Source organism: Harpegnathos saltator, unplaced genomic scaffold, assembly GCF_003227715.2.
Source record: "Harpegnathos saltator strain DR-91 unplaced genomic scaffold, Hsal_v8.6 scaffold696, whole genome shotgun sequence".
Lineage (NCBI taxonomy): Eukaryota > Metazoa > Arthropoda > Insecta > Hymenoptera > Formicidae > Harpegnathos > Harpegnathos saltator.
In genome coordinates this window covers 285,106-427,020 of record NW_020230533.1, presented here as the reverse complement: position 1 = coordinate 427,020, position 141,915 = coordinate 285,106, and the positions used below count along the sequence as shown (strand labels likewise).

The window sequence follows — 141,915 nt, the reverse complement described above, 5'->3', positions numbered from 1 at the left end:
ATTTCGTCGCCGCCCAATTGGTCGTGCGGGTCCTGATGGTTGTATCCTTGCTCGTAGGACAACTGCTCACTGGGCCGCGCATTCGGATATCCCTCGTGCGCCTGCATATCGATAAATATTAAATACAATTTTCTGTATATACGTACATATATATGGATCATGATTCAGTCGTTTTATGAAAAATGTAAAGTTGCTTTTTATAGAGTCTCTGAATTATATTAAAGATTTATCGAGAGAATATGCCAGAGATTTTTTTTACAGGTAAATTGATTTATTCTTGCAGGTTCCATAGTTGGATTTATTCGGGTAGGACTTAAGGACAACTGAATTTTTCAATTTATTTTAATCTGCTGTGTTGCTAGTGGAAATAATAGAACGTTGACATTCTTTGGTTGGCATAACGTGCAATTGAATTTTAATTTCTACAATTTTTTCTCTTTAATTCTCTGGTTAATTGAACGTTAAAAATAAACAATTGGTTTCGTTAGCACTCATTCGATTTTAACAGGTTTTTAATTTCAAGCTGATTATTAATGGCGATAGTGGAACTGTTATAAAACTCAAATTTTTGGCCAAGGCTCATAATGATCTGAGATAGTCATTGTTACAATTCACTTTACACTATGATTTATAATGCTTAACTTAACAAGTAATTAATGCATATACTTTGATACGTACCATGCAGCTTGCAAAAGCGAAGGTCAAGACGAGTCCCAGCTTGAACACCATGTTTAGACTTGGTTTGGTATCTTCAGCCGACAAAGCCGTTTCGGATTGTGTCGAATCAAAAAATGATCTTGGCTTTTATATGGTTCTTCTCGAAATGAGTTCAAATACACAAGGTTATATTTCTCCATTCGAAAAGAATGGAGAAGCGCATCCTTCAATCAAATAGCAGATAGACTGGCGAAAGTGATCTGTATTTCGGCAATTAAAGGTGACGTAACAGAACGAGGATTCTCATCTTGCTTGATGTGTAACGGCTGATGATACAATTCCTGACCTCATCCTCCGGAGCGTTGAGTGTAAAAAAGAATAGCTTTAGCCAAGTCAATCATTCTTAATGACTATTCACCTATTCATGCCAACCATATGTCATTCTAATTTATATGTCGAATAAGATCTTAATATACTCCTTATGTAATTTCTGTACTCGTTCGTTCTTGGGTAACACAGTTTATTCAGTTCAATTTCGTATCCAAGTTTATGTTGCAATTAAGCTTCGTGAAGGACCGAAGAACTTAGTTTCGAGGATGAGAGTTTCGAGGGCACTTACTTTAGCATTTAAACGAAATCCAAATTGCGCGCGTTTAGCCGCGCCTTTAGCGCATGAGCCTGATCGACTCAACAGTATGACGAAGTCCTTCGGTCGTGTAGATAACCTATATTGGAAAATTCGTAGTTTTCATAGTAAAGAAAGAAACATATAGTACGTCGTTATTTATCTAATAGTCAGTTTTAATCTGTTTCATTTAATAGTCACTACGATGGAATTTTGAAAAAATCATCAATGAAAAAATCTCGGTTGCGTTGATATGCTTCTAAGAAATATTGAATTGTTTATTATGTAGTAATAAAATGCAGCACGTGTTATATTTGCATCGCATGTGATATATATGTTATATAGGATGTGACTAAAATAGGGCATCAAACTTTAAAAGCATCATCTTGAGAAATTATGAGTTATTATATAAACATAATATTAGAAATGCTTTCTTTCTGAGATACAAGATTATGTTTCTGTGATAGAGTTTGTAAAGAATGTGTTTATTAGATTGTTATTATTTCTTCTTAGAAATAGATAATAATACTCTTAATTAAATTATTATTTTGAATATCTCTATATTAATATGAATTTTGTAGTAAATACAAAAATTATCCCCCTCAGTCTCTAAGAGGCGGTTGTTCCAACTTCTTGGTCAAGTTAACTTGATAGTTAAATCATATGTTCATCTTTGTTTTTTCTTCAGTTTAGATAAAGACAGACATATGATTTAACAATCAGTTAACTTACCAAGAGGCTGGAACAACCGGCCCTAAGCATTTAACAGTGTAACTAGCAATTATCAAGATATTTAAATGATTTTTATTGTCTTGGAGATGAGTGGGATGTGCCTGAAAAGTTTGATTATTTACTTTAGTTATGCCCTATATCTATATCATTTATACCTTGCAGATATGGATTTTAAACTGAGCAATGGATTCTTTGATTTATGTATAAATGTGTCGGATAAAAATACTGTTTACTTGAAGAGTATTTTATTAAAATTATATCAAAGTAAGTTAACTGTGAAATAAAAAATAGAATTTAATCTAGTAGTTCCCTTACCTTATTTATTTAATATTAGTGGGTTATAGGACAGTAGCATTGAATCAAATTGTGAATGAAAATGTTTTTGATACTGACAAAAAAAAGAAGAAAAAAGGCGGTGATGAAAATAAAGAACTGCCCAGCACAGTGCCAGATCCAATTGATGTGTCTAAATTAAATGAGGAGTTTGAAGGAAAATTATGTATACTTAATAGGATAACATTTGTTTGTTCTGACTCAATGAAAACACATACACTGGTATGTTCCTATGTTAATAAGATATTTTTTATCAACATTAATATGTATATATGTATATACTTCTGTCATATATCTGTCATATATCTTTAAGATAAATTTCATAAAGCTTTAGTTATGTAATTTTTTAAATAGAAGACACGTGTTGATATTGAATAATTCTTTTATTATTATAGGCACATTGTGCAAGTCTAAAGAAATATAACTTGTATGCGATTGTGCCAAATAGTCAATCTATGTTACAGGTTAGTATATATAAAAATATATGTTTATTTCTGAATTGTAGCCATACATTCATCCCTTAATATTTTTAATCATTGTATTACCATATTATATCTATTTTGCTTTTCTTGGATAGTTTGCGTGTTCACAAATAAATGCGGATTTGATTACAATAAGGCCATCAGTTTCTGGTATCAAGATGAATAGAAAGCTATATCAACAGGCAGTAGAAAGAGGCTTATCTTTTGAGATACAATATGCAGATCTTTTACAACCAGAAACACGCAAAATGGCTATTTATTATTCTCATTTGTTTTACTCCTATGGGAAGAGCAGAGTGAGTATTTAATATACACTATGTATGTTAGATATCCAATTTTCTTATATAAAATACTTAATACACGTATGTATTTTTTAAAAAAATATTGATGGCAGATAATACAGCTTTAAGTGTGATATTAAATTTATTAGTATATATTTATTAGTTTATATCTTTTTGTTTATGTTACAGAATGTGATTATATCCAGTGGTGCAAATAATATCAATCGTATTAGAAACCCTTACGATATTATAAATCTGTATCCTTTGACTTAATGTAATACATAACATAACGAAAAAGTTAATTTAATTAATATTTATTTTATCAGACACTTTATATATGTAATCTGTATTATCCATCACTATTTAACGAATATCGCATTGTACAGTGGGCCTTTATTGGGTTTGAACGAAGAGAAATCAAAAGAGGCTATATTGAAACAGTCTCAACTTCTTCTTTTAAGAGCAGGTAAATTGCGATATGATGAAATGCACATTTTATGTAAAACTGAACGATTTTATTGCTTTTTATTGCAGAAAGACGACGTTGCGGCAAAGCAGTATTTACAGTGGAATTTACGAATGAATCGACGGAGGACATGTCCGATGAAGAACGTTTATAGGAAAAATATCTGTTTCATTTATATTCGATAATATATCGATTATTTTATAAAGCTCATTAAAGTTAAATTCTTCAAATGCTTGTTATTCCTGTAATCATTAAGCATTTTTGTCAGTTGTAATTATCTTCATCCATATTCCTCGATAGTTTCTCTTGAATTGTCGCAGCGAAGATTTTCAAACTAATAACAGTCCGCCCGTTAGATCGGTACGGAGCGAGCAACGGACCATCTGGTACCATCTAGCGATGCCACAAAAGAACATGTTACTTCTTAGTGGGTTTGAGTCTCGGCTGGGTAGGGTTTGAGTTCTAACCAATTGACTCGTTAGAACCAATGAGATTAGTGACTTCAATCAATAACTGATAGAGTAGTTATGTTCACGTCGCTTAGATAAACGACTATCACTATAGAGTTAAATCAGAATTTTTTTAAAATAATATAACGTTACTTTAATTTTATTACGCTTAACGTAATGTACATTTTGGCCACAACACATAATAATCATAGAGACGTTATGGCCTTAATTAAGTAAATATCTGTTTACCGGCAAAGTTTGAACCATTTGACGTATTAATTTAACGAGACAATGTAATTTGACGTACGAGAGCATAACCACAAAATTTACAACCGAAGTTGAATGTTTTACATCGGAATCCAGAAATTAATTCGTTTAATAACGCTATTATATATTCGTTCAATAATGTTATATATTTGTTTAATATTCGTTTAATAGCGCTATTGATAACATAATGACAGAATGTTTGTCGTCTAATAGAAGCTGGTAACATCGATACGGAGACGCGGCACAGGATTCAACTTTGATTCAAGGATCATGCGCCCTACAACAGCACGATCAAGTCGATCATCCCTACATTATCCCCGATCATCTCAGATCTTAACCTCATCGACTACGTCGTCTGTTTATCAACAGCTACAGCAACAACAACCACAGCGACAAATTTTGTATGCTCCCATCAGTAAACCAATGATGACTCTTCAGCCATGTGGAACATCACTTCATCCGTCATGCGTTTATCCGACCGTTCAACCACATGTTGACTCGTCGAATCCCGCTCCTATACATGTTCAAGGTTAGATAGATAAATTGTAATTAACATTATTAACTTTACCGTCTTATGAAGAAAATCATTTATTCTTAATCATGATTTTCAATTACCATTAATTTGCTGAGATAATCTTTCAGACATTTTAACAGCAATAAAAGCTGTTATTTTAAAAAGAGCTTAATGAAATGTCAAGAGTATTGCAAAAGTACGAATAATAATCATAGTCGTGTAAATAAATTAGCGAATTTTTCATCTTGAGACATTGCGACGAAATAATGATTGCAACATTCCTCTGACAATTGTAACGTTCTACATTCAACAAATATAGGTAAGAACAACCGATGGCACACGAAAAACAAGACGTCTCGCGGCCAACAATATTACCAACAGCAGCAACAGCAACAATTTTCCTATCCGAAACCCATGATGCTCCTTGATCAACCTACCTCCAACGTCCCTTCAATAGTCCCTCCGTCGACCACGTCCTTCTTAGTAGCCTCTTCCACGTTCACCCATGGCCCTTTGCCTAGCGAGCATTACAACAATACTTCTGGAGTGACGCATTTGCTGCCACAGCCCTATTTTAAATCACCGGACATGCAACAGACTTTTTGCCTTATTCAGGACCGACAGAATGTTCAGCGACAACAACAACACCCGATACAGGCTTCCTACTACAATATCTCGGCCGCAAATGCCTGCAGCTTACAAACAGTCAACGCCAGTTCATCCTTTCCGCTTGCCAACATCAATCCTTACAGCAGTATGGCCACCTACACCAATAATCAGTTCTCGGCATCGGTGCAGTCTCCTCCGTTCTTTTCGACTTCACCCGTCACAGGTCTGGTCTTCGCCCCAACGCGGGATAAGACTTTACCATTATCCACGTTGGAATTCTCATCTTTCAAGCATAGTGCGAGCAAAACACCGAGCATCTGCGAGTCTCGAGTCATTCCGATCGGTCCCAACGACAACACTAGTGGCTGGCCGCCTGAAAGCGAAACATCCTCAAAGAATTCGTACGACCTGCCAATCATAAGTAACAACAAGAGCCTTGAAGCTGCCGATTGTTCCTTGCAGAAGACCATTTCCACAGTCGCAAAGACCGACGAAGAGCATTACTCTGACGCGTCCTCGGCCAGCTTTGACTTCACTATCGAGGCTGAGAAGATGGTCTCCGCTCTGTGCAATACCACATCGTCCAATGATCTGAGCAAAGAGGAATCGAAAACCACCAAGACCGACTCCACGCCATTCAGCGGCGCAGGAGATAACGTGTCTAACAAGACGGCCTGGTTTACTGATTTTTGCTCCGAGTATGAGAACGGAATGTCGATAGGTGTCCAAACGGATGATCCATGTGCGGACAGGTCGCAATATCCAGAGCTGATCCGAAAGACAGCTTATCGGGGATGCACCGAAGCTGAGCTCGTTCTCGGCAGCTCCGACAGCTTACGAACGGACCCCAAGCGGGACTGGTTAACGTGTCTGGCATCCGCCACCAAGACTGCCATTACCAAATCTTCAACGTGTATTCCAGTGTTTGGCGGAGACCGAGTCTTTGTCGACGATCTTATAAACGCTCTCTTGCGCATCAGCAACGGTTGGCTGAGCCTCGACAATTACCTGAACAAACAACATTTTCCTAACTTGCTGGACAGACTGGATCCTGAGTTCATTAGATGTTTTCACACATGGGAAGTGAGCACGTATGAGCTTCTGAAGAAAATAGTGCAGGCTTTCGGAAAATTCGGCGAAAACGACGAAGCGTCGGCGTCAGACGTTGAACACAAATGCAAGGAAACCTGCGGTTCGTCCTCGTTCCCAGGCGATGTGTCGCTTTACATAAACTACGATCTCTTCACTTTGCTTCATCCTGCGAATTCCTTTCTTCAACAAGACGCAATTGAGAGAGTGTCCTGCCGGGAAACTCCGCAAAATGTAACGACAACGCCACTATTGAGTAGCCTGTATAGCTTTCGATACAATTCCGGTCAACAAGAACAGCACTCGGCGAGTCAGAAGGAGAGCAAGTTGCGGAGCAAATGGACCATCATCGAGAACCCGTCGTCTGTCATCAACACCACTAAGTCTGTGGCCAATATTCCCGTGAGTTACAACGATAATTTGACGAGCAAATTCCGCGTCAAGGATACGTTCTCATCTAAAAAGTACGGCTTCACCCAGAAGTCGCTGAATGCCGAATTTTGCCAGCTGAGGAACAAAGTAATGGAGAGCAATGCGGACGTGACGAAGGACAGGAGGCAAGACTACGTGCTCGAAGCGAAACCTCTGACATTTACCGACAACACCGAGTCAATTAGACCGCAGAGTCCAGCAATCAGCAACCCGATTAGTTATCGGGGTCTGTATGCGCAGAACTGCGTGTCCTTCAAGTTTCCTGGTCAATCGGATTCTTCGTATCTCACAGCCAACCCGGATCCTATCCTAACGTACGAAGGGACCAATTATTCACTGCCGATGAATTCCTATTCGATCGCAGACTCCACTTCCAGGATGAGCAAAAATCCCGAGCAACTTTATAGGATCAAAAGTGCGAGTGCCAATGCTGTTTACGTCGACAAATCGCAAATCGACCAAGTAGAGCTACCAGCGGTACCTAGGAACAAGGTGACCCTGCTCAGCCAGATCGAGCCGAGGACATTTGATAAAGAGTCCGAGGAGATGGCGGCTAACCTGTCGGCCTGGTTCGCTAGCATGCGGAACGCGCAGCTTCCGACGGCCGTGTCGAGCTTCGAGGAGGCTTCAGCGCAGCGATTGTTCACCAAGCAGGAAATGCCTAAGCACTCGTCGGGCGGGCCCAAGCAATCGCAGATAGACGCGAATCGGCAGTTCCAGGCGCTGCAGAACCTGCCGAACATCCAGAGTACACCCTGGGCCGCTGGTAACTTCATCAGCGGCCGCTCACGGGTGCAGCACGTGACCGAGGAGTACGATAGCTCAGAGGACGTGCGAGTATACATGAAACCGGGCAGCTACAATGTGCCGAAGAAACGGCACCAAAGAAGGCCTAATCGCCGCCCGGACAATAACTCTCGCAACTTACACACGAGCAACCATCATCACAATGTGTGCGCCAACAAAACGAAGAACTTACCGATGCTCACGTCGTCGACACCCCTGTCGCACCTGAACGCGCCGGCCTTGTCCGCTAACATCAGTAACGCCACGCTGATCAAGACCTCATTCCCGTCTGCTTCGCAGCTGCCAGCGCCTCTCTTCGACCTCGAGAATTCACCTGGAATCCTCAAACGCACGGAACCTCAGATCGCTCATCGGGACGTCACGTGGAAGGCAGCATGCGCCTCGGCCGAGATACTTCTCGAAGCGCTCAATGTCAAGGACTGCGCCGATACGTCCAGGAAGATCGATCGCGAGCGCAGCACCGAGAAAGACGATAAGACCGAAGACAATGGCGGAGCGTTACCGTCGACGTCACAGCAGGGTGATCCAAAATCGACGAAGCGTGCCGACGTTGACTGTGCCACATCCTACGAAGCCTCAGAGGATGATTCGGGCTCGACGTGCAGACTGTCGCCCAGCACGAGCGTCGTATCGGTGCCACAGTCGTGCAATAATGAAAATGGTAAAGATATTGAAGTTAAATGTCGCTCGCTGTTGACTTCCGAGTCTATCAGTATGCGATGCAATCAGGATTCGTAAAGTCATGCTATGTGCTATTTTCTGTGTCCTCCCTTATGTGTATTATATAATTGAGAAATATTGCCAATACGTATTATTATCGTGACCCTAAGATAGTGTATAATTTAATTAACAACTACACGATCAGTTTTAATTGGCCCGATAGTACCTAGCGATAATAAGTAAAACAAACCTTTTTTAAAAAGCATGTTCAATAGCTCTCGGTACGAAAACCAACGTGAAGACGGATTCCTGGCTGATAAGGACTCTCAACAACGCGAGTATCGCCGGCAAACAGAGACGACGTAAAGACAGCATAGACCGAGGTAGTTCTGAATCGTCGAGCAGCTCGGTGATTGCCGATGTAAAGCCGGATCAGCTTGCATTGTCATCAACTGCAGACACGGATTTGAAGATTCCGGCAACGATTAGCGATAGCGAGTACCCAGCGATCTTTTCTCGCGAACACATCACGTGTTCCTTCCCAATAAACTGCGAAACGTCGGCAAAGGAATCAGAAGGTCACGTTGGAAGAGCCACATACTCGGAAACGGTGCGAAGATCCATCAGATCGGACAACGCGTACTTGAGCAGAAAGGATTCGTACAAAACATGCACGAGCAATGTACCGGTGTCCTGCGGCACCATGATACCAATTCCCGGCCGGAAGTGCCAGAGGAAAGATCCTGAACAATCTTATCAGCTTCTACACAAATCGCAGAAGTCGATTGGTAAGAAATCAGCGAGGAACGTGGACAGCAACGAAGTCCAGTTAGAAGAAGAGTCCTGCGCGAAAGTCGGCAACGTCAAGTCGTGTCGCGTAACGTCGAAATCTATCTCGTCAAGCACTACGAAGACATACGTGAAAAAAAAAGATCTGGAACACTCGGAGAGCGCCTTGAAGTGCATCAATAAATCGGGCGATCGCGGCTGGTCAGTATGGTACAGTTCCAGGAGAAAACAGAACCTCAGTCCCTTGGCACTTAGCAAACTGGAAATTATCCATCAGGCTGTTTGGCAGATGGACGAAGCTAAAGTCTTCAAATATCCAACTTCGTGCGGCGACAAGGATGGCCAGTTTGTCCCTACGGGGATGGTCAGTTTCCGAGCGAAAGATGCAAATGATGCACGGAGAAAGGAAAAGTTGGTGGAATTAACGCGACAGTGAACGAACCAAACGTATTTCGGTAAAAAGAAAGAAAGAAAGAAAGAAAGAAAGAAAAGAGGACAGAATTTCGGGTTTTTGTAAGTTTCTTTTTTGTTGTTTTTTTTTATTCTTTTTCTTACAAACCAAATTCATTCTCACTTGTTAATTGTCTTTGGAAATTGGAAATCTTGTTAATTCAACCAATCTTCTCTCTTAGTGTGCAGTTTGTGCTTTAGGGTTACGTCCGGTGACAATATTTTTTTGGGCTTTACAGACTGACAATTACTGCAAGAACGTCAAGAGTCCGATGTTCTTCGAGATCGTCGACTATAAGCTGAAGAACCGAGCTTACCATAAGGTTGAACATGCTCTGAAAGATTTCCGGCGTATCATTCAGACCGCGAGATTGTATTATCAGGTTAGTTGTATCATCAGATTTTACGTTTTTCTCGATATTCTATTCAAATCAGAAATCAATTTTAGAATCTGAGAATTAATCTTTGACTTCAATCGATAGAAATCCGATCTTAGGAAGGACGAATTTCACGCTATAAAGCTTTCTTTTGGTTTTCATCCTCTCTTCTTTTCTGCGAATAATTAATCCTCTAAATCTGAAGCTCTGAGGACCATTTTGTTATAGCATGACGAAGAGCGGACCAAGAAACTTGAAGTGCTGTCGAAGAAACTGGAAGACTTGCTCGAGGAACACTTCGGTAATTGGGATCTCGGCAGCATCATCGGTAGTCCGAGAGAAGACGCAACGGTGCGATGTAAGACTTCCGGGCAGAAATTGATCACAGGACGCTACGACAGCGTGAAAAAGAATTCCACTTCGTTGAGCATTGCGGAGGAACATACTCTATTACTCCACTAACACGTTGTGTCTCGTCAAGACGAGAACGACCAAATCGACCTACTTACATTCTCCACTAACATAACTCTATACTAACGTTATATTATCATTACATCGATGAGACATCGTATGTAATAACGTCTTCTAGTCACGAGTCATTTTGTATGGTTAATATTGTAGCTGTTTTTTTATTCTCTCGAAGATCCGATACCATCGTTCGACATCCTCGCGGGGCTTTTCCGTCTCGAGTTCCAAAGAGAGATTCTCAACGATTTCGTTAATTTTCTAAACCGCGTACATATTTCTTCCGCTGACTATTCTAATCTACAACATCTCTAAGCTATAAAATAACGATATTGTTGCAAAAAGAAGGAACTGTGCTAAACGCGCAAGAGTTCGACCGGCTATTGAATTTATTTCTGTAGAAGAAAATAGCGCGCAATGGTGTAGGAGGTATCAACGACAATGTAATTTTCATGTTTACTGTTACGGCTATTGAAACACATTTCGATCTTTTTCACTTCAATGCTCCCGTTGAAGTCGTCGTTAGATCAAGATGATATGAATCATGAAATACATTACGCTAATGTGTCCATTACCTGCACTTTGAATTACGATTCCATTTATGTTGCAGTCTGATTCATTCACAAGTTATTCGACAAATTAAAAATCGATTCTTGCCTTAGCGAAAATTCAATGTGAATTCAATGTAATTATTTCTTGCACTCTATTAACATTCTCACACATCTCAGTGGATCTTCCGTTAAATTTCTAAAGTAAAGCTTCATATACGAAAAGCAATTATTGTCGAGCTTTTCCAGCAGAAGGAAATTTGAGAATGGCGCCATCTTGCGTAATCGCGACAAGTATTATCAGATATAATTTTAAAAGTTTGCAAAACACACGCACTCAGTTTAGTCTCGGCTAAATTTTGTAGAAGCTGGTAAATTTTGTGGTTCAAGTCTCGGTTAAGAGTCTACAGCAGCGTCACCAGATCGTGAGATTTTTGGTCAGCTGATATTCAACAGCGCATGCGTCAGTACGTCACAATCCCCACATGGGCAGCCTTGTCAGTATCGTCTTTAGATGCAGCAATAGGCGCTTATGTGGGGCCTATACGAAAACTTGAACAGCACGTATTGCATATGCGTATGCAATGTATTATCATTGGTCTGTTCTTTTCAGCTGCACTACGGAACTAGTGCAATAAGTTAGAATGAGACAACTATATTTTGTCTCACCTTAACTTATTGCATCGGTTCAGTAGTGCAGCTAAAAAGAACAGATCAAATGTTATATATGAAAACAAGAAACACTCACAAATGATACACGAGCATTGTGATATCAATAGTCGATTCTTAAAGGTTTTCATCATCGTTGAATGTAAAACCATTATTTATTATATGATAATGAAGTAAAATAGCTTGTATTCCCAGACAGCACCGGACATCCAATGGATGTACGTTTCATGTCCAATTTATGTCCGTATGTCCGATTTACGTCCGTGGACATAAATTGGACGTAACAAGAATGTCCTTATTGGACATCGGACCTGTAAGACGTCCGATATACGCCCATCGGACGTCCTATGTCCGAAGTTGTGACAAACGTACGTCCTATGGACGTCCTATGGACGTCTTTTGTAAAAAAAATGGACATATAACGGACGTCCAATGAACATCCGTGTGCTGTCTGGGATTGTAACCAGACAGCACGAACTTAAAAAACGATGCATAAGAAACCTGTAATACGTTCTTTTATACACTTTTGTTATACATCTCTCGTTATCCTATACTCATTTTTCAATATATCTCAGTCTTTTTTTCGAAGGGCCTTAGCGATACCTTATATTCCAGCGAAATACGCACGCGACTGGGACTGAGCGGAGTTGCGCTTATTGCGCATGTGCGAAAAAATCTCACGATCCGGTAACGCTGGTCTACACAGGTCTACATTTACAGAAGCCAAGAATAAATTTCAAATTGACCTCAGCGGCCTCAAGCGGCAGGAGTGCGAACCAGCGCCCCTACCGCTGAGGTATATATCCTCGCGCAAGTGCGACTCCTAATCGCCCGCACGAAAAACGCATTTCATACCTGTTTCACCTGAAAGAGAAGACAATTTCTGTAATGCAAAGTCGATATTTCAGTCCTTGGAATTATTGCTGTACGCTCTTTTGCTGATGTAACAGCTGTTCTAACTTGCATTTGAAAATGGCGTTAGTCGCGATTAGTAACGATTCTAGTGACATCGAGCAAAAGTTTATCGTCTAGGGGATAATCAGGCTGAAAAAGAAAAACATCACCCGATAATCGATTTTGAAAAGATAAAAGTAATCGATGACAAAACAATCGAGACGATATCGCCCATTCTTGGCTGACGCGAATTATAGTAATGTCAAACATCGCGCCAGCCAGTAAGCAGCCAGTCAGCCAGCTAGTCAGTCGGCCGGAGGTAGCGTGGAGATCGTCCGATAACCGTGCACGGACTACAACTCACAAACGACGTTTTTCTGCTGTTCTCGTGGCACCCCCCACGATCTCCGCGATCTCAACGTCGCACGCGACTATGTGACTGCAAACGATCGTGACCGCATCGTGAAGCAGACCGTGTCGCGATCGCGAGTAGAGCGAGCGAGCGAGCGGCTGGACGAGCAAAACGGCCAACAACCGGCGGCGGCCGAGAGAAGAAGGGCGACCCGGAGACGTTAACGGGACGCGGCCGGGGCCGTGAACGCACTCGCGAGTCGAGCCCAAACTGTCAAGATGGACTGGGAGCTGATGACGATGGCGAGCCTGCACTTGACCGCGACCGAGCACCGCTATTACGGCGACATATTCATATATTGCTGCGAGAACGCGGACAGCGACAGCGTGCCCGTCATCAAAGTCGCCGAGTTGCTGCGCTTTGCTAATTTGCCGCGGGACGTCACGATGAAGGTGGAAGCTGGACTTGGATATATTTCTTTTTTTTTTTCTCTCGAACGTTGACGTTTCTCTTGTTAATCCCGTGATAGGAATTCACCTGTAGGTGGTACACGCTCGTGCCTTTTACCTCGTGACGTCGAGATTGAATACATGTAAACTAGGTATTAGCGTGTATCGGGTGTAATTGTGGAGGTTATATCGCAGCAGCTGAACCGATTAATCCTGCCAGTTGGCAGTTGGGGGAGTAACTCGCATCAGTCCGTGTATATATGCAGGATTGGGGGAGTTAAATTAGCAAAAGCTGTTTTCAAGTTTTCAAGTCGATTTGTTTTTGTCGCTGGTGATCGATCTGAAAAGATAGTTTGGTGAGAAGTGACAGAAAGTCGTTTTCCTATAATTTTGTATACATATACACACACACACCCACTTACATGTATACACATGTCTTAATAATCGGTGATTGTTTGAATTTGTAGATATTGGATATTTGCATTGGAACCAAAGGCAACACACATCTGGGTAAAAAGCAGTTTTATGCAGTGCTGAAGCTTATAGCTGTTCATCAAGCTGGTCTTGAGGTCTGCAGAGATATGTTGACCGCATCTCTGGATGTTGTTACCCTGCCAAGATTCACATGGCCAACCTCTGGCGACGAAGATGGCAGGAGGAGTTCAGATTCGATCAGAGGCGCAAAGGGCAGGTGTCACGTCCCAGAGAGTACTACGGAGAGTGAAAGTGAAGCTGAATCTCCACGCGAGACTGGCGGCAGCACAGATTCCCCTACACCAACAAACAGTGTCACTCAAGAGAGGAACGATGGTATATTGGGTAGTGAGACAATATTGGATTCCGTTTCCGGTGGCTGGCAGGGTCTGCTGGTCTCCGAAGAACAGAGACAGCTGTTGGGTACAGAAGAGGAGAGCTCAGAGCGTCATAGTAGCGACGAGGGAGAAGGTGACGGCGACAACTCGGGTTTCCCACCTGAGGAAGTGTGGATTATCAGTGACGAGCAGCGTGATTATTACGCCGCGCAATTCGCGCAGCTGCAGCCCGATCCGGAGGGTCTCTTGGCCGGGCCGGTGGCTAGAACATTTTTCGAAAAGTCGCGACTTCCCGTGGCCGAGTTGAGACGTATTTGGCAGCTCGCGGACGTTACGAGGGACGGGGCACTCAGTCTGCAGGAATTCTACGTGGCTATGCACCTCGTTGTACTGAGGAGGAATCATGTGCCTCTACCCGACGTCTTACCTCCGTCCTTGTCGATTCCGTTAGTCATGCAAACAGCTACTGCCGCACCGCAGATCCCACCGGTGACAAACGCCCAGAAATCATCGCCGACCTGCGGCGCGAATAACAGCCGCGAGAAGAATAAAGAGTGGACAAAGTTTGTAGACTCGCCGACCGGCACGAGCAGTTCGGTCACCAGCCCGGGGTTGCAGCTAGTGAATTTCGATTTCCAGAAGTCGGCGGTCGAGCGAGATCCGAAGATCTTGCACCCGGTGCCTCTGCGCTTAACGCCTGAGGCAGCGATACTCGCTTCCGGGGCTAACGGCAGTAGCAGTAGCTGCACAACCTTAGGAGAAGACGAGCTGCAGCATTCTGCGGCGTCGCTGGTACAACGACCACTCACGAAGAAACCACCCGCGGCACCCGAAGATGCTGTCATTGTTACTCCCAAGAAGGAACCACCGCCGCCACCGCCACCCAGACCCTACAGAACACACGCACGCAGTTCTAGTCTTGATCTTAACAAATTAGGTACGTATAGTTGTGTGTATTATATAAACAACGATAGAATTGAAGTCTCACGTAGCAAATGATACGCACGTTTTTGCAGGGAAAAACGGTCAAAGTTTCCTTGGAGCGCCGCCATTGGTACCGCCCAGAATTTCGCCAGGAATTGTAAGTTCTTCATATATGTGACGAATCCTGCTTTATTTCTTCAGCAGTTTTACCATATCGTGTGTCTCTATGAGATAACACTTGAGATTATTTTCTGAGATTATACAGAATAAAGTGTTTTTGTCGCCGCAGACATCGCCGCGTAAATTGGTCGGCCAGAGAAGTGAAGGTGAGGGTCAAAGGACATTGAGCGAAAGTCAAGGCTTTGTCGCCGACTTCTCTCATTTTTCCCCCAAGAGTGAACTGCCGGAAAATCCTATAGAGAATTCGCTGCCGCAATCTCAACAATTCACCGGAGTCTGTGGAGCGTTTCATATTTATAGGAAACCCAGTCCAAGTAAGATACCTTTTTTATCTGCCTTGCTTTTACAGGATAATATTTAGGTTGAAAATAGTGAGTGTATTTTCTTCATTCAACTGATGAAGGAATTGACTAAATTTATGTACGATCTTAACGTTCGGATTGATAATGACCAAATGTCGCATACATTATCAGAACGGGACGGCAGCGAAGAGGATGGTAAGGACGAATCGGAGAACGAGAGGAAATTGACTTTGCAAGAATTGAGGGAAAAGAATGCGGAACTACGCCTAATCTGCGAAGAACTGACGCGAGAACTAGCCAGCGCGCTCCAAGAACGCATAAACCTACGCGCGAAACTCCTACTCTTGACTTGATGTGATTGTTACTCGTTTATCATTCATCCGATCGAAGTTATGAGGTGCCACGTATCCTCGACTCATTGTAAACGCATGTATTTAACATGTTATGCTAGTCTAGAACTCCACCTTTTCCCAACAAAGTATTTCGCAGTAAGTATTCATTCATCTTCGTAATAATCATCGTAGGGCGGACAGAGATGCGGCAGAGGGGACGAAATTTACAAAAAAGGAAAAAAAGACATTATACATACATATATAGGTATTTTACTTTAGGATGAGAGAAGAAATGTACCGATGAGAGAGAGAGAGAGAGAGAGAGAGAGAGAGGGGGGAGAGAGAGAGATATATATTATATCAATTACGAATCGTGTACAAAACTGATCATGATCTCTATACTGATGGTATACAATTTGTAAGTGCTTGTGCGAATAGCCAGATTGACGAGCTGCTGTTTACATTTATATGCAAAGAAAAAAAAATCATATTGGAAGGCGCGTTCGACGTAAAATTTACGTTACTAAATTTACCCCTGTGATTTATCGTGACTTGTGTATCGCTGTGAATTTATACGTATTTCTATATAATGCGCCATGCAAGTGTATCTGTCATGTTATTATTCCATTTGAATGTCGATAGTTGAAGAAATATCCGACTGTTGTTTTCCTGTATAAGAAAAAATTGCTAATTTTATAAAAGAAAAAGTAATATCAAGATATCCCGTAATCGTTTGTATATCGATGAATCTCTGGAGTTATTCGTTCACTGTGAGCGGGCAAAGGAATTGTCATACGTGTGTCCGTTATAAACTTCGAATTAGCTGTGTATTATAAAGACGAGCGATAGATATTTGTTATTTGCAACAAAATCGAACTGTATTTTCGTATGACTGTTTAACATTTTCACAAAAAAAGGAAAAGGAAGGGGAAGGGGAAAAGGAAGAAAGCCACGGCGCCAACTGAGGAACGGGATAATCTGGACTGTTACGATGTTATATTTTACTTGATGATATAACGAGAGTACCTACGAGATACCTGTTAAATGTTAATGAAAGATATACGAGAAATGTGGAATCTGCAGGAACAGAATACTTCGAAAATAAATTTATCTAGAGGTGTATAAACACGCTTCCCTCTTGACGAATCAATTTACGTTGAATACGTCGATTTTGGTGTACCAATCTTTTGGAATTCATCATCATCATCTCATCATCGTGTACCGATTTCTATTACCGTAGACTAAAGGAAAAAGATAACTATACTATAGTTGGGATGCAGACTATTTGAAGCGTGAGAAGAATATAGACCTATCAGGCACATCAACGGCGAAACCAGGTCACTGCAGCGATCTGTGGGCGGGAGAGTGCTTTTAGCCACTTACATAGCTATTTCTAACTAGCGACTAGCGATTGCTCAACATATATAGCTCTACAATGAACATATATACAGGTTACTTGAACAAATTGGACTTAGAAATCTCGTTTTTACTCCCCTGTAAGATTCAGCCCTTGTGGCTTAGATCTATATTAGTCTCAGCGTTTCACATCTTCAAATCTCGCCATTTCTATGCAATCAAATGTATAATGATCCGTGATCAGTGTAATACACATCACGTCCTTTAGTATTTTTAATTGATTTATTGCTGCAGATAGCAGAACAGAAATATTTGCCAAGCAACCATTGTTACTAAAATAATAATAACTCTTTGTGCCATATAACGCGAAATTTTAAAGTTTATATACTGCCGTCATTGAAACCGAACGACGGTACTTTTTCCTGTCGGTCATCATGGGACATTAAAAGCTTAGAGAGAAATCAACGAGTATTCGACGGAGACTTTTTTGTAATTGTATAGATATATACGGATATATATATAAAGATTATATAAAGTTAACGCTTATATCAGAATCATCTGTCCGATTTATTGTCTGCGGTCCTGTAAAAAGAAATGTAACGATATAGAAATACAAAAGTGTCTGTCGAGCATGAATAAAGGAACTACTTTAGTTTCATAACAACTTTTATTGATGTCATTGTGTGAATGAAAAATGATAATCGTATATTTTTTAACTGCGAATACTTATGAAGTTTTTTTCGGGTATGAATGAACGCGAATGATAAAAAGTATGTGTATGATGTGGCGTGTATATATATACATATAATACACACACACACACACACACGTGTATGTCACTCTATTCCTATCACGATAGGATACAAGTACAGAATCATCCTCCGTATGATTAATCATCAGGAATTGTTTGCTCGTTTACGATGAATGAAATCATAAGATCTCTCTCTGCTGTAAACACGAATTTCGCGATTATATAGATTCTGCCGCATCAACATTCACGTTACAGACGTTCACATTTACATTTACGGTCTATTGACCAGTTAATTCCGATACAAGACAGATACATGTGGACTTTTACATACGGATAAACGCGCTAGAGCCTGCCTTGTCTCCCAATCGACGACGAGAACACATCAGTTCAGCTACGACCGCATCTCGACTGTATGACGAAGTATTTTTTTTTACACCCTTTGTTTTATTTCGTGTATATCTGCGTTACGAGTTAGCAACAACGATTGATTAATACGAGGTGTTCATACAACAGTGATATGCCGGCACAACTGTTTGACCATCGGAGTGACGAGATCGGAGCTAGAGGAGGACATAAATGAATAAATCGATTTCTGAGGGCTATTTAGTTGTCCTTGCTTTGCATGTACTTGATCAGATCGATGACTCGGCTGGAGTAACCGAACTCGTTGTCATACCACGAGATCAGCTTCACGAAGTTGTCGTTGAGAGATATGCCAGCCTTGGCGTCGAAGATACTCGAATGGTTGTCACCGATGAAATCGGACGAGACCACATCGTCTTCGGTATAGCCCAGGATGCCGTTCAGGGGGCCGGTAGCAGCCTCCTTTACCTTGGCCTTGATAGCGTCGTAGGTGGCGGGCTTGGCGAGCCGGACCGTCAAGTCGACCACGGATACGTTGTGCACAGGAACACGGAAGGCCATGCCGGTGAGTTTTCCGTTGAGAGCCGGAATGACCTTGCCGACTGCTTTCGCAGCGCCGGTTGCTGCGGGAATGATGTTTTGCGCCGCACCGCGACCGTCACGCCACAGCTGTGTGACCAAAGAGATGAGGATGAAAAAGTGTTATTACGACTATTTCACTCGTGTAATCTCATTTTAACCTCAGGTAAAAAACAGGAAATCACGTTGACGCCAAAACAACAAGAAACTGTCCACGGAGACTCACTTTTCTCGTCGTGATTCAATCATCTGTTTCGTTTTCAATTTGACCGTCTCGTGATTTCCCTGTTCTACTTGGGATACGTCTGTTCTCTCGCCAGGTAGTACGATACATACCTTGCCAGAAGGTCCGTCGACGGTTTTTTGAGTGGCCGTAATCGCGTGAACGGTGGTCATGAGGCCTTCGACGATCTCGAAGTTATCATGGATTACTTTGGCGAGAGGCGCCAAGCAGTTGGTGGTGCAGGAGGCGTTGGAGACTACTTTGCAGCTCGGATCGTAAGCTTCCAAGTTCACACCGACGACGAACATCGGTGCATCGGCCGACGGAGCGGAGATGATGACCTTTTTGCCGCCGCCTTCCAAGTGAGCCTGCATCCAGACGAGGTCGAATGAAGTTCCTTGGCGAATACATGAATTAGACGGTTAAACAATCTCGAAATCACATACGGATGCCTTCTCAATGGTTGTGAACACGCCGGTTGATTCGACGATGTACTCGGCGCCGGCCTTCGCCCATGGAATCGCCTTCGGCTCGCGTTCGCTGTAGACGGCGATCTTGTTCCCGTTGACGACCAGGCAGCCATCCTCGGCCTTGATCTCACCCTTGAATCTGCCATGAGTGGAGTCGTACTTAAACATGTAGACCATGTAATCAAGGCCAATGAAGGGATCATTGATGGCGACGACCTGTTGGCAAAGACAGCGGATTAATAAACAGATTATTGAAGCGTGATTGGCTGATTTGCGACTGCTCCGAGTCTGCCAGCATACCTGACCACCGCGCTCCAGGGAAGCCCTCAGCACGAGACGGCCGATACGGCCAAATCCGTTGATTCCGATCTTGCTCATGTCGTCTTCTTGATTGCAACTGGAACATCGACGGATGAAGATGTTACGAAATGCTGCGCAACGCCCGTGTATTGTTCGCGCTGCTGCCGATAGAGGAATCGGCGCGGTCACGTGGAACAGGTATAAGAGCGTGAATTTCATTGTGTAACGAGGCTCGTTATTGGTCTTTAGGTTAGAACGTGATAGGTATGCGATTTATGACGACTGGATCCATCACAAGGTCTGTTCTTGCCAGACGAACTAGCGCTGCACTCTGAGCGCTGCCTTCTTACTTTTTCTTTTCAAGAATAAATTAAACGATCGTTTTATTTCAAAGGCGAAAAGTTCAGGCGCGACTAGTTCAGCGAGAAAGAACAGACCTCCCGCATTTTTCACTTGCTAGTCACTTTCTGCTTTTAAGGATGCTGATGGCCAGATAAACTGAAGCTGATGCCACCTGCACGTCTGCTAAAATGCACGAGATGTGCGGTGATTGAACGTAATCGCTGCATCGCATCAGAAAAGAGGAATCACGTTTTATTAATTAACAGCTGCAGGATGTTTCGCAATGTCGGCTAAATTTAAAACATCTAAATTTAAATGGTCGTATCAAAACCCTTGTTTATCACTCAGCTTATAATCGTAAAAAAGTTATCGAGCAGACACGTTCGGACAAATCGTGAATGCCGCTTGCGTAATGTCGGACGTGACGGAAACTCTTCTCTAGTCAGGTTTATCTTCGAGAGCGGCTGTAGTAGAGCGCTACGTCTTGGCACATGTCTCGATGCACCGGATTGGCCGGGCGAATCTTGGAGGTCGAGCAAGGTCAAAGGGGGTGTGTCCAAGTTCCAAGCTCGGCGTCAATGTCCTTGGGGACGATCGTGACCTCGCATTCGCGGGATTATCGGCCATCGTACGACAAAAAAAAAGTATCTAGTACCACTAATCGGCGCGTCGAGGACCGGCATCGTTCGTTCCTCGGCGCATTGATGCAATCGCGCGTTTCGACCTGACGTAACTACCGCCGATTTTCGCTCGGCCGAGACGAGCGAGAACTGAGCTACAACTTGCGCTGCTGATCACGCGACTGAATTGATCGCGACAAAGGTATGAGCCGTACCCGTGGTCGCAATTATTTCCTTCGCGTCTGAGAACTGCAATAACCGCGCTTCCTCCTTCAACTTCGCACCCGGCACAAACCGGTCCGTGCAGACTCCGGCTATATCGATCGGGAAGCTCGGTCTTTCTCACACACAGCGACTCTTCGAGATACCGAGATGATAAAAAGCATATATCATGAAATCTCAATTCTACATCTCACAAAGAAACACGAGCAATCGGTCTTCCATGTGCGGCCGGAGAGACGAAACGAATGTGAATTAGATATCGATTTGGAGAACCGGACGCTTTTCCTCGAAAAACACTCATATTTTATACATTTTCAATATCGTCATCACACTGTAAAGCCGGATCGGAATGAGTAACGCGATACATCGTCAGCACAGGGTCTTGAGTGAAAATTGCACAATAATTCGCCTGCTGTGACGCTAAGATTACGCGATATCACAGTCTATGATAAACCTCGCAGGTCTACGATCTGTCAATAACGGCTTACATCGTGACACATGGAGCATCTACTTCCCGCTACTTATAGAACCGTCGTGCAATACGCGATATTGATCGCGTATGGACCGTGCAACGATCGTCACATCCGAAGCTGACGCCGGAATCGCGATGGACGCTGAGGAGACGCAGGGAGGAGCGGCGAGGAAGCGGGCAGGCACAGAGACGCTGCAGCGTCTTCCACTCCTTGTCTTTCGTTTGGTGGGTCGGCCCAGATTTGCGAGGTAGACCGAGCCGAGCTCGTGAGACAGCACTTGACGAACGTATTCCTCGCGAGGATCCAAGGGAGACCGGCCCGGATGCCGGCCGCTATCTCGTGAGGTACTCGTCGGCCGGCCGACGTCATGGAAGAATGGCCGGCACGTTGGCCGTTCGCGCGAGTCAGGCATGAACGAGATGCGCGATCCGCACGTACGTTCCGCGAGAACGTGAACGGTGCGCGACCGAACGATAACGGCTCGCAAGATTCACGCTTCTTTGCTCGCGCGAGAGCGAGAACGGGCCGGTGTGTCGTGAGAGTGTCAAGGCGAAGAAGATTACACGGCAGGTACTTACCGCGAGAGAAAGCAAGCTCCGTCCGCCGCCGTTACTAACGAAGTAGTGTCATTTGAAGGGCACAGGCAGCGCTGATATAAGCGGCGCACGTCCGCGAAGGATTCGCGTAACCGCCGCGCTTCGTGCGCCATCGCCGCCACTCGGCCCGTCACGTGACGCGCATCGATTATCGACGTATTCGTACGCCGCGAACTTCAAGCGGAACCGCGGCGCGCCGGCGAGGCCGCGGCGAGTTTCGCGAGCCTTCGATCTCGCGGATTTATTTGCAGCCGAATCCATCCGCGGTGAGTTGCGGTGTGTTGCGATGTGCTCTGCGTTGTCGTTCTTCAGGTGAGGCTTCAGTTTTAGAGATGCTTCTCGAAGTACATCGCGGGTATATTTCGAAGTATATTCGGGAAACGGACGGATATAACCTCGCGGCTGCCGACTCGCGGGGGGCTCGCGAGGAATTTTCATGAGTAAGTAGATATATCGCGTAATTATCATACTTATACGCATAAACGCCGCGAATCCGGAAACAATTCTCGTACTGTGTAGAATAATGTACTGCTCGAGAGCATAGTGCCGCTTGAATTCGCTTGTTCTTTGTACTTGGCGTTATCTCGACCTATAGCTGCGCAGATTTTCATAGCCGTTAGTCGTCACCGTGCTCGATAACCTGTCCGGTTACGGGGACGTTACCGATGTCGGCGTTGTGCATGTATTGAATTAGGTCGGCTATACGATACGAATAGCCGTACTCGTTGTCGTACCTGCGGGGAGACGCAAGGTTACGCATATAATTGGCATATCGCGACCCCCCATACAGCGCAAAAGTTGCAGCAATGTTGCTGCAACTTTTGCGCTATATAGGCCGTCGAAGAACTTTCCGACGTTACTGACGGCAGTCGCATTACCAGGCAACGATCTTGATGAAAGTGCTGGTCTGCGGAATGCCCGCTTTGACGTCGAACACGCACGAGTAGGTCGTGTGGTTGAAGTCCGACGACACGCAGTCGTCCTCCGTGTACCCCAGCACGTCCCTCAGGCTTCCGTCCGCCGCTTCCTTCATCGCCTCCTTCACCTCCTCGTACGTTGTCGGCTTGTTGACTCTGCAGCGGGGTTTCGCGCGACGTTAGACGCGTCTGCGGCGTCGTGTATGAGGATACTGTGCCTCGACTATTATTAAATCTGAATATACGAGCGTCTAATTCGGAGCGAGCATGTTTGCAGCGAGCGAGAGAGAGAGAGAGAGAGAGAGAGAACAGTCTGCACTGTTCTGTGCATGCGTGTAAGATTTAGTTACAGCTCGCTAAGTTAATGAAGCCGAAATAAGCCGCGCGGGGTCTTACGGGTCAGTTACTCCGTGAACTCATGGCGAGTCTGCATCCGCCGATTACCTGAATGTCATGTCGCATAATGAGACGTTGGGGATCGGCACCCTGAACGCTATGGCTGAAATCTTGCCCTTGAGTTCAGGGATAATTTTAGTTAATGACTTGCCGGCGCCGGTTGCGGTCGGAATGATATTCTGGAGCGCGCCTCTGCCGTCCCTCCACAACGTGGTAGGCCGTTGCTGCGGCGAAACATGATTCGCGAATGATTCGTGCGGATGGTGAAACTTTGGTTAAGATAATGATCATCTGCACATGGAGGTAAAAAATCGCGTCAATTAATACAAGCGGTTCGTGAGAACCGCTTCTTGAGAACTGCACATTTGGCGCATACACCCAAAAGAAAGTAATTTCAGAGCCTCAAGAAGATTCTAAGATTCTTCTAAGATTAAAAGGGAAATATTACACGTTATTCTTAAAGTTAGAGGGATTATATGTTATATGCATAATGCAAATCTTATTGATTTTAATATAAGTTCCCTCTTACACACAGATTATTTAATCTTTCCTTAAGAGGATTATTATTTATTTTTACTGTACTTTATTCTTACTGATAATACTAATTAATTTAAAAAAATTATCATAATGTGCGAAAAATAATATATATATATATATATATATATATATATATATGTGTGTATTTCTGCCTCCAGTTCTACAATAAGAAGGCACGAATGAAATAAGATCATTATAACAAATAAATTTCCAATCAGTTTTGTTATGGATTTCATAGCTACAAAGATATTCATCATAATCAATTGTATGAAACATAATTAAAAGGAAGAATTATTCAATTTCTTGCAATAGATTATAAACTGTATTTGACCAAATATGAGTAAATTATTTTTGTTATATGTTACAGCAACACATATATCTTCTTTAAAAAGCGTTCCAATATTCTGACCCATGAGCATATGATTATCTTTTCGTTCATATCTGGAGGTAGAGCATGATTGAACAAAAGAAGACATTCAAATCAACATATTCCTCTTCATATAAGAGGAAAATTAATTGATACAATGATGAAATCCTCTTGAAATAAGAAGAAAACAGTTTGAATAACATCTAATGACTTTTAGATAAATGGTCCACATTAATCGCTTTCTCGAAAGATGAATCCTTTTTCTGTAAAAAGGCTTCGCTTAGAATATGAGGAAAAATCACTTTACAAATAGAAATACCTTTTTTTGGGTGTGAGAAATAGAAATTCTGCCTCCCTCAAACAAAATTGTAAAAAATGACGTTTCGACCGATCTCTTTCTTGGAAAAGAAATCTAAAAAGTGTAAAAATGTTTATTCGGTGGATACTAATAATATATTTACCTAAATCCGAATTCTTTTCTTTAAATATTATAAACAATTGCTTTCATGGAAAGCTACAGATCGAATAAATTTGTATTTTCTCGTATGAAAACAATTGTTCTCAGTGCGTAGATATGTGTATTTGTATAAATAAATATTAGTACCTGCACCGAATAGATATTTTTTATTTTTAGATATCTTTTCTCTAAGTGTAAGACTACGCGATATCACTTATTTTCACGATGCAACGACGGTTGGATTCGGCGAAAAAAATCCATGTGTAGAAAAATGTCCATTTAGGAAGATACGTTGGTGACGAGCAACCTTCTCGATCGGGCCGTCCAAGGTGTTTTGGGATGCTGTCACCGCGTGTATGCTAGTTATCATCGCCTCGAGAACCTCAAAGTTGTCGTGCATAATTTTGACGATTGGTGCCGCGCAATTTGTAGTGCAAGACGTGGCAGACACAACTCCATCTTTCTTGGGATTGTAACACGTATGATTCACCCCGAAAACCAACATTGGCGCGTCCACGGACGGTGCGGTGATGATGACTCTTCTCGCGCCGCCATCAATGTGTAGCTGCGAAGGCATCGTTACGTTGAAAATTTATCATACAATTGATTTCGAGATTTATAATAAAAACGGCATCTCTATCTCTCTGTCTTAATAATATGTTGAGGACATAAAAGGGATAAAAGAAAATCTGGTTTTTGTTTCAGGCTTTCCGGCGAGCCGGCGTATTTTGGTCAACCTACATGGATCAACATGGTCAACATGGATCCAGCTGCTATCGGTGAGTGCAAAGTTACCAAGTTATTTTTCTTACGCTTGCTTTCTCCAAGGATGTAAATGCCCCGCTGGCTTCGATAACAAAAGTCACTCCTATGCTTTTCCACGGTATTTTTGATGGTTGTTTCTCTTGCGACGTTGCAATTCTCGTCTCTCATCGAGCAATTCGGCAATAAATGTGTTCATGATTTTTTATTACATGTAGTATGACTTCATGTAGCGACTAAAAACTTCATATGCTCGAGTATAGGAGCAGAAAGTATATTTACCACCGCTAACTATATACTCGTTCTCGCACTCCAGAGACAGAGGGTACGGTCCATGGGTAGAATCGTGTTTAAAAAGATATATCATATATTCCGTTGACAGGAACGGGTCGTTGATTAATTTCACCTGCGATATTTATGAATCTATTATTTACGATCAATGGCGTCGCATGCAAATTTCGCCAATACCGAAAACTCACTTCAATGCGTTTCTCGAGACAAGCGCGAAGGCACATTCTTCCTATCCTTCCGAATCCGTTGATTCCTACGACTGCCATGACTTGTGTGATCACTCTGTTTCGACAATATTTTTTATTCAAGAAAAGATCGCTTGAAAACGACAGCGTCATCCGACCTTCTTCGCGCGATGCAAACGGTAAACAGCGCGAAGTTCATCACGACAAACTTTACGAGAGAAGTTGCGTACGTTACAGTTTTGTTATTTCGAGTCAGAAATACAGCGATGTATTTTTGCAGTATGTATCTAGCGTTAGATGTGCAATTGTGCTGTTTTTCACGTTGAAGCTGCATATTGAGAATATCGTACATCTTTATAATTATGTATAGTTATGAACATGTACATAATTTGGGGCGGGGAAAGGGGGAGAAATACACATATCCTATATATATATATATATATAATTTTTGGAAAAATCTAAGATTTATTATCGTTGAATCACTTTTGACTCGCTACTCATATATGCGCACGAATGCACACATGTGGGAAAGAGACCGAGCACTTTTTCCACTGTTACCTCCAGCTTTGCATCTTCTCGCACATGAATTGTAAAAAACTGTCTAATACATACGGCACAGTGCATTGGTCCACACGCTATTTCTATACACACAGTGCACACAGTGGAACGACCGGCTAATTTTAAACGATAGAAAATGTAAAACGAACGAGGGGAATATTCACGGTTGCCTCTTTAGAACAGAAGGCTTTTCGTCACTTAGAAGCTCAGGGTCAAGAGGCGTTTTCTGGAAGGGCGTTCTGCGGGAAAGGATGGTTGAAATTTATTCGTGCGGTTAGTTACCCGGTTAAATTTAAACAGCGAATGAACTCGTAGAAGTGTTTTACGGAGAGAATAAACGTTGTTTTCGTTATGCGAAGTTTTAACAAATAACTAATAACGTTACATCATTTACATGACGATTAATTAAAACGTTGTTACATACTGATCGTAACGATTAATTGAAACGTTATTTTATAAATTACGGATCGTAACATTTCAAACAAAATTACATGAAATTACATAAAAAAAGGTTGTAGAAAAAATCACTGCGGAGATTTACGTGAAAATATTTATTTTTGTTAATCATTTGAGTCGTTTAACAATTAATTCGTTTAACCATTAAATTTTTAACCAAGATAACAAAGTAAGTTTGATAAGAAACATGTTTCGCAGCACATTTGATGCGCTTTCTCGTAACTTTTTAGGGTAAGAAAATAGAATGTGTATTTGTTACGAACATCTGATATATACATCTGGTATACACAAGCGTTTTGTCAAAAGATGACTTTAATTCTTCAGACTAATAATCACAAAGTGATTATTAGTATATGGTAAACGAATTTTCAAATAATTGCGCAAGATCCTCCTCGGATTGCTCACGTGGCGCCAGTTTCGTAATTCGGTGCTGGAAAATAAAAATGATGTTTTTTTTATTATATTTGATATATTTAATAGATTTTTATATGATACCGAGAAAATGTCGGTATCACATATTAAACACATTATCTACCTGAGGCAATGTCCCCTTAACTAGTGTAGGAATGTCTTCTTTCTTGAAACCGAGCTCCGTCAAGCCGTTTTCGACTTTCATCATTTGCATGTACTCTTTAACCGTGTCGGCCAAAATTTTGCCGGCGTCCGCCTGTTTGGCACTCTTGACATTTGCACCAAGCAACTCCGCAGCCTCCAAATGTCTCTCCGGACATGCATTTCCCGTGAAGGAAAACACCGCTGGTGCGGAAATCACCACGGATAGACCGTGAGGAATAATAGGATGATCTTTACTATAACCCTTAAATGAGACAGCCAAATTAGTTTAAATTCGACTTTGATGGATTTGTGATGATAATATTCGTCTATTGATCGAAGATTCTTATCGGCAATTACCTCTGGTTGGAAAGTTCGGACGTTTCCGCTGATGGGATACGAGAGACCATGGCAAAGGTGGACTCCGGCATTGCCAAAGCCAACACCTGCCATAGTACTTGCTAAATGCATGTGGCTTCTTGCTTCTAGGTCATCTTGTTTGTAAACTGCTCGTTGAAAGTATCTGCGCAGAAAGAGAACAGGTGTTGTCGATTTCATCTCTCCTTTCTCTAATAGATTAAATTTCATCGCGATTAAAGTAAAAAGATATGTTTTAAATAAGTTTTATGATTTAAAATTCGCCAAGATACCTTCATTTCTTAATACTACGTAGTAATTCCAAGATTTTCAGCATTGTATGGAGTCAGTTTAACACTTAATTTAATTTAATCTTTAGAGTCTTTTGTGATTCAAAGTAAAGGTGCAGATTTCTAAATATTTTGTATATTTTGTAAAGCAATTCGTTCATTCGTTACTTGCGCATAACTTGTAGAGCGTATCGCGCCCAAACGTCACTGACAGGATTGCTGCCTTGATAGGCTGGTCTTAGGATTGGATTTGTCGGGCATGGTGTCCTTTCCGTGTAGGGTATCGCTGTGAAAGATTCCAGTGCGTGGCATAACACGTCGAAGCCAGAATAAGCACAAACCTTTTCTGGTAAAGTCAGGGTATGTTGAGGGTCGATGATCCCCAAGGTTGGACGCAGGGCTCTGTAGTGAGAAACGTTAAATTTCTGATCATCTTTTCGTGTCGAACGATATCGTAATCGACGAAGCGACGAGTATTACCTGTTTGCAATCCCAGTTTTAGCCTTTAGTGGCCGATAATCGAAGATGGAAACGCCAGTTGTTTCAGAACCGGTGCCTGAGGTGGTCGGAACGGCAATGAGCGGTTTCAGAGGCACCTGGATCGGCTTTCCTTTCCCGATCGGTGCGTTCACGTAATCCAAAAATTCGGCGTCTGGGTCGCAACTGTATAGATTTGCAGCTTTGCAGGTGTCCATTACGGAACCGCCGCCAACCTGAACGTCCAAATTCATAATTTGCGAACTTATTATTAAACAGGCAATTTTTCTCTCATTCTTCGTCTACTCTGCGAGCTTAAAAAATTCACTTCTTTTCGGTTGAGAAATGTACAGATCTTCTGGTGTTACACGTTAGTTTTGTTCTACAATTACACGTGTTAAATATTTTGTTGCTTCCAACACATTATGTGAGTGTCTCTCGCTGTTATTTAACAAATTATAAATAACAAATGTTGATCTTTTTAAAATCTTTTATAGTATTGCAGCTACGCTCGTCACGTAGGAGAGAGTAAAAAACTTTTTGCATACGTACCGCTACGAAAGCGTCAAAGTTTCCGCGCTTGGCGAACTCGATAGAGTCCTGTAGACTTTGCTCGGTTGGTTCCACGCGTACCTTATCATAAATCTCGAAATGAACGCCATGCTTGGCGAGACTGTCGATAGCAGTTTTTACGGGCGCTAGATTCACCAAATGTGGATCTGTCATCAAACATATTTTCTTCGCTCGCATATTTTGTATGTCCATCCCCAATTCTCTCGTTACTCCTACTCCGTATCTCACTGTGGAGCAAGCCATCTGGAACAATCATTTGACTCGCAATAACTGAACGACATAACGATAGAAAAATAAAAGATCGGTCTAACGATGTTTCACGGACTTCATTTTGAGATTTAGATTCAATATAAATTAACATCTGACTTTTTTCGGCTTTTGTTAAATTCAAGTAATAACGACAAATGAGTAAAGAATACACAACAAATATCAATACAAATAAATATGTATATATATTTCGTTCAAGTATATACAGGGTGTCCGGGACATTTTTAGAAACGAAAAATTTCGAGGATTAATTAGATCAGAGTGAGAAGAAAAGTCAAGTACCATTTTGCAAAAATCGCAATAATTATCAAGTTATTGATGATTGAAAATAACCGCATCTAGCGGTTCTTTTAATTGACAATTTGAAAATTTATATACTTATTTGCAAAATGATACTTGACTTTCCTTCTCAGTTTGATCTGATTAATCTTCACAATTTGTTTCCAAAAAATCCCGAACATCTTGTATATGTGGCCAGAAAACAATTATCAGGGCAACCTGAATGATGGCACCGGCCCTGATATGGTCCGATACATCATTCAGATTATTATCAACAAATTAATAACATCTCAGCAGATACAGCCATCTTACGAACGATTCTTATCTGAATATAGCACATCCTGGAGGCTTTCGATTTCATAATCGCGCGGTGTGTGATCGAGTCGGCTCGTTATCACAACGCGACATAACCGCGATTCTTTGCTCTACGCGAATTTTCTAACGAATTTTACCTCGAAAGCGTATTCTTTACCGGCTGCGACATTTGCCGCGGTGCTTCGAGCTTTTCCGTGTTCGCGAACACCAGTTGCTCCGGGATTTCCGTGTGCAGGGCACCTGCATCTGAAATGCAAATCGGCGCTGTTTTACCTGAAGTTTTCGCACTTCATATTTACCACAAAATCGATTTTCATGCCTCGCCATGAAAACACTTGTTATCAAATATCAGTATCGAATGATCAACCGCTACTTTAATGAACGTTGCACGTGCAGGTTTCTTTGACAGATTGCCACTGACATTGTCGCCTTCCATCTGTATTCTATTCCGACCGCTTATGTAACGCTTAGAAAAAGTTGGCGAAAGTTGTTTTTACTCTTTTAGTAAGAAACATCTCGTTAAGTCATATCTATTAGTGATCATATTAATGCCATTGTACCAGTAAAAATGTAGTATATTTTTAGAGATTTTTAATTGTGCTTATCAACAATTTAATATTCGATAAGAATACTCTGTGGTTCACGTTTGAAGGTGCCGCAGCTGTTTATTTTTTCTTCCGTATAAGTATTTTTGGCAGACTTATGGTAGACTTCGTGCACTTACGACTGAGATGAAATGACCTGTAGAAGATCAATGACGCGTCGTCTCGGCAACATCTCGTGTGCGATTCTTAGCGCGATTGTCAAGCAAATTAGAATGAATTATAGCACAGTTTTCAATGAAATGTGCGAAGCAACGCTCTCCATGAGCTCTTCTGCCACACTCGCCGACTTGATGTCGACCATCCACGCAGTTCCCCTCCTTTCACCAAACATGTTTATCACTTGAGCCTGCGATGAGGTTACATATTCCGTTATATACGATGATGTTAGTGTGCAGACAGGGCTGTATCAATGGAGTTCCACCAAGTGTCTGTAATAAAAAAATGTAATAGAAAGAGAGACGAGGAGAAAAAAGCTTAAGAACAGTGATGCTATGATTTGATGACTAGATTTCAATTGAATTTAGAATTGTATCTATATATATATATATAATAATTTTTTAAACGGTCGCGTAGATGTCCAGAGAAACTGCGCACTTTGTAATAGGCGAAACGTAGTCTATTTGAAATGCGGTGTTCTAAGCACGGACGTGCACGAACTTTGAGATAATATCGCCGCTCCGCTTATCTGTGGCATCATTAAACAATAATGAGCGTCTTAGGAACGTTGCTTGTACTATAGAAGGCCATTCGATCACGCGTATCAGTGATTCTGCCCTATTTTCATCGATCGTTTTGCATAAGATTATCGCGCAGAGACTTGTTATGATAGAAGTTATTTAATCGAGCTCCATACGTCATCCATCTCTACATGTGCATTACGCACTTTGTACGCTGCTCGTTCTAACATTGAAATCTCGGTCGCCACTTTATTTTCTTCTTCTGGATCGAAGAAGTTGATCATTTTATTACATCTTTATGAACTTTAATGCTCTGACATAATGAATGTTCTCGAAAAGATTCCTCTTAATTATAACGGAAATAAAACTCCACTTTGTTTTGATTAAAATTTTATTAAAACGTATTTTTATCGTATTTACACGGTATATATATATATATATATATGTATATGATGTATGTATATATATATATGTATGTATATATATATGTATATATATATATGTATATATATATATATAATCAATATGTAACATATACATATTATAAATCATGCGCAGAAACGCAACATTCATTTAAAAAAATGTTAGTTTCTAACATAAAATTTCGTATCTTCGTCAGGTGAGGATATTATCACCGTAATTACAAACTACTGACTTACTTATATTGTTTACATATATTACTATATCAGATATCATACTGATAAACTAGTTTCGTCCGAAATTTTACATCATCGTGCTTGTTTCTCTCATTTCTGATCTCTCATCACTGATTATCTATCAACACGGTTTCGCTCAATTTTTATCTTACTAATATTATTGTAAGTCTCGCTTAAACTGATCCGTTTATTCGATCAAATTTAGCTCTAGACAGTATTATTATATTTCTTTTTACATTATTATCCCATAATGTATTTTTTTCTTATACGTCGTAGCAAGCGCGCTTCAGGTTGATAAATAATAAGTACTTTGTTTATAGGGTTTACCTCTATTTTTATTACGTATTTCAATACTTTATTGTTATATTATGAAAAATCCTCACAAAACTGACTGTAAAACAGCGATGTGTTTTGCGTTTAAGTTACTGCGAATGTCAGTTATTTTAATTCTATCTTCCACGTTAATGATAAAAACAGACGCACATTAATCGCATTGCTTCTGTAAATCTTTCGAAGGCGAGAGTCTAAAAGTTCAAAAAAATATACAAAAAATTTTGGCAATTTAGTTTCTAGAAACCCGAATCAAATGCTTATAATTATTTCAATATTTTTATGCTCATTTTCTCTTTGATATCCTTTTTATAAAAAAAAAAAATGCCAAGAAGAAGAACAAACTTGACTTGACTTGTACGATAACGATCACATATATTGTGAGATATGGTCGAGTAAAAAGGAGACTACTTAAATCATTATAATTCGGAATCAGTAATTAATGCACATCTTCTCAAAAGTGATCCGTCGACCAATCGGCGGCCTCCTGTAATTCACCGATTAGCAGTCTAACGAATTTCTTTTAACTTACGAAAGCCACGAGAAGTGGCTTCAGCGACCCGTGTCACAACCAATCGTTGGTCACCTGCTGTAATTAGTTAATTAATCAAGAAACAGGTTCTATACACTCTCTGGCACGATTTTGTCGTAATGGAAGGTGCTGCTCGAGTAGAAACTGCCGCGTTTCGGCATGTGCGGCGTCGCTATTTCCTCTTGCAGCGGTTTGTACACCAAACCGCAGTTCTTGTTGTCGACCAGACCCTGACGAAGGATCATGGGCGGCCTGAGGACAGGGCCTCGTCCTCGTCTCTTCGCCAAACAAAGGACAATGTGCACTACAAACAGCCCGAGGGCCAGGATGAGAAGAATAATCGTGAGGCATATCCACAAGAGGCCAGAGTGATATTCCGTAGTAACCGCGAATTCTTCGCCGTAGATCCGGTCCTCCAGCAATCGATGATCCTCAGCCTGTCGCATGCCGTGATCCACGTCTAGCTTCAAGAGCTTCTGTGACAAACGCGTCCGGTGTGTTACTACGTTATCGTTTCAATTCTGTTTCGATTTGCAAAATGATCGACAAGTACGCGACGACGTCGTTGATCTAGTCATCGAAGTATCAAAAACTCAAAGTATACCGGATGTTTCAGACCACCCGGATCACCCGATTTTTTCGTTAACGCGACATTTTCGAGAAAAATATTTCAGACAAAAGTTGTAGGGTTTCGAAGGATCTATTTACTAACGCTATGAATTTGACCTTGGGATAACCTTGAAAAGTCCAGTCAAGATCAACATAAAAATCTTAAATGGATACTCCAATTTTTTATTACATCATCTTTTTCTAGCAATTAATTTGAACAACTTTTGTCTGAAACATTTTTTTATTTATCTAATATTTTTTGAGATATTTAAGGAAAATTTGATAATTTTTTCAATATTTAATTCACGATATTTCGCTAACCATTTGTCAGAAGAAAAAGTGATACTAGACTTTTTTGCTCTATTTAGTCTGAAGAATATATTGTTCCAATAACGCTCTGAATTTGGTTAATTTGATGATTTTGAAATTTCCAAAATTCAGCAAGTTAACAAAAGTCAGGACGCTATTGTAAAAATATATTCTTGAGACTAAATAGAGCAAAAATATCTAGTACCACTTTTTTTTCTAACAAATAGTTAGCGAGATATCGTGAGTTAAATATTGAAAAGTTATAAAGTTTTCCTTAAATATCTCAAGAAATATTAGGCAAATGAAAAAATGTTTCAGATAAAAGTTGTTCGAATTAATTGCTAGAAAAACATGATGTAATAAAAAATTGGGGTATCCATTTAAGATTTTTATGTTGATCTTGACTGAACTTTTCAAGGTTAGCCCAAGGTCAAATTCATAGCGTCGGTAAATAGATCCTTCGAAGCTCTACAACTTTTGTCTGAAATATTTTTCTCTAAAATATCACGTTAACGAAAAAATCGGGTGACTCGGTGGTCTAAAACACCCTGTATATTTCAAATTTCGGGGATGGGGGAAGAAAATTTAGCTTTGCGAATAATATCCACGGGGAAAGCAGTACTCCGTCGGAGTAACTGAATTTTCCGTTACCTAGGGAGAATAAAGACCGAAGCGAAAATTCGATTATGGAAATAAAAAGATTCTTCCGAAGAAGGTGTCCAATTGCTCAAGTGTTTTCAGTTTACCGAAAATATCTCAGCCGAGGTTTTACACAGCTGAATGCTCCGACGAGTTTTTTTTGGTAACAGAGATATCGTTGCCGCTCGAGTTTTCATTCGGTCCCTATTTAATCGCTCGAATTGAAATCTCTTTCTTTCCGCATCTGTGCGCCGTTATCTCACCTCAGCTTGGTCGAGCTCCTGTTTCAACAGAGACTCGGTGTCCTCATGATCGATGTTCGGCAGAATATCCGATTGTTCGTTCTTGTCAGGGAATTGTCTGATCGGCGGACCGTCTTCTATTCCGTCGCAAACCGTCTTCGCCAGATCCGTCCATTCGGAGATGCCGTCCGACTCGCCGTCGTGGCCGGCGAGGAAATCACTGTAGTACCTATATAAATATAGTATATAAATATCGCGGAATGTTAAATCTCGCAATCTCGCATGTGACGCGCACGCAAGCTGAAGAAACAAGAATATCTACTTTATCATCTCCGTCGGCTTGACACCGCGGTCGGTGAGCCATTGCACAGCTTCGTTGAATTCATTGTCACAATCCATCGGATTGTGCGACAAATCCAGACCGCTGAGTTTCGGCGTGGCCTTGAGCTCCTCCACGGTGATTCGTCGCAGAAGGTTGTCACGCACCGACAGGAATCTGAAGAGAGAAGAGAGAAAGAACTTTGGTCAAGAAAAGTTTCCCTTCAAAACATTTCTTCTTTAAAAACATTCCTCTGCTTCCATTGACTTGTGCAACGAGTAAGGTCGAACTTCTTCAGACGCAATAAAACATTATTTCTTACGTCGTTATAATTTTATGAAGCAATGCATTTTAATATGTAAACTCCTGCCATTTCTTCCGTATATTGCTTCGCAAAATTATAACGATGTAAAGATATGATCGTCTATCCATTTTGCGTAAAAAATTCGACGTTACCAGTTGAAATTTCAAATTCCTCAGAGTTCCTAATGTCTATCGGAATAGAACCCAAGTAGCAGGGTGACGTTGAAGGGTGTATCAATGGCGCATTAAGGACGCGTCTCTAACGTCATTGATACTTTTGACGTCATCTCCCCTGTTTATTGGGACGCTCTTTAAATTGGCAGGCTGATTCTCACTTGAGGCTCTTCAGCGGCACCCTAGCTTCGCTCCACACGCGCTCGAGACTGCACCGGCTCACGTCCAGCTTAAAGAGTACCGGGGTTTTCAGGAAAGGCGTTACTTGCAACGTTCTCAACGGGTTGCCAGCGAGATTGAGCTTGCCCAAGCTTTCAGCACCGTGGAACATGTCGGGTTGGAGAGTCGAGATCATATTGTCGGAAAGGTCCAGGTCTCGAAGGGACGAGAGTTGGCTTAGGAGACCATTGGGCAAACCTTCCAGTTGATTCCTCGCGAGATTCAGCTTATTCAGAGCCGGCATTTCGTCGAATGTTTGTGGATAGATGTTCTTTAGGCCGCAATTCTCGCACTCGAAGCGGAAGGTGCTGTTGAGGAACGGTGATTAATGCAGGAGAAAAAGAATCGGCGCGTTTTCTTAATGCTTATTTTCTTAATGCAAGCGTCGAGGCGCTTACCTAAATGTCTCGTACGTCAAGCCGGAGGTCTTGAAGACCGGTAGAATTTGCAGAGAGGGGTTATCGTTCATCAGCAGAACTTGCAGCCTTGCATTGGCTCTGAAATGATGCTCCGTTAACGAGGAGATATTATTGTCGCTGATATCAACGTAAGTCAATTGATCGAGATGATTGAAAGCGTGCGGGTGAATCCTCTTCAAATTGTTCGACGTTATTTGCAGTTGTTCTAATAGCGGCACGCCTTTCAGGTCCTCTTTGCCGATTGTCTTGATTCTATTCTTCGAGGCATCGAGTAGCAACAGTTTCGAGGCATTTATGATGGACAACGTCGACAGATTATTTTCTGAACAAAGACAATTGTTTTCTGTATTAGTCGTTCCTATCACGGATCATTTTATTTTTGCTTTTTTTTTACGTTTTTCGATGCCCCAAAAGATGGACTACAATGATGAATTTTTCTTTGGAAAAACTCCGCAACGTGTCGGTTTGCGATATTGTCACATTTATCGCACAGGAATATTTCCCTCGATCGAGTTATCGAGAAATCCTGCACGCTGATTTTTTTGACGGCACAGTTTTGAGGGAAATGCGTTTAAAGTTTTTCGGCCATTATTCTTCGGTATTCCTTTATACTTGTAAAACGAATGCGCCAAGTTATAAATTGATACGTTGCTTAGTTTCTCCAGACAAAATTCATTAATTTCTTTATTGAAATTCCCTCTCGATAAACCGCGACGATTCTTACCTGACATACGAAGAGTCTGCACCATCATGTTGAAAAGTTCCGACGGGATTTCATCCAGCAAATTCTCCGAGAGGTCAACCTCCGCGAGCGACTTGAGCGAGTCGAAGGTCCCGGGCTCGATTTCCTTCAGCCAGTTGCCGCGCAGGCTGATGTACTCGATGGCTTGCATCTTCGAGAAGGCGGTGCGTTTCAGTCGCAGCAGGCCGTTATTCGAGAAGTCGAAGTCGGTGACTGAGGGTGCGTGCAGCAAATAGTGCTTGATGCCCTTGGTGTCTTGCGTGTGCTTGAGCGGATTGTCGGCGATCGTGAGCAGGCTGAGCTGCGAGTTATTCTGGAAGGTGTTGGGATGGATATCGTGGAGACCGTTGCGCGTCAGGTTCACGGCGAACAGGTACGAGATGCCGTTGAAGGCCGTGCGATCTAACTCGACTATGCGCGTGTCGACGATGGTGATCGATTCCAATTGCTGAAGACCGCGGACTCGCAGTGCGTTCGGCCCGAGCCGGATCTCCCCTGCGTTCTCGAGTCGCAAATGGGCGATGCCCGGCCCGAAGGTCTGACCTTCCACTAGCTTGGAGCACCTATGCACAAGGAGGATCTCATAAAAGTGTATATAACACATGCGTGTTCGACTTTGGGGTTACTTTTTTGCCAGTCGCGATTGTTGTAAAATTAGAGTTGACACTGACACCTTGACTGCCAATAATGGTCGCCAGCGACCGGTATCTCGCTTGATGATTTACATGCGAAACGTGCAGCCAACTACGTGTAAGAAATTATACAGGGTGTTTCAGACCACCACCCGGGTCACCCGATTTTTTCGTAAACGCGACATTTTAGAGAGAAATGTTTCAGACAAAAGTTGTAGGGCTTCACAGAATCTATTTACTGATGCTATAAATTTGATTGACTTGGGATGACCTTGAGAAGCCCAGTCAAGATCAATATAAAAATCTTAAATGGAAACTCCAATTTTTTACTACACCGTCTGTTTCCACCAATTAATTTGAACAACAACTTTTGTCTGAAACATTTTTCTATTTGCCTAATATTTTTTGAGGTATTTGAGGATAACTTGGTAACTTTTTCAATATTTAACTTACGATATCTCGCTAACTGTTTGTCGGGATAAAAAATGGTACTAGACTTTTCTATTCTACTTGGTCTTAAGAATATATTCAATATAATAGCGTCCTGACTTTTGTTAATTTGACGATTTTGAAATTTCGAAAGATCGATAAAATAACAAAAAATAGAGTATTATTGTATACCAATATATTCTTGAGACCAAATAGAATAGAAAAATCTAGTACCATTTTTTTATCCTGACAAACAGTTAGCGTAACGACAAACAGATATCGTAAGTTGAATATTGAAAAAGTTACCAAATAAGTTATCCTTAAATATCTAAAAAAATATTAGGCAAAGAAGAAAATGTTTCAGCATTTGGACAAAAGTTATTCCAATTAATTGGTGGAAAATTGGTGGACGGTGTAATAAAAAATTGGAGTTTCCATTTAAGATTTTTATGTTGATTTTGACTGGGCTTTTCAAGGTCATCCCAAGGTCAAATTTATAGCATCAGTAAATAGATTCTTTGAAGCCCTACAACTTTTGTCTGAAACATTTTTCTCTAAAATGTCGCGTTTACGAAAAAATCGGATAACCCGCGTGGTTTGAAACACCCTGTATACACAGAACGAACACACGTGTCGCGAATTGCGCACTTATTTGGTGGCTCAAACCTGAAGCATAAACATTGGAATACAATCGATGGAAGTTCGCGTAGCAGTCAACGTGTTAATTAATTAATTTCTACGAGAACAATGCTCACGATTGATCTCGTTCGTTAATTTTGCGTTGATAGATTAAACGAGTAAGTTGTGAATCGATTAGTTTGAGTTAGTGAGTGTAAGTGGAAATAATTCCACAATGACGTTTCATATCTGGAAATTTCTCGAGTCCGTATTTAATAATTCGATAATATCGCGAAGAGATATATAAACGACAAGCGCGTCCATTATGCGATCGCTATTTATAATCGAAATGTAGATCTTATAATAGTCTACAAAGTGCACAGAAAATCGTCGCGACATGATGAGACAATTATCCGCGATTCTATTCAGGTGGCTACAATCATGTAGTTATCTTTTTCATCTACTCACGCACGTTTCTTTGTATCGCACGCGAACGATGACGTCCAAGAGATCGAAGATACACGTGGCGGATGAGAGGACGCGAAACGGGATGTCTGTTCCGGGATGATGCGGGGAAAACGTGCACGTAGAAAATTCTTTCTCGCGCGAACGTAGTAGAAGAAGAAAATATGTCGTATTATTGCGCGCTCTCAGTGCCGGAAACGACCTATCAGCAGGCTCTTCATTTGTGTCACACACGCCGCGTGTGTGTCAAGGGACATTGTGCGGTTATATAATGATCCGCTTAGAAGCTAAAACATACGATGCAGTCATCGCAGCGGCGTATTGCCCGGCGCATTTGCAATGATCAGGGCACTCCATCATGACCGACTCCTCGTCGTTGAGCTCGTCTTCCAGGTCCTTGTCTATATCGCCGATGTCGTCGTCCTCATCGTCTAGATCGGCGTACTCATCGCTGAGCTCGTCCTCGTACGGCATGTCGTCGAATTTCTGCAGCTTCTCGGATTCCAACACGACGTTCGCCTTCTTCATCGTCGGCTTGCTCGGCCTGCTCGGCTTCGCGGTTGTTTTCATCAGCAAGTTCGCGCGGTCTCTCTGCGCCTCGGCCTTGAATGTCTCCGCAACTTCTTCCTGGATCTGCACACGCGCAATTTTTCGCGTCGCGATTAAGCGTAGTCCTTAAAACGGCATGGCGAAAATTAGTTACGGCTTGTTTCAGGGTCGCGAGACCGGCGCCTTTTTCGTGTCACGTCTGACTCAATGCGGAACGCGATTTATAATCTTCGACCCATAGACGAGTTAACGCTTGGCTAACTGTTACGCTAGGCGACTTTGATGATGCGGAAAATTATTACCGACATTGCTGCTGTACACGGTATCGCGAATTTGCAGAGGCCGTCGTTCTCTTCTGATCGCGGGGAGAAGTGAGAAGTCGATACCGCTACGGAGATCACAGAGTTACAGAGATCATAGGAAGCGATCGATACTTGTCATGCTACCAAGAATATGGGCCCCAATTATATAAACCAATTAGTTTTCTTCATTTCCTTCCTCAGGACAGAAATGAAGAACTCTGATTGGTTGATTCTCTTATGCGTTGTGTGTCATGTGTTATGCAGAAGTCTGTGCTCTGGCCCTATACCTTGGCATCCGAAGCATCCGAAGAATCTGAAGTATCTTCGCCCAAGGTGCGAATCTCCTGCATCAGTATGTCCTTCACGTTCGTGAAGGGTCTAGCGTAATTCATGAATTTGTTCTCCGTCTGCACAGGTCCGCTGGTCGTCGTTGCGTTTGTTGCATCTTGGCGGAGAGAAGTAAGAGAGAATTCTACGGTCGTCGTTTCATTGTACGAGGGCGACGTAGTCATGGTCGTCCCATCAGTCCCGGTAGCCACCAGGAAGATGGTCAGCAGCCAAGCTGCCGGGATCTCCATGTTGTGGCTTATCCTGAAAGCAATCGGACCTTGTTATCGGATGATGACAAGGACGTCTCCAGGGGAGTCCGCCTACGTGCGGATTACGTGTCCGCGATAATGCCCGTCGATAATTTACTGACGTATGCTCGAAGACATCGTCATTCTTTCAAAACCCGCTCTTATCCGCCGTTTACTCATCGTCATTATTTTTATTGATTTTCCTCACAGCAAAATGCGATACTTTGCATCTTGCGAGGAGATTGCAAGGAGGACAAGGAGATTGCATCTCGGGACGGGCGAATTGCTATGAATAATTATAATAAAACAAAATACGCGCTTTGTCTTCCATATTAGGTAACTTGGTAGCCACACTGAATCTTGACAAAGAAGCATTGCTTCTTCTAGCTTTGTCTTCGGAACCTACAAGTTCTCGAGGAATGCGTCGCTCCCGGGACACTGAAACTCGAGATTTTCTCGGCTTCTTCTGAGCAACATCTGGTGTCCCATCTGTTGCGCAAGGTGTACATTGCTTTACGAGAGTTTTCGAGGCCTCTTCAGGCTGATACAATAAATCATTTGCGCGAGGGATTGGTGAAGTATATGTGAATGCTGTTTTACGTAAGAAAATCTCAGTTCGTAACGGTAATTGTAGCGGAATGGAAACTTAGCGGCAAGAAACGATATCTCTGTTATCATGACCGGGAACATTTGTTTGCGCATTCGGTTATGTTTAAACTATCTTTCTGAGAGATAACTGAGAGCAATCAACTGCGTAGAAATTCTCGATATTCCTAGATTTCTCTTTCTTTTGGATTCCTCATTATATCTCGCTTTTTCTATGAGTTTCCGATTTATTCCGTCCGGTTCCCAGGGCTACAGGAAACCGATTACGCAAACCAAATTCTTTTTTTCGCGTATGCACCGCGTATTTGCATAGCGTTATGGACACGTTCCTCCATACCGGACATAGCGTGGTATCAAGGATCTATATCAAAGTCTCAGGAGATCGAATGTTATGTCAGGGTGTCACGTTCGTGCTGGCGCAATCAAGTCCACGAACGGAAGCCTGATGGCTCGCGAAGAAGCGATATTACTTCCGGAATCGCTTTATTCACCGCCAAGGCTTCCTCTATCGAATTTCCTGACCGCGATCTTCTTTTTTCCCCGACGCCTTCGCGCGCGCGCACAATGAGCTTGAACCACGCTCTACGTTATTCACCGCTGCACTATGGAACGTTTGCATCACCCTTTTATTCTGGCCAAAATTGCTAAAATTCAAAGTGAATGTCCAGAACATTTAAACATATTAAAAGTTTCGATAAATAGTCATAAAACATAAGAAAAAATTTGAATCAATTTGTTCCAAGATAAGCATGTTTTTTCTTACGTTTTGTATTCAGAGGTGCGCGCAACTGTACACCAAAGTTGCGAAACGACTCATTTCTTTGAAATTTTTTATCTCTTTAACTATTAAAACCTTACGCACCGCTGTTTTAAATACTTTTTTGAAGCACAAATTAGTGCTTCAAAATAATAATAATAAATTAAACTTTGAATATTATGGATGAGAAAATCTTCTATATGAAGTAGGAGAAAATAAAGAATTAACCAGTTTCTAATATTTGAAGGACTAGAACTTCCGGATAACAACCGATAATAAACTAAATTTTGGCTCATATTTTAGGTGGGACCTTAATCTTGTCAAAACCGTTTAGGAAATTTGCAATTAGGCGCAACTTTGTAAAATATAATTTTTACAAGCAAAGATCATTTTAATCAGGTTACTGGTGAGCCGAAATCAAGGTTTTGTGCCAAAACTGGTGAGAGCGAATAATGTCGTATTTTATATGTAAGCTTATCTATAAAAGGTTTTTTGAGTCGTTGATTACGAATCTGGAATTGAAATTTAAAAATTCAAAATAGCGGATTCAATATGATGACTTCAAATGGCTAACTTTTATATGATATTATGGATATGTATCAAACTCGGTTTATGTATGTTTTTTGGATCACAGATGACAAATACAGAGTCGAAATTAAAAAATTAAAAGTATATAAAAAAATTAACAAAAATATAAACAAAACAAAAAAATTAAAAGTATATAAAAACAAAAAATAAAAAACGAATAAAAAGTAAAGAAAACAAGAAATAGGAAAATGGAATGTAAAATCCTACCGTAGCCTCCACGTGGCGCACTCTGGGGTCGTGATATTTCACCAGCTAATATGGAGATAAAAGTATATATAATGAAATATTGTTAGTCACCAGAAGCAAAAATTTCGGTCCGCCATTTTGAATCCGCCATTTTGAATTGCAAGTTTTTGTTATCAAATTCAAAATCAGTGACTATAAAAATTCCTTGCATGCTGGGAATTGCGGCTGCCTTTGGCCTAGCTTCCAATTTCAATTATCGCGTTACTCAGAAGTTATTCGGAAGTCGAAAGGAAGAATAGCAACGGATTTTCAGGAGAAACCGATCGGAGATGACGAGGCGCGCCGCGCGAAACTCAAAGTGGAGCTTGTCTCATCGGCGGCGCCAGACGAGAATTCGCCGCCGAGTAAAAGCTAGAGCACTTGATTGATCTCGAGTCGCATCAGGTCGTCGAAGAATCTCGCGAGAAGCTCGCTCTCTCTTTCTCTCTCTCTCTCTCTCTCTCTCTCTCTCTCAGGAGGAGCCGGAGCCGCGCTCCTAGTCCCTCGGACACTCTCATCAATCGGCACGATATTAGCGCGTGCTCGCGAAGAGTGAATGAGTCGGCGAAATTCGACGGGTTGACGTAATCGTCCGCGGGAACGTACCTTCGCGCCGAGCTGCGAACACCTCGCGTGCACCTCACGAGAGAGGCGACTCTCGAACTCTGCGCTCTCCTCGTTCGCGGCGGAGACCAGAGACTTCAACGTACGAGACGTCGCGTTGCAACCGGTGCAACGTTGGTCGCATTACTGCGATACGTTACCGCGCCCCACCTACGGCCGCGGCTGACGTTAGATAACCGTGACAGTTTGCAGAGACCGCCGTGACTTCTGGCACCGTACGCGAATAGATCGCGCATTTCCCTCGGCGGACGGAGGGATGAAAACGCACGCGCGGCGCGCGCCGAATTAGGAAAAAAGAAAAGGAAGGAAGGAACGGGAGAAAGGGAGGGAAGAAGAGGCTGCAGGTGGAAAAGCGGCCACGAGGAGTGTGACGGCCGCGTGAGGAGTCGCGGCGGTGGCGATTGCAGCATGTGCGACACGCACATTACGCGAATGTTGCGCAATAGTGCTCTCTGATACGTCAGAGGTTCAGGGAAAACGCGCAGGAAGGATACTCGGAAGCTTCGCACGTCGGAATGTCGGGGCGCGCCAGATCGCTCGTTCGCTCGCATGTGGCTATCGTGATTCTTCATATCGTATTTACAACGTAAATCTTATCGTCTTATTGTCGTGCAGCTTTAATCCGCCGCGATATCGCTTGTTTTTTCGCGCACCAATGAGGTCAAATTCCTCCGCTCGCGATTGAGCTCGAGGCGTAGCAGATGTATAATTATTGCGTTAGGAAGATTGCAATCGACTGTCGCTACGATTGTAATTGTAATTGTAATTGTAATTGTAATTACGATGGCATTCGCTCGCCGAACAACGTGTCTCTGCGTGGCGACTAAAAGTCGCCGCCGACACGACGAGGAAATTTGCTCGCACCGGTTACCAACGTATTTGGCCGTAGACGTGGGAAGAACAACTTCGCAGCGCCAGGTGAAGGGAGATTATTACTTCAGAAGTCAAATAGCTGGTCGTGAAACGTCATCAGCGTGTAGTCCCGGCGAGGGATTAGCCGAAGAGTTCGTTCGATTCTCTCAGATCAAACGATCGACGCTGATTTTACTGATTCCTTCACTGCGCTGGAATTTTCAACGCATGAATAACACGATAATTCCAGCAGATTTTGTTTCTCGACCAGCAAATTCGGTTTTAGGGCTCGTCGCTTGTTGGCTTTTTTTTATCAGTCACGTTTTCAATCACTTATCAGATTTGAGCACTCAGAGATCATCGGTTCCTCAATCGAGTGCTCTTATCGACTCGTCCTGTTGCTTGTACAGAGATGGTGGGATTACTATCAAGATTTGGTTGAAAAATAGTCTGATGAAACACTGTAGTCGGAAGTGTATTCGGAAAGTTCTTTCAACACTGGTTAGATAAATGTCCCAGTAACCGGACGTTTAAGCGCGTAGGTCGTCACAAAAAATACAGAATATAATATTAAGAATAGTTTTGATACAAATATTTGCGTTTATTCGGAAACTTAAGATTCCTTTAAGTAGAGAAGAGTGATTCAAACCAATGTATATATCTATTATTAATGAAATATTTATACAAGTAGTGAAGCGCATTAATGTACCAGTGTGCTCGCGGACAGTTGAAATAGGTTACGCTTCAATGTTCGGATATAATTTGTCCCAGAAAATTAATACGAGCTAACGGGGAATAACATAAATACAGATGCTATCTCTTGATAAATTTATTAACGATTGACCGTTATTTTGTCAAACCATAGATGCATACTTATTTAATTAATTTTTATTTTAATACAAAAGTATCAAATTGGATATATTTTTTCCAACTAATCGTCAAATACGGGAGTTCTTTTTTACAATAATTATTACTTCCGTTCATTATTGTTAAAATAAATAATAAATATTCTTTTTCAAAATGATCGGATATTGGGACGTGTCCGGCCATTGGGACCTTATGCGTTTTCAGGCTACGATACAAAACTTATAACACACAGGATATTATGTCGAACTTTGCAACAGTTTCGACAGAAATAACACATGGAGAAACTGATGTTAATAGAACCGCTCACGTTTCATCTTCCCTTCGCTCAAAATTATACATGGAAACCGCGTTGGGGGCAAAATAAAACGGAAAACCACCACGCGACGAGTGTGATTTACTAGATTTTAAATAAACTTTTCATGCAATGTATAACGAACAGTGCACTCGAGTACACAAAATGAAAGTATCACATCGTTGGGGTTAATATAAAAATTTAGTATGAAATCAGAAACGCGCCACGCGCGTCTCAGCCAGTCGTTCGCGTCGATTGACGGACATTTCGCAAACGTGGACTCTGGAAGCTTGTAGACGATTCAATATCTAGCGACGTAAGAATGTTTAGTTAGACATGCAATGCAGCCGGCTCTGAATGTTCTCAGGTGCGCGGCTAGTTGAACACTTACGCTCTTATCGCTCGTTCAAACACGCCTGCGCACATCCGAGCGCGTTCTTCGCGTGGCATCGTCATTTTTGCCTCGCTGATCGACCCGACTCGCGGTGAAGACGGATCGATCGTCGATCGCGCATCAATTGCCGGAGCGGGGTCTCGCGTTCTTCTCGCGTATAAACAGTTTCTTGGCGCGGACCGACGTCGGGATGCAAATGCGAGAGGTCGAGGAATAGTTATCACTCGTGCGTACCTGCGCTATATAAGGAACGTGCCGGTATGCAGCAGAAGGATCATCGAGACATGCAAATGCTGAAATCGGCTAACTATTTTCTATACTGGATACGCCGCAAACCAGTTCCGAGCGGCTCTCTCGGTGTCACGGCGGCATTAGAATTGCAATCGGGGCAACAATAGTAGTATGTAATAGCTTAGAGCCGTCGTCGTTTCTGCGTACACTAGGAAAAAAAATTTAGTATCTCTAACAAAACTGTTTAGTTGAGGCATTTTTTAATAGCAACCAAATATCCTGTTTTATATAACAAAATATTTAGTAGTCCCAACTAAATATATCTTTCTGCTTTGTTCTCTGGACCAAATGATTTCGTTCTTAGACTTCATATATAAAAATTAAGCATTTTAGTTATTTTATCCACAAAAATTACATAATAACGAAATATAATTTTACACACAAACTAAAATAATGCCCAGTGGATGCTATTTTGTCTTTCTGCAAACTAAAATTTAGATTTTATATATTAAGAAAAAATTATAGTATTTTTAACAAAATTCATATAGTTGAAGCTTTTTGGTTGCTATAACAAAAGTATTACGTTATTACGAACAAACCGTAATCAAACAAGATATTTGTTTACAGGAACTAAACAGTTTTGTTGGGCATATTTTAACCAAATTATTTTGTTGTTACAACAAAATTTTGGTTCACGCAACAATACATTTTTCCTAGTGTATATTTGCAAGAGAAAAACGCGCGACGTTCGGTTGTTTTATCGGGCGAGCGTTGAGTTTCACGATAGAAAAGTGGAGATTAAAAATGATTCTATTAAAAAGGATTTGTTCTCTCTCTCTCTCTCTCTCTCTCTCTCTCTCTCTCTCTCTCTCTCTCTCTCTCTCTCTCTCTCTCTCTCTCTCTTCGTCGCTCCAGCAATTAAGCGTCATTGCTTTCTACAATCTTTCGCCAATGCTTTCCTGTCGCAAAAAATGGCCGGTTTCTCGTCGGAGAACGAAGAAACGTGATTTTTCGAGAAGTGGGTTTTTGGTTTGCTCGCAAAAGTTGTACTCATGTGCGGCCAAGTAAGAGGAAAGGAAGATCTTTCAAGGACCTGTACAAAGATTGCTGCATAGAGCTCTTCAAAGGCCCACCATTCCTTTTACTTGTAGTCTCCCAGCTTCAGTGAGAAGAAGCGAATTTTCCGCCGTTTAACTGCTTATAACGACTGAAGCGTGTGATATTTCCCGAGGAATTTTCAACGCTCGTAACCCACATCACTGCGCAGTAGTCAGTCGAAATGCTTCTCAGCATGTTATCTGTTGCTGATGACAGTGGAGAGAGTTACCACCAATACCTCGCTTCATCATGCTCAGCGACACGACGACAGAGCAACGAATTAGGCATGATTGAAAGACAGATCGAGAGAGAAGGAGAGGGGAAGAGAGACAGGTGCGTTCGACTTGGAACGCCGTTCCAACTATCGATTGCTCGATTGAGAGCCATTTTTATGAATTGAGCGCGGTGTCCTTATGCTTGATGACATTCGTGTCAAAAGCTAGTGACATTTCTTGGGGCTCGGCCTTGACTGGTCCATTAGGACCGATGTGAGAAAGACGTCAGGCACAAACGTCCTTATTCATTTCCAAGAAAATCTATTTCTTTGCCTATAAGAAATACACAGCCATATGGAGAGATTCTTTGTCGGTTGTCGGGGTCGAGGAATTTCTAAAAAAAGAGGGTCGGCCCTTGGCTGTCGTTGGCGGTAATGTACTTTGTGGGAGCTTCTAAAGCGCACGAATGCGCGCTCATGTGTGACTGTGAATATAAAACGCGGAAGATATGTAAGTTATAGGCTCGCGAATTTCAGCTGGCGCCTTTGTTCGATCCTGAAAGATAACTCCGACGGCTCCTCTGCTTTCCTTCCTCCTGTCTCTCTTACCTTCTCGAGTCTGGCCAGGTAGAGATACTTGCTCGGAGGCAAATCAAGAGCAGGTGGTCAGCCCCTCTCTTTGAATCCCAGATTGTTAGCGGGTTCAGCGAAGAGGAAGAGACTACAACTCGATTCGAAAGAGAGACCTAACCCCGATTATTTCACATTGGATTTTTCGAGCGACACAGCGGGCTGCCTAGATAACTAGAATACGTCATATAGGAGAGACGTCGGTGAGGTCTCGAAACGCGTTAAGGGGACTGGATGATCAGATTACTGAAAAATCGTGCTTGTTTTTGATAATGATTTTGTGACGAACTGAATAAATGTGCAAGAGTGAAAATTTTACATATATTTATATAACATATGAAGAGTAGAAAAATTTTGTTTTTAAATATACGTCCACTTAAATTTTAAACGCGTTTTTCTCGAAATTTTATTGTTCAACTGTTTGCAGTGATTTCTTCGAAACCGAGCTTCGTATCGATTTGAAATTTTAAAGCAATAATATTTGTTCATGTGGTTCTCCAGGTGAACCATGGACAATTCCGTCAAAATATTTCATTTCGAGATATTCATTTTTTTATTGTAAAAGAACTGAAAAATTTGAATTTTTTCCTAATAATAGCTGCCATTTTGTTAATTTTGTTCGATTTTTTTGTCTAGTGGTTCATCGGATAATGATAAGCCTCCTCAAGATTTCTAGCTAAAATTCGCTCTGATCGGACCACTGAGAGCCGAGATATTACTGCAAAACCGATAGCTTGAAAGAAAATGGAGAGTATATTTCAGCTATATATATCGTATATTTATACGAGTATTTGTTAATAAACAAAATTTTTCTACTCTTCATATGTTGTATAACTATATCTAAAATTTTCATTCTTGCATATTTATTCAGTTCGTCACAAAATATTATCAAAAACAAGCACGATTTTTCAGCAATCTGACTCTCCTCCAGTCCCCTTAAGTTAAATCGAACGAAACGTGGGATCCTTTAAGCAAAATCTCAATGACAAAGCCGCTTATGTGTCGAGCTGAAGGATCCTAGGATCGTGACGACGCACAGTCTATCTTCTTCTACACAAAACGAAACGAAGCTTTCTCTGTTTCAACATCACATGGAATACTGAAATAATTTTTTAAATTTATCAAAAAAGGCATATATCAGTTCTATGTTTCTAGAAAAATTATTTCTTTCGTCGGAAAAGAATTCCACGCGTGAAGGATAATGTACTATACTTGCAAATATTATTAGCATAGCGTGATAAGATATAAAGCAAACGTAAAAATCATATCTTCTATATTTAGAGTGTATACAAGCACACAAGATATTCCAACGAGTAGAGATGTGCGAACTATTCGAATTCGAATCGAATCGAGTCGAGTCGAATCTAATGTAATTCGATTCGATTCGAATCCGAACCCCTATAATTCGAATCCGAATAATTCGAATAGGAATCAAATATATTATCGTTTGTGTGCATCAGCTACAAAACAGGCCAAAACTGGGCCTGTATGTTTGAACCCTTAACTTGTAATTAACTTAACTTATAATTAATAACTTAAATATAAATTACTTTAAATATTTAAATCTATATTTTACTTTAAGATGATATTACAATATCAATATTCCCTTCCGTATTAAAATCTTTCATCATTATTTACATGTTTAATAGTCATGTTAAATTTTTTAACGATTCGATTCGAATTCGAATTTAAAAAACGAGATTCGATTCGATTCGATTCGACATAAAAATTCTTGACTCGCACATCTCTACCAACGAGTAGTTTCTCCGAGAATTTTCATTTTCGCCCATAGACTTCCTCATGTGAAGCATGAGGTTGATTTCGAGTATCTCTCTGGCTCTAAGTGTTCAATTCATCAGTTAAAAATATCGAAGGTATTTTTTTATTTGGAGTATTTTAATTCATTAACTGATATTGCATTCTTTCCCCACGTGACGAGACAAAGCGGTTACGTCACTTTTTGCATGCGTCTAATGTAATTAGTGGGAAGAAACTGTTTATTGACGCGCCATCCATGACGCGATTCCGTTTCCCACAAGAATTACGAAGCAGGCGGGTAATGTGTGGATAATTTCAAAATTATGACGCGGCTGTATAAACCAATCCGCGGTTCAATTTGAAACGCGGAAGCTAGTGACGCGAACGCGAAGGAAATATCGACGTCGTCGAAGCCCGATGTTTTCATAGCGAGAGACTTTTTGCAGATACTCGCGCCTTTAATCAGAAACGTCAACATTCCATCGGGCGTATGCGAGCGCTCACGTACATAACACACGCTTCGTACGCATATGTCCTCGAGAAAAGACATAGCTTGTCTTCCAGATAGGAACTGCATGTCCATTCTGTCGTTCGACCTGTCGTCGTGAATGATCGTGATTCGCCCACGGGGATGGTAAACACATGGGTGCGCCTTAATGTTTGTGCCCTTTGACACACACACGCATATGACGGTGCGTGATTCTGAATTTGAGATAATACACATGTATTAATAGAAATGTATGAGCAAAGTGCTTGTTCAAGAAATGAAATAGAACGGCTGAAAACACCGTGTAAAAAGTGATTAAAAAATTCACAACGCATTTGCATGCACAAAAGAGAAGCACATCGTCGTCGGCAGTGGGAGGAGGAAAGATTGAAAATAGCTTTGGGAAAGATCTGGAAAATTTTTTATTATCAAATATCTTAGTGCTCTTTACATATTATAGATACATCGATATTTTAACGATTAAAATTGCATGTCACTTATCTCGAACACGCTGGGTGTGTAAACAATTTTCATCTCGTGTGTTTCTTAATCAGTAGAGATAATTAATCGGTAGAAGTGAGGTATTGCAAAGATGCATTGTGAGTAAGATGCAAGCAAGATGATGTAGTAAGGATAAATTACCTTTTCAGCGGTTCGTACGTCTAAAACATTTTTCGTCGATAGCCTCGTTCAAAGAATTCACTGATCTTGCATTAGAAGCTCTAGAAGTTGATAGTGGAATGTTAGCGTGCCTACACGCGAGCGTGTAGACGATTTGAATAGCTTACTCTCTATGCGCGCATATGTAATCGTTAATTATCATATCAACAGTTTCTCTCTATTACGAAATACTCATAAAGGTCGTGAAGGTACATCGCTTTGAATTGAAGGAAAGCGCCAAGTGAGCAGCAACATGCCTTTCATTTCGTGTCCACTTCTTCAAGGCAGCAGGGTCGTGTGCCTTTTTTTCTCGTAATGCGACTCTTCTATTTCGTCGCGCGAGCGCTTTCGCGTCGTAATTGAAACTTACGCAATGCGTGGTCGTCGCGATTACATTACCGACTTGAAAGCTACAGTAATGTGTGTCTGGTCGCTTCGGCTTCAGCGGCTAATACGCTACGCTACGGAGTTAAATATACAGCAGACACGACGACGTATGGACAGATGTATTTTTAAATTTGATCCCGCTATTCTAATCTCCCGCTAAATTCTGTGTATTCGCTTCTCTCGTATATTTATCATATTTGAATTCAGCTGAATATCTGCTGAATATGCGGTCTCTGCTATAATTTCAAATAAATACATTCCTTCTTTGTATACTGTACGAGAAATATGAAATGTTTTTAATGTCGGGACTAACAGCGAAATTATTTCGTTCTACGAGATAAAATGGCTTTGAATCCTCGTGCTGTGATAAACATCGAGCGGCTATTGAGCCGACATGTCAAATTATTTTATTTATACCTTCGAGCATATCTCCGGCGACAATCGAGCAGCGACGAAACGTTAGATAGCATATTTGGTTTATTATAATCACGCATTTGTGTAATACAGTCAAGGCATTGCAGCAACAGGTAGCAGTATATAATATACTGTTTAATTATATTTCAGGTACTAACCTCTTCGAAGAACTCGGCAACTTCCTTTTTATCACGAAACGCATCGTAGGGTCTTATCTTTGCGTGTTATCGGTATATTTATCTCTCGTGCTCTGTACTCGAAGAGCATATTTGTTTTGTCTCAGGCCGCGCTATTGCCCGTTACAGCGTAGCGTCATTTGGCGAACAATGCATGGAGCAGCAGCTGCAAACAACGCAGGCCGGAATTGCGAATATTCTATTCTCTAGATTCTTCTTGAAGCGTAAAGGTCTTTCTTCGAGAAATAGAAAAAGAACTTTAAGCTCTTACGAGCAAATATATGTATATGAGTATCCCCTCATCCTTTCCATTTACGGACACTTGAGTCGATCCGGTGTCGATTCCGTGGTGAAATTTTATTTAAAGACACTTATTTTGTTCCTCTCTTCTGCGATATATCTCGAGATTGTTCTCAAATCTCGAATTAAAATGCCGTCGATAGGATACGGAGTGTTCACATATTTAGGGCAGTTTCCAGTTTCCGAGGAGTTACCTCGCGCGTGACTTATCGTGCACGAATCGTCCAACAACAAAGCCTGCCGTTTCTAAAAGATTTCTTCTCTTTTACCTGGTTGGTACTTTGTTTTCTCTCGCGGCTCTACTTTCGATGCTCTTAACGAAGCCGTCCTCGTGGGATTAACAGTCGTGTCGAACCACTTTTTTATCCCGGGGAACTTTCCCCGAGTGTGCCTAGCCGCGACTAATTCGTTGCATCTGTCGCGGGGGTCTCGATTCGTAGAAACCATCGGCGATGATGACGATGATGACGTCTCATCGGCACAGATGCAATTTGCGCTTCTGTGTACGACGCTGTTGTATAGCTTCTGTGAGCTCTCCTTGTGTCAGTGACTGTCAGCTCCCGCTGGAGGTCAATCCACGTCGTTGACCTTTCGGATCCTCCCGCGTTTCGGAAGAAAGGTCTGCGGTGGGCGTGTGGATGATACGACCGCGTGCCTATCGATACTTCGTATTCGATACGGACGGTTGACACACGAGGTTGCCCACCCAGCTGTCGCGTTATGAATAACGCGGAAACCAAGGACAGGGGACAGCAGGCGTATTTTGCTCAATTTAAATGCAGCTCGCCGAGCAGATAATGCATTCATACGCTGCGCGAAATGCAAACATCGCGTGAAAACTGCGCTCTGTTTTTTTACAAGAAGCACTTACGTTCTCGTGTTTGCATGTCGATCATTTTTCCGAGTGAGAGACAGCCACTTGTCGATCGTCTCCCTCATTCGTACAACTTTCAACATGTCGATGTAAGATACTCGCGCGGTGACGTTCTCGAAATCTCTCGATGCTGAAACACTTCGTAAATCTGTCGATCGAAATAGTGGATTAGTCAGATTTGTTAATTTGCTTCTTGTTCGCTTCTTATTCGCTACTCGGCGGAACGACGCGTCTCTCGGCACAGCAGCTCGCGGAATTGCTCATTACGAGCGTGCGCGAATGTGTTCATCGCTTGATCCGAGCGGTTTCTTCTTCGCACTCATAAATCTCGTCTTCGGATCTTTTCTCAGCCAGACTCTGAGAACTCGCGTATTGTGCACACTGATACTGATCGATAGTCATAATTGTCCATTATTTACGCTTGTTATGCTCGCACATAGAGCATAGCGAGTGCACCGATAAGAGGAATCAATTACTCACAATTTTCCAATTCTCCGGTATCGTCAAGAACCGGAGTGGGCAGAAATCCCAGCGGGAAAACCTCCAGCGGGAGGTTTTCTTCGCATTTGATCTACCCCCCCTCTCCCGATAAATCGTTCAGGCGTTGTCAGCGCTACGTCGCACAGTGAGACGTTTGGCCTGAAAAGCTGGCCAATAGTCAATTTTCTTAAAATTATTCCTGCTCCACATGAATGACTGTCTTAATCCGTTTGTTTATCCGCGATAACACGAAGCGGTTTGGTTAGTAGTGGAATTTGGACATTATTCGAGATGCACGCATCAATTCTCAGCGCTTTATAACATACGATCTTCGATCAGAATTTTAAGGTTCTTAAAAGTGGCAGCGCGAAATTTTTCGTTACGGATTGTTTCGAGGAAGGTGTGAAGAAACGTTTTAGACTATATTTATTGCAATTAAATTGTTGTTCATGTAGTTATAAGATTTTGAAAATAACATTCAATAATCTTTTTGCGTTCTCGATGTCAAACTCGAAGGATTTAGTTATACTTCAGGGTATATCCCTGTTACGTTTCTTGGATGAAATGAAAGAGTAATCTTTCCGGATAAAATATCAGGAAGAATTTATTATTATATTAATTTTTTTATTAATTTATTATTATATTAATTAATTATGCTTTCTTAATTATTAAAATATTTCTACATGTATATTTGCACTTTATTTCATGAAGAACTTATATGAAATCTTTATAATGATCATATATATAATTAGTAGCACGTTTTAAACAGAAATTCGTCAGAAAATAATTTTGGCCAACTTTTTCGTACAAATATTCCACTGCGCGTCGGGGTGTAACTGCCATCGCACGTTGTTTCCGCGCGGCGTCATTGCTCATTCCGTGGATCATCAGGCAGCTCAAACGACCTGCGTGTGTCCACATCAGCCGAAACATCAGCATTGCTATCGTTGCGACCACGTGACATTGAGAAATGCCATCGTCCCGATGCAACGTCAGCGGTTCATCGGGATCACATTCGCCAGTGCGAACGGCCTTTTACAGTTGCCTCGAACGTGAATCGAGCTGGATTATCTTCCGGGAACACAGCGCTCAGGCGTGCTCTTTGTTAATGACTTCTTCGGGGACATTCGCGTCGGACTCTGGCCGGAGATTATTGCTCCTTCGGTCGCCGGTGTAATAAAAATGAGACGTCGCCACTCCTGCGTGTTGGAATATTAGCGCAAATTACTTTGTATCGCTCGATGACTTGTTCCGAGCTGCGAGAAACTGGGCACCATCGGTACACGACGTATAAGACGGCCGAGATGAATAAGTTAATTAAGAGGCGCAATTTCCCGTTTGCACGTTGCAGCGGAACCGATCGCAACGGGTGGAATAAATCGCGCGTCTCGGCTCGACTCGACCACGCTCGGAGACGATGATTTTTCACGCACATGCAACACGCGCAGCGACGCGCTGCCTCGTCGTACCAGGAACGCGTATCAGGAAAAGTGGCGCTCACTCGAAGAAAAATACAAGCGTACCCATCCCACCGATTTTCCTTCGCTTCGTTCCGAGTATTGAATTTTAATTAGCGCTCCTCCGATCGATGGCTATTGTGTATCGCGCGGAGCGCGCTGAAATATGTATCGGCTGATGTATTCTGGGACGTGGCATGCGTTGTTTTCCTTTCTCTTTCTTTATTTCTTGTTTCTCTTTTTCTTTTCTGTCGGGAACTTTGCCCGTCGCGTCGGCGGCCGGACTTCTGAAGTCATCGGTGCGCGATCGGCGCGCGACGCGTATTCTTCTTAATAATTTATCTCACTTATCGGTCCGCATTATTCATCGCGGAGATAAAGAGCTCACGGCCGAGGTGAGTTGCACGCGTCGCGGATCATCTCGCACGTTTTCCTCTTTCGTTCGGCTTCGGATAAAAAGAGCAAGATGGGAAAGAAGACGGACGAAGTGGTAGAAGAGAACAAGTCGGTGCATCTGCTGAACTGGCTGCGCCACTCGATATTTATGCGTCCGGGATAATCTCGAATAAGAGCATCTAAGCGAGCGGAGAATTCTACGCCTAGAGCGACGAATACGTACGAATGTACGAAGTACGGAGGGTCACTTTGAGACGGGCTTTAATTTGCGGACGTTCTGTGTAAACACATGCTTCCTGCGTGTCTCTCGGATAATGCATTTTCCAGAGCACTCGAATCTATTTCGAGAAATTAACGCTAATGGAGGAGTCTGACGCTGTTATCTTGTTGTCCGGAGCAATTAGCTCCGGAATGTTTCCTTTCGATTTTTTCATTTACAGATTGTCGTTAGAATTAAATTTGGTAAATGTCAAATTGATTCGCGTTTAATGGGGATATCATGGCCGTCATTCGTAACGAATTTATAACTTTTCCTACATGTCACTGAGAAAGTTTACAAATACTCAGATATTCGTGATGAAATCATAATTAATCGGTACGGGCTTAAGAAAGAGAATTACATACGGAGCAAGCCGCTTTCCGAGGCTAAATTTACGAATTTTTTTAACAGAAATGGTAGGATCGATGGACTTGAAATTTTCACAGTGTATTCATTAATGTTCAAAGTAGAAAACAAATTTGTTACTATCTATATGAAACGTACACGTAAAACTTTAAACGCGTTTATCTGGAAACACCATTTTCTTAAACTGTCGACACGATAACGCAAAAACTACTGAACCGAATAACTTGAAGTTTTTACACAATATACAGTAGACATGTGGTTTTCGCCTCTGCCTCGAACACAGTTATATTTTATTTTATTTATTTTTCTAAACATGATTACAAGTTGAAAAAGTTTCATTTTCGATATATTTCTTTTTTTGTCACAATCATTATTTTTCCAAACTTGGCTTTACTGCTTTCATTTTGGTACGGACTATATAATGCCAACTGTATATTTTATAAATCTTTCTCAGTTTCTGGTTTCAGAGTAGTGAGAGGCGGAATTATATCGACAGCAAACATAGAGCTCGCAAACAGATGATTGCGTTTTTATTTATAATTACAAATTGGATCGGTTCTTGTGATTCAACAAAATTTATGTTACACTTTGAACATTAATGAATATATTGTAAAAATTTCAAGTCTGTTGGTCTTACCGTTTCTGTTAAAAAAATTCGTAAACATAGCCTTGGAAAAGGCCTTCCACATGTAATTCCCTCCTTAACCTCCCTTTAACGCCCGACTTTTTTACAAGTGTTTTAAGAATAAAATTTGAGTTTTTTGAACTGAGACTACAAGTAGTGATAACCGAAAAAAATATAGAATTTTATATCTACGAAAAACTACCCTTCCAAGCAGAAACTACTCCCAGAAGCGAAAAATACGCCTGATCGGTTAAATTTTTTTTTTTTAGTTTTAATAATATCTTATAGATCATCATTTAGATAGTCAATCGTCCCTTCATTTTTCACCGCCACCATAAAAAACTGTAGGTCACCAGGTTTCACGAAATAGCTTGATTTCTTGATTTTCGTGTCCACCATATTGGATTCGCCATTTTGAATTTCTGTATTCTTTTAATTTCACATTTTGTATCTGAGAAAGCTTCCAGATGTATAAAATTGTAACAGGTACCAATCTATTCATTTATAGCGCACTTCTAGATGCCTACTTGGAATTTGACAAAACATGTTATCATTAAAACTGAGCTAAAAACAGACTAAACCGAATCTACATACAATCTATGTAGCATTTTTTAGAAGAAAAATTCACCTTTACAATGCAGGTGCAAAGAAAATGAAAATATCCCCCTCCTCCTTTTTCGACTAAATTATGGATTCTTAAAAATGCGTTTCCGGTAACTATAGTTACTATAGTAGGCGTTAAAGGGTTAAATGATATCCACGAGCCACAGTGAAACAACACGTGGCTGTTATTGTCCCAATTGACAGAATTTGGCAGTGCAAAGTGCTGCGTGCTGGCTCTTTGATCTACTTGCTATCCGCGAAGTAGCATTACTCGTACTTTGAGCGTCATTACGCTTGCGCTTCTCGCGATTGCAATCTTCGCGGAGGAGCATGAATCGCACGCGTGCGCGCGCGCGCGCGCGCAAAAATAGATGATCCGGGTGGACACTGACCTTGCTATTGCGTAATGGCGCGATCCGATTCGTTGAGGTATGCCTGAAATATTATTATAGCCGACCGAATTACGCCGCGCACATTGTAGTGCACGAGCTCGAGCATCGCGCGCGACCGAGACGTCGGCTTTCGTGCGTAGGTAAGATTTTCTCTCCTTTTATTTTCCTTTTTTTTCTCTCGATTCGAGGCATGTCGTTGCAACAGCGGCGATTAAAAAGCGAGAAGCTCGCACGGTCTCACACCGCGCGCTGGCAGCGGACCGATATCGGGCGGCGTGCGATAAGGAAGAAAAGTTGATGAATAATGCCTCGTTCTCCGCCTATCGGCGAGGTTCACCACGTGTTCTCTAATTGGTTATTCGCCTTTTTACAGTCATCCCGCGTTCACGCACGCGGGGAGGTGAGATGCGAGCGATAGGTATTTTAATCGAATTATTTCCACGACTGATGTATCCTCCTCCTCCTCCTCCTCCTCCTCCTCCTTCTCGCCGACGTTCAGCGACGAGCGAGCGAGCGCGTGATCGCGCAATTCGATCGATTGATTTTCTCCACGTTCCACCTGTCCACGTTTTTTCGGCCGTTATCTCCGCGAAGCGACGCGAGCAAGAGAAGGAAAAGCAAAAAGGAAGCGCGATGCTTTCGAGGCAGCACGCTTCGCTTGCGCGAATAATGGCGCAGCGGTCGACTCGACGGCGTGATTCGCGGTGGATTCACTGCGATCTTCACGGCCGCGGCGGCGGGTGAACTCTAGTAGAAAGTCCCGCGAAAGTCCGATCCGACTCGAGATCCGTATCGACGATCGACTGGCTTTCGACATTCGCGTACGCCGCCTAAAAATACACGCTGAGGTCACTGTTTACACGCTGCATACACGGCCGCGTAGCGGCGACGACGACTACCACGAGCGGATTTCCAGCAGCCGTCGAGAGCGGCGGCTGCTGCTCGCCGCTCCGCCGAGAGAGAATTCCGTCGTATATGCGACAATCGCAACGGCGCTATCTCCGCGATCGGAATTTGCATTCCAGTCGGCGGTTTCCAGGTCACGTTGGCGTGCGCCCGAAGGATGGCATCGGAAATGAGGATGACTCAAGTATATACTTTCAGCGAAACGTGCGATTGAAATCCATTTTCGGAGCGCTCCTCCGCCGGCGCGCGGAGGTGCGCTGCGAACTTCTGCCCGTGATTAGAGGGACCTCTCAAAGTGGCGCGATTAATATTCACCGGAGGCGTCAAGTCGGTCCAGGGTATACCTGCGGATTCATTCCGAGCCGCGTGACTCGTTATCGTTCGTTTGTATAATGACGCGACCGTCGCGTCGCGTCGGTTCGACAATCGTTTCGGTCTTTTAGACACGATGAGAATAGGAATAGGATAACCTTCACGAGCGAACGGCGGCGTGTCAACCAGGACGGATCAGGAGTTTTCCTCCCGACCTTCGTAGATCACCTGCTGAGATGTTGTGGTCGCTCCGCGATTTGACTTCGCGCGCGCGCGCGCGCGCTGTGACGCTGTGTCGCGCGTGTCTGAATACTCGCGGAATTCTGGGCATTTTCTTGCGAAACTGTTACCCGACGCTGGCTGCTTCTCTTGGCAAGTGAGACAAGCGCCGGCGAGAAAATGCGGATCGCGAAAGCGGCCTTGGGATCTCTCGGAAATCGTGCGTATTTTACTCCGTTGATCGGCGCATGCGTCTCTCGAGAATATTTAAAACAGATACGTCTAGGGACGCGTCAAAATCGATTCGACCTGTTCGAGAAGCTCCGAAACGCTCAATCAAGGATAAAATACGAGAGAGAGAGAGAGAGAGAGAGAGAGGGAAACGTGAATTTTGCTCAGCTCGAAATCAGAAGGGGATACGCTTCCCGTCATCGCGTTGAGCCTTATAAACACGACGAACGGTTTGACGGGCTGGCAATTACAGCTGCAGGTATCACGACGCCATGCTGAGCGTAAAGAAGAAAAACCTTATTCATGTCGATAAGATAACCCGGCACTGAACGACCAACGTCACATCCGTACTCGCGGGAAGCCCGCTGGAGAATCGCCGAGGTCGAGCGACTGTGTGTGTGTGTGTGTGTGTGTGTGTGTGAGGTGGCGCGGGAGCCATTTTGGAGCGAGGAGACCGATCGACCAGTTCGACCATCGATCTCGCCTTGCCGATCGCGCTTGTTCGTCGCGATGGCACTCGGAGTGCGCTGCGCTCACTCACCTGCTGCCTGCGGAGCTGCGTCGATGACGTTTCAGCGACGTACGACGTACACCCGCAACGCGCACTACTTCACGGCGGACAGTGCCTGGGGGATCGGCTTCCGTGTACCGACCTCGTTATTCCAACAGTGAAATTTCCGAACTAAGGCTGCTCGGCTGACGAGCCAGCAGCTCTTCCTGTGAGGCGCAATGGGCGCCGAGCGTGGGGCCCCAGGGTCGGCCGCGCCGATTGGTCGACCGGTCCCCGACTCGCGGTGGAAGGTTCGCAGGTAAAAATTCTGCTGACACAGGTGAGCACAGGCACGCCACCTGGCAGAAGCTCGTCCGTCGTGGCTCGGAAGAGCGTTGGAGAACGCTTCGAGGTTGCCGATCGACTGCGTGGGTGTCGACGCGTCGGAGCGAGTGGCTGCGCTCGGCCAGAAGGAAGTGCGTCGATGAGGCACGACGGGACTACCGAGCGAGATCACGCGGAGAATCTGCTCTCGATGACGCCGCCTGTCGACGTCACGGTCTCGCGACTGGCGGATTTCGGAGCGGTAATAATGCGAAGTAACAGACAGGCAGATATGGATAGGCGGATCGAGGATCCGCCATGAAATTCGGCGCACAAGCGTCTTGGCTCTAGAGGAGTCGCTGATATGCCGGAACTGATAGCATCGCTCTAGAAGCGTAATTGTACGAAAAATGTTATCGGTAAGTTTACGTTCTCTGAAGATAAAGCGTCTTGGCGTCCAGCGTCTGGCGACTGGAGATTGTATTAAAACAATATAGTGGGCGTATCCGCGAAGATATGAGCCAAAAATAAAGATAGATGAAATGAAGATAACGAATCTTTATATTATAATGGAGATAAGATAACGACGGATGATGAAGAAAGTCGCATGAAATCAGAATCAAAGTAATTTAATAACGCATTTTTACAGACAAGACAATCGAACAGAGTTCATTGATAATGGAATGGCACGGGTGTGTCAAATACTTTGTCCTTTGTTTATTTCAAGGAATACATATGTGGCTCGTGTTTGGGCATTCGCATACGTTTGAAACATATATTGATAAATATTTGCTCGGATCTTATCGTGTCCGAACGAAGCCGCTTGTTGATTTGGCATGAGATCGTGTTTTGCCGCTTGGTGGGAAGCAGCGAATTATAACGAAGACGCTTCGGCGAACACGCGAAAGTATTCCGTGCCAATAGCACCGCGCGGGAGAGAATATTCCGAAAGTTATAATATTGACGTTAAGTCGCAAAAGTTCGCACTTTGTATGCAACTGCAGCGAACTGCTCCGAATGATTCATGACCATTGTTTTCTTCCACGGTGGAGCTGTCTGCCGACTTTTATGCCGAATACGCGTACTATCGGCGTTGTTAGAACTTGCAAACGGTACGGTAATGTAAGTGCGCTTAAAATAGGTCAGATAAGATAATAATTAAAACCGCCTTTCGCCATTACTGCGTGAGTAAAAAACTCGGCTGCACCATGCATCTCACGGTACTGTAATCGGTAGTATTAAATTTAAAATTTAAATAATGAAAGATGATCGGAGATAATACGGAAAATACTTTAAACAATTTATAAGAATTTGTCGCTCGACACGAGTGAAATACGAAAACGAAATGACACGAGAAAAAGCTGGATACGCGAAATCAGATTGAACTGGCGGGAAATTGTTATTGTTTATCGCATATCCTCTTCGTGAAGTTTCTGCGAAATAAATTTTCGCAGAAAAATCTTAAATTGCTTCCTTGAAAGAGGTATTGCGAAGACATCGGTATTTATGACGGAGATCGAAGTATTAACAATTTAGCAAACTTTCAACTTCTTCTCGTTGACGTCGAAGTAAATTTGATTGTATCAGGCGATACGAAGGCAATCTCAAAAGTGAACTTAAGTCGAGTGCTAGCGTGATAATTTTCGAATCGCGATAATTACAATCTCTCCGGGCTGGCTTACACGAGGCAATTTTTCATGTCAGCGTAATTAGTGATCATGAACAGTGCAGCAAATTATCGTTCAGGATATTTATGAACAATTTGTTTGAGTTGGAGATTAAATCAATTGCTGTAGAAGCGAGGAATTGCTCTCGGGTGCCATCTAGTGTTTGCTCCCGTAGAATGTTTCGTATGTTATACATTGCTGGTTACTTCAATTCCTGCAAGCTTTCTGAATAACTCGAGGAACTGAATTTAACGGATGATCCAGCAGCGTTGTGACGTTGTATTTTCCTCGAGAGATATTTTTCAAGTTGTATCAATTACCAAACTACATCCGCACATGACTCGCCGCTGTGGACACTAACGATTTGAGGCAGTGTCTTGAACGATGATTGCACAATGTAACAAGCAACGCGGTTACATGTTAATTAACGAGACATGGTGCGAAATATGTCGCGCTTTCGTATATTCGAAGACGCAAACAAAGCCGTTCCTTATCGACGAAAGAGACATTCCAAGGTTTCTTCTTCGACAATTATTAAAATTGTTAAAACGGAATGTGCACAAGAATATGCTGTCATCAGCGACACGTTTTCGATATTCGACGTTCGCGGTCGAACATTTGAGAACTACAAATATTATCCAAAGTTGACAATACGACGGACAAGAGTCGCGCGTTCATTCGTCGATACGATAGGGAACTGTAAGCCGCTGTGCGAATGCGCTATCCTCCACGAATCGTAATCCGAGAGAATCGTTAAACGCAATTTCCTTCGTATCGTTAGCTGATAAAACAGAGAAGCGGGAAATTCGACTTGATGATCTTGCGAATGCTGCTGCTGCTGCTCAGGTGGAACCTACGGGGAAAAATCGAAAGTTCTTTCGATCAGTATTCGTAATCTGTCCGCAGTCTGTCTAATCGTGAAAGAGTGCGATGTCGCACAGCCGGAGATAAGAGGAACTGGAACATGAAAAATGTTTCCTTATCGCTCGCAAAGTGCTTTCTTCGAAACATCGAGTTGACCGTAGTTAATAACCGTTTAACTCTAGTTCCTGTTAGCTTTGCATCACGTCGCTGAGTAAGGAGAAAAAAGTTTTATCTAGTTTAAACACGCTATCGCGTATCAACAACTGTTATCAGATAAGAGAGTTTTTATGTTTGTTCACGCACCTAGTCGGCGGTGATCTTGTTAGGAGTAACGAGACACGAAAAACTCGTGCTCGCTTGATTCGGGTTAATATTTTTCGCGTGAGATAGTTATTTGACTTTTACGCAGTTGCGCCTCCGAGCATGAGAAACTGCGCGACGAATATATAATCGCGTCCTTATTCGTCTGTGAGCGTGATGCTTTTATTTTATAACAGGAATTGCCATTTTACGAAAAATAGCGCGCGTCCCTGTGACATCATATTTCCAGTCAACTTTACGCGTTTGTCTCTCTAGCACGACCCTTTTATCTTACCGATATTTGAATCTTGGGACTGATAAATCGGAGCTGCGCCCCGTATCATTTTAGTGGGACAATGTGCGAATTTAATGAAGAGATTAATAGTGCGAGGTAAATATTTCAAATATACTTTCGAGCGATGATACGTTATGAATCCCTCGTGGCTCGATATTTACCTCTTTGCGCGTGTTTAAAATATAAAATGGAGAATTCCAGAAATAAAGGATTTACGAATTTCACAGAAGTCTCCCTTCGACGCACACACGACGGGGATAGCATCACGTATATTTTCCGCCAAACCACGCGCGGCACGCACGAAGGCACACACCAATGCGTAAATTTCTTTCTACGTAAGGGCTCTACGCATGATATGTCATTAACTTTTTCCCTCTCCTGCCCTCCCGTAAAGTATCGGCCGCCCGATATAATGTCTCTGCGCTCCCGTGTTCCGTTGAATTGCGGAACGGCAAATATTTAATGACCTCTTTTCTCCTCCTCGCGAAAAAAAAAAACACGACAGGGGTAATCGCGCGTGCGTAGCGTTTACGCGGAGGAGACACGAGGGAAATGAAAAGAGTCGTCGCGCCCGGCAGGAAACAAAGTGCGACAGCGAGAATATCGCGGTGACGCTGGAATGGCGATCGATCGCGGCAATTTATTTATGATTCCGAGAAAATCGTCCTCGCGATACCTGTCCCTCGCGGCCGCGGAACAGCCCCAGGGGTTTAAGGTCTCGACCTCGGCTCTCGGTGCCTCGGTATCGAAGATCACCTCGGTCTTGTCTCTCTAAGAAACGCTGTGTAGGATATACTAAATCAACGGTGCATACTTTAACATCTCCTATAGTTTGCATATAGTTTGAACTTAATTTCGCCTGGAACGAATGAAACGTATAGAGTATCGCTGTGCGAAGCAGTTTCGAAAACTAATCACACGGGTAAGCGACGAAAATATTTATCATAAAACGAATTGTCGCTAAATATGCCAAAATTTGTGAAAGCGCCGTGTTCACTTTTTTTACTGCACTGATAGAAAAATATAGTTGAATTGAACTATAATCTCACTATATGTTATAGTTTATTTTGGCGTCAATCATATTTATATAGGTTCGTGGAACCTGTAAAATATAGTAGAATAAACACATATATATATGTGTCAATGATTGTCTTAAATAATTGTTTAGTTACTTTTACCACATATATGGTAATTTCTCATTCACAAATATAATGAGATTTAATATTCATATACGAGCACTGCAGTCTGAAAAGTTCTCGGCTTGACACATAGATGGCATTAGAAACTGTCAAACTATAATTGTAGTGGAAAGTAGCATCCCTGATATAAACCCATGTAAAATTTTATTTCGATCTGTCAAGTCATTCGAGTAGTAGCACCAGTTTAATATTAAAGTGTCATTGTCTTTTTTAAAATGGAAAAAATTGGATATCGTGCAGTGATTAAATTCTTTGTTTTGGATGGTTTAACACCAACAGAAATTCATCCGAAATTGTGAAAAAAGTGTATAAGGATGCATCACCTTCACTTTACACTGTGAAAAAATGGGCTGCTCTTTTTAAATCTGGTCGTACAAGCCTCGAAAATGATCCACGCGAAGGTTGTCCAAAAATTGCTACAACACCACCAAACATTCAACAAGTCCATGATATGGCGTTAGGTGATGGGCGAGTGAAAATGCGTGAAATAGCTGAGGCCATAGGCATCTCAAAAGAACGAATTGGAAATATTTTGCATGAAGAATTATATATGAAAAAGCTTTGTGCAAGATGGGTGCCGCATTTGCTAACAATTGACCAAAAACGCATTCGAATGCGTATTTCTCAAGCCTGTTTGGATCGTTTTAAGCAAAATAAAATGGATTTCAAGCGTCGTTTCATAACTATTGATGAAACTTGGATCCACCACTATACATCAACAATGGATTGAAGCCGGTGGACGTGCACCAAGGAAAGCAAAGACGGTTCCATCAGCAGGAGAGGTTATGGCAACAGCTTTTTGGGATTACAAAGGTGTTTTGTTGATCGATTATCTTCAGAAAGATAAAACGATTAACTTTGAATATTATTGTAACCTTTTGAATCTATTGGGTGCAAAAATTCGTGAGAAAAAACCTGCTTTAAAGAAGAAAAGAATCATTTTCCATCAAGACAACGTGCTCACACAAGTGTTTTGACAATGGCAAAATTCAACGAACAAAAGTACGAATTGCTTGAACATCCAGTGTATTCACCAGATTTGGCTCCCTCTGACTATTATCTGTTTCCAAACCTGAAAAAATTCCTGGCTGGAAAGCGTTTTACATCAAATGACGAAGCTATTGCAGCCGTGGATGGATATTTTGCAGACCTCCTGGAATCACACTTTAATAATGGTATTGAATTATTGGAAAAACGTTGGAATAAATGTATTGAAGTTTCAGAAGATTGTATTGAAAAATAAAACATATTTCACGGCAAAAGAAATTTTCTTTCATTGTTAGGCGGAGAACTTTTCAGACTGCCTACGTAGTTACATCTGTCATCATTTAGCAAATTTTCTGGTAATATTAACTATATAAAAGAGTTATCTTACCTGCCATCTTATATTTGTATCCATACAATAATTTTAGTTTAACTTACTATCTAATTCTTAGTAAAAATATTATATGGTTGGTTATACTATGCCTATATCGTAATTATTACCGATATTATGGTAATACTTACTATAAATATGATATTTCGGACTATAATTTAGTTACTATATCATTATAGTACCAAATATCATATACTTTTCTCTCAGTGTAATCATTTTGCACACATTTTACATGTGCCATATTTTAATTTTAATAACGGTGTGTCTCTCTTGACCTCTTCCATTTTAATTTCTTGTTGTAATTAGTTGCTTAAAATCTTTCATATCGAGCATTTGAGCTCACGAGCTTAGGAGAATAATTACAATTTTCCGATGTCGGGGACTGTTGTGTCAAAATACACGTCCCGAGTCACTAGATCGTTGTGCATGCGATCGCGGCACGCACGGTTTTTTATCTCGCTCGTGTTTGTCTTTCCGCGCGATTCCTTCGCACCAGAGGCGAAAATAATTTAATAATATCGGCACACAGCGTGTGTGTTGCTCAATGTCGCGCGACTCACATTGCGCGCGAGAGCATCTAGACGTTTTACCTTTTTTATTGTATCTGCCGCAGAGTTACGATATGCCGGTCATTTTTTTTCTTTCCTTCCGTCACGAATGCAAATTTCGAAACGATTAACGACCAGCGTTCGCATTAACGATTTATCTCCGTTCCTTCGTTTCGTCGACTACTCGCACCGTCCGTATAGAGCACCTCTCGCATGCGGGCGCGGTCGAGGAGTACCAAGTTTTTTTCAGTTGTACAAACAACCTGCAACTGGAGCATGCATATTTGTAATACGATTGTGAACACACACACACACACACGTGTCAGTAGTTACGATGCGCCGGCGCTTGTTGAAACACCAATGCGCCGCGTAATCGTCTCTCGTCTCTCTCTTCTATTCTTCTCGCTGGTATGAAATATCCACTATCGTTTATCGACGACGCGATGCGAATAATTGATAAACGCGACGGTGAAATAATTCATAAGACGATACCAGATCTCTAATTCAAGAATTCAAATCGAAGGGGCGACGATTAAATCCCGCTGTTAAAATTAAAAATATTGCATGTACGGAGCGATGAGAAAAAAAAGAAAGAGAACCGACCTCGGCCTTTGACCTCGGCGATAAATTTTGGCGTACCCAGCGTTAATCTGTTTTTACCATGAATCTCTAAATAAGCTACCCATGCGTCGTTTGCTTTCGAGATTGTTTTGGATAGCAATGACGTGTTATCGCTTCTTCTTGCTATTCTTCCGTCGGTATGCGCCTGAAATGGAATCAAAGCCTCGCGATAAAGCGTATTTTTGTGTCTGCATCTTTCATATTTTTTTCACGCACGTCAACATTTTCTCATCGACCGGTCGAGATACGTCGTGTCGGCGGGACGCGCAGGCCGCGAGGGTTAAAATCACTACATCGCTGAACACGCGAGGAGAAACTTGTCAATGAAAGGGAGCGAGAAAGTGAAACCGCGATGGTAATTTAATTACCTTGAACTAATCTATACTTGTCATTGTCGCTCTCCCGCGTTCGCGATGGCAAATGCGCCGACACGCGGCGGGGAATTTTTATTTCAATCTCGGTTTTACGATCCTCGTGTTGCCGCCACGCTGAGCTTAAATCATCTCGAAGAGATCGCCGATAAAGCGCGGATTTGTTCTCTTTGTACACTTTCTGAATTATCTTGTAATCTTTCTGTTTTCTCCTCTCCTTCACGAAGTGTCAAATATACACCGTGTCCTGTAATTCGCGCTCCTCGCGTAATTTCGGATGATTTTTCCTCAGCGGGAATTTCGGAGGAAGGTCATTGTGCACTTTTTACAGCGATTTTTCAACTTTTGACGTAACACATCTTCGAAGCTAAATCTGACATTACAATTCTGCAGAAGCAAACCACCCCACTTGAAATCGATAGAAGGATTTACGAGTAATTTTCTCGTCCATTCGGTCGTTCGAAGCTCACAAGTAAACCTCGGGGAACGTCAGACGCCGATTTGTTCCCAATTTTTTATAGTTACTTTTTATGTCAAAATATGAAGAAATCTATTATCATTTTTAGCTTAAATTAATTTTTTCAATTTTTTGGAAATTTTTGAAGTTTTGCACAAGTACGCTATTTTATACATATTTAAAACAATATTTCTTAAAAATATATATATCTGATTTGTTGAAACTTGCACACGCATGTCGCCAATTATGAATCAGAACGATTTTGTAAAATTCAGAATGGCGGATCTAATATGGCTGACGTCATTGTTGAAAAAGTGTTCAGTTTTACGCTACATTCGACGTTGGATAATTTTTCGGCTCACTATCCAGCCAAGCAAGCTCATTTTAACGTCAAAATCTGATAAAAAATAAACAAGAAATGAACAAAAAACTTGAGAAACTTCGAAAAAAAATGAAAAAATTAGTTTAAGCTAAAAATGATAACAGATTCCTTTATATTTTGACATTAAAAATAACTACAAAAAATTGGAAACAAATCCGACGTTCCCCGAGGTTTACCTGTTAGCTCGCGGAAAGCCGCGCGTCTTTCGATCGTTTGTATCTGGGCAACCATCGATGCCTCGCCTCGCCACTTTTGCTAAGGAGAAATGAGCAATTTTCGTAAAAATATTAAAATAGCGGACGTGAGACGTCCTGTTCCATTTCCCGCACGGACGGAGTGGAACTTGGTGCATCTCTACAGAGAACAGGTTCAACCTATTTTTCCCAAGTCTACGCACACTGATACACACAGCGAAAGCGACGCGTTCGCGTCGAGCGCTCGCTTATGTAATCGCAATTGTGCAAGCAAGTGTACGGCTCATTCTGCGCGACGAAGATCACGGCGCTTTTCTTCTCGCGTATTCACATTCGCGATGGATGTTGGCAATTGTAAATTTTTCCCGCCCGAAGACGAACGCGCGTCGCGCTCGCTCGCGATCGCGCGTTGCAATTTATGCGGGCTTTTTTCTTACGTCTCGAATTCACGTGTGCGCATTACGGAGCGCGCATTACAGAGCAGTGCATTCCAGCTGGATCGCCGCGAACCGACACGATAAGGATTTCAGCCGACGTATGCGGTAGAAATCGTTCGCTCGCTCTCTCGCTCGCTCGCTCGCTCGCTCTCTCGCTCGTGCACCGCTCTGCCGCGCGATATTTCATGTTGCATACGCCTAAATTGCAAAACCATAGGTGGCAGCGAAGAGATAAGAACAGATACCGAGTCTGATACACACTGTCGAGCCGCGCCTACCGTGTAGATCGCTGATTGCGCGAGGTAGAATGGACCGGAACCGTCGCGGTTTATAAACTCCAAGAAATAATGATACACCGCGCATGCACGGCAGCATTTGTCAAGGGATTTGTCCTGCTGGAATGGCGATCATCTCAGTTGGTTTATTAAAATGTGCGAGTCTACGTTGCTTCGGACCGATGTCGGGTTGAAATGATGAATTTCTCGAAACCGGTGGACATGCATTTTCCCGAAAAGTCGCCACATCGAGCGACTCGATTGCTCGAAAAGCTGAAAAGAAAAGAAAGCAAGATAATGTAAAATAAAATAAAGTACAATACATTTCGGTGAAATACAATTTTTGTCGAATTGTGTTTTATATATTCGAATTTCGACATTATGACTCTCTCCAAGGATTTGGTGAAATTATTGAACGGATTAATTTCTACAATGCATGTCTACCTCAGAGACTTCTCGTAATGCTCGGCGGCTCGGCAGTACTTTCAGTAAGTGATCAGAAATATGTAGAATGGAAATTTCACTGAGTGTACGTACGTAACGCTAGATTGCTGAGAGGCAATGAATTAGCACTTTCCTCACCGATCGTAAATTAAGAGCCGCGAGAAGGCTTTATATCGCGTCATTCTCATGAACATTGTTTACTGCAAATTCATATAAGATTTTTTTTGCAAAATGTTTTCTTAGAGTAGCACCTATCTGCTCTGTTCTTAGTTTATGCAGTATCACGGAAAAAAGATTATTGATTGGAATGATAGCCTTGAGTATCCGCGAAAACAAAAAATCCCCCGTCGGCATAAGACCATAAGGCACAAGTCCATCGAGAAACGACTGTTATAGATCAATAGGTCGATTTGCTTTTTTAACCTTGATATGATTTTTCTGTGCGTTAAATTGTCGCACAAAATAGCTACGAGATGTCGGAACGTAAAATTCAAATGAGAAATAGACTCATATGAATAAATAAACGAGAGACGGGAGACGGAATATGTACATTCGCAGGTAAACAGGTCAACGAAAATTGTATCCATGGTCTGTGTGTGATTATCTTTCCTTGTCTTCATTCTCGTCTTGCTTTGGAGATTGGCGCGTGGGTAAATGATAGACGTGACTCCCGCGCACAAAGAATGCAGCTTATACTCGCCTTGTAACGCTTAATGATGACTCAAGGTACACCGCGGCCATCTCATCTCCGACATGAAGGAAGATAAACGAGAATGTGCGAGGCATACTCGTCGCACTCCGTGTCTTCGAGCCTCTCCTTCACCGCAGCCCAGTGAAATTTGACCTAAGGATACCGCTAGAAGACTCTAACTCCTTACACAATCCCGTCGACTGAATGTCCCTCCCCCCCATCCCTCCCCCAATCAGCCTCATTTATCGCGAGAAGAAGATTCGTTAACACGCGAGTGACAAATTGCACAAGTTGCGCAAGTGCGCGATCACAAAGAAATTACAAAGACGCAGGGGAGGAGGTGAAGGAGGAGAGGAGCGCGCCGCGCGGCGCGGCGTCTCCCAGCAAGTAAATAACGCAGATCTCGATACTTTGCGGAAAAGCGGAAGTATCCGGCGCGATATCATGCGAGACCCGCGTTGATATGTGCTCCATTCGCAGCCGGACAGCGATGCGTTGCGAGCGGGAAACGGCAAGGAATCCGCGACGCGACGCGACGACGGTCGGCAATGTCATTGTCAGCTGACGATTCGCCGCGGCCGTCGTCGAAACTCGTCATGTCCGGGAAGTTGGCCCATTAGCGCGTAACATTCCCGTGCTAACGCCGTCCGCGCTATGTGGGCGTATCGCGTAATACCTTCGCGCGGTACCGCCACTTTATCGGCTCATTTGCGGCGGACGGCGCGGCGCGGCGGTCCATTTGGCGCGTTCTCGCGGGGACTGCGGGATCGGCACGCGAGTGCAGAATTGCGGAAAAGCCGTGGGAACTCGCCGGCCAATTTGTCCCCATATCGCTATACGCATCGCGTGCGCCCGTTCGACCAGGCGTGAGCCAGCTAGAGCGCTCGTCTCCGCTTAGATTCGCACATTTATTTCTATTCCGTTTGCGCTTTCGCCGTCAACTGCGTGAGTCGCATGCGCGAATCGTGCAGCCAAAAAAAAGTATTCTATTTGTAAAGTGATTTTCCCCATAGATTCATATATTCTAAGCGAAGCCTTTTGCAGAGAAAGGATTCCTCTTTCGGTAAAGCGATTAGAGTGAACCATTCATCGAAAATTTATTAGATATTATTCCAACTGTTTTCCTCTTATTTCACAGGAGGATTCCCTCTTGTATCAATTAATTTTCTTCTTATATGAAAAATACAGTTTATAATCTGTTACAAGAAATTGAATAATATATTCTTTCTTTAACTATGTGTTTCATACAATTGGTTATGATGAACATCTTTGTAGCTATGAAGTCCATAATAAAACTTTTTAGAAATTTATTTGTTACGATAATTTTATTTTATTCGTGCCTACTTATTGTAGAACTAGAGCCGAAATATATCTATATATATATATTACTTTTTGCTATACATTATCATAATTTTTACAAATTAACTAATATAACCAGTAAGAATAAAGTACAGTAAGAATAAATAATAACCCTTTTAAAAAAAAATTAAATAATCTGTGTATAGGAGGAAATTTCTATTAAAATCAATTCTATTAAAATCAATAAGATTTGCATTATACATATAACATCTAATCCCTCTAACTTTAAGAATAATAAGTATTTATAATATTTTCCTCTTAATCTTGAAGGAATCCTCTTGAGGCCATATATAAGAATAAAATCCTCTAAAATTGAGATGATTCCGCTTGTTCTGAAATTACTTTTTTTTTGGTGTGTTATTCATTCGTTCGTCGAAGACACCTGCGAATTAATTCGTTAAAAAGGAAGAGAGAGAGAGAGAGAGAGAGAGGAAGTAGTGAAATGTTGATGAGAGAATGGGTATGTAAATGAAACACCTAAAAAAAAATAATAATTTCAAAGCAAGCGGAATCATTTAAATTTTAGAGGATTTTATTCTTATATATGGCTTCAAGGAGATTCTTTTAAAAGATTAAGAGGAAAAAATAAACACATTATTCTTAAAGTTAGAGGGATTATATGATAAGAGGGAATCCTCTTGTGAAATAAGAGGAAAATAGTTGGAATAATATCTAATAAATTTTAGATGAATGGTTCACTTTAATCGCTTTATCGAAAGAGGAATCCTTTTACTGTAAAAGGCTTCGCTTAGAATACGAGACTTTGGGAAAAATCACTTTACAAATAGAATACTTTTCTTGGCTGAACTTATTAATTACTTATTTTTTCGCTATTATTTCGATACATTTATAAGGAGCACACACGCCGGACACGTCAGCATCGTCATTATCATCACGCAGTTGTATCCGCGAATTATTGTTTCTGCAGTTTCTGCAGTATTGCTATACCATTGTTTGTCGTAAGTGGACGAATCGTCGAAAAGTTGCATACAGCTTGGCATGCTCGTTGCGATCGGAAGACTCTGGACGATTTGCATATCGCGAATGACGCGGTGCTGACGTTGTAGTCGTGAGACACAATAGGATGTTGAAGTTAAGTGTCACTGAGAAAAAAGCATGATAATCTCGTTGCCGGTATACCCGGCGGTTTTTATGAATTGTTTTTATGAATGTTTATGAATTAGATTGTATTACGGAGGGAACATGCAAGTACAGCGCGGTTAATAGCGGTCAGCACACCGAAAAAATTGTATTCTTAATATAAGAAAATTTTATACTTTTCAAGTTTCCTCAACAGATATTCTTAATCTATAAGAATATTTTCTTCTTTTTATCGATATGTCTAGAATACATACTAAAATTAAGAATATACTCTTTTAGAATAACTGCCTAGCAAGAAACAAGTCGTCGATCGGTCATTAAGAAGGAAGCACACACTCTTACATGCAAGGCATAATACACAATAAAGAAAGGAACCAATCAGAATCCTCATTTCCATTGCCACGTTTGAAATGAAAGACTGATTAGTTCATTTCCTTACGCGTTATGCATTATGCCTTTACGCAAAAGTATGTGCTTTTTTATCTCGAAAACAACTTTCGCAGTATAATTATATGCAATAAATCAAAGGCAAATAAAAATCAACATTGAAATCGGATTGCAACTTTAAAATTGCATTAAAAGATGTAGCATTACAAGAGGATTAATAGCGCAACAGGTTAATTAATTAAATATTACAAATTGGGAATTAGAGTCAGTTCGACGCAGAAAGTGTATACACGGTGAATCAACTTTCCACCTTGAGCAGACTCTGATTCCTAATTTTTAATATTAAATTAATTATTTCTTTGCGACACTACATTTTTTAATTTCGTTTTAAAGTTGCGATCTGATAGCAGCATTTGCTTTTACTTACTTTGACCCATCGTATATGGTTGTATTAATATTTATATATATTAAGAATATCCGTTAAGATTATTTCTTAAGAATATCTAGTAATAACACATTCTTAAGAAGATTCTCCTCTCAAGTTAAGAAAGTGTTCTTGGTGCTTATTTTAGAAGAAATTATCCGAAACATAAGTGGGAAATTCTTAAAATAAGAATACAATTTTTTCGGTGGCACTCATCATCGGCGATCGATTTTACTTTTTCTCCTGCATAAATCATCTGTTTTACGTTTTCGCATATCAAAGCGTCTGACGGTCGCGACTTTCAGCGACGTTCAGTAACTCGGCGCACGACATCTCGGGTTAGAGTTCCGTTCGTCGTGTCGCATCAGGATCCAATTATGCGCAATTGAAATTATAATTTCAACTCGCACAAAGTATACAGTGATCTCATCTGTCCGCAATCTCGAAGCTGAGCGCGCGTCAGGAGACGTCTTTGGACTATTAATTTCTCGGTAGTAAATTATCAAAGAAATCGACCGATGATCGCTCACGACGACGTCCGAGACTGGGAATTTCAGCCTACAGCGAAGGAGCCCGTGGCCGCGCAAGAAGTTGCCTCGCGTTGCTGTACGGTCTCACCATGTGAGCTGAACGATTCGACGCAAGAAATGTAATTATCGCGTCGCGTCACGCATATGACAGCGATGCGTGACAGCCATAACGCGGGATTAACCGCCGTCGCGTTTAGATTAATTCCCGCACAGGCGTGTCCGCAAGCAAATCAGAGAACACGCTGTCTCGCGGTCTTCGCGGAACAAGCGCACTTCGAGGAAAGTGTTTTAGCGGAAAGTCGGGGATGCGCTCGAAACCCTCTCGGTCGCCGAACCGCCGCGGGTACGTTCGGCAGCCGGTGGACGAACCAACAACCCGGAGCTGCGTCCGGACCGTCGCGAAGGAGGCTGATTTACTTTGGACCACGACACGCGCTACTTTCACGTTAGCAGGTGCTCGGAAATCCCTGCGGTGTGAATGAGTCACGTATGAAATGGTGGTCAGGTGACGCATTAACGAGGTCAATACGGAGATCGGGACGGGCTGTTGCGAACACACGCTGGGCGAAACGATGAAACTTCTTCAGCTTCTTCGGCGAATATTCTAGCTGATCCACCATCTGGCTTTGAACTGTGACTTAACATACAGTGGCGTGCGAAACTTTTGAGCCACACAATTATTATTATATATTCATTTCATAATGAGCGCTAAAAGCTTTACACATATATATAAACAAAATGTATTTATTTGTCCTACAATTATATAAACTTTATAAACTCTTGATAATTCTAAATACTTAATTTTTACACAATGTCTTATTGCAAACAGTGCAGAAGTATTGCGCTAAAAAGTTTTCTTATGTATAAGAAAAATATATTATTGAAAAAATAATAACAGAAAATGTTATCAACGTTTTTTTTAACTCAATACTTTGTTGCCATGCCTCTAGAAGCAATCGCTGCAGCACAACGGTGAGGCGTTGATGCTGTTAAATTAGAAATGCGATCTTGAGGTAAATTTTGCCATTGAGTTTGCAAATCTTGCCACAATTCAGCTTTATTGGAGTCTCAATAGAATTTAAGTCCGGTGATTGCGAGAGCCAGTCAAGAACTCGCATTTTTTTCACGATGAAAAATTCTTTTATTAGTTTTGATGAATGTTTGGGCTCGTTAGCTTGTTGGAAAATTCAACCACGTGGCATGTTTCGAGTTGCATATGGCAGCATATGCTGTGTCAATATATCTCGATACATCGTAGCGTCCATAGTACCCGTGATTTCAACCAATGAACCAACTCTATTATAAGAAAATGATCCCCAGACCATCACGTTACCTCCACCATGTTTTACGGTAGGAATTTGGTATCTTGAGTTATATCTTGTGCCTGTTGGACGTCGTATATACTTTCTACCGTCACTTCCGAATAACTGAAACTTTGCCTCGTCAGAGAAAAATATTTTTCGCCAATCAACTTCAGTCCAATGTTCAAATTTTCTTGCAAAATCTAATCGAGCTTTCTTATTTTTTGCACTAATTAATGGTTTTTTTTACATCAGCACGTCCTAAAAGGTCTACTTCCTTTAGACGTTGAGATATTGTACTTTGACTAATATCAGCAAGATTTTCATCTCGTAGTTTTCGAGAAATATCCATGGCAGTTTTTCTAACATCTGCTATCGACCTTCTTTTAATTATTTTATCGATGAGCTTTGTAGTTTTGCAAGGTCTACCGTTTCGTGGTTTATCAGCTAGAGAGTTCGTCGACTTATATTTAGCAATAATCCTATTTACAGTATTTTTATCAATTAATAAGCAATTAGCAATTTCGTGAGAAACCTTTCCTTGTTGAGAAAGATTAATCATGGCTTTGCGTAACTGAAGGCTTATATGTTTCGGCATTGCGGTAGACGATAGACTGAATCTTAGTTAAAGCAAATATTTACGAAGGAGTTTCATAAGAAACGTAAACAAACCGGGCTCATAAAGTCACAACAAGAATACGGCTCGATACTTTTGAACACGTGTAAATATTATATGACTAAATAATGAGAAACTATGTAATTTCAAAATTATGTCAACTATTTTATATAATTAATTTTTAGAGCAAATCAATATATTGTCATGCATCTTAAAAAGACACTATGGCTCGAAACTTTTGCACGTCACTGTATGATAATTTGTGTTTTAACTCTTTATGTTTCTCTTGAGGCAATTTTGCTTTATTTAATAGAAAATTTTCTATCAATTTTAATTTTTCCGCAACATTTCGTGACATAGTTTCGACACCAGCAGATCCTACAAAAGGAAACTTTATGTCTAAATAACGTTTGGACAAAACTTAATTTATATTTAGGGAAACAAAAGTAATTACTAAAACTACACCCGCGGCTTTTCGCGGCTAATTTTCTTTCTGATATTTTATCCGGAAAGATTACTCTTTCATTTCACCCAAGAAACGTTACAGGGACAGACTCTGAAGTATAACTAAATCCTTTGAGTTTGATATTGAGAACGCAAAAAGATATATTATTGAATGCTATTTTCAAAATCGTATATCTACGTGAATAACAATTCAATTGTAATAAATATAGTCTAAAACGTTTCTTCATACCTTCTCCGAAACGATCCATAACGAAAAATTTTGTGCTGTCACTTCTGAGAACCTTAAAATTCTGATCGAAGATCGTATGTTGTAAAGCGCTGAGAATTGATGCGTGCAATACGAATAACGTTAAAATTCCGACTAACCAAACCGCTTCATATTATCGCAGACGAACAAAAGCATAGCAACCTATTATTCCGCAGATATTCAACTGTCTAGGACAGTCACTCATGTAGAGCAGGAATGATTTTAAGAAAATTGACTTTTGGCCAGCTTTTCAGGCCAAACAGCCCACAGTGCGTCGGAAAAGTACTTTGCGAATACGGTTTGTTCGGAGTTACAACATTAGACCTGGGCTTAAACGGACTAAAAAACATGGTATTTTCACATTTAATCTCGAAATTCGTCACCGAGACTACGTTTCACGCGGTATACGCATTTTTACGCCAACTCTCCAAACGGGGATAGATGGTCCATTTTTTTCAGGGTTAGATGGGCAGCCTACTTGGCGAGAAATAGCAAGCAATGGACATCGGATTGACATTTTCTAGATATATATATATTCGACTGTCACTTTTCCCTGATGGCTAACATTAAATGTCAAACTTGTCAACACCGATCGGTCAATCGGAGTTGTATGTATCACGAATACGTGTTTCTTCTTGATACACAAAAACACTGTTGTTATGAGTAAATAAATGTTTTATGTTTCTATTAACCTGCAAAATGTGTTTCACACGTCGGAATAATACTTTTTGCATATACGGTTTATTTTGAGTTACATTAGACCTGGGCTTAAACGACTAAAAAAATGTCGTATTTAATCTAAAAATTCATTACCGAGATGACGTACGCCTTGACTATCCCTTGACATATGACCATCTAATACCTGGACACCTGGACCATTTATCCTTCATAGAAATATTTTGAATATTTCGTTATTATCGGTGTCCCATGAATTTTTTTTACAAATGAATTTTTTTTCACAAAAACTCTTCGGTACCTTAAACATTATCCTCTACTGAATGTGTTAATATGTTGTTGACTATTTATTGCATTAATACAGATGTGTTATTTGCAATTGAAGAAAACTATGTCCATCTATCCCGGACTTATCCTACTTGTCCGAAACGGGATTTTCATTCTGCCGGTGACAACGTCGACGAATGTTGATCTAATTTGTCCAGACAGACGCACGAAACAAAGCGGGGACAGCGACCGTGAGCGAACTACGTATGTCCGCGAATGAAATCATCGCCGAGCACTTCGTCGCATGTGAGAACAAGGAGAGCATAAATTCTATCCGTAATTGGTAACACGATTCCGAAGACACTTTGAATTTCGCTCGAAGCTCGAAGGTCGCTCGAGATTAAGAATTAGCCGCGCACATTTATCCAGCTATAGTGCAAGCGACAAAGTCGCAAGATAATCGCGGCGACAACAATGTGTTGCACGGTTGCACAGGTGTCGTGCAACTGATGAAGTGTGCATCGCAGTCGCGGTGGGATTGTTGCAGAATGTAGCGCGACTCGTGCGGCGAATTAGCGATGACAAATCCGCGACTTCTCGTCGCTAGTTCTGCGGACGAAAAATCGAGCACGGAATAATCGCGCAGATTCAAATAGACGAAGCAAATCTGGAAACAGAAGATCGAAATTGAGACCTAACTTTAGACAATCATCTAAACTTTATCCTCGGACTTATTGACGATAACGTAGCTTCGCCTCTCCGCATTTGATTCTCCGCGTCTGCAGAACATTGATTTAAACCTCGGTTGACATGTATGTGTATCATCCAGGGTTGGGAAAGTTACTTTGTAAAAGTATCTAATTACAGTTTTTTTTTTCACTGAAGAGGTAACTAGTTACAGTTACAAGTTACTGACCTTTAAAAATAACACGTTACAGTTGTTATAGTTGTTTAGAAAGTAACGAGTCGTTACTTCTCATTTATTTTTATTTTTTTTTTTCAATAATTGTGCTATTATTTTAAATTTCGTAATTGTGTAAATTCCTTCAATTTTATACAAAAGTAGTTTGTTGATTATTATATCCCTCATATTGTATATAATTTTTACAAATTAGATTTATTGATTTAAATAAGCGATTCATATTTATTCTTTAAGACTATTAATAACGATTATAAGAGAATGAATGAATTTGATGAGGATAATAAATACTAAAAATACTAATACTCTTACGTTAGTAATCTTGACATCAAAAATTAGATTTTTTCATTAAAAAATATATTGATATATTATAAATAAAGACTTACACTCACATGTGTTTTCTTAAATTTTGCAGTTGAGGTTCTATTTGCACGAATAATTTTTTGGCCAGCACATATTTTGCAGAGAAATGTCCAGTTGTTCTCATTTCTAAATTTTTGCTGTAATTCGAATATTTTTGCACATGCTGGTCATAGCATTTTACAATCCTTCTCCGAAGATTGAAATGTTTTACCTATTGCTTGAATTTTTTATGTAATTGAAACCACGCAGCGCACTTCACGCTAAACGCAGATTAGGTCAACAAATAAGGACTGGCGACGCGCTACGGAGAAATGTTCAACAGGCGTACAATCGTTTTGAAAGAAATACAGAGTTGCGCCCGGAGAGGCGGCTATTAGCGCTATTGCGTCATTTTATCCTTGTTTTACACCTAATGAACGATAAAGACAGACGACGCAATAGCGCGTTTTCCCAATGCAGCCAGAATAACTGCATATGCTTATTGGATATCAAGCATCGCACGTTGCATTATCGCGCTGCTCTGCCAGAGACTAAAGTTTGAAATATATAAAGTAATTATTAAATTAGTTACTAGTTGTCAAACAAATGTAACTAAGCTAAGTTACAGGAACAACGGAACAAAGCTAAGTATAGTATAGTTATTAAAAAACGAAAGTAACTCTAACTATAACTTCGTTACAAGTAACGAGTTACTTGCCCAAGCCTGGTATCATCTCAAGTGAAGAAGTCGCCATTACGGAGAGAAACTAAAAGTGTCCTTTTCTCGGCCGGTCGTCGCGAAGATCCAACAGGTCTGAGGCGGCGCGGAGTTACTCTGTTGGCCGCCTTCTTATTACAAGAAGGGCTAATCGCGCGGAAGAGCGAATTCTCCGGGAGAGACCGCGCGCGCGCGTTTCGTGTCGTGTCTCTCCTCGCCGCGTGTAATTACATGCACTTAACGCGGCCACGTCGCACGCGTGCTCGGTACAAAAGCGATACGCGGCCTCCTCTCAAACGGCGACACGCGCCTCCGTAATTGACGAGTATTCTCGCGAGAGACGAGGCAGACACGCTATGAACGTGGACTCGTCGATTCGTGCCGATAGCGGCACCGGGTATAGCGACACGATACGCGTATACGCGCCGGTCACCACCACGTCATAGGTGTCGATATCCGTCGAATTACGTTACGTGGGACGGATAACGGAACTAATACCGCGCGCGGTCATTCGGAGAGCGGAGCGTTTGCCGGCTTCGCAAATGCGCGCGGCTTCTGCGGCAAACTCGCGCGTTCATAATTAACGCTTAACACTCGGCCCGAAATCGCTTGTCGGCGCTCGTCAGGTCGCGCGTTTATCGGCGCGCGAGTAATCTCCCACGTCGGCGTAAGGAGATTATTCATCAATATTTCACGCGGGAACGCGGATTCCCGCTCGTGCCCGATCGAGTCCGCCGGTTCGCGTGCTTTCGTTTCGCCCCCTCGTTTACCTTTTGCGCAACGCTCATCGACATCGGGGGTATCGACTTCACGTGCTGACGCTAATTAATCGCCGGTAAACACAATCGGCCGAAAGTCACGGAGTCGTCATCGGAGAGGCAGATGGTACCGATCGACCTGATATTCGCCGACCTTACGGATTATAGCGAGATGACATAATCAGCCGGAGTTTGACATAATTAACGAATAAATCGCTCATAAATCTCGCGCGCGCGCGCGACGTTACGGCGAATGAGACGGGTTTCTATCTCGGCGAGAGATAGTCCCGAAAATAAACGACTCGACTAATCGCCACCGATGCCAGATACTTATTTCCAAATGCTGCCCCGTCTGCTGCGACTATCCTTTTGTCTGCGCCTTTATTCATTCGCAATAACATCTTACGCAACGGACGACGATAGCGCTAATCGGCGACAGAGAGCCGAGTGTCAAAGTTTCATCGCTCCTTCCCTCGTAGTCGAGGACCTCGCACGCTCGAGTGCTTTTGCGTCGAGTCCGTGCGCGCGATTAATCCGATCCACATCGTTTTCGAGGCTCGACGGTATAAAGAGCTCGGTGTTTGCGCGATCGAACGGAGCCAGCTCGAAACGTCACGCGATAGCGAGGCTCGTCGCGCCTTCATTGCCGGCTCGTGCACCGAGACTGCGACTGCTTGTCATTAGGCGACGTCACGGCGATCCGTGCAATCGGTGCAAAGTTTTATTCGTCCGTGGCGTATCTGCCCGTCGAAAGTGCGGCGTGCAGTGCTCTAAACGCCCGATTTTCTGGCAAAAATTAATATCGTTAGTAACAATAAATCGCATACGATATAAACGTGGCAAAAATTAATATCGTTAGTAACGATAAATCGCATACGATATAAACGTGGCAAAAATTAATATCGTTAGTAACGATAAGTCGCATGCGATATAAACGTGGCGAAAATTAATATCGTTAGTAACAATAAATCGCATGCGATATAAAAGAGTTTTGTTATCTAGGAGAATCATTACTGATGTAATAAAAAAAATTATACAGAGGGGGATTTTTTAAGTGGTACGTGTTAATTATTCTGCAACTGTTGAAGATAGCCCGGCTTAGATTATATTTTATAATTAAATATCATATGAGGACAAATATTAATATTATTGCCAATATTTCTATCTTTAGCTCTCATATTTTTCGAAATTTTGAGGTCACCTCGATTTTTTTGAAAACAATAATATATAACGATAAAATAAGATTCACTATCTGCTCGGTAAAACATAAATAAATTTATGTTTTAAATATTATCTTAAATATCACACACACGCATATTTTAATATTTTATTTTAACAAAAAATATTTTTAAGAGAGAAACGAAATTTCGTCACGGACATAGATACGCTAGTTGTTAAACATGCCAGATTGAATTGGCGGAAGAATATTTCAAATCTTAAAGCATTCATGTTAAATTTAGGTATTTAGGAGATTAAGTACATCGGAAGGAAGGACATAGCTACTTTTACGTCGAAGTTTCCTGATAGATGATAGTTACAAAAAAATTTAATAAAAACAAAGAAAATATAAAAAAATTCATCAATTTCTTGTAATCACACACAGAAATTACAATTACATAGCTAATCTTAAAACTGTAACTTAATTTTCGCCTGATTTTTTACTATAAAAACGAAATCAGCAAAAAGTAGCAATTTCTTTCTTCACGTGCTTCAAAAACATGATATTCTGGACAATTTGACCAGAAAATTTTCTTTTCGCTAAAGACGACTAAAGCTTGTAAATTGTACAATAAAGTTGCAGTCGATTCTTTATAAAAGCGTTATATGACGTTAAAAACTATATCGAATATATATCCTACGCTAAGTTCACTCGTCAATTTTGCGAACAATATTTAAAATATACATGTCGAATAATAATATATTGTGTTAAAACATTTTAGTAAATTACTCTGTCTAATTTACAGGCTGATGTAAATAAAGTGCAGAAGGCGGCATGTCAAGTATACTGAAAATTCTTGCATATTCCTCTTAGAATTACAATAATTCTTACCGGTATCTAGAAACGATTTAGAAAAAATGACTTTCTGCCAGGTTTTCACGATTTTAGACCACTGTGCGGCGTTTGTTACTGTTTCTCGCGCTCGCGCATAAAGCGTGCGCATAAAAAATAGAAAAACATTTCGCACGCGCTTGTGCTTTACTTTTATCGTTACTCCACTTCACATGTCGCTTCTGCCTCGAGCTCGTTTTCACGTGCTCTCACATTAGTCTTTGCCCGGTGGCTTCGCACATAAAGTGAACCTTTTCTTTCGCTTTCACGTTTTACATTTTACATTTTGTATACAAAGCACTCTGTGCTCGCATGTACATACACGAGCCCGCCGCATAAAGCGACACGAGCTTCCTCGCGTTGTCATCTCGCGGCACGAAACGCAAACGCCCGCGAATTTACACGTTGCAGATAAGACAGCGCGTTTCATGCACGGCACACCTACGGAGAGCGGCGCGTTTTCATTTCGTTTGTGCTCGCAGCGACGATACGATCTACGTACATCTCTCTATCCGTCGAGAGAATTGTTTTGCAGAACTAGCTTCTAATGTCCAGCGTGATGTACTGTTCCACGCGCGAGTACGTGTTGCCCGCGGCGGCCGCGCGGAGATAGCAATTTTTATCGATCCAGAATTATTTCTCCCGATACCATTGGCGTTCTTTCGAGCGTTCTCCTATTGATAAGAGATCGCTGCTGCTACGTTGTAACGGATATCGGTTATCGCGCTTCACTTATGTATATTGTCAATTGGACACAGCGGATCTGTACAGCGCGCAGTGAAAGCGCGCTGTAAGCGATCGCTGTGCGCGCGCGCGCGTGTGTGTATGTGTGTATGTGTGTGTTTATCGAAAAGCCACGGGGATACGCCGGCGGTATATAACCATCCTTGCAGTAATAAAGCGGAGACGCCGAGGTCGGTTAATTTCCAGCTTCAGTTTCTCTCGCAGTCGATTTCGCGCTTTCGTTTATTTCCAGCGCGCGTCTCTCGTGATTATGCGAGCAGAAACGGGCAGAAATGGTTCGGGTAGAAGAAGACGCGTCTCTCCGACGTGTGTGTGTGTGGCTTCTCGTTGAGATAAAAGTACCGATATGTGCACGGGACACACGTGTGTGTTTAACTTTGGACATCTTTATATTTATTCGGTCTTCAAATACGAACGTTATAAATAGAGCGATTAAGCTATATTGAGAGCTGAAAGCTGAAGATTAAAGGCCAAGGAGACAATAATGAGACATCGATGCTCTTGCGCGCGAAAATGCACGCGCAGGTAAAACCGCATCTGTATCTCGCCATTCGTGTCATCTCGCGGCACTTTCGCGGCAGCTGATTGGAGGAGACGCGCGAGCGTGCAGCGCAAAATTGATGGGATCGACGGCGACGGCGACGGGGTATCCTTGACGATACCTTCAAGGCCGACCGGAAATTTGGAAGAGGTGGTCCGCACTCGCGAATTAGCACTGACCTAGGGAAGGCCTCTCGAGGTCGTCGATGGCACACATTCCGAGTGCGTCTATATTAAGTTAACTGCTTCATAGCTGCCGATTGGCCCGCCGGTCGGCCACTGCCAATATATAGGTGGACGCGCAAGGCAATGCCAATTGCACGCATCCGCAAATTTGCCACCAACTGGCACGCTTATGTTATAGAGTTACTACTGCTCTACCTCTAAGTGGCTCTTGTCCCTCTCTAAGACAGTGGATAAAGGTGTCTCCACACCGGCGAGACGTTTCCGTCGGTTCGAGGCGAGATCTCGAGACTCGCGCCCGTTTCGATCGGGCTCCGCTGGCTTCCGGAGGATCAGCGAGGAAGCGAGCGGTCAGCGTGATCGCGAGCGAAGTCGATCACGCGGCCTCCGCCGCTTGTGATTTGCACTTGTGTCTATCTGGAAAATGGAATCTGGTCGAACCGGCGGTGGCGCGGCGAAAGATAGATATAAGCAAGGAGACCCAACGAGACAACGATGTGACTATCTACGAGCGTGAGTCGACTATCAGTCGTAGCACGCTCACGTCGCACGTCGTTGAGCAACGATCTTGAGTGAGAAGTTGAAAAGAAACGTGGAAAGGGAGAAGGAGAGGGGAGAGAGAAACGAGCGGGAAAAATCGGACGCCATGCACCTGCATGGCTCGTTATCGCGCGCGCCAAGTTGTTGGCACGAAGCGATTGCGAGCGGTAACCCTCGGTGATCCGTGAACTAATGAGGATACCGCGATTATAAATCCCAACTGCACGGGGAACCCGCAGGAGCACGAGGAGCGGCGGATTGAGTCGCAACGGCTGCAACGGCGGCCATTGATGATGGCCGCCGATATTCGTGCGATACTACAGCCGCTTATAATTTCAATCAGCTAAGCAGCCGGGCCATAATTTCACCTCGCCGAGGAGCGAGGCAATGTCGCAAATTTCGGCAGCCTTCGGTGTGAATAATCGAGGCAGAATGTCGAGCTGACGTAGCTGACGAGCTTTCATAAGCCCGTCGATGAAATGCTGCGTACGTGGTTTGAGGAAATTTGAGGCACGTGAGTGACGTAACGCAGCGACGGTTCAACGACGTGTGTGACGCGCAATCTGACCCTAATCACTGACATTTCATAATGTCCCGCTCGCAAAAAGCGACTGGATGGACACAATTGAGCGATACTCTAAACATACCCATTGAGATAACCGGTCTCGACTCGTAAACGCGTCCCTAAAGACGCATTTCCACTCGTGAGATCAGGCCGACGACGGCAGCACGGAGGAAGCATGATTGACAGTTAGGATGTTTAGGCAGTCAATCACATCGATTGCGGCGCTGAGGTCAGATTGATTATGCTTTTCGCGCGGCCGCGCGGCGTTTATAAGAGAAGCGACAACACGAGCGAGAATTTCAGACTGAGATTTGGGATTTTTCGAGACTCGAAGAAGACCCTGCGCGACCCTGCCTCGATGATGCGCGGAATAAACAAACTTGTCAGTTTTAAATTTTCTCTTGCTCTTGGGGAGAGAATAGAGACCAGACGAAAAAGTCGACCTTCCGATTGAAGGAAACTTCAGAGAATTTCTGCCAAGAACCAGCATTTCAAGCATCAGAAAGAACCCCCGCAAGAAGGGTCGATTTTTTGCCCGTTTTTCGGTCCTCGATTTTGGAATCGAATTTTGTGCCAAAAGATAGTTCATGATGAGACATTAATTACAGACAGAAAAGTTTTACGTTGAGCGTACGATTGGTTTCAAAGATGTAGAGGGTCAGAGTGGTCACTACCTACTAAGAAAGTATGACACTAATAACGCTTTATCGCGCGAATTTCTGCAAAATTCGGTATCCATGGGTTCTTTGAGTCGCCGATCATGAATCTGATGTCAGATTTTCAAAATTCAAGATGGCAGGTGCAACATGGCGGACACACATAGTGAAACAATCATTTACTTTTATCGGAACTGTTATGTCGTGGTTTTTTTGGCTAGCTGATTGCGAATTTTCTACTAGGTTTTCGAAAGTCATTTTTTCAACGACAATTTTTGAATGGAAAGAATATTTTTTTTATTGTTTTTTCATAAAAAAATATCAAATTCAAATTGATACGTTACATGACGCATGAAGGATAACGTGATAGTTTTATTTGTTATATTTAGAAGCTTATCTCGCCTTTACTGGCTGAATAACTTTTTCATCTTGCCTACACTGAAAATAAATGTAAATCTGATAGAAAATTCGCAATCAGCTAGCCGAAAAAACCACAACAGTTCTAATGAAAGTAAATAATTGTTTCACTATTTGTGTTCGCTATATTACATCCGCCATCTTGAATTTTTTTAATCTGACATCGAATTCGTAATAAGCAGCTCAAAGAACCCAAAAGATACTGAATTTCGCAAAAATTCGTGCGATAAAACGTTATTAGTGTCAAACTTCCTTAGTAGATAGTGACCACTTTGACCTTCTATATCTCTGAAAGTAATCACGTTACCCTTTATCCGTCATGTAACGTATCAACTTGAATTTTATATTTTTTTATGAAAAAACAACAGAAAAAATACTCTTTCCACTCAAAAATTGTCGTTGAAAAAATTACTTTCGAAATAATCGTATGCTCAATGTAAAACTTTTTTGTGATTAATGTCTCATCATGAGCTATCATTTCGCATAAAATTTAATTTCTTAAAAATCTAGGACTGAAAAACGGGCACTTTTTGCGGAGGTTCTTTTATTTTCTTCGGCCAAAACGCGTCCACAGTCACACCAAATCGACTTTTTCCCCGCGTAGGGACAGAAAGATTTCTACCAGGAGGAGACTTCCACTCGCGGTCTCAATTGTTCCTGGTTATCTCGAGCGAGTTTAAACACAATCGAGCGCTCAGTCTGTCGACGCTTCCAGTCGCGATAACAAAGATCTCGCTTCTCGCCGCCAAACTTTCGTCCGGCTCCTCTTCGGTCGATGCCGTAACACCTCGCTCGCAACACATTCGACCGAAAAAAACTGAGCAAGCGGCAGTACTTGTCTTAACGATCTTCGACGTGCAATCTGGCCCTAATCGCCGATCCGTAATGGCGTCTCAGCGGCAATAGTCGCGCCGGGCGTTCAGCCGTCGAGTCGCACCCTCTTTCCCCCTTTCAACCGTGTCGCGCACCTAGCGACCTTTTTCTAGGTCGGAAAATATACGACGGGTGTGACTGACTCATTGCGCTGTGATGGAGGAGACGAGCCCCTTCACAGATTGATTGCATTGCTGTCGTCACGTGCGCGCGCGCGCGCGCGCGAAAGAGAGTCGCGGGACGTTTCAAGGCGACCTTCGCGAGTGCATCGCGAGTGCATCGTGAGTGCACACATCTCGTAACCCGCGTCTCATTGCCCAAACATAAGTACGCCGATAATAATGCGTGTGCGTCAGATGTCTCGGCGGTCTGAAAATTGCCGATAACCGTTAGACGCGTAGCATGTCGACAACGAACGCGCGCGTCAGCTCGCCTTCAACGAACCTGCGATGATTCGTCGCGCGATGATGCATCAGCCGCTCATGAGTATTCATTATTTGCTTGGTCGCGCGCTGCGCAAGGATATCGAGTGCAGCAGGAAGCACGTCGCGTCGGTGCGGCAGATTTAGCGTCATTAATGTATAATGTTTTGCATGCCGCGTCTCTTTACAGGTATATTAATTAATCTCGACATCAACTTCTTGCACGTCTGATTCGGTCGTGTACGTCTCGTTCTCCTCGCTCGCGAGTGTCCGCCCGTGTCCGCGCATAGATATGCGTGCAGATAGCAGCGTGTGCATGTTCCTCGAGTATACGGGAAGTGAAGTTTCTGTCGGCATCGAGCGCGCGCGCGCCCGACGACGGCGGTCGTCTCGTTTCTGTTTGCATTGCGCGCCCATTAACATACGCGTATTGGCATGCTTCTTTGTGTCGAAGCGTGACGCCCACTTCCTGCCGGTTGCACAACGCGAATCGGAATCTCACGAATTTTGCTACGAGAAGCATTTCTCGATGACGCGACAGTTAGCGTCACGGGCTCTCCTCCGAAGGACGGGATCGTCCTGCAGCCGCCGCCGCGCCGGGTGAAAGATCGGGCGCGAGAGTGCCTTTGCTGCGGCTAATGGTGGACGATGGATTCTCCGCTGAGGATCCTGGCGTGGGGATGCTGATTTTTAATCGGTTTAATCGAAGATCGATTAATCGGAGCCTAAAAGATCGATTTCAAATCGACTTTCTGGAAGTGAATCGATTCAGCGATCTGTAAATTCTGAAAGACCGCCAACACGATCTTTTCAGTTTCTACTGGTAATATAGTTTTTTTTTACTTCTTTTGGTTGTAACATTTGAACTCACTCAATGGTTGCACAATGCACATTGCGTTGCGTTTAGACCGATGTCCCATGGGCGAGAATTTTCAGCGGAACGAAACGCGCGAACCAATCACAGCCACTCCATATAACAGTATACATTGTATACATATATATGCATAGTAAACGTGATTTCTTATTTAATAACGTTTAAAAACCCTTGATTGACGTTTAATCAAACTAATTAAATCCTTAGCACAAAGATTTGAAGATCTTTTTCTATTTTGTTCCGGTCGCACACACACAGAACACAACCAAAAGAATACCATATGTTTAATTTCTTTAATTCATATTAAAATTTAATTTCTTTAATTCATATTAAACTATATGAATTACACGAAGTCTATTTGAGAGTGTAGAAATTTGACAGATAATATACTTTAGTGAGTAATTCACTCGACACGCGTACCGATTCCAATTGATTTTCTGAAATCGATTCTTTATAAACCGATTTTTTAAAGATCGATGTTTTCCTCCGTGATTCGAATCGATTTTTAAATCGATCTGTTTGAAGAAAAATCGGCATATCCTGGCGCGCGCGACGTTGACGACGACGACGACGACGACGACGACGACGACGACGTGCAACGTGTTCCCGGGGATTATCTAAATGTTTCCCCGAGACATTCACCCGGCAGATAATTCAAACCCGATTCATTTCCGCAACGGTTATCGGCATTCTCGTAGTTGACCGGCTTCCTGGTAGCGGGCGTTCCGTCGGCCCGGCGAAAAGGATGCCGAGCTTGTGGCGCGCGCAATTTCCAAGACTTTACGACCTTTGATAAGTCACGTCGATTGTCGAGCGATTCGTCGCGATCCGAGGAATCCGCGACGCCAAAGAAATCGACGCTCGACGCTCGTTAAACGTCACGTTTAAATAATAGCTCCGGCGTGACCCCCATGTTGACCCCCATGCGATGAACGTGACGTGATGTGACGACGTTGAGCGGTAATTCACGTACAATATCTCTTTTATTAGATGCGACTTTCCAAATTATCCTTGCTTATCTGACCAGTCAGTTCGGGTCCCTGAAAGGTCCATGATTTCATGAGGATCATATTCGCGTGTTCGTTAAGTCGATGAGTCGGTGATCATTTTTGCGCCAATCTCTCCGCCTTGGTATCTTCTCCCGATCTCGAGATATTGCTTTAGGAATGTGCGAAGTAAAAAGTAGTCGCCGATGAAGAAACGGGCAAGTACACAGAGAAGGAGATGTCACACATCTCGTCGGATTTCTTTGGCGCTTTGATGTCTATATCGTAATACAATTTCAATTGTACAATCGTTGAGTTACCTTCTTCGCTAATTCATCAGACATACGTATGTATCGTTCTTCTTCCCCTTTATCGACATTTCTTATTCGACTCAAAAAATTATTCAGAACTCCAGTTTTGACAGCGCGCATTAAAATCAAAGAAATCCGAGATGTGTAATATCTTGTATAATTGCCAAGAAACGGACGTCGCGCGACTGATCTTTCGAACGGCGATGATGAATTGACGAAAGCGTTCGCTCCTTTGGTCGATTCCTTCGACGCATTTTACGCGAAGGAATCGGGTCAATTCCAGTCCCACGTACTTTGTTAAATCATGTCCCGTTGCGTTTCCCCTAACTAACTAACGCGGTGCCGCGGTGACTCACGGACGGACATGACGGCTCTCGGAAAGTAGGTGTGTAAAGTCCAAACGATGGGATTTGTATTACGAGAGAGAACTAGGGTGACTCTTAGCCCGACACATTAACGATACGTTATCGGATTATAGATTGCTTTGACAGATCGGTGGAATTAATAGCATACTACTTATCGCACCGTGTGCTTCGCGGCACGTATCAAGATTGACCGCGCAGGCTAACGCAGCACTAATATGTCAGCTATATTTCCCAGAGTGGTTAACTGAATCCATAAGGAAGGAGATTTGCATCTCTTAAAAACCATAAACCCGGGAATCCTTGTGATTATACCGACGTTTAATGAAATTCCTCCAGACACACGTCCCGCTTCAGCTTGCCTGTCTGGCGCGACTGTTCTCTCGCGTGAACTGAGTTTCGCCGATTGCTCATTTTGCAATTTGTGGAATAAGCAAATTTTCTTTTCTCTTGAGACTCTTGAGGTCATTACAGAGATTTTTCTTTTTTCTCTCCCGAGTCTTTTTTTTTTTTTCCATTATTTGACCTTTAATCATCTTGAGTATGTGGTTGTTGAATTCGTCATGACAAGGGCTACAAACGTAGGTGTTCAAAAAATTAGAGTTCCATTTAAATGAAAGTTTAACCTTCTTTTTACCTTGGCGCCTCCATCCAAAATTAAATTTTGTTTTAATCAAAATGTGTCCCCTTCGAAACAATACAATATAAGAAAAAAAGCGGACCTCAATATCATTTAGTTTTCGAGATTTTTCACCTGTTACGTTTGAAATTTAGCACCCTCTATATAATATTCCGATGTTGCTCGATGTTTTCTCTTCCCAATATTTATATCGGCGCTTCCCTACATTGGTGTCGTCGGCGACAGTCAGAGAGAAACGACTCTTCGACAACATGAGGAGGCACTTGAAATCCACTTTGTTCATTAAACTGGCTGTAAGGTTTAATTAACCCCACGCCGGCTAAATCTGCCAAGCGATGAAAGAGCGATTTTGCAATTTCCTGAAAAAATTACAGAATTTTCTATCAAGAGTCTATATTTTTCACAAAAATTTACGTTACGATGCGTTTTGCATTCTTAATGGATTCAATCGAATAAAAGGAGAAAACAAGTAAACACTAAACTTGCCGTCGCAGAACGCGTATTTCTCCAAACACCTGTCTGCTTCGATCGCTTCGTTACGAAACAGGTCGCGTTAATCGTCGGTAATCTTAGAGTGTCAGCTCTACGATCTCTGTAGAGACCTTCTTTTTTCTAGAGTTCCTCAAGTAAGAGTTGGGACATGATCGCCATTAGCGGGGAAGAGCAGCGCGCGTGATTTAAACGACTCGAATCTTTTTATTTACAGTTTATTGAAGATTACATTTTTAATTAGCAAAGTAAGAAATCGTTATGCAATATGTAAGTTATATTATCTATTTGCATAATGTATGTTTGTATGAAATAATGTATACTTTGTATAAAATTCTCCTCCTTTGTTTATTTGAAAATATAATATTTAATAGTAAGTTATCTTGCGTATACAACACAAATTTTAAACTTACTTAACTATTTTTTTTAGCTTACGTGAAATATAATAATAAATTATAATATCTCTAAAACAGTTTTCAAAAGTTCTCCTCTTACGAATTACTTTGATGATATATATTTTAACTCTGCAAACACGATGACACCAAGTGACGTTTTAATAACATATTAATGACGTCTTTAATGTCATCATATATTCTAGGAGATCAGATTCACACATGAATGTAATTTTACCTTTTCACTGTTGCTTCCTCCAACGAAGAATGCAAGCGTACCACTGCAGCGTCTGTCCAAACATCTTCTCTCTCATTCTCACTTACAGTCCTCTCCCTATTAATGACGGACGTCTCCTTCGCCAATTAGAAATCAGTAAGGTCGTGTCCCAACTCTTACTTGCGGAACTCTACTTCTTTCAAGCTGCTTCTTGGTTGACAGATAAAGTTACCCGCACGGGAGAACCACGCTCATCTGTCTCCTCACGATCCGACCGTTGCGGCTTCAGACGCGGCAGCGGCTGCTGCCGTCGCGTCGCGTCGCGTCGGAAGCGTTTGTTTTATTCAATAAACACCTGCCGGACTTTCATCCGCGCGACCGCGACGTGGGGGATAATGTTTATCGATATACCGAAGACACCGCTCGTAAGTGCCTCGCGACTATAAGTAAGCTACTCGTGCCACCTGGCACAACCACACTGCCGCAACCACCATGGTCGCGCGTATACCCACACTTGGGCCGACGATTGAGCCGCGGGAGACACACGGCCACCGGGTGGCTTCGGCGAGCCAAAGATGAAGAAGAAGCAGAGGAAGAAGTGGAGGAAGAAGAAGAAGAAGAAGAAGAAGAAGAAGAAGAAGAAGAAGAAGGAAAGAGAGCGGCCAAGCGGCGTGGCTCGATTGCGCGGCTCGGCGCGGCGTGGCGATCCTACCACGCCAGCTCGCGCTACCAGGCGTGCATCAAGGAGCCTCCGGTGGTGGGGTCGTTGTCGCTTAGCCGGCACCAGGAGAAACGGCGGAGTGTTGGTGGGTAGGCCTGGCCGCGAACGAGAGAGCGGAGTCGCGGTCTGTCAGAGTCCACAGTCCTAACTCGGCCTCAGGCTGCGATAGATCGTATCACACCGCGCCGCGGCCTCGAGTACCGCCGCGAAATCAGCCCAGTCTCGCGCGCGCGCGCGCGACCGACAGCACTGGCCCCGCGTGTGTGATCGCGCGGGGGAGGCCCTTTTCCGCGGCTCGACCCTGCTCGATCGAGTTTAAGCCGTCGCGAGTGACCGAACGACCTGCGAGCAGCACAGTAGCGCGACTAATCGCTCGCCGATCCGCGGCCGATCGTCGATCCTCTTCGCACCTCGCCGCTCCTCACGCTTCCTGCGGAAAGATCATTTTTTCTTCCCACCTTTCGTCCCGCTTTTTCTGCTCTTCCGAGCCGCGAGGGCGGCTCACCGCGATCGCATTCCTAGGAGAACGGAATACACTGGGGATACTGTTACGGGAGGTAAGGTTTTGCTTCTTCTTCTTCTTCTTCTTCTTCTTCTTTTCGTTTCACCTTTTTTCGTTTCGACTGCGAGAGAGAGAGAGAGAGAGAGAGAGAGAGAGAGAGAGAGCACGTGTGGGAGGTGTGGGTGGGAGTACCGGCGGCGAGTGTTCAGGTTGCGGCCTCTGCGCCCGCAACGGCAGACGTTTATTTATCTTCTTTTTTACAATTTTTGCGTGAATAGCCAGTATATACCGCGCGGACGGGTGTGTGCGTGCGTGCGTGCGTGCGTGCGTGTATGCGAACCCCTTGTGTGTCAGCGAGTCGATGAATTACTTTCGTGACGCAAGATCGTACGTGACAAAGTCGTGGGAATTCGGGTGCCGCGTCGAACCGCGGCACACATGTCCCGTTATTGCAGTACTTACCGTATGCGCGGGGTGTCTCGTAAAGTTCCTATCGAGCCGCGGAGGACCGTTGTGCGATAAACCGAAGAACGAGGAACTTTCTTCTTCTTCGCGGCGGCGACGCGAGCTACTTGACAATCGGATGTTAAAATGTTCCGTATGACGTTGATCTTGAAAAAATTCTCAGAGATGACAGAGAGAACTTTTGTCTCCCCAGACTATATGTAACGTTATACGTGGACTTTATTTAAACAAATTGTCAGTGGGGACTGATTTAGCCAGTTGAATTAATTTAATATATCTTACGTAGAAAAAGAGAGAGAGAGAGAGAGAGAGAGAGAGAGAAAGATGCTGAAAAAAATATTCTTAACGTATTCTTCTATTCATTCCCGCTTCCTAAACGAAAAGTTCTTCTGTTTCCGACGGAATATGGTAGAATTCCTCTCGCGCCTCGCCCCGCTTTCCGTGAACCAATATTTCCGGTCTCGCTCCGGTAGAAGCGCGTTTTTTTTTCTAAAATTAGAACGAAATACTGAAAGTGAAATAACACAATCTCGCGGCAGTTAGAGCGGCGCCGCGGGTGGCGAGACTGTCTTTGTTTCGGTCTGTGGTGGATCTTCATAAAAATTTCCGACCACACCGTAATTATCTCGTCTTCCGCGAAATTCATCTCGGAATTTGGTAATAAAGTTCTTCCCCTGCGAGCAACCAGCCAGGTTAATTCTCCTCGATGGATACTCGCCGAATCGGCCGGACACGAAGAAAATGTAATTTGCACGATGACGTCTGTTCGACGCATCTGCGTTTTTCCCTCACGATATTTCATTCACGGATATTTGATCCCCCACCGTTCGATCGCCATTGATTCTTTCCAGGTGGATGATATCATTGGGATGACGTTGGCACTTTGCAACACAAGATCTCACTAATGTTCAGTTCAGCAAATTATCTAATTTACATGTATACCTTAATCACATACAGTTAATATCATCTCTGCAACATCTGTATTAATTATATATAGTTATTTAATCACGTGTAATTTTATTTAATATTTATAATCTAAGAAAATGTCTAAAAAGTAACTATTTCGAAATGTTTACAAACATATTCGACGCGCGTTGAATAAAATCGAAAAAATTGCACGGCCCGTTTGTACTCGCCGGTTGTCGGAATATCTAGCGTGCAGCAGATTGAAATTACGATTTACGTGAAGAGACGTGCACATGCACGTCTGATTGGATTGTCACGCTTGTTACGATTCGTCACGTCTTCGTGTTGAGCGCCAGTTGCGCAGATATAGGTTTCTGCAGGTCAGCAGTTAAACAATTTCGGAGGTCGCAATCTCCAGCACGGTACATTTCGCAAATCGCTGGCTCTTTGCATTCTGTTCTGCTCTTGCGTATTATCCGATTGGCTGGCGACGCGTGGCTTAGATGGAAAATGCGATTGGGAACTGGGAGATGGGAATGGGAGAATAAAAGGAAAGGGAAAATAAGAAACACGCGCACGCAGTCCGATGGAATCGTTGCGTTATTTTACCGGGGAAAATTATGCAGAATCTATTCGTTCCAGAGTTGCGCATTCTCCGACATCTATGGGTTTGATATCTCTCTAATAAGAAACGGAGGAAAAAATGTCAAGAGAAAGAGAGAGAGAGAGAGAGAGAGAGAGAGAGAACATTTCACTCGCGATACCAAATACATGCAGCTGGTCCTCCGATAAAATTCCGTTCTCAGATAAAATTCCTAAGCAGACCTCTTTGTCCTATTCGAGAGCCGGGAGGGGACGAAGTCTCGCTTTGGATCGGACTCGAGTTCAAAATCGGCTCGAAGGTAATTAACGGCGAAGGTAAAAAACCGGCCGTAAATCACCGAGGAAATTTCGCGAGGAAGCCGCGCGAAAATTCTCGGACTCTAATCGGCCGGATCTCCACTCGGAGCGCAAGTAGCAGAGTTCCCGTGCAAATCTCTGCCATCTCGGCGACGCACGTACGCGTGCACGCGAGCACGCACGCATGCACCCACCCCCCTCCCCCTCCCCTCCCCCCGTGGCCTGCCCCTCGAGGATCGGCGGCTGAGTGTGCGGCTCGCTCGCCTAGAATTAAGTACACGTGAATACCTGCGTAGTCCCAGGTACCTCCGCGGTCGCCGCGCCGGGCGGCGCGTTACGTAATCAGCCGTTGTTAATCCGAGGTAGCGGCTGATCCCGTGTCCGAGCGGCACAAATCCGACGTGGAAGTCGGATCATCGACGCTGGAGCAAATTAAAAGGCTGAAATTAAATCCCCGGCGACCTTGAGGACGCGCACGAGCCGCGCGGCGTGCGTTGGCCGCGAGCAGCGGCGAAAAGTCAAAGTCGCACGACATGTCGCAAGATGGACTAAGCTGGTCGAAGCAAATTCAGTCGGCTGGATTTCGCTGGGCTGGATTCATCGCTTGATCGATCGCTCCCCCCCGAGAAGTCGATCTCGCGAATACGCCGCGCCGTCGGGATTCTCCAGAGAGACCGGACGATACCTTCGCGTTTTACGCGCTTCCGCGCGGCGCCGTTGTCTTCCTTCGCGCTCGAAATCGACGCGACGCTCGCGCGCGCGCGCGTCTCTCTGTCTGGTAAATCCGCTGGCATTGGAAACGGGAGCAATCAAGACATATTAAATTTTCCCCTCGAGTTAGTCGCGAGCGGACCGGCGCGGCGCGGCGGTGCACGTGTATGCAAATGACAAGTAGAAAACACGTCGTCCGCATCCGCAAGCGCGATTACGACCTTACGGTGTTATCCCCGGGTATTCGTCGCTATTTATCAACGACTGAAACGTCCGGCGGTCTAATGAGCGGCAGGCTGGATCCTCGCGAATTAATCCGCGCGTCTTCCGCTCGACTTTCGGGATGACCGATGGCCGCGTCGCGTCCAGATGCACTATTTCGGGCAGAACAGCGGCGGAGCGATGCCGTTTCTCAACCTCAAAGCGACGATTCAGCTGCTTCAGAAAAGTAGACAATCTCGCCGATTGTTTACAGTAGACATCCGTAAAAAGAGATAGATACTCATTGGTCGGGACCTGCTAATCCACTCACTTGAAATGATTCAAGGCTCCAGAGTTAAAAGTCACGCATCCGCATGCGCGAATCTCCAATTTTCGTACACAAACTCTCTTTACAGCATTACATTTCTAATAAACTTTGACTTTTTGCCGAATCATTATTTCTAAAGATCACACGCGATTAATTTTATTTATATTATTTTCGTTATGTATATTATTTTATCTTCGCTACCCGACTTAATTTTAGAATCCCGTAGCAATCCGATAGAGATAATTATGCAGTTTTCTCGATAAACGATATTACATTTTTTTTTCCGGCTCGTCTCGTCGCGTCGCGTCGCGTCGCGTATTCGACTCCCGGTGATAACGAGTCGATCTCAGTTCAAGGTTCCGTCCCGGTCGCAGCGTTCGCGATATGTTCCGCGGACGCGGTGTGTCTACGAAAGCATCGTCAGATTTTCGAACCGCCGCCGCGCTATATCCGCATGATCCCGATCGGGGCGGGGGAGGGGGGGAGAGAGGGGGTGAGGGAGAGAACGTTCCCCGTCGGCCGGCCGCGGATTATTTGTCTCACGTATCTATACCCGCCGGCGAACAGGCCGTGCAGTTGCCGATGCAACGGTTGGCGCGTCTATATCGTCACGATAACGAGTTTCCAGGTGTTTACGACCACACGACGTCATCGAACCCACCTTTACCTTTTGCAGCCGTCGCGTTCGCGCGCACGCGCGCACACGTGCACGTGGACGCGGCTGTGCGCATGTGCGCGTTACGGTATCCACGTTGTATCTTCACTTCGACTTTGCGCCTTCGCGGCGACATCGCGAACGTAAAAACCGGCGAGCCGCTTCTTACGGTTCAACGCATTAGTTATCCCTACCAACGACCGCAAATAACAATACTCCCTGCGCGCGGTGTGCGCTGCGTAAATTATCTCTCTCTCTCTCTCTCTCTCTCTCTCTTCGTGTGCATCGTTCGCGCGAAGAGGCAAGGATCCGAGGAAGACGAAAAAAATCACGTGCAGTGCCGCATGAATAATGACGCAGCGGCTTGTAGCGGCTTGATCCGCGCTTTCGGAGTGGAGTTTTCTTCCTTGTTTTATTCCAACTGGTCGCGCGACTGCTTTTCCTCTCGATGTCGCTGAGACAGATCTACGCGGACGTGACTTTTTAGGCCAGGATTAATTTCGGGAATGTCCTCTGTGCGACGCACCTGGGCTTCGATGTGAACAGGTACTAACGTCATTCAGTATGTACACGGCATATATATATATATATATATACATTGTTGGCTTTGAACCTATCGACATTGTTTCTTATCACTGGGAAAAAAACTATTTTCACAATCTCACGTTCTGACGTAAAGATGTTTTATCGCTTTTTATCGAGACAATTATGGAATAATGAGGCATCAATATTCTCTAAACTCATACGTCATATTGCGTGACCGATTTCCAATGTCATTGAGCTGAGGAATGAGGCTGCACTTATGACATTTGGTGTACATGACACGATTTGACGCATACGCTTGGAGAATCGTGATAGCTTTGCGATAAACTAATTGCAACATGGTTGCGTCACGCCAGCCTCTGCGCGTGTATAGTTCGATGACCGAACCTTGTAAAAATTTAACGTGAAATCTCTCTCGCGGGCTTCTTCTTCCTAGCGTCCATTATCTTGGCGACCGTTATTAATTCATCGTCACGTTCGATAGCACGTGAACGGCGTCGTAAATGTGTCGGGCTCGGAATAAAAGTTCCGGCGAGTGACTTGGCGCGGAAAACTTTCCGCCAAACGGAGAGACCGCACCGCGAAGAAATGTGATAATGTATCGCGTAGTTCTCTCTCTCTCTCTTTCTCTCTCTCTCTCTCTCTCTCTCTTTGCGTGCTGTTAAAAATCGTGCCAGTCGCGCTTTACTCTTCTCTCGAAGTCTTATGTAGCTCTTATCGCGCGCTTATCGATACGTGATAACGTAACACGTGCCATACATTATACAAATCGCACTTTATCTTCCATGTCTAAACATCACCGTTTAAATTCCGAATTTCTAGCGCTCTCCTTGCGCGGCCAAATGTATTCCCGTCTCCAGTGCGTGTAAACGTGAAAGGCAAAACTATTTTTATTCACTGTGTGGATTAACATATCGCGAGAGAAAAAAGAGAGCATTAGTTTTGACTGTGAGCAATAATTATATTCGTCTTAATTAAGCGACCAGAATTTTTTTTAATATTAATTCTTGTCTCATTATGACTAACATATGCAAGAATAATTGTTTTTTATTCGATAGTTTCCTTATTTTTGATTTTGAGATTATTGGGTGATTATTGATATAATTGCCGTCAGATATTTTTAAGCAAATATCTCTTGAGGTTGATTTATTTTCGGTTGAAATCTGATTCTCTTGATAGAAGAAAAAAAGAATGATGGATTACTTTTATCAAATAGCTCTGAGAATATAGTTTCTTTATTTTTTCCAGTTAATATATATGGGAGAGCAATTATATATTTTATCTGTTAATATATTTATGACAGGTAAGAGTCTTAAATTTCAATATCGGTTATTAACTGTCCTGACTTTGAGGCAATCGCCATTTCTTCTGATCTTGACCTTTAATTGAGTTGAAGCAATGTATAGTATATATATACGTACGATAATAATATATTCCAACGTCAGCATAATTTCTATCAATTTGCCATAACACATTTTGCTTTCTACGACAAACTGAAAATATAAATTCCCCACTTTCGGGGGGATTTAACTGGGGATGACTTATGTCGTTATAATTTATAATATAGACATTATCATTCTCAGATTGCGGAATCGCTCTTTCTCTCTCTCTCTCTCTCTCTCTCTCTCTCTCTCTCTCTCTTGCAAAAACAAAATCTTCTTGACCTAACATAGCTTAAAAAAAAGAAAGATCCAACATAGCTTAAAAAAAGAAAGAAAGAACGACGAGAGGTATCCGGCTTGTTAAATACCGAACTCATTATTATTGCTCGACCGTTAATTGGTGAATCTCAAATCGTCGGCCACATGACACATGTGTTACGCACGTGAACCCTTTGGGAGGTCACGTGCCTTTTGAGAAAAAAAAAACAGCGAGTAGAATGATCGATGATGCGAGATGAGCATGGAGAAAGACAGAGTGGATCGTCGGTTCTCGCGTGAGATTTTTCTCTGACCGAGCCTCGATGCGCCGAAGGTCGTCACTGGCTATCGTCATTAGCAATGCTGATATCCTAGAGACGGCAGAAGTGACCTACGACCGACGCTATTTGTTTTATATTCCGCCGTCTTTTCTGCTTCTATTTGTGTCTTCTTCTTTTTGCGGCACATCTTTCGCTCTTCTCTTCATCTTCGTGAGTTTACACATTGTATAATTATCTTTTTCTGTTTTATTCATCCGTGACGCAACTCTTCCGTGACGCAATTCTTCCGACGTATTTACAGCGTGTAATTTACCGCGATAATGATTATATCATTCGCGATAAGGTGAAATTTGCGAAATTGTTTTGATCTTTCACTTCGTGACAGAATAGTTCGTATCACATCTCGTGCAATCGAGCAGGGATATAAAACAGGGGATAAAATATTATTAAATAACACGACAAGTTTGAAATTCTTCGAGTCATATTTCGCAACGGTGTGTTTCTTGCTCCGTTCTTTTTTACAAATACAGGATCTCTCTCAGGATTGGAGTAAACCTCTTTATGATACCATTGTCGAATAAAGTGCGAATAAAGAGTGTACCAGCTCGGTTCTTACTTTATTTTGCTCACAGGAGAGATATTCATTTCTCATACTCATAACTCGTATTTCTCTGACACTGCTCTGGAATCTTGTCGAGCTATTAATATTTGAAACCTAGGCTGTTCGGCGCGCGCGCGCGCGCGATTACTGCAGTCCGTAGTTTCGCGGGACGTTACCGCGGTCAATTTTATTCGATCGAATTGATTCTCAGAGCGGCTGGCAGCCTCTATTATCGTTGATAATGTCTTGTGCAAAGCATCCGACTCGTTCACGGTCGAACGCTTATACGCACGCGTGTCCGCCAATCGTTGACTTTCTTCTCTCGACTCTTATTATTGTATATCACTCCAGCTAGCGAAAATACCCGCGACATACTATATCCTCTCTCGCCGTTCCCGTTTCTCTCTTCGTCGTTACCTGTCCCGCGTAGACTGGAGCGTAAATATCTCTTTTATGGTATACGTGCACACGTCGCGATGGGAGGCTTGCGGTCTGACGAGCCGAGATGCAAGACGATGGGAATGATCGGCAGGTTACCTTTAGATTGTACAGGCGAAATTCTGGCGTACCGTCGCGATAAATGGAATCGCGTTACGTAACGCGCGGCACGATAAGCCAATATATACGGAGCACCTTGAACCTCCTGGCGACACACGAAGGCGTCGACGACCTTTGATTAACAATTTTCGCTTTTACGTGGGACGTGGGTGCAAATAAATCTGTAGACGGAATGAGGAGATTCGTTCGAAAGCGAAACGAATGAGAAAACATTTCTACGATTTTTTCCGATTTTTTAGATTAATTTCAAGGAATATATGTTTCGTAACGTTCTTTTTATATTTCTATTCTTCTTTCCGCTTTTGTGCCACTTTTACATTCTTCATATTCTCCTATTGAAAGATATACTCTTTAAAAATTGAGAGTTTTAGAGAATTTAGAGAGAGAATTAACAATTAGAGGATTATTTTACGATTGTATAATATATTAGATTACTTTCAGGAAATATATATATATATTACAATGTTCTTTTTATATTTCTATTCTTCCTTTGCTTCTGTGCCACTTTCCCATTCGTGTTTGTTCCTGTTGAGAGAATTAGAATTAGAGGATTATTTAGAGATAAATTATCAATCAGCAGTCCTTGGTATTTGAAACGAAGCATACGTCTCATTTCCACGCAATGTAATATTCATGAAATTAGTCGAAGTTAAATTGGGTGAGGAGAGAAATGCTGCTTACTGTTGTGTGCGTTTGAATTTCAAAGTCGAAGGAACGCGGGATTTGATTAATATCTATGCGCTCATATAACTGCGAGAGATTTATAGTCAATTACGAGTTACGGATCGTTACTTTGATTATCGAATCGTTAAGCGAGGAGGATAGGAACCAGCTAAGACGGGCCGGAGATAATCAGGACGGACTTTTAAATCGACTGCGGGGCTATAAAGTTTCTATCACTCGGTAACGTCGTAGCCGGCTTGCATAGCGATAATGGCGGACGATAATTGCGACGTTTGATTATTAGCGAAAGGCAAACAATTCGTCGGAGTAAACGGAGGTGAGTATTAATAGCGGCGGGGAGATCGCTATCAGCGGAAATTTATCTATTCTACGCCTGCCGTTATCGTTCACGTTCTTCATGCGCGATATATATATATACATATTGTTGGCGATTAACTATCTGGCATATTTTCTGCCAGATAAATAAAACGTACGCGTACGCGGTGCACTTTGTACAAGCTACACGCATGACGAGTTTAAAATGTAGCGCGAGTCGCAGATAAGCGCCACCGCCGGCTCCGGCGTATTCATTGTTTGTATAATCCTCGCACATTTGCGGAAAGCATCGAGCAAGTTGCACGATGCCGCGACAAACGCGCCAAATGTTTGCGCTTGTGCGAGCGTACGCGCATCGCGTTAGATCTCTTCGTTTGTCGTTATCGTGACGTCTATTTGTGCGAGACATTCATTCCAGAGATAATTTTCTCACCGACGTAACGCGCCCCCCCGCCCCCCGATCGACGCGTATGCGTGCTCGAACGCGAACACTTCATTTCGTGAAAATGGAATATCCTCTTCGAGTGTATCTTACGAGCGGTCGAATCAAGTCGGATCACCGAGGATTAAAGCGACATCGAGTAATCGCCGCCTCCTGCGCCTCGTCGCGTCGATAGTCGGAATTAATCGAATCGCTTCATCCACGACGGCTCGGGGAGGAGGGAGAGGATTTATTGTCGCTTTTTGCACCGCCGCAGTCTTTCGTCTGCGGCGTCGGTAGAGAAAAAGGTTAATTGATTGATCCTGCGTCATTTCGTCGTGCTTTTTGTCGTCAAGTTTACAGCGCGATCTCTGTCCTCTCTTTCTTTCTTTTTCTTTGTTTGTCCGTCTCTCCAATCGCTACTCTTCGCGGGCTGTCTTGAATAATATTTGCAGATCCGGCTTCGCGATTTTTAGGCGCGAGTCGCGTCGCGACGAGCTCCGGATGAAAATCGCGCGAGACGAGCGCGCAGCATTACGCGCGAAACGCGTTACATCACCGCGGCGCACGGCCGACCAACGAGATGCGAAATGTGATTGTTTCCGGGGTTTAACTGACCCTGCGTCCAATTGAGCGCGCACGAAGAATGTCAGTCGGCGCGCTAACCGCGCTCGGTATTTAAGCCAGGTTTTTATGCAAATCCTGCTGGCGACACGCATCAGTTGAAAGAGTGGGTGTCTAACGGCGTCCGCGCGAGGTGGACGTGCTGCGCCACGGTTTCGCCAGGCCGCCTTCCTGCTCGCCTCCCAGCGGAACGTGACGATCGGCAAACAGATATTACGACGCATTTCACAGATGCGGTGGAAGGTGACGAGGAGCGGGCCATGCGTCTTCCTGAAGAAAGCTATGGTGTAGAGATTGACAGGGTTGGAAAGTGACTCGTTACTTGTGACGGAGTCGCAGTTACAGTTATTCTTTTGTTTTTTGGCAACCGTAACTTCGTTCTGTTTTTTTTTTCCGTCTGTGACTGTAACTTAACTTAGTTACATTTGTTCGATAACTAGTAATAAATTTAATAGTTACTTTATATATTTCTAATTTGAGTTTCTGGCAGACCAGAATGATAATGCGACGCACCGGTGTGAGCCTGGCAAGCGATTTGATAAACAAAAAATCCGCGATACGGTTCGATTGTACTCTGATTGTACTTGTTTGTACCACTTTTTGTTTCGTTTGTACCTGGAAGAATAAAAAGATAAGGGGAGGGGGAAAATAGCTAGCGAACGAGTATAAGGAACCGGATCCTCAAGAAACATCCAAGAGGTACTTTCGTCAATTTTTGAGACATCGCAAAACGGTCAACGCCATTCGAAAGAGAATCATTTGTACTCGTTTGTACCTTTCTTCAAATAGTTCGTATCTCAGAGGAACCGGAAGTACAGGATCTTCAAAATATGTTGGAAGGTTGCTTTCGTACTTCCGGTCTCTTTGAGGTACAAACGATTTGAAGAGAGGTACAAACAAGTATAAACGATTCTCTTTCGAACGGCATTGGCCGTTTCGCGATATCCCAAAAATTGGCGAAAGTACCTCTAGGACATTTTTTGAAGATCTTGCATTTCCGGTTTCTTTGAGGTACAAACGATTTGAAGGGAGGTACAAACGGGTACAAACGATTCTCTTTCGGATGGCGTTGGCCGTTTTCGGATATCTTATACTTGCTTGCTGGCTATTTTTGCCCCTCCCCTTATCTTTTTATTCTTTGGGGTACAAACGAAACAAAAAGTGGTACAAAAACAGGTACAAACGAACTACAATCGAACCGTATTGAGAATTTTTTTTATTAAGTTGTTTGCCAGGTTCGTATCGGTGTGCAATGCTTGATATTCAATAAGCATATGGTTATTCTGGCTGCTCTTAGAAAACGCGCTATTGCGTCATCTATCTTTATTCATTAGATACAAAACATTAGATACAAAACAAGGATAAAATGCGTGCAATAGCGCTGATAATCTCCTCTCCGAACACAACCTGTATTTTTTTTAAAAAAATGGTGCAAAAATATTCGAGTTGTAACAAAAATTTGGAAATGAGAACAACTAGGCATTTCTCTGCAAAATATGCGCTGGCCAAAAAGTTATTCATGCAAGTAGAACTCCAACTGCAAATTTAAGAAAACATATGTCGTGTAAGTGTAAGTCCTTATTCATAAAATATCAATATATTTTTTAATGAAAAAATCGAATTTTTGATGTTAAGATTGCTTTCAGTATTTTTAATATTTATTATCCTCATCACATTCATTCACTTTCTTATTGTTACTAATAGTCTTAAAGAATAAATATGAGTTGCTTATTTAAATCAATGAATCCAATTTGTAAAAATTGCATGCAGTATGAAGGATATAATAATCAACAAATTATTTTTTTTATAAAATTGAAGGAATCTACGCAATTACGAAATTTAAAATAACAGCACAATTATTGTAGAAAACTATCTGAAAAGTAATGACTCGTTACTTTCTAAATAACTATAACGGTAACATGTTATTTTTGAAGGTCAGTAACTTGTAGCTGTAACTAGTTATTTTTTTCAGTAAAAAGACCGTAACTGTAACTAGATACTTTTGTTTACAAAGTAACTTTCCCAACCCTGAAGATTGATGCCTGGTCTATCAGCCAAGTGCCAATGACGGAAAAGTTGTTTCAAGAAACGGAAATAATGAGCAAACGAATGTAAGACACGTTGCGATCGTTCATAGGCGAAAGATATTGCGGCTAATTGTTGGAGGGTTAAAGAGCGCGAGAATTTCGCGCGAATACTCATGATATGGTTCCGTAGGTGAGAAACACCGCTCGGAAGAGCTCGGAGACTCTCTCGTCAAGACGAGAAGAGGACGCTCGAGTAGTAAAATTTCACTGTGTGTGCGTGTCTCGAGATGTTACGCGCGAATCTTGTTTTTCGCAGCGAGATCTCGTCGACTGCGGAGTTAGGTAACCGTGGAATCAATGGTTGTATATTATCGCGTACGATCGCGCGCACGCGTCCAGATTAATTATATAATATCTGCGCAGTGTATAGATTCAGAATTACTTCCACTTTGATTGTTTGCGTGTTTACAAACTTGGCGCGCGCTGTTAAACACAGTCGGAGAGTGCGACTTCTCTCCGTTCGCGCAACGAGCTCCATCGACGCCGGGGGCAGCTCGATGCTTTTAAATCGGTCTTTTAAAGGTGTTTTTTAAATGTGTTAAATCGTTCTTAAATGTGTTTTCTTCAGCGTTACGCCTGACGGAAAGGTAAAGGACAGAGCCGGATTTCGTCGCGTTACTCGCGATGATCTCGAAACCTCACGGATACATACAGTCGAGAATAACTGATGTTGCGTTTTGCGCGAACGCTTTGAGAGGAAATCTCCTACTTTCAAATCCAAATCGAAAATCGGTTGCGAATGTATGTTAAGAGAGGGGGAGGGGTGCAGTTCCGAAAAGCCCAAATCTTCGATTGGGCTGAAATTTTGTGGAAAGCTTCTCTTTAGCTCCGAAATGAAAACCCTTGAAGGATTTTTGCCGACAAAGTCCCATTCGCCACCTACGCTCGGTCAAAGTTTAAACAGTTTTTCCACTGTATCTTCGAAAATATTGATTTTGGAGAAAAATGTGTGTGACAGAAAATGAAGTTTATGAAACGCTCTACAAGAAAGGTCATATATATTATTGACGTAAATGCAATACTTTTGCAGTTGTGTTGTCCTGTCCTCAACCTTACTCCATCTTTGCCTCCTCACCCCCTTCCTATTTTCCTATTTATTCTTTTATTCTATCAGTACAAGCAGTGTGTTTACAAAAGTGATTGAAAACAAAAATGGGAAGGGGGGCAAGTGAAATGGGCTGGGGAGCGCATAACACGCCGTGCTAAACGTACTTGTAATTTACACATATACCAAACTTTCTTTGTTGATAACTTTTTAATAAACAATGCATATCTTTAACAACATATGTCAACATTGTCGAAATTAGTGAAAGAGAGGTCGCCGGTATTGTAAAAATCTATTATTCAACACAACTGCAAAAGTATTGCATTTACGTTAATAACATATCTGACCTTTTTTGTAGAGCGTTTCATAAGATTCATTTCTTGTCACATTTTTCTCCAAAATCAATATTTTCGAAGATACAGTGGAAAAACTTTGACCTGGCATAGATGATAGGAATGGGACCTTGTCGGCAAAAATCCTTCAAGGGTTTTCATTTCGGAGCTAAAGAGAAGCTTTCTACAAAATTTCAGCTCGATCGAAGGTTTGGCCTTTTCGGAACTTTATCCGGGGAGGGATAGTTTCAGGTGGAGGAGACCATCCTCTCCATCCTCCGCTCGTTAATCCGAATTAATCCCGCGATCGACCGGCGCTACCTTCGAAACTGGCTAACTGGCGTAGAGAATTTTGCTCCGACACAATTAGCGAGGACTCGCAAACTTGACACTTGACAGGACGCCGTGTTAGGAGGTCGTGAACGCGATGCGACTCGTTAGAAAACGCGTTAGAAATTGTCCCGTCCCGTCCCTGAGTCGGCTCCTCAACGACACTTGCGACGATCGCGCCCGCAGCTCCGCCGCGAAATGTATGCCAGCACGGCGATATTGTTTATAATTGCCTCTATTGGCGGGCAATGGATATTATTTCAAGAACGGCGACCGCCATGCGGTGATATCTCCGTGCGGGCGACGATTGTGAGCCACTTGTAGCGGCTATCCGAGCTCCTCGCCGATACGAGAAGAATATCTGCCCGCCGCTATCTGTACTCCGCGGAAAATTGCGACCGATGATTGCGGCGGTGTGTGCAATCTGATAACAGCCACGTCGGGGCAACCGGTTATCATCGCGAGAAGAAAAATGATGTACCTGCTTGAATTTCGCAAAGCGATATATCTCAAAGCGAGTATTCTTCTTCTCGCTCGTCCGGCCGAATCAAACCTTCGGCTGCTTCAGACGCAAAACTCGGCAATTCACGGAGAAGCCTTCACAGCCTTTTGACCTTTCTCTATTTTCTCTACTTTTCTCAATTGCGCGCGGGAGAAGAGAAATCCACCGCGGGCAAACCGATTTCCCGGGCGGAAACTCAGACTTGGTAGAACGGAAAAAGATTCGTACAGTCGAATCTCTCCTCCTGTTGGCTCAACGAGCGCGTTCTCATACGCAGCCATATATGATCGGACAAATATTTTCGAGAGATAACAAAGATAACGTTCCTCGTCATCGGGTCTCTTCGTCCGCTCTCCGTCCTGCTACGCGCGCGAGCGGAATGTCTTTCGCTCATGCTACGTTTCATTAGCGATGATTTCCCGCCCACGACTCCCCGCGGACAGGACGGCCGAGGCGAGGGAGCGGAGAGTCAACAGCAAATACCGACGCTGAAAAATCCGGAGGCCAAGTCGCTATCTATTAGGTCACCCGACCAGCCGCGGCGGCGACAGCAGCAACGTTGGTCGCTTCGCCGCGTGAACTCGTCGTCCTCTCGCGATCGCTTCCTGAAACGCATGCGAGCCGACAGCGGCGGTGTCTCGCGATCTGTCGCCGCCATTCGCGCAGGTCTGATCGATCGGCACTAATCCGATCGGTCACACAGGCGATCGTCGAAGGACTCGTCGAGAGCGCGAATCTCGTTATTCGCGATTGCCCTCAGGGTTGACTGGCCTGCACGACGACGGCGCGCACGTTGTCTCCCGGCGCGATTTCTGCCGCGTTGTGGCTCGCTAATCGTTTCGCACGAATGCCCGATACCGATACCTCGCGATCTACGCTAGCAAGGAGGGCTCTCCTTGTGTGGTCTCCCCGTCTCAGCCGGTCCCCGTCCGGTCTGTCCGTCTGCTGTCTCCACCTCGGCGTCTCCGTCTATTCTGTCCGCAGCCTGTGTCTTCTTTTTTTTTTTCGAGCAAGCGCGACGACGGACGGAACTTTATTTCGCGACCCGGATGGAAAAAGGCTCTGGTAAGAGATTGATTATTTCCCCTAATATTAATCGGGGTCCTGGTAGGAATAGAAAGACAAGGACCTAAGATGTGTGACAAATGGTGTAACGAGTCCTTATAAGGCAATATTATGAGGACCTTGTAAGACAATGTCAACAGGGTCTTATATAATGCAATATTAATAGGGCCTTGTAAGGAAATATTTTAATTATTGCTTGAGTAAAAATATTTATTCTTTTTGAAAATTTTTATCTTCATATAATTTATTGTCATATTCTTATTAGAAAATATATAATAAACCGCAGTCGTTTGTTGGAGATCACCGCATACATGGAGCAGGAGATCTATTACGGTTCAACGATCGAGGTGAAAATGATAAAAATGAGCGAATTTACTATAGACATCGACCAATTACATAATATATATTCTAGTGAATTCACTTTTGTAATTTTCGTCTCGGTCGTAAAACGTAAAAATAGGTCCCCAGAGCTGTAACTGAAAAATACGAAATATCAATAAAATTCATATCGATATATCGATTTTATCGGAGATAAAAAAATATCGATGGTAAATATATAGAAAAGGGTACACCTCATCGATTTTTTCATTTTGAAATATGTTATAAAGGATGAAATTCTGAGTGACTTTTCCTCATACGATTATATAGGGGGTCGCTTATAGTTTCTGAGATATTTGACTTTAAAGTTTTATAATTGTACGTTGAAGTACGTACTATTTGAAGTAGAGGTAAATATATAGAAAGGGGTACACCTCACCGGTTTTTTCATTTTAAAATATGTCATAAAGGATGAAATTCTGAGTGACTTTTCCTCATACAATTACATGGGGGTCGCTTATAGTTTCCGAGATATTTGATTTTAAAGTTTTGGAATTTTGATTATCCTGGAATTAAATTCCAGATACCATAAGCTGACGTTATTTACAATACAATCCAAACAGTTAATCCAAACATAGTGTATACATAGAAATATAGGAAACAATATATATAAGCGGGAGAGGAGCTCTGCCCCTCCCCCGCACCCCCTTTCCAAAAGAATCCTAACCTAACCTAACTTATTGCATCTTTATATATTGTTGGGCGACGTTGAAAAGATCTCCTTAAAAGCCACAACACCTAACCTAATTATATTGCAGATATTATAATAAGTTAAGTTGAGCCAGGTGATAGATCTTAAGAGAACTTTTTTCAACAATGTCCAGAAATATATAAAGATGCAATAAGTTAGGTTAGGTTAGGATTTGTTCGGGGAGGGACGGAGCCCCTCTCCCGCTTATATGTACTGTTTCCTATATTTAAAGTGAATGAAAACTGCTTGTCTACTTCAAATATACTTCAACGTACAATTATAAAACTTTAAAGTCAAATATCTCAGAAACAATAAGCGACCCCCATATAATATGTATTAGAAAAAAAATCACTCAGAATTTCATCCTTTATAACATATTTCAAAAGGAAAAAAAAGAGGTGTACCCTTTTCTATATATTTACCATATCGATAAGTATTCGATATTTGTCTCTCGATATATCGATATTTCGATATTATCGACTTATTGTTGCATCTCTATTCAATGGACAGTGTCAACGCGGCGTCCGCTGCGAGGATCCGCGCGCGCGCGAAAAACGGAAGAAATGTAGGTTGCGACGGAGTGAAACCTGCGCGGTTCGTTCTCGCGTGATCGCTATGATAAACGCACTTCTGCGGGACTCTGTAATACATTTCCGCGGTATCTGTCGATCAGCAAACGACAGCGACATTCCGAGGTATCCGGCCGGGGGACTCTTGACACACGCGAAAGTGCGCGCTCGTACCGCCGCCGCGCGCTCCGAAGCAATTAACGTTCCGTTTACCGCCGGGCGCGTTATCGCCATTGTCCATCGATGACTTCAAAGTAACGCCGGCCCGAAGAGTCATGCGTGACTTCGCGGACGTTCCTTTTCGTGTAATTCGTCACGGTATTCCGATTTCTCCGGAACCGGAATTTCGCCGCCGCTGTCCATCCGCGTATCGCGCGTATCGCGACCGGGTGCTCAAGTTCGCGTACGCGTCGCCGGGACACTTCTTCCGAGTAAGCTTTTTCTCTTTTTTTTATCGCCGACACGGGCGAGCGTCTAAAGGCGACGGTCAACAAATCACGGCCGCCGACTCGTCGGCCGACAAAGCTGCAAATTCATCCTGACGCGACTTTATTAGCGGACTTTGCCGAACGTCGGGTTAAATGCGTCTGGCGCGCTTGATGGATCTCTCATCAGGATTTCCGACAGACTCGATGAGTTGCAAGGTATTTGCAAGGATCGAAGGCTCGATCGCACACCTGAAACTGGACAACTGTTCTCGAAAAAACGATTCTCCGAATAACCGATTGAAGCAATCGGCAAAATATATCGGGCAAGTACCTTGCTCGACACAGTCCACGTCCCAACGTGGAGCGGAGTGTTGAGCAAGGCGCTGTCTCTTGGGAAAGACTGCTCAACGGCGGTCCTTCGTGCCGAGCGCGCTGGATTTATTAAGCAGACCTCCGCGTGACCCGCTTGGTTTCTCCTACTCCTGATTGTCTCTCGACTCGTTGTATCCACACGAGCGAGGTGTCTCGCCTCGAGGAAGTAACAGGCGTGTAAATACATCGCGAAAAGACACCTGTAGGTGCCCGCTCTCTTCAAGCGGATCGGTAGAAATGCCGGTAGATTGAACCGGTGAAAGGAGTGCCTCGCCGATAATCAACGAAGAATTGCACACGGATTGTACACTTTGGAGAGTACATACACTCGCAAGTGTCCGCGCGCGCGCGCGCGCGCGACTCGCCGAGCAATCTCAGGTAGGATAAGCGGGGATTTGGTCGTTACCTTGAATCTTCCCGGCGAGGTCTCGCGCGCGCGCTGCCCGAGACGGAATTACGTGCCGTTAAGTACATGCATTAAGTATCAAAGTCCAGTCCGGGTGGAGCGGCGATCGACGACGCGGTTACATGATCGCGGTGTATCATTGATTACCCGCGCACTTTGATCACGAGGATGATGACAGAGTGAATCGGTGCGGATTCACCCGAGATAAATTTCTCGGCTACGAGGGAAAAGGAGGAAGAAGCGTCTCGCGTGTGTCGCGAGAGACGACCGGCTTGCTATTTATACGCACGTGCGCGCGAGCGCGGCTAATGACAGATCGATGCTCGGCGTTTCTGATCGCCGCGATTGATCGATCGAGCGCGCGAGTCTCGTTCTCCGTCGGCCGGGCAGATAAAAGTGCCGATTATTTCAGCGGAGTAACGAACCTTGCAAAACGTTTCAATCGACCGGAGTGTGCCGTTGTTGCATGACGCATATTATTCCGCGGACACGATGCGCCGCGTTGTTACGGCGAAGAGGAGAGTTCGTTAGCAGCGACAGTATGATATTAGTCTGCTAATAATAGTCTATTCATGAGCGCGTGATTAATTGCGCCGCTGCGTGTGAGTGCGTGCTTGTGCATGCGTATGTGCGCGATCTTACAGAAAAACCCCCCGTTTCGTTTCGCTCGCGTGCACACCCCGTGCGTTTCCCCGACGTTTGGGATTATCGATCGGCGAGAAATGAATCGTAGAATTAGAAAAAAAAAAAGAAAAAAGGCATGAAGAGAAGTAGCGTGTATTAAACGAAGGAATAAGATTCTCTACAGATGCGCAGTCAGCAGTGGATGACAGCAGGAGCCTCGGCTGAAAGAACGAAAGGCTGGAGTCAATTATTTTAATTAAACCGAGGAGCGTCTCGAAGGAAGCAAATCGACAGGTCGCGATCGCGGGGCGGGGACTCTCTCTCGGTTGCTTGCGTGCGAAACAGGTCGCGGAATAAATTAGGATAAATAGGATTGACCGGGGTCAGTAGACCCCGGGAATTCGGTAAGCGTTCGAGTTCGCCGGAAGTATACGAGCGAGAGGAGTTTCGCAGGTACCTTCTCCGCACACTCCCTGTTGCGCGGAGGTGTACGACCTCCCGACGCATGACGCCTCGTATCGCCGGGCTCTCCTGGAAACACGTGGTGAACTGGACCACGAGGACGCGCCGCGGCCGGTACCGTTAAGAACGGAGCCGGCAAAAAGCGAGCCGTGACCAAACCTGGCGTGCTCGCTCGTTACGAATTTCCTGCTGAATTCACGCGAGGTGCGTGATCGCCATTGTGTCTTGCGCATACAAAGCGTCCCTTACTGGGGACAGTTTTTTCTTTTGTCCGCAGGAAAGATTCTCAGGAAGGGGCGATGGATAGTCAGTCGCAAAATTAAATAAAAGACGTGTCGCACGACTTTTCTTCAACGTCTTTTTCTTCAACGTGAGAATTTTATTTGATCGTCGTCGTTATCGAGTGAGATAAACGGAGAAACAACATTCGATACAGTTGCCATATTAAGAAAAAAAAGAAAAAATCGGACGATGAGCTGTTGCGGATGAAAAAGAAACGATTGCAGCTAAAATCTAGCGACGATCTTTTGCTGACAGACTTTCCTCCCGTTTAAAAATGTGGTGGAATATCATGAGAGTCTTACTTAATACCTTTTGTGTGTGTGTGTGTGTGCGCCACAGCGCTTCTTTAAAATATATTATATAACTGTATACCCCGCGCTTCGCAATATATAATTAGATATCGAATAAAAATTCCGGGAAACAAGATTTCGTTTATTTTATGCGCCAACTATCGTTTCGACCCCGCATGCTCCAGTCGTTCCATGTATTTCGAGGCTCCTCCACTTGTGCAAAACATCCCGTTCGTTCTCTCAGTTGTTGATCGCGCAGCTCAGTCGTTCATCAACATTTACCGCCTCTACACGGATCATTATGCGTTATTATCGGCGGCGTGTACAGCATAAAATGTTCTACCGGTTCGATCAAAACGAAGAAATTGCACTTGGCGCTGATAACGATAAACGCCATTAAAATACGTAACGCCACGACGCGAGCGTCGTAATCGCCGTTGACCCTTGAACCCGAGAGCCGGCGTGTCGAATATAACGAGAATACGAGTTGCGAGGGTACGCGCGCGAACGGAAGGCATTTTGCAACGGCGCGATTGTGAAAGCGCGAATAGAAGGAGAGAGAGAGAGAGAGAGAGAGAAAGCGAGAGATGAGGGTTCTCGTGAAAAGAAAAAAGACGAAATCTGGAGAAATAGGCGCACGTGTCGTAACGACAATCGCCGTCGTGTCGCAAATAAATATATGACGACCCAGCTGCGGAAAGTCAAGGACTAGAAATCTCATGTCTGCGTGGAAAGTGAGTCAGTGCGGTAGATGGAGAGGGGGAGGCGGAGGGGGACGACGAGGGAAAAATCCGCGGGACGAATTCTTGCGCAATAGGAGAACGAGAACGAAAGTGTGACCGTCTCGACGAGGGAAATCCCGGCGAATGATTTAACGGCCGGCCGAACAAATCGTCGCGAGAGAACGGTCCGAGAGTCGGGATTATCGCGTGGAGGAGGAGGACGAGGAGGAGGTGAACGCGCGTCGCTCTTCGCGAAACGCGGCACGTCGTAAACAGCTCTTTCCGCGGCTCGCGAGCCGCTCGCGTAATATGACAAATTATATGTGCCGTTCGAGCGAGTAAGAGAGAAAGAGAGACGGTCACACATGCATATGCACAGGAATCGACGGTGAAAAGTAAAACGGCGCGATTTTGCATTTCAGAAAGTCCACTCTTTTCCAGTCGGGCAACACGACAAGTAACACTCGTCGTGTGTTACTTGTTGGTGAACCGACAAAGCTTCATTGACACTGACATATTCTTTTTTTCCATTTACCTTTGTTGTTCCGATGCTAACTATTATTAAATTAATGTTTCATGGAAGCGAGTGTGCGTGCGCATGCGCGAATGTGTCAGGGAATGTGAAGGATCGTGTTGAAATATATTAAGGGGGGAATTACATGCAGAGCAGGTCGTCTTCAAGGCTATTTTTATGAATTTTTTAACAGAAACGGTAGGATCAACAGACTTGAAATTTTTACAGTGTATTCATTAATGTTCAAAGTATAAAATAAATTTCATTGAATCACAAGAACCGATTCAATTTGTAATTACAGATAAAAATGCAGTCTTTCGTTTGTGAGCTCTATGTTTGCTGTCGACATAATGTCCGGATCTTTCACTACTCTGAAACGAAAAATGAGAAAGATTTTTAAATATACAGTTGCCATTATATAGTCCGTATCAAAATGAAGGCAGTGAAGCCAAGTTTGGAAAAATAATGACTTTACAGAAAGAAAGCATCGAAAATGAAACTTTTTTTAACTTGTAATCATGTTTAAAAAGATGAATAAAATAAAATATAACTGTGTTAGAGGCAGGGGCGAAAATTACATGTCTACAGTATATTGTGTAAAAACTTCAAGTTATTCGGTTCAGTAGTTTTTGCGTAATCGTGTCGGCAATTTAAGAAAATGGTATTTCCAGATAAATGCGTTTAAAGTTTTACGTATACTTTCCATATAGATAGTAACAAATTTATTTTCTACTTTGAACATTGATGAATACAAAATTTCAAATCCATCGATCCTACCGTTTCTGAAAAAAAAATTCGTAAAGATAACCTCGAAAACAGCCTGCTCCGCATGTAATTCCCCCCTTGATCTTTTTCGACGTTCACATCATATGATCAAAGATATGTCGCATCGACGTTTCTTACAAATAATTCAAATCATCTGGCTATATTTAACTATTTTCTCGCGTATTTTTTTATTATCTTCCATGATACTTTCAGGTCGTTAAGGACAGAATATGCGAGTAGAAAACATGACTGTCAATTAATCACCGTTTTGAGCGAATTATATTCGTTTATAATCTACGTAAAACGAACTCCCCAGGACACACAAGATCGAGGTTTCTCTTTTCACCGCGTAAACCTCTCGCGCAGACGTCAGCGAGCGAATTTGTCGCTCGCTCGCTCGCACCGGACGAGAGTTATCGCCGATTAGATATCGCCGGTCCGGCGACGGCGAGCTTATTGATCCGATCGATCTCGATCAGGGCCGATCAGCTCGCTACTATATTGCGCTCTACTAAAGTGCACGCCCGTTGTGGCAGCTCATTTGTGCGTTTCGTGTGTGTTGCAGATGCCATCGAGGGCGCGGTGCTGCTGAGGCCACGTCTGAGCAAACGAGTCGTAAGTCTCTCCGATTAAAACGCCACATCGGGCGCGCGCGCGCGCGGGGGGAGAGGAGGCGGATATAATTCACCCCGATACGTCATCGTGAGTCGCGAAATTAAATTTAATTGCCACGGCGCGCTACTGACGGCGGGGAAGTAACATATAAACGCAACGTTACTCTCCGACCGGCGTTTTACGGCCGACTCCTGCGTCTTTCAGCGCGTTTCGCGAAGCGCCAACGAAACCGCGCCCGCGCCGTCGCGATTCCCGCGGAAAGTGTCTCCGCGCTTTTTCTCTCGTCCTCCATCGGGTGCGACACGCAAGTCGCTTCTTTCCCACCGGAAGCCGGCTCGAGTGAGACAAGCGTGCTTTCGACACAAGCGACGGAATTTTGTGCGCTCCGCGAAATCTCGGCGGCTCGCGGAGCGCTCCCCGTGTGCAGGAAGTCGTCCTCCGCGAATCGCCGCCCGCGCGCAGGAGCGTGGCTGCGGATCCCGTACGAAGAATAGCGGATCGTCCTCCGCGATCTCGGACCTACTGGCCATGACCTGCCGCCACCCACGCGGCCGCGCGCGAAACGAACCGAGCGCGTCTTACGCGCGTCGTGCGCCCACGGGAGATCGCGTGTGCTTGGGGGGATTAAGGGGACTGGTGAGTCAGATTGCTGAAAAATCGTGCTGGTTTTTGATAATATTTTGATAATAATTTGTGATAATATTTTGCGGCAAACTGAATAAACCCGACTAGAAATTTTGATCAGGTTCACCTAACACTGATAAGGAACCTAATAGGGTGAATAAGAGGTAATCCTAAGTAAGTCAGTCCTTATAATGTCCTAACGGCAAATGAGTAAGGAAGAACTTTATAAGATTATAATGATTGGGTTCACATTAGGAACTTAATGTACCAACTTAGTGTATGATGTAATATGGTTCAGGTAATCAGGTCCTTGTCGAGGTCTTATTCATTGTACCTAATACGATTTGCATTATCAAGTTTTAGCAAAACAATTTTTGCGTGTCATTTCCAAATATAAAGATGTTTGCATTGAAAAAACACTTCAGATCGCTTGAATATATTTGTAAAATGCTGTAGAAACTATCCTTTCTTCAGCAATCAATAAATAGTTGTAAAATTAACGTGACATGCAACTTTTCTGTTTAACACTACTTTAACACTACTTTATGTCACCTTGTGATACTTTATGATACCTTGTGATATACATTTTATGTTTCTTTTCCGAAACATTTTACAAGTACGCTCAAGCGACCTAAAATATTATTTCATGCAAATATCTTTTTATTTGGAAATGACATGAAAGAATTTTCAGTGTGTCATTTCTTATTTCTAATGTCATCACCCAATAAAATAGCTGTGGCGAGTGATCAGGAACCATAATTTGAAAAGAAACGTAATAAGGATTCCATAAGGTAATTCAATAAGGACCTGACTATGAATCCTTACTAAGGTCCTGATATCCACGCTGCGTTACATGACTTACTAGGATCCGATAGTATTACTTTATCGAGACCTGATGTCCAAATGAGGTTAACCTGATCAGGACCATGGGATAAATTTCTAGTCGGGAATGTGCAAGAATGAAAATTTTAGGTATAGTTATACAATGAAGAGTAGACAAATTTGAAGAGTAGACAGAAGAGTAGAATATGAAGAGTAGACAAATTTTGTTTATTAATAAATACTCGTATAAATATACGATATATACAGCTGAAATATACTCTCCTTTTTTTTTTAAGTTATTGTTTTGCAGTAATATCTCGGCTCTCAGTGGTCCGATCAGAGCGAATTTTAGCTAGAAATTTTGAGGAGGCTTATCATTATCCGATGAACCGCAGGAAAAAAAATCGAACAAAATTAACAAAATAGTAGCTATTATTAGGAAAAAATTCAAATCTTTCAGTTCTTTTACAATAAAAAAATTAATATCTCGAAATGAAATATTTTGACGGAATTGTCCATGGTTCACCTGAGAGTTACATGAACAAATATTGTTGCTTAAAAATTTCAAATCGATACGAAGCTCAGTTTCGGAGGAATCACTGCAAAAAGTTGAAGAACAAAATTTCGAGAAAAACGCGTTTAAAATTTAAGTAATTTAATTTAAGACGTATATTTATATGAGTATTTGTTTGAAAACAAAATTTTTCTACTCTTCATATGTTATATAAATATATGTAAAATTTTCATTCTTGCACATTTATTCAGTTCGTCACAAAATCATTATCAAAAACAAGCACGATTTTTCCGTAATCTGACCCTCCAGTCCCCTTAAGTTGGAGGAAGCGGTTCGCGCCCGCATTGCGCGCCTCTCTCTCTCTCTCTCTCTCTTTTTCTCTCTCCTCAGTCGCCCTTTGCCCCGCGAGTAAAATTGCGTCGCTGAATAGCGATTCTGAAGAGAGTCGGACACTTGAAAGCGAGACGATCGTGTGTCTCCCGTGACGCGGGATTAAACACGGCCGCAGCCGAGCTCACCTTCGATTCAGGCCTTCGAATTCAAGCAGGATTCCAAGCCGAGTAGAAAGCGGAAAATTGCATCCACGCGTCTCGTCGATTAATCGCCGCGAATCATGAGCGAGGGACTGCTCGCCGGTTACGCAAGCGCGAGAAACCGAGATAGCCGCTTATCGGTGCTTTTATTAGGTTCCTTCCAGTCAATGCTGGCCATTATTTAAGCTATCTCACTGATAGACAGGCGGGAAAAAGAGAGAGGAGGAGGCGTGGGGGGGGAGGGGGGAGAAAGAGAGGCCGATCCCACGGGAGGAGTTATTTACGCGCAAGAAACGCGCCGTTTAATACCGCGCGTGTAGCCTGTCGATTAACGTGATTGCTTGCGATCGACCGGTCGGTCGGTCGGTCGATCGATCGATCGATCGATCGGCCGATCGATCGTGCGTGCGCGCGCGCGTGAGTGCGAGAGTTGAACGCTCGTCGCACGATCCGGGAGCGCGAATCATCGGCCTGCTTCTTCTTTTATTCGCCGTTTATACGCGGCGATGACGTCACTTTATGCCGCGGACATCGCCAGCAGTATGCAAAATAATGCAAATAACATGCCGAAACTTCTCGCGCCCTCCGTTCTTCCGTCTATGTATAGAACGCTCGTCGTGCCGGTTTACCGCTCGAAAGAGGCCTTTGGAGTGACGAAAAAGAGACTGCCTCTTCTACGCCGGTAAACTTTCCTCGTTCTAGTCCGCGACTGCGCGCAGACCGGACGCGCCTCGTGAATTTGCACAGAACACCGTCGCGATATCGCCTCGCGCATAAATTATACACTGACGCGCGTTCTCATGTTTCATTGCCGCCGATTGCTTTAATCATTCCGCCTGTCAATCGCGATAAGGAATGCCTCGGGTCAATCTATACTCGGCGACACGCCGGTTGATTGAGAAAAAGAAAGATCGTCAGTTCGTGCGACCGAATCAGAAGCGGAGGAAAATTCGATAGTGAGAAGAAACATCTTCGTCCGCGCGACCGCGAACATTCAGCTGCGTTAAAAGCTGCGGTTGAGGTTCCCACCGGAAATGACGAAAAGTAATTGAAACTGACCGACTAAAGATCCGGCTGCAGGAATCTTTCCGTTCTTACAACCGAGCTCTCTATTCGGCCCTGAATGGCACTGAATGGAAAATTCGATCGCTCCAATGGGATTGTCTTGTTTTCCCTTGAAGATTATCCGGGAAGAAGTTCGTCGGTGTAGCCGAGTTTTCCGTGGTGGATCACAGATGAAAAGTCGGTCGTAAGAACAGGCGGCCTCCACTCGCAATCGGCCAATTGTGTGCTCTCAGTTATCTTAACTGAGCCTTAACATCGGGTGTTAACAGTTGAGTGTTTAGGCCGCCATGTTTTCGGCCGCGTTACCGGAACGCGTTTCCCGCCGCGCCGGATTTTCGTCACGTCAGCTGAGACTTGTGCGACAGCGAAGACGATATATCGTTTCTTCGGGAATCTCGAAATGCGGATCGATATCCGGTCATGTCTCGTACGTATCGAAAGATCGACTTGTGCGTCTCTTTTACATTCCATACATCACCTTTTCTTACATTCCGCGTCTTTTACACACTCAAAAAACAAGTATTCTATTTGTAAAGTGATTTTTCCCATAGTCCCATATTCCAAGCGAAGCCTTTTACAGAAAAAGGATTCCTCTTTCGACAAAGCGATTAAAGTGAAGCATTCATCGAAAATTTATTAGACGTTCTAACTATTTTCCTCTTATTTCCAGAGGATTTCCTCTTATATCAATTAATTTTCCTCTTACATGAAGAGGAATATGTCGATTTGAACGTCGGCTTCTTTCGTTCAGTCATGCTCTACCTCCAGACATGAACGAATAAAATCTTCATGGGTCAGAATATTTGGAATACTTTTAAAAGAGATATGTGTGCTGCTGTAACATATAACGAAGATAATTTACCGATATTTGATCAAATACAGTTCATAATCTATCGCAACAAGTTGAACAATATATTCTTTCTTTTAAGTATGTTTCATACAATTGGTTATGATGAACATCTTTGTAGCTATAAAGTCCATAACAAAACTGATTGGAAATTTGTTTGTTATGATGATGTTATTTCATTCGTGCCTACTTATTGTAGAACTGGAGCCCGAAGTACATCCATAAATATATATCTTTTCCCGCTATACATTATGATAATTTTTTTCTTAATTAATTATTATAACCAGTAAGAATAAAGTACAGTAAGAATAAATAATAATTCTCTTAGAAAACGATTAAATAATCTGTGTATATAAGAGGAAATTTATATTACAATCAATAAGATCCGCACTATACATATAACATATAATTCCTGTAACTTTAAGAATAATATGAAATAATGTGTTTATAACATTTTCCTCTTAATCTTAATCTTAGAGGAATCCTCTTGAGGCCATATATTAGAATAAAAAATCCTGAAAAACTTATTGATAATTCCGCTTGTTCTGCAATTACTTTTTCTTAGCTTTGCTTTCGCAAAAACTATATTTTCCGCGTACGAAGGACGCTGGTCGTCGCGTCTCAGAGACGCAGTTGCAATTCTACATCATCCTCGCGGCGCGTTGGAAGAAAACGCGCGAGAATAAAAAATAGGAAAACAAGGATAACCTTTCAACACGCGATACAAGATTCGCCGTTCGCCGAGCGATGCGCGGAGTTATTACGACGGCCGATAGAAATGTTAAGAGTAACGTAGCCGAGCCGTGTCTCTCTTTTCACGGATTGAGCCTTAGCCCATCGCACGAAGCGCACCGCGCCTCTTATCTGCGGGCCCCACTTTGACGATTGCCGAGGGGCAATGATAACAATAGCGCTGATAAGAATTGCCTAGATGGCTGGTTCAGTCGATCGGCGTAGCGTCGTGTGATTCAGCACGTCGAAGACGGCCCCGCGGTGCGCGATCGCCTCGGATGTTTCGCAGGTGCCAGGACACGCCGTGTAATCACCGGCGCGCTGGGCGTGTACTAATTACGCCATTAGATAATGGCGCATTGGCGTCCGAGCCGCGGGACGTTTGACTTTCATTCGCCGCGCCGCGCCGCGCCGCGCCGCACCGAGCCGAGCCGCGGAGCGTGGAAATGACGATCTTTTACGCGCGCGCGGTTACGAGGGTGTTACAAGGTACGGCGCGATAGATACGCGACAATAAGCAACAGGTCCCGAGTCGGTCCGTTGCGAAACTTCCCGTCGGAAACGGCCGGCCGGTGAGTAATGTCGCTCGGTTTTGCGCTCTGCTCGATCGTGCGGTATCGCGATTAATGGTGCCAGATGCGAAATTATTATTTCCGGGACATTCTTTCGGCGATGGTCGAAAAATAGGTTGTTAGAGGATTTTGATTAAATTTGAGAGACAGGGGGGTAAGAGACGGCCAAGACATGCTACTGCGTACTCGCAAGAAACAAATGCGTGAATTAAGCGCCAGCAAAGAGAAGTTGTTTTTCTCTTCTTTGTTTTAGCACGCGAATGGCTCGGTTGACATCAATTTTCTTAGGGGACGCGTCGAATTTTTCGGCCCTGTCGCATCGCGACGACTGCTCTCAGGTTTCTCTCCGGTACCAGTTAGAAACATGAATGTTATGATTATGATTTGGTGGAAATTCTGGATTTTCCGGGACAAAAGACTGAAATTCCGGAACACGGGACAAGCTTAAAAATTCCAGGACATTCCCGGAAATCCCGGCCATCTGGCAAGCCTAATCGCGATAGATACGCTCTGCGATCTGCGCCCGCTCTCGGCGTCTTCGAGCCAAATCGCCGGCCGAGTGCGTGCGTCCAATTGAACTCTTAAAAGTCCTCTTCCACCTATCGCGGTGACCTCCTTTCGGTCGCACGTCGGCCATCTCGCTGCGCACGGCGCTCACCTCCATTTCGCGGCGCATTGTTAACATTCGGAAACATTCATCATCGCCGTGAGCGCGTGCATGCGTGTGTCTTCGAGGCAGGTTCGCGAGACCTGGGCAGAGAGAGAGTCTGAGAAGAGGAGGAGGAGAGCAAGCTAGGAATGCAAAGTAGGAATTTGGAATTTATAAGGATATCCTTTTGTGAAACCCGCGCTAATTTTTCACACTAGTCGGACAGTTGGGCATTGACGTTGAAATTCGGCCTGGCCAGCTGACGTCCGAACACGCCTCGACAGCTTCGGTGTCGCGCGAACGTTTCTTTTTCCTTTGCTTTTGTTACGTACGTTGTTGGCTCCGCCAACAACACATGTCGCGCTCGAAGAGCTGCGCCGCGGGGGGATTGCGTAACGCTCTCGTCTTCGGTTCAATGCACATTTTCGTCGCGTGACGCGCGGCAAACCGCGCGGCTTTCGCAGGCGGGGATCGAGCGGCAAACGCGGCCGACGCGTGCGTTATCAGCGTTATCGTATCCACATGCGAGATCTCTTGCTGTTGCAGGTAAATCAGATTGAAAGATGCGCGCGGCACCGCCCTTGCTGTCGTTCCTCCTGATCCTCCTGCAGCAGTCGGGATGGAGCCACGGACTCTGCAAGCTGGAGAACAGCACGGTGGCGTCGTGCCACCAGCTAAAAGACGTCAGGTACATCGACACGGACGACTTGGAGTTCCTCAAGGCCCCGGTCGCGCAGGATGTCTTGACGCCAGGCCTCTTCAGCAAGCTGGACAACCTCAGGCATCTGGACTTGTCCGGCGGCGAGCTACGTAAAATTGAACGCGGCTGCTTCCAGAACCTGAGCAGCCTGAGGAGCCTGAATCTCGGCGACAATCGCATCGAGTACCTGGAACTGGCGTCCTTGGAGGGCCTGACCGAGCTGCGGAGCCTGAACCTGCGGAGGAACGCCATCCGGCAGCTGCCACCTGCGCTGATGCGCCTCAAGAACCTCAGGCACCTGGACATTCACGGTAACCCGCTCGAGTGCAACTGCGCCACCCTCAAGGTCCGCGACCTCGTCGCGCACAGAGGCGTGACCATGTCGAAGAAGGTCGTGTGCGCGGGCCCTAGCAATATGAAGGGCACCTCGCTGATGAAGCCGAGCGCCACGATCATCTGCAGCCTGGAGAAGCAGGACCGGGAGATGCAAAACGATCAGCCGGAGGGTTCCGGCATGGACGCAGGATCCGGGGATGCTTCGGACGCATGGGACGAGTTCGCCGAAGAGGAGGAGACGGAGGGCACGAGGGGAATAAAGATGGGAACGGAAGAGGGGGAGGAGGAGGAGGAGGAGGAGGAGGACAACGACGATGACGAGTACGTGGAGGTCCACAACGGTTCGTCAGAGAAGCCGAAAGAGGCGGAGGCGGAGACACCCATCCCGGCGGTGTCCTCGGACTTTACCACGAGGTCCTCCGTGCTCCTCGAGCTCGCCACGAAAGAGTCGACCGAGGCCTCGGAGGAGGCCACCGGCACGACGACGAGCTCTCTGCTGCCTACCGCCGACGACGATGAAATCTTCTTCGACAGCGAAGAGAGGAAGGAACAGTCGGCCACGACCGAGATGTCGCGGAAGGTGATCAAGGACTCTTTATTCTACCCGGCGTCCGGCGATGGTTACGACGCCTCTGGCGAAGGATCCGGAGCCGGCTACGACGAGGAGAGGACCAATCCTGCCGAAGGCGACAGTAACGAGGGCTCGTTTCTTTGGAACGTCGTCACCGGTATCGCCGGTTTCCTCGGCGCTACTGCGGCACCGCCGGAGACCAAGGAACCGAATCTCGAAGAAGAGCAGTTCTTAGATGTGTCTACGAAACTCGCCACCGAGGAACCGGTTGTATCGATCACGAGCCACGTAGTCGGCGCCGACCTCGACAAGGTCACCGGCGACGCGACGAGAAAGGCCACGTCAGCCTCGATCGCCGACGGCGTGGAGGTGATGAGGTCCGCGGGCGACGGCTCGAAATCCGGCAATGTCAAGGCCGAGGTGGACAGCCTGAACGACGAGCTGGCTGAGGTATCCACCTCCAAGCAGTCTAAGAAAGGAATGGGCTCGTACGTCGTCCTGGCGGTGCTGCTCGCCGTGTTGGCGGCGCTGATCGGCTTCGCCGCGTACAAGGGCGACTTCTGCCGAAAGAAACGGAAGCGAGACGACGTGGAGAACGGCACCGAGCTGAAGGACATGCAAAAGTCCCTCCTACCGGACACCGGCAACGCCGTCCAGCCGAAGATCGCCTCGAACGGGAACGCTGAGAGCGTTCCTCTCGTGGAGGGCGCTCCCGACGAGGACGCGAGGCCCGACAAGATTCGCAGCGACGACCAGAAGACCCAGGAGACACCGCGATCTCTCAACGGCACCACCGTCGACCACCCGGACCCCGTGAAGCCACCCAGGAAGCAGATCACCCCCCAAGAAGAGCAGGCAGTTGAGGACAGACCCCGTGTGGACGTGAACTCCTTGAAGGAGAACTTCCTGGCGGATCGGCCGAGCCCCGTGCAGCCCTCCCCGTCGTCGACGGCGACGAACAACGGGCCGGCGACGCTTGACTCGCAGCCCAACGGACCCCCACTGAGCCCTGGGGCCCAAAGAGTGAGGATCACCCTGCAGGAGATCCCCGACAGTGTGCCAAAGACGCCCATACTCATCACGCGAACGATGGCCGGTGAAAATCTAGTCAAGACGCCGTGAAGACGCAGTGTCCTGAGGAGACAGAGAGATGGGAGGGGGGAGGGAGAGAGAGAGAGAGAGAGAGAGAGAGAGGAGAGAGAGAGAGAGAGGGTGAGGGAGAAGGAGAGGAACAGAGTCTACACGAGATAACGAATGTCACATCGATCGACCGACGTGTTCGTACGCCGAGCGACAAAGGAGAGACAAGGAGAGACGTACGTAGTGCGAGAAGCGAGGGCGAGGTTCTCGGTCGACGAACCACATACCCCGGACGTGATTTATAACGCCGTTGTTCCTAGGCTCGATATGCAGAGGAAGAGAGAGGGGAGCGGGGCAGAGGGAGAGCGTCCTCGCGCGATGGACTTTCGTAATAAGAAAGATCACCGGGATGATCGGTGGCCCCCGCGACAGCGGCGATAAAAGGACACTGCCGTGTGCTCGGCAGGAAGCTGAGGGTGTGCGACAGGCGGCTTGTACGGATGTAACTTCAGGCAGCTTCGTTGAACAATCGGACAATAGCACGAAATACGTGCTATATGTATATATATATATATATATATATATACTTGATGAGAGAATCTTGCGTCTTGCAGACCGCCCCTAATGTCGCGTCGTCGCCGCTCGGCCGATCACCTCGCGGTGATCCAAACACTTGGACAAATACTCGACGCTACGAACCATCTACACAAATCGCATTCAAATTCCCAGGTTGTGTTCGATCAAACGCTTCATTCTCATTCTCGTGGGCACTTCCTCGACACCTCGCGACATTTCCTCGAGGCTCGAGACTCGTTCTATATTACCCCTCTTCTTCGTTCGATCGGTGAAACACGCGACGCGTCCTGGGGCCACTCTCTGCATTCACGCGGCGACGTAGGGACTCTTGGGTCCCTTGTGGAGGGACGCAATTCGAGGATCACGCTGGTGCACTAGTCAGCCTTCCTAAAGGATCTCGCGCGTCCTGCGAGAAGAACCCGCGCGTTATCCGCCGCGGCGAGGTCGCGGGGGCGGGGAGGAGGGGAGGGGGACCGGGGGGGACCCCCGCAAGGAGCGGAGTCTCAGCCGGAACGAGTGAAAAGCGACGCTGGAGATCGCGGCAGTAGCGAAGTGCTGCAGGAGAGCGGACGTTTCACGCTCCGAGAGAGTCTGAGCCCGTATGAGCGAGTGCGTTTCAGTCGATTAACGCGAACGCGTGAGTTTCTGTGTCGCGGAGCGCGTCGGACTCACTCTCGAATTTCGAGCGGAGAAGTCGCTCCGCGCGGCGGCTGAGAGGAATCCCTCGGATTCGGAGAGGCCGCCGCCGCCGCCGAGTGAAATTCCGCTCCGGGAGATTTCGCGACCGGGTGGATCGCGATCGCGAGGCGAGGATCACGGTGACGTTCGCAGCCAGCCGACGCCAGGCGTGTCAGTGAGTCGAGGGAGCATTCCGTATTCTGCCATATTTTTTCTACGAAGCGTCGGCGGCGCTCCGCGCCGAGGGCGGCCTGCCAAGGACGAGGCCGGTGCCGTCGTCTTCTTCTCCGATCGGAGATCCGCGTGCGCGGATTGTTTGCCAGCGCGACAGCGCGTACCTCTCTCGTAGTTTTAACGCCGCATTTTAAGTACGCGCGATTAGACGCGAGGAGATTTGCAATTCAAACGAGACGACGAGCCTACCAATTATGAATAATGGCCTTTGGCCTGCGGTGTAGAGTTACGAAGTACGGGAGTGCTCGGTGGACGACTTGACACCGCGCGGTCGGACGTTCCACGGGGCTCCCCGTTATTCACGTCGCAGAAGGAACGCGCAAAGTATGTAATAATCTGTTATTGTGTTATTTCGTAGCGGATACACGCGATCCCCCCTGTCCCGAGGCGCGCGTTCCTGCGCGAGCGCGAGCCGCGCGGGGAGGAGAGCGGCTTTCGAATTTATTACGGACCGACATGTTTATTCGTCGCGCACGCAACGTAGATTAGTGTCGGAGATCTGCTCTCCAAATTTCCCGCGGTCTAGGTCTTGTCGAGAAGCAGCGGAAACAATGGAACGGCATTTTCTCGCTCGATGCGCGACACGGTGGAAATTCACCGCCGCTCTCTCGAAATCGCGAATCTCGCTGAGTGAATGTCGCTGAACTGTCTCTCAAGAGAAGGTCTCACCTTCTCTTGAGGACCTTCAAACGCCCTGAGAGTCAACGTCCTGGGGCCGTCCAGGCGGCCGTAAACAGGTGGGCTGTAATTTCGTCGCGCGAGTTTAGAACTCGCGTCCGTCTTTCTCCCGAGAGCCGGATAAGTAAAAGTCACGGACGAGATGCTTCCGCATCGCCGTGTCGCGAGAGTACGCGAGATTCGCTCCCGAATTTCGAAGTGAAAGTATTCTTCGGCCGACGGCGCGGCGGGGCGGAGAATCCGCGCGAGCCCGAGTGAAAAATCGCTCGAATTCGAGCGAGCCGCCGCCGCCGCCGCCGCCGCCGCCGGTCGCTCTACTTTCCGAGTGGGGTTTCACTCCGAGAAATTTCGAGAGTACGAGAACGAGATGCTACGCATGTATGTGCGGTACGATGGACACTTCGTGGACAGACGTCGGTCTGATGATTCGAGTGGTCGGGACGGGGCCGGGGGGAGCGCGACGACGCATTTTATCGGTCACCGGTCGCGATCGATTTATCACTTTACGTACGATTCTTTAAGCCAAATGTGTCGGAGATGCTGTACACGGCGTGTATGATTTTAATTTTAAGGTAGCCCGGTGTTCCCCGCTAGAGATCGAGCCGTTCCCAACGCTAAGTTTCACGGAGGGAGGCAGGAGCGCGGCGAGGTAAGCGGCTCGGTGAAGATTGAAAGACTTTATTTATATGTCCAGTCTTTGATCAATAAAAGAGAGTGTTATTTTTTTGTTGATATCGTCGCTTATGTTGATCACGGTCACGCGTGATCTTCGACCCCTCGTCCGTATCGTTGGATACACGTCGGCGTCACATTGTTCGCAGCGGCCGCGTAATTATATTCCGCGGATGACGCCGCGCCTGAAGAAAGCGAGATAACCGCGGCGAGATACGCGAGATCGCCGATTTTCGCGAAAGAGATCAATTAACGCGGAGCAATTAACGAACAAATACGTATACGCTTCGTGCCAATGTCCCATCAGCTGCGCGCCAATTTCAGGAGCATGCAGGCAGCTTGAAGCAGAATCGCAGCAACTTTCCACGTGCTTTCCTCTCTCGTCGTCGAGCCGGCCAACGAGGAGGAGGGCGAACGTAATTGCTATTAACGTTATCTAATTGTGTATACTGTAATGAATTGGTAATGAGTGTTCTACGTTATCTCTGGATGTTGCTCAATATTCAATAACTTAATTATTTATAATCTGTGCGTGTTACATATGCCGCCTCTCTCTCTTTCTCTCTCTCTCTCTCTCTCTCTCTCTCTCCCGCAAATGACAGACCGACGTGATGGACGGTGAGCCCGCGACTGTAATCTCGAGGTCTGCGTTTTAATTCTCTTTAGGTTGACAAGAAATCACCGTAATTTCAGACCGGCGCGTCTCCTCGCTACATTCGAACCGGCAATTTGACGTTATTACAGTTAGGATCTCGGACGGGGTGGAGACTCGGCGAGCTTCCAGGAAGAGGCGCCCGCTGTTACCTTCGCTTTGCTCAGCCAGAGCAAATCTTGTGCTATCGGCGGCTGCGTTTCATTTGTCATTTGCTCGATCGTTAACCCTCTCCCGGGCGATAATAGATGGGTACATAACACAGAAAAAGACCGGTTTGCGCGAGAGGAGCGCGCGCGAGCCGCCAGGACGTTATCGCGCAGCCACGTGTGCGTTATCGGCGACGTGCCGCTGTTGATTCAGCGTCAGATGCGCGATCGACGTGGTTCGCAGGAGGAAAAGAGAAGACGCGAGAAGAAAGTGAAGGAACTCGCAGGACAAAGCATCCAGTAGCTGGCAACGCCGGTCGGTTTCCCGCACTTTTTGTCGCTGATTAGAGCGCGCGTGCGGAGAGAGATTCACTAATTACTTATTATTTGTTACGTATTGTTCGTTTATTTATTTTCCGACCTCCATGCACCTTAAAATCCGGCGAAATCCATGCGAGGCTGCCGGTTACCGGACGCTCTCCGAAACGGCACAAAATATATCAAAGCAGTCAAGCAAACATTCTTCAATGTGGAATTTTCACATATTTCATCGGTCCTCTTCAAAGAAAGAAAAAAAGAAAAACTTCACGGAGGATCAACGGATTCCTGCCTGCCGTAGTTCAGGCGGCCAATGAGAACCCAGCCTCAGCACCCCGATCAGAGAGCTACGCGTCGTTTGGCGACGCGAGACACGCGTGGACGAAGTCCATGTGGACAAAGTCCATGGTGAGTGCAATGGAAACGCTGAAGAAAATCCGCAAGTCCCTCCTCTTCCCGTACGATTTTATTAAAAATATCATAGCTACTTATATGTGCCGCTTAGAATATACATGAAAGGCGCGTTCGCGGCTCGGTTGAGGCGACCTCAGGACTCGCGTCTCCCGGTCGACTCCCTGTAGCCGCTTCTGGGCTCTCGCTTGAGCTCCTTGATGACGCCGGATCTGTCGGAGTCCTCGTCGTCGGTCACGTGCTCGTCACGGACCAGCTGTTTCCTCTTCCTCTTCTTCGCGCTCGGCGTCTGCGGCCTCGGCCTGTCCCTGCCGCTGCTGGACTCGACGGACTCGTCCAGCGCGACGCTGTGCCTCCTGGACCTGCGCGCCGGGGTGGTCCTCGGGTGGTTCCTCGGCTGCGCGTTGCTCTGCAGCTGATCCGCGTCGAGGATGTTGCCGATGGAGTTCCTCTCCCTGCGGAGCCGCACATGCCGACGCTCCTCTCTCCTCAGCAGGTCGTCCTCGCTCTGGGTCCGCTTCCTCGCTCGGCGAGTTCTCCTCTTCTTCATTCGTAGATTGTCCACCGAGCCCATGATCACGTTCACGTTGCCGTTCTCCACGACGATCTCGTTCAGCGCGTCCATCGAACGCACCAGCCTGGGCATCTGGACCGCCTCTTCGTAGGTGGGCGGGCCGATCAATTCCAGAGGATGAATCCTCGGCTCGGCCGGACGCTCCGAGCGCTCCGAGCGCTCCGAGCGCTCCTGCTGCTCGTCTTCGTTGGCGCGCTGGTTTCTGAAAATATATATTCACATTTGACGCATCACTTCACTCTTTCGCGTCGTGATCTTGCGACTAACGCGAACTCAAACTCGAGAACTCGCTTGGTTGATCGGCGAGCGCAGACGCGGCGCTCCTGCGCTCCGGCTTAAGTTTCCTCGCGGCGCCGGCCTACCGCGCAGGTCGCAAGGATGCGGCCGCGTCGGTAAAGCTTCCTCCGGCGAGGTTTGCATGTACCAGCTTACGAAATTGTAATATAAATCTGTGCCGTAAGGTCGGTTGCGGTTCTAACAGGTAGGATGGATACCTGTTTTATCCGTTGCAGATAGGCACTTCTCTCGACATGGCCTTACCTCGGCGCAGTTCTCTCCGTCGCGGAATCTGCTCGCGCAATGTCGCGATCATGCAACTGCATTTCTCGGAAAATGCAGCACAGGCCGTGCGACAGGTGTGCGTTGCGACAGGTAGGCTGTTGCGGAAACGTGAATTTCGTGGCACGCATGCCGCGACGCGAGGTCGTCGTCGAGGCATCGTCCGGTGAGTATCGATCTCGCGTCGAACGCTGCGGAGCGAGCTGTCCTCCCCATCCCCCTCCCCCCGCCCTCCCCCCCGCCTTGGCGCGATTCTCGCGGTAGAATCAGCGAGTCGCCGTGATCCGCCGAAAGTTCTTACCTCGCCTGCATAAATCGCGATCTCTCGATGGCCTCCATTCTTTCCAGCTGCCGCATCTGCTCGCGGGTTCTCCGTTTCATCTGTATGGTGTGTCGGATAGACACCACGCTGCCGAACAAGACGAAGGCGATGAGTATGCCGACCACTACCACTCCCCAGGTGGCCTTATGCTGACTGGGATGCAGATAATAGTTCCATACGTCGAAACACGCGGCTTCCCACGAGTAGCCGGACACGTTTGCCGGGCTCTGGCAAAGTAGAGTGGACACTGCGGTCTTCGCCGACGGATCCGTTAAGAACTGATAGGTGATGTAGAGCTGCGTGCACTCGCAACGCCAGGGGTTATCCTCCAGATTTACCGCCAACAACACCGGATTGCTGTCGAATATGTCGGGGTTTATCGCCTCCGTCAAACGGTTCCCTGCGGATCAAACGATTGCGTGTGTGTGTGTGAGAGAGAGAGAGAGAGAGAGAGAGAGAGAGAGAGAGAGAGAGAGAGAGAGAGGGACGTAATGTGCGAGTCGAGGAATTGTCGACGGAAGTAACGAAGCGAGAGCCTAAAGTGAAGCAGAAAGAAATCTCTTTCGATCGCGACGATGGTCAGGGTCGTTACTTACTTCTCGACTTTTGATTATCATTTTTACTTCCCGATTTTGCTTCGAAGATGTCCCACACCCTAAGACATTTTTAAGACGTGTGGTTGTACGAAAAGTGGTCTTCCGAAATTGGATGTCTCTTTCGTGCTCTTTCGGGCCTCGCGTGGACGCATGTCCGAAGGTTTCTACCTGACAAGTCAATCTGTCGCAACGACGGTAAGTCGACGAAACTTGTATTGTGCAGCCCGACGAGCCTATTCCTTTGCAAGTCCAGTATCCTCAGCGTCTCCGCTTTCAGGTGGCGCGGTAGCACTTGCAGCTCGTTATTCTTCAGAATCAAGTTCCTGATCCTCGACATGTCCTCCAGGGAGTTCGCCCTGAGCTTGCTAATCTTATTGAAAGACACGTCCAACGACATGGTGGTCGTCGTCAGCCTCGGCAATGTCTGCAGCTCGTTGTAGGAAAGATTCAGGATTTTGAGGTTTATGTTCTCGCGCAACGCCAACTCGTGCACGAAATTGATGCCGTTCATGGACAGATCCAACATCTGAAGCTTCGTCAAGCCTTCAAAGGTGCTGATATTTATATTCTGCAAGTGGTTCACGTCCATGTACAACTGCACCAGCTGCTTGTTCTTGGCGAAAATGCGAGCCGGCAGCATGCTGATTGCGTTGTGAGACAGACGGACGTACGTCAACGACGGGAGACCATGAAGACCGGGCCGGTCGAGTCTACATCTCGATACGTCGAGCCTCTTCAGCCTCGGGTGCTGCATGGTCGTGTACCTGCAACGAAGAGATCTGCCAAATTTCCTTCAACTCATAAGATCACGACGCTGTGTGCTCGGACGGATCATTGCAGAGTACCGTGCAACTTCTTCAATAGCTGCTTCTAATACACACGAGCACACACGGTTGGAGTGGATTATTTATGGCCTTTTTACCGAGTACAATAGACCAACGCGGGATTATTGACCAATCGTAGCTCCTCCAGCACCGAGAGCCCGAGGAAGGTGTCTGGATCTAAGATATTCAGGTTGCAGTCGGACATATCCAGCGACCTCAAAGTCGCGCTGATGGGTTTCCTGATGCTCACCAAGGGATTTCCCGCTAGGTTCAGATTGTTCAGCGCTGACAGTCCGCTCAAGGACGCGTTACTTAGCTCTTTAACAACTGCGGTTCACAAAGTTAGCTGTTAGTTTCATCTGGTACATGTCTCAGCGTAAAGTCAATTTACTCGGCTGATGAATAAACTTGTTCATGTACATACGACAATTCTAGAGATCGTCGTTGAGATGAGTTGAGATGAGTAGCGCTCATGCAGCGATGAATACTTTACATGTATGATTATTTAGATACACATACGGCAGCGACTTGCGTCCATCACTCGAAGCACATCGCTGGTTAATCCCTCCAAGGCGGGCAGTGGATTCCTTGAAACGTACAGAAACACCAAGGACGGTAGCTGGCTGACGGAAGCAATAGCTGCCACGGATTCGATGTGGTTCTCCGAGAGGTCTAGTCTCTGAAGCTTCTCCAGCCTCTCAAGATTACCCGGCAGCGAAGTCAGCTGATTTTTGGCCAGGTTCAAGTACATCAGCTCGGTCAACCGGTTCACATCCTCGCTGACCTCAGTTAAGAAGTTGCTCGACAGGTCCAAGTGCTCGACCTGTCGCAAAAGGATTAATCTCAATATGGGCACATTTTCTGCGCACAGGCTACTGATAGAGTCTAATTAACTCCGCTGGAGCCCGGCTGGAGTCGTGGTAAAACCAAAAAAGGTATGAAAGGTCGTAGAAAGTTTAATCACCAAATCTCAGCATTGCACGTAAATATTTGCACACTTCAGTCAGTCGATGTGGTGACTCATCAGCCCGACTGGGCCCATCTTTCTCAAGCTTCTCTCACCTCTGATGCAGCATGTTCTGCTGAAGCAGCCAGCAGAACGCAGCGGTGCAACTGAGGACCGAGGCTGCATCTGACAAGCAGCGCGACAAGCAGCGTGACCGTAACGAAGCAGGAAGGAAAAAGGTAGGACCAATTTGCGAGCATACTCACGATGCGGCTGATATTTTCAGGGAACGTCTGCAGTCCCTGCTTCGAGCACATCACGCTCCTGGGCGTTTGACTGAGATGGCACAAACACCTGGCGGGACAGACGCTCTGGCAACTCGCGAGCGACAAAATTGCCGCCCACGCGATCAGCGAGCAAACGCAGCGGTATCGACGTATCATCGATCGTCTCTCCATGATTCTTCCTCTTATGTCGGCGCGGCCGAGTCAGGCGGAGCGAGCGCACGCGGCCCACATTCTCACGCTCATTATTCACTTCGGGCTCGCCGTTATCAGGATCGCATGGTCGCGAACTTCCGATCGCGCGGTGTCATCGTCGTCGGATATTGCGGCAAGTCCGGACACAAGCGAGGCGACACGCGAATCAGCGAAAATCGCTCCGTGCCGATCGATGACTGAGCGAATGACCGTTGCCACGAGCGGCTCTCAAAGTACTGAGCGGTTATCTGTGATAAGTAACGCAGGGCACGCCGGAGCGATATCTCTGTAAGATAACTCAACCGCCGAGGTGTCGTTATTCAGCGCGCGCGCGGCCGGATGAAAAATCCGGGAAAGATAGAAGCGCACCTAGCGATCTTGTTTCGCAGCGCGCGGCGTTGCAAACTCCGTGTGGATGCGCAGCACCCAGGCAGGCGACATCGGCTCGTAAGCAATTCTAAATGGCTCGTCTTAATCGACGCTCACTTTAATTAATGTGCGCGCGTCCACGATCGTCCACGCTCGAACTTGTCGGAGAGGCAATTAGTTTCTTAACGGCGCTTTCGAGTCGATCGAAGCGCGGTGCGCGCCGCGACTCTGTCGAATTCTATCGAATCATGTCGCAGCGGGAGAAATGACTGTGGAAGGGGCAAAAATCGCTGCACGGTTAAAAATCGAGCACACACACACGTGAGTGTCCGTGTCGCTGTGTGTTTGCAACGCATCACCCACTTGACGTGTGTGTGTGTGTGTGTGTGAGGTATGCGCACCAAATATCTTATTACGTGTGTGAATTAATTCGGTCCGTTTTTTTCTTCCTAAAAAAGACTTTAGTATGAAGAAACATGAAAAACTACACTGATCAAAGTATTTGCCATCGCTTGCTATTATTTTTTCCCATCTGTCTGGCGGTTGTTACATTCCGTGAATGGAAAAACAACTCGTCCTTCGAAGCGATCCATTCACTGAGCCATTTCTCTATTTCTTCATAATTGTTGAAATGCTGGTCCGAAAGCCCGTGTGCCATCGATCTGAACAAGTGACAATCGGATGGATGAATGTCGAATGGTGAATACGGCGGGTGAGGTAAAACATCCCGGCCAAGTGCTACCAAGGTGGTCTTCACAATCTTTTCAACGTGTGGCCGAGCATTATCGTGCTGGAAGATCACTTTGTCACGTCTCTTTGCATATTCCGGCCCCGCTTATTCTTCAATGGGTTGTTTAAACGGATCAATTGTTGTTGGTAAAGTTCGGTAGTGATGGTTTGGCTCTGTTTTAATAGTTCATGATACACTACACCCTTCTGGTCCCACCATATACAGAGCATTACTCTCTTGCCGTGAATATTCCGCTTTGGTATCGATGTGGGTGGTCTTCCTGGATCGCTAATGGATTTCCTTCGTTTGAGATTATCGAAATGTATCCACTCTTCGTCTTCAGTCACAATACGATGCAAAAGATACTTTTCTTTTTTGCCTGGCAAGCAAGATTTCAGACATGGCTTTTCGTCTCTCTATGTCTCTTTCTTTCAGTCCCCATATGGCACCCATCTTCCTTCTTTGTAAATCCTTCCCATGGCTGCCAAACCCACAGAAATTGTTGATCGATCAACATTCAACAACTGCGCGAGCTCATGTTGCGATCTTCATCGATTAGCGCCTGCAATTCCTCCTCGTCCTCGAACTTCTTCGACTGACCTGGACGAGGTTTGTCATCGACACTGAAATCATCACTTTTGAAACGTCGAAACCATTCTCTGCATGATTTATCGGTGGGAGCACTTTCACCATAAGCTTCTACGAGCATTCGATGAGCTTCGGCAGCTGTTTTCTTCAAGTGAAAACAGGAAGTGAGAACTTGCCGGAAATGATGCTTTTTCGGCTCGAATTTCGACGTTTTCGAATCAGATAAACACGATGTTATTGTTACAAACCCAAACGTTTATCAACTGAATATTATTGCCGGATATCAAAACAAGAAAATAAAGCCTTTTGCAGACGTTAGAGGTTAGAAAATTACATAGTACAGCAATTGACCGCCAGATGGACCGAATTAATTCACACACCTGATATATCGATATTTTTTCAGAATGATACACGGGGAAGAGAGTCTGTGTTGGTGCAGTCGAACGAAGAGCGAACGAAGACTCGGTGATGAGGAATGTCGCTGAATTTTCGTCGCCGGGATAATTGGGAGCAATTGACTAAGTAGAGACGTTCCACAGGAGGAAGCTATCTGCCCCTGCAACCGAGTCTTCGTCGGGCCTCCGGGCAACTAAACTAGTGTAAATTCACTTACACTAACAGGGTTGTTATTTCCGCGTAACAACATATTTCTCAGATTGCTTCAATGATTCCGACGATAAGCCGGCTGAGCTTCAAGGAGCTAAATTGTTGAATTCTTCGCACCTCTATTTTTACGTCATCTACGGAATCACACACACACACGCGCGCGCGCGCATCGGAGCCGTTAATTCTCTTGTTAAGTTTCTCATCAGCGCGGCTGGATGATCGAGGCGCGGATATTTCAGCGAGCTTGGGCGCGGATCGAAGCGCTCGGGGTCGTTTTTCGAGCGGCGCAATCCGGGGAAACGGGTTTCCCGCAGAGGAGACATGAATGGAAATTTGAATGGGCAACCCTGCGGAAAATGTAAGACATTAGATAAATATCTCGAGTATCCCGAAAGCCGATATTGGAGCGGGCATCTCTCCGCGGTCTAAGCCTCTCTCGGCTGACCCATGCGGATATTTTCCTCTTCTCTTCGCCGCTTCGCCGCCGCATTACGATCTTTTTTCATCGTTCCTCCTCCCAATCCGGGCCGAGACCGTACCTGCGCGACTTCTTTTCACCGGACATCCGACACAGAGGATTAGGTTAGATGCGAGAAAGCTTGTCGCATGTATATAATATATTGTATTTCTGCGTATGTACGCGGATCGATTAGCGCGCGCGCGCGACAGCGTTTGCCCGTTTGCGTCGGCAGCCTCGCGAACTGGAAGTTTCATAAAGCTTTATATCGTGTTTTCGCACGACTTGCGCCATTTAGTCGGTCGGCTGATGTGTGAAAAATCGCGACGGAAAGTAGCAACGATACTAGACGGAAGAGAGCGCGGAGAGCGAGAGAGATTAATAAATAAGATCTTCGCTTCAACAATAAGTCAAGTCGGACAAATCGTCGAGCGAGGAAGATTAATGATGCCGATATCTCCTCAGTGCTGAAAAACACAAGAGAAGAAAGAGCGCGTGCGAGAGAGACAGACAGAGAGAGAGAGAGAGAGAGAGAGAGAGAACTTGTCTTGATGCGAGCACCTATGCCGCTTGAGGACAAATTGGCGTCGTTTGAGTAATTAACTAAGCAGAGGAAAGGCAGTTCTCGTGCGAATTACGGCTCGCGCGAGACGAGAAGCTCCACCCTCGGAGAGAGCGTTTTAAAAAGACCTTATCTCCGCGCAGGACTGACTCGCTCTCTTTTTCACACGTCCGGCCGGGCCAATGGAGAGGGTAGGTCACACCCTCGGGAGGGTGTAAGAGGTTTAGCCAGCGCCGGCGCTTAGCCCTGGGTTTATCCGGTGGGGAAGAGAACGTGTTCTACCTGTTGATATATACTAAACCAACCCCTTCGCCACGATTTCGCAAATCCGGAGTTTCACGTTCAGCCGTTGGTCACGCCCTCCACAGGCTCAACAGATATCCGCAGTTTTCCACGAGGCGAAATGCCTCCACCTCGTGGGCTGTTGCGAGAAAAACGTCACGGGGGTCTTCGGGACGACCCGTGCAGCTCATCTCACTCACGCTGAATTGAGCGTCAGGATTCAAAGTAGTGGCACCGCCCCCCCCCCACCCCCCGAGGACGAGTTGACGAGAAGTGATCTCTTCATCTTGCTTGCGATTCGATGAGATGAAGCTGGACGATAATTTGACGTAATTACGTAATCGAGCGGCTCGTGTTAATTTTCGATATTTTTTCTCGCGCGACGAGGAGGTCGTAATTGTTGTAAGATTTGTTCAAATTTTTGCGTCTTATCTGAGGGCGGAAAGAGGATTAAGGTTAAAATCGAAGAGATGTAAAAGCTTGCGCTTCAGGGTTGACGGCGGACGAAATACAGAAATGAAGAGCCGATTTATCACACACACACACACATACATCCCGATTCCTCTACGGTAAGCACGTAATTTTCTTAACGGGCCACCGAGCTTTCCCTGGAAGCTGCAAGCCGTATACTTTAATCTACGCAATTGGGTTCGCGATAGCGGCCGTGAATATTCACGCAGTATCGAATTCGCGCTGTATGCAGTAACCGCCGCGAAATGAAGATTCCAGCCGCGAGAATGGCTTCGGGATCGATCATCTCGGCGCGGCGAGCGCCAGCGAAGCAGGTAGCAGATAGCTATAATTAAAAGTCGATCAGGTCGGGCCCTCGCGGAGATAAAGAGACCTCGCCCCCTCCGGGAGCGTACAGTTCGCGCCAATAACGATCATCTCGACCACCTCATGATCGAGACGATCAAGCGACTGCAGCACGCTTTCGCCCTGATGAGGATCCGCGATGTTGCGAATCGCAGCTCGAAGACCCGGATGTTAGGACGGGAAGTGCTGAGGGATTGGCCGATGCGCGGTACTCGTGGACAAAGTTGAAATTCGCCGGGTGAACGAACGCGGCGGTGAAGGCCTTCGGCTTCACTGCCGAAGGAAGCAGAATTTCTGGCTTTTACGTTCGCCCCAGTCGAGACTTTTCTCCCGCGTGCAACGGAAGACGAAGCACGACGGGGATCGATGATGGTCATCGATCTCTCGCAGCGCTGCGAAAGGTCATCGCGGGAGGGTCCGAGTCTGTCTTCTTTCGCCGTGAGATGCTTTCGCTAGCTAGACGAGGAAAGGCAGTCGGACCGTGTGAACTTTCTCCCGACCGATGATCGTCTCGCCCGATAAGGTGAGTTAAAACCGTCGAGCGTTTTATCCGCTCCAACCTTCCCCGGCCGACCTAATCGGAGAGCTCATCACGAGCCGCAACTCGCCGAAGCTTACGCGCCTCCATCGCGCGAGACGTCTCTCGCCGGCGCGGCGTCCTCTTCGTCTCACTATTGAGGGCACCTGTACCGAAGAGGATATAATACCGGCGCGCGCTATCTGGAGTATATTTTTAACGCCTTCATTTCCGGCCGCGCTGGGACACCGGAAATAGCGGGACGATACCTCGCGGTGTTTCAGGTATTGATCAGTTCGAGGAGCCGGTGCCACCCTTCCACCCACCCCCGCGCGGATGGGGCGAGGGAGGTGCACGCTCTGCAGACTCGAAGCTTCGACCCCCCGCGCGGCCCCCGCGCTTTTCCACCCCCGCCAGCGCCAGCTCCCCGCTGGCGACGCCCCTGTCCGCCACCCCCAACCGCCGGCAGCGGCGTAACGTCGAAGACGGATCTTTAGGTATCTCCTTCGCCGTTTGCGCTCGGATCTTCGGACTACGCTTCGTTGGCTCGGAGCGAGCGGAACGGTGGGTGGTCGTCGGCGAGAGACAGGTTTTTAGGGAAGAAGCGAGACACCGGTGGAATGAACTTTGTCGCTCCGCGCGGTACACACCCCCGCGGCATGTGCACGCGAGGGGGTGGCGGTATCGATAGCCGCGTCGATGACCGGAATATGGCTTGCTGCTAGCGAGGTCGCCGAAAGCTCCGAACGATCAAGAGACTCGTGCAAGTCGGTGGGGGGAGGGGGGGTTTCGGGGGCAGAGCCGTTCGCTGAGGCGCCAACGCGTGCGCGAGGAGATTTCCCCGAATGTATTTGGAGGCTTGATGAATATTAACGAGTGACAACGATCGAACAAACGAATGTAGCGGCGGGCGAGAGCCAGCTTTGTTGTTCGGGCGAATGTCACACGACACGAAAGAGGAGAAACTGCGCGTTTGTGTCCAATCGAAATTCAATCTCGATTATTGCGCTAAATGAAAAGAAACGTTTAAACACGTGCAAGTGGTAGCGGTAAATAAATGAAAACGCTCGAGGATCCGCGGCTGCACAATCAAAGATGCGCAAGCGTCGAAGAGAGAAGCGAGCATTTGGTGCGTATTCTTGATCAAGCGTTGTGATTGTGCGAGTTGGGAAATCGCGTTGCTGCGAAACCGCCGCGCAACAATAAGAACAACGAATCAAATTGTATTTGAGGATCTATCGCGAACTCAGGCCCCGAGGAAGCACTGCGAAGCGGACTTCGCAAAAATGTTGCGGAGCGACAATGGGGAGAAATCTTCCCAAAGCTGGCTTCTCCGAGGGTGTTTGCGGCGCCATCGTGCGCGAGATCTTCCCACCACTCTCGATTGCTACGGTGTCGTGCGACTTTACGATCGGCGCGATCGCTTTTCAATTCGTGAATTTTTCGCGCGAGTCGCCAGTGCGTCCTCGAAATGGCAAAGTTCAACCCTTTAACGCCTACTGGTAACTATAGTTACCAGAAACGCATTTAAGAATCCATAACTTAGTGAAAAAAGGAGATATTTTCGTTTCCATTGTACCTGCGCTGTAAAGGTGAATTCTTCTTCTAAAAGATGCTATATAGATTGTATGTAGATTCGGTTTAGTCTGTTTTCAGCTCAGTTTTAATGATAACATGTTTTGTCAAATTCCAAGTAGGCACACTAGGAAAAATGTATTGTTGCGTGAAGCAAAATTTTGTTGTAACAACAAAATAATTTGGTTAAAATATGCCGGACAAAACTGTTTAGTTCCTGTAAACAAATATCTTGTTTGATTACGATTTGTTCGTATAACGTTAATACCTTTGTTATAGCAACCAAGAAGCTTTAACTATATGAATTTTGTTAAAAATACTATAATTCTTTCTTAATATATAAAATCTAAATTTTAGTACACAGAAAGACAAAATAGTATCCATTATTTTAGTTTATGTAAAATAATATTTCGTTATTATGTAATTTTTATGGATAAAATAACTAAAATGCTTAATTTTTATATATGAAATCTAAGAACAAAATCATTTGGTCCAGAGAACGAAGCAGAAAAATATATTTAGTTGAGACAACTAAATATTTTGTTATATAAAACAAGATATTTGGTCGCTATTAAAAACTACCTCAACTAAACAGTTTTGTTAGAGATACTAAATTTTTTTTCCTAGTGCATAGTTAGCATTGTTACCGACATCTAGAAGTGCACTATAAATGAATAGATTGGTATCTGTTATAATTTTATACATTTGGAAGCTTTCTCAGGTGCAAAATGTGAAATTAAATGAATACAGAAATTCAAAATGGCGAATCCAATATGATGGAAAATCAAGAAATCAACCTATTTTCGTGAAACCTGGTGACCTACAGTCTTTTATGCGCCGAAAAATGAAGGGACGATTGACTATCTAATCTATAAGATATTCTTCTGAAATAGTAAGCTCGATGTTCTGAATGATGACGCTCTTCACTCACAAATATAGTAAAGTTTCAGCTGAAAAATGTCAAGTTGACTATCAGAGTTGTGTCGTATAGATTACCCTTCATTCTTCTCTGTATAGGTTGCTCATTTCGTATATGCCTTTAGGATCCAAGTCATACTTACCAATAAACAAAAAACGAACGATAAAAAAACCAATATAAAATTCTGTTCTATTTTTTTTTGGTTATCACTACTTATAGCCCCAGTTAAAAAAAACTCAAATTTTATTCTTAAAACACTTATAAAAAAGTCGGGCGTTATAGAGTTAATGCGCGTCGAGTTGTTGGAACTGATCATAGCGCGGCAGACTGATCGAACAAATTTCCGCAGATTCCGATCTTGTTCTCCGTTGAGCAAGCTCCGTAAATTCCGTCTCGACGTTGATGAAAGCCGCCGCTCGTTGCTTGTGTCACGTTAAAATGACTAATATGATAAGCATTTTTCAGTCGCGACGACATTTTATAAAAATTCGTCTCCAATTATTATCAGGTACGACGAGCTTACGATATGTTGTCGCGCTGAAGCTTCGAAGCGTCACGCTCGCTTGCATTCGAATCATGAAAATGACTTCGAGGAAATAGTCGTTCGACAGCGTTTTCCGCGACGCGGCTAAGGGAAGACTTATTAAGCATTATGCCACGCGGTCTCTCGCGATTCCAGAGTGATTTTATTTTCCCTAAACTCGTCCCCAACTCGCGACGGTTCTTAAGCCGGGTTATAAATAACAGCTTATCTTTTGTCGGCTTCAACGCCGCTGCGACCCCGCACAAAGCCAAATTCCACCCCTCCTGGCGAGAGCTCTCTCCGTCACCTTTAATGTCTCGTAAGGGGTCGCGCGCGAGGAGACGTCTTTTGAAACGTGCACTTGTAATTGCTTTGGCATATCCCTGAATCAAAACCCGCGCTTTTTCCGCACTGATGAGCACCTACTCGCGACTCACAAAGAGATAAATTCGCGCGGTCACAATGGGTTTGCGCGCTCCTAACCCCCCCCCCCCCGCCGCGCGCGCGCGCGCGAGTTTTGCGGCGTGTGCAGAAATTGTGCGAAAATCGGTTGTGACACGTGAAGGGATGAATTTCCTTTTATGTAATCCGGAGAAAAGTCGATGTTTTCTCTTCTCCTCGTTTGTCATATTAATTAAATTAAATTAAATTGAAGCTTCATATTGGGACGAGAGGACGAAGTATATTCAGATCTCAATCTAAATGCAACTCTTCGAGGGATTGATCGGTAAACTTTGGCAGACGACTTGCACGTGAAATTTATACGCGACTGTTGTGTAATGATATAATTATAAAGTAACAAAGTAGAGTAGCATCGCGGCAGTGGTCGGGCAACAACGTCTACAGGAGAAGCCAGCGGCAGGATGCAGCGTCAGCTCGATCGAACATTCGTTCACAGCATCGTTTTAATAAACAGATGTGAAGCGGGACGGCCGCTAATTTCGAGCAGTAGAGTCGGCATTAAATCGCAGCGAGCGAGCGTCGCGTACTCGCTCGGTGGTGAGCTCGACTACGCTCGGCGCGTTTTATGCTGAAATCAACGCGATCTTACGCGCGGCGCGGACATTTATCGAGTTGTCGTTTAAGCGGGTTGTTGCTTGACGGCTGCGCCGCGC

At 44.3% G+C, this 141,915-nt stretch overlaps 9 protein-coding genes and 1 long non-coding RNA gene across 19 annotated transcripts in view; 4 read left to right on the top strand and 6 right to left on the bottom strand.

The window, feature by feature from the left end:
- Positions 1 to 763, bottom strand: part of LOC105187756 (uncharacterized) — a 2,789-nt gene extending 2,026 nt beyond the window's left edge. Inside the window, exons 1-2 of the mRNA XM_011148746.2 lie at positions 679 to 763; positions 1 to 101 (exon numbers count right to left, since the gene is read on the bottom strand). The exon at positions 1 to 101 is cut by the window's left edge and continues 291 nt beyond it. Of these exons, the coding sequence (XP_011147048.1) occupies positions 1 to 101; positions 679 to 729 (152 nt within the window). The 5' untranslated portion in view covers positions 730 to 763. The remainder of the gene's footprint in view (positions 102 to 678) is intronic.
- A 593-nt stretch (positions 764 to 1,356) lies between these two features.
- Rpp30 (ribonuclease P protein subunit Rpp30) lies at positions 1,357 to 3,808 on the top strand. Of its 2 annotated transcripts, XM_011148745.2 has the most exons (8): positions 1,357 to 1,429; positions 2,177 to 2,278; positions 2,349 to 2,569; positions 2,743 to 2,811; positions 2,925 to 3,125; positions 3,300 to 3,367; positions 3,497 to 3,576; positions 3,645 to 3,808. In XM_011148745.2, exons 2-8 carry the CDS (start codon positions 2,179 to 2,181, stop codon positions 3,728 to 3,730), a joined length of 825 nt encoding a protein of 274 aa, XP_011147047.1. In that variant the 5' UTR covers positions 1,357 to 1,429; positions 2,177 to 2,178; the 3' UTR covers positions 3,731 to 3,808. The 2 variants fall into 2 exon arrangements, with proteins under 2 accessions (XP_011147047.1, XP_011147046.2); XM_011148744.3 differs by lacking the exon at positions 1,357 to 1,429 and having other exon boundaries at positions 2,002 to 2,278.
- A 662-nt stretch (positions 3,809 to 4,470) lies between these two features.
- LOC105187754 (uncharacterized) lies at positions 4,471 to 10,955 on the top strand. Of its 4 annotated transcripts, none has more exons than XM_025305451.1 (5): positions 4,471 to 4,821; positions 5,126 to 8,404; positions 8,679 to 9,556; positions 9,882 to 10,025; positions 10,248 to 10,955. In XM_025305451.1, the coding sequence occupies exons 1-5, from the start codon at positions 4,563 to 4,565 to the stop codon at positions 10,479 to 10,481; spliced, it is 4,794 nt and encodes a 1,597-aa protein (XP_025161236.1). In that variant the 5' UTR covers positions 4,471 to 4,562; the 3' UTR covers positions 10,482 to 10,955. The 4 variants fall into 4 exon arrangements, with proteins under 4 accessions (XP_025161236.1, XP_025161235.1, XP_025161237.1 ...); XM_025305450.1 differs by having other exon boundaries at positions 8,667 to 9,556; XM_019843442.1 differs by having other exon boundaries at positions 4,750 to 4,821; positions 5,422 to 8,404; positions 8,667 to 9,556.
- Positions 10,956 to 12,837: 1,882 nt separating this feature from the next.
- Reps (RALBP1 associated Eps domain containing) lies at positions 12,838 to 18,112 on the top strand. Of its 2 annotated transcripts, none has more exons than XM_011148740.3 (5): positions 12,838 to 13,399; positions 13,864 to 15,145; positions 15,225 to 15,289; positions 15,422 to 15,626; positions 15,786 to 18,112. In XM_011148740.3, the coding sequence occupies exons 1-5, from the start codon at positions 13,226 to 13,228 to the stop codon at positions 15,965 to 15,967; spliced, it is 1,908 nt and encodes a 635-aa protein (XP_011147042.1). In that variant the 5' UTR covers positions 12,838 to 13,225; the 3' UTR covers positions 15,968 to 18,112. The 2 variants fall into 2 exon arrangements, with proteins under 2 accessions (XP_011147042.1, XP_025161224.1); XM_025305439.1 differs by lacking the exon at positions 12,838 to 13,399 and adding an exon at positions 13,468 to 13,752.
- Positions 18,113 to 18,185: 73 nt separating this feature from the next.
- On the bottom strand, positions 18,186 to 22,373 carry LOC105187751 (glyceraldehyde-3-phosphate dehydrogenase 2). The gene is made up of 5 exons (XM_011148739.3): positions 22,224 to 22,373; positions 19,989 to 20,085; positions 19,665 to 19,904; positions 19,332 to 19,586; positions 18,186 to 19,085 (listed from the first exon to the last, which is right to left on the bottom strand). The coding sequence occupies exons 1-5, from the start codon at positions 22,352 to 22,354 to the stop codon at positions 18,657 to 18,659; spliced, it is 1,152 nt and encodes a 383-aa protein (XP_011147041.2). The 5' UTR covers positions 22,355 to 22,373; the 3' UTR covers positions 18,186 to 18,656.
- A 4,894-nt stretch (positions 22,374 to 27,267) lies between these two features.
- On the bottom strand, positions 27,268 to 31,202 carry LOC105187748 (Type III alcohol dehydrogenase). Its single transcript, XM_011148733.3, has 8 exons — positions 31,002 to 31,202; positions 30,415 to 30,523; positions 29,396 to 29,659; positions 28,847 to 29,079; positions 28,535 to 28,768; positions 28,080 to 28,242; positions 27,703 to 27,984; positions 27,268 to 27,597 (listed from the first exon to the last, which is right to left on the bottom strand). Exons 1-8 carry the CDS (start codon positions 31,052 to 31,054, stop codon positions 27,514 to 27,516), a joined length of 1,422 nt encoding a protein of 473 aa, XP_011147035.1. The 5' UTR covers positions 31,055 to 31,202; the 3' UTR covers positions 27,268 to 27,513.
- A 1,379-nt stretch (positions 31,203 to 32,581) lies between these two features.
- Gp150 (leucine-rich repeat domain-containing glycoprotein 150) lies at positions 32,582 to 60,277 on the bottom strand. 3 transcript variants are annotated; one of them, XM_019843435.2, is made up of 9 exons: positions 59,847 to 60,277; positions 40,335 to 40,638; positions 39,495 to 39,829; positions 37,035 to 37,615; positions 36,290 to 36,632; positions 35,834 to 36,199; positions 35,199 to 35,372; positions 34,898 to 35,105; positions 32,582 to 33,550 (listed from the first exon to the last, which is right to left on the bottom strand). In XM_019843435.2, the coding sequence occupies exons 2-9, from the start codon at positions 40,623 to 40,625 to the stop codon at positions 33,167 to 33,169; spliced, it is 2,682 nt and encodes an 893-aa protein (XP_019698994.1). In that variant the 5' UTR covers positions 40,626 to 40,638; positions 59,847 to 60,277; the 3' UTR covers positions 32,582 to 33,166. The 3 variants fall into 3 exon arrangements, with proteins under 3 accessions (XP_019698994.1, XP_011147036.1, XP_011147037.1); XM_011148734.3 differs by having other exon boundaries at positions 32,582 to 33,553; positions 59,847 to 60,276; XM_011148735.3 differs by lacking the exon at positions 59,847 to 60,277 and adding an exon at positions 43,408 to 43,540 and having other exon boundaries at positions 32,582 to 33,553.
- Positions 60,278 to 80,571: 20,294 nt separating this feature from the next.
- Positions 80,572 to 92,155, bottom strand: LOC112590028 (uncharacterized). The gene is made up of 3 exons (XR_003113947.1): positions 91,631 to 92,155; positions 90,626 to 90,870; positions 80,572 to 81,134 (listed from the first exon to the last, which is right to left on the bottom strand). It is a non-coding gene; the product is annotated as an uncharacterized LOC112590028 (long non-coding RNA).
- Positions 92,156 to 92,444: 289 nt separating this feature from the next.
- wdp (Leucine rich repeat protein windpipe) lies at positions 92,445 to 127,087 on the top strand. Of its 3 annotated transcripts, none has more exons than XM_011148737.3 (3): positions 92,446 to 92,887; positions 115,095 to 115,144; positions 122,049 to 127,087. In XM_011148737.3, exon 3 carries the CDS (start codon positions 122,066 to 122,068, stop codon positions 124,229 to 124,231), a length of 2,166 nt encoding a protein of 721 aa, XP_011147039.1. In that variant the 5' UTR covers positions 92,446 to 92,887; positions 115,095 to 115,144; positions 122,049 to 122,065; the 3' UTR covers positions 124,232 to 127,087. The 3 variants fall into 3 exon arrangements, with proteins under 3 accessions (XP_025161223.1, XP_011147039.1, XP_011147040.1); XM_011148738.2 differs by lacking the exon at positions 92,446 to 92,887 and adding an exon at positions 97,374 to 97,544; XM_025305438.1 differs by lacking the exon at positions 115,095 to 115,144 and having other exon boundaries at positions 92,445 to 92,887.
- A 970-nt stretch (positions 127,088 to 128,057) lies between these two features.
- On the bottom strand, positions 128,058 to 133,076 carry LOC105187747 (insulin-like growth factor-binding protein complex acid labile subunit). Its single transcript, XM_011148732.2, has 6 exons — positions 132,644 to 133,076; positions 131,951 to 132,254; positions 131,530 to 131,758; positions 130,776 to 131,371; positions 129,991 to 130,411; positions 128,058 to 129,333 (listed from the first exon to the last, which is right to left on the bottom strand). The coding sequence occupies exons 1-6, from the start codon at positions 132,833 to 132,835 to the stop codon at positions 128,694 to 128,696; spliced, it is 2,382 nt and encodes a 793-aa protein (XP_011147034.1). The 5' UTR covers positions 132,836 to 133,076; the 3' UTR covers positions 128,058 to 128,693.
- Positions 133,077 to 141,915: the final 8,839 nt, after the last annotated feature.

Coding starts and splice junctions, on each gene's coding strand:
- Rpp30 (XM_011148744.3), top strand. CDS start 2,080: ATGATTTTTATTGTCTTGGAGATGAGTGGGATGTGCCTGAAAAGTTTG. Junction 2,279..2,348: donor TTTATTAAAATTATATCAAA/GTAAGTTAACTG, acceptor ATTTAATATTAG/TGGGTTATAGGACAGTAGCA. Junction 3,577..3,644: donor ACTTCTTCTTTTAAGAGCAG/GTAAATTGCGAT, acceptor TTTTTATTGCAG/AAAGACGACGTTGCGGCAAA.
- LOC105187754 (XM_025305450.1), top strand. CDS start 4,563: ATGCGCCCTACAACAGCACGATCAAGTCGATCATCCCTACATTATCCC. Junction 4,822..5,125: donor CGCTCCTATACATGTTCAAG/GTTAGATAGATA, acceptor CAACAAATATAG/GTAAGAACAACCGATGGCAC. Junction 9,557..9,881: donor AGTTTGTCCCTACGGGGATG/GTCAGTTTCCGA, acceptor TGGGCTTTACAG/ACTGACAATTACTGCAAGAA.
- Reps (XM_011148740.3), top strand. CDS start 13,226: ATGGACTGGGAGCTGATGACGATGGCGAGCCTGCACTTGACCGCGACC. Junction 13,400..13,863: donor CGCGGGACGTCACGATGAAG/GTGGAAGCTGGA, acceptor TTGAATTTGTAG/ATATTGGATATTTGCATTGG. Junction 15,146..15,224: donor TCTTGATCTTAACAAATTAG/GTACGTATAGTT, acceptor ACGTTTTTGCAG/GGAAAAACGGTCAAAGTTTC.
- LOC105187751 (XM_011148739.3), bottom strand. CDS start 22,354: ATGGCGCACGAAGCGCGGCGGTTACGCGAATCCTTCGCGGACGTGCGC. Junction 20,086..22,223: donor GGAGCTTGCTTTCTCTCGCG/GTAAGTACCTGC, acceptor TCGATGTTCCAG/TTGCAATCAAGAAGACGACA. Junction 19,905..19,988: donor CCCTGGAGCGCGGTGGTCAG/GTATGCTGGCAG, acceptor CTTTGCCAACAG/GTCGTCGCCATCAATGATCC.
- LOC105187748 (XM_011148733.3), bottom strand. CDS start 31,054: ATGTTGCCGAGACGACGCGTCATTGATCTTCTACAGGTCATTTCATCT. Junction 28,243..28,534: donor GCTCTACAAGTTATGCGCAA/GTAACGAATGAA, acceptor CTTTCTGCGCAG/ATACTTTCAACGAGCAGTTT. Junction 27,985..28,079: donor TCCGAACTTTCCAACCAGAG/GTAATTGCCGAT, acceptor GTCTCATTTAAG/GGTTATAGTAAAGATCATCC.
- Gp150 (XM_011148734.3), bottom strand. CDS start 40,625: ATGGAGATCCCGGCAGCTTGGCTGCTGACCATCTTCCTGGTGGCTACC. Junction 37,616..39,494: donor GCCGCTGCGATGACTGCATC/GTATGTTTTAGC, acceptor CCTTGTGCATAG/GTGCTCCAAGCTAGTGGAAG. Junction 35,373..35,833: donor GTGCCGCTGAAGAGCCTCAA/GTGAGAATCAGC, acceptor TTCTCTCTTCAG/ATTCCTGTCGGTGCGTGACA.
- wdp (XM_025305438.1), top strand. CDS start 122,066: ATGCGCGCGGCACCGCCCTTGCTGTCGTTCCTCCTGATCCTCCTGCAG.
- LOC105187747 (XM_011148732.2), bottom strand. CDS start 132,835: ATGGAGAGACGATCGATGATACGTCGATACCGCTGCGTTTGCTCGCTG. Junction 132,255..132,643: donor CTGAAAATATCAGCCGCATC/GTGAGTATGCTC, acceptor CTTTTGCGACAG/GTCGAGCACTTGGACCTGTC. Junction 129,334..129,990: donor TCGCGATTTATGCAGGCGAG/GTAAGAACTTTC, acceptor ATATATTTTCAG/AAACCAGCGCGCCAACGAAG.